This window comes from Zalophus californianus, chromosome 1 (assembly GCF_009762305.2).
Source record: "Zalophus californianus isolate mZalCal1 chromosome 1, mZalCal1.pri.v2, whole genome shotgun sequence".
Taxonomy (NCBI): Eukaryota; Metazoa; Chordata; class Mammalia; order Carnivora; family Otariidae; genus Zalophus; species Zalophus californianus.
The window spans coordinates 5,830,351-5,965,997 of record NC_045595.1 but is presented as its reverse complement, the minus strand read 5'-3'; the positions used below and the strand labels follow the sequence as shown (position 1 = coordinate 5,965,997).

At 55.4% G+C, this 135,647-nt stretch overlaps 10 protein-coding genes across 17 annotated transcripts; 5 read left to right on the top strand and 5 right to left on the bottom strand.

Moving 5' to 3' along the window:
- Positions 1-16,036: 16,036 nt before the first annotated feature.
- Positions 16,037-19,156, bottom strand: CD209 (CD209 molecule). 4 transcript variants are annotated; one of them, XM_027585118.1, is made up of 8 exons: positions 19,008-19,154; positions 18,781-18,855; positions 18,564-18,650; positions 18,215-18,277; positions 17,802-17,879; positions 17,442-17,593; positions 16,863-16,975; positions 16,037-16,472 (listed from the first exon to the last, which is right to left on the bottom strand). In XM_027585118.1, the coding sequence occupies exons 1-8, from the start codon at positions 19,045-19,047 to the stop codon at positions 16,331-16,333; spliced, it is 750 nt and encodes a 249-aa protein (XP_027440919.1). In that variant the 5' UTR covers positions 19,048-19,154; the 3' UTR covers positions 16,037-16,330. The 4 variants fall into 4 exon arrangements, with proteins under 4 accessions (XP_027440919.1, XP_027440920.1, XP_027440921.1 ...); XM_027585119.1 differs by having other exon boundaries at positions 18,976-19,073; XM_027585121.2 differs by lacking the exon at positions 16,037-16,472 and adding an exon at positions 16,519-16,667 and having other exon boundaries at positions 19,008-19,155.
- A 23,414-nt stretch (positions 19,157-42,570) lies between these two features.
- On the top strand, positions 42,571-70,254 carry EVI5L (ecotropic viral integration site 5 like). 2 transcript variants are annotated; one of them, XM_027586461.2, is made up of 20 exons: positions 42,571-42,747; positions 54,451-54,634; positions 55,826-56,015; positions 56,341-56,565; positions 56,675-56,749; positions 57,371-57,496; positions 58,849-58,992; positions 59,165-59,254; positions 60,358-60,455; positions 60,538-60,598; positions 63,572-63,625; positions 64,579-64,611; positions 65,712-65,852; positions 67,137-67,265; positions 68,787-68,927; positions 69,011-69,166; positions 69,279-69,425; positions 69,512-69,607; positions 69,689-69,784; positions 69,976-70,254. In XM_027586461.2, exons 2-20 carry the CDS (start codon positions 54,498-54,500, stop codon positions 70,252-70,254), a joined length of 2,418 nt encoding a protein of 805 aa, XP_027442262.1. In that variant the 5' UTR covers positions 42,571-42,747; positions 54,451-54,497. The 2 variants fall into 2 exon arrangements, with proteins under 2 accessions (XP_027442262.1, XP_027442263.1); XM_027586462.2 differs by lacking the exon at positions 64,579-64,611.
- A 4,104-nt stretch (positions 70,255-74,358) lies between these two features.
- PRR36 (proline rich 36) lies at positions 74,359-79,169 on the bottom strand. Its single transcript, XM_027585060.2, has 6 exons — positions 79,050-79,169; positions 78,204-78,478; positions 77,987-78,086; positions 77,661-77,773; positions 75,381-77,567; positions 74,359-75,182 (listed from the first exon to the last, which is right to left on the bottom strand). Exons 2-6 carry the CDS (start codon positions 78,469-78,471, stop codon positions 74,671-74,673), a joined length of 3,180 nt encoding a protein of 1,059 aa, XP_027440861.2. The 5' UTR covers positions 78,472-78,478; positions 79,050-79,169; the 3' UTR covers positions 74,359-74,670.
- A 2,852-nt stretch (positions 79,170-82,021) lies between these two features.
- On the bottom strand, positions 82,022-83,661 carry LOC113932521 (ADP-ribosylation factor 4-like). The gene has a single exon (XM_027611810.2). The coding sequence runs from the start codon at positions 83,423-83,425 to the stop codon at positions 82,883-82,885; it is 543 nt and encodes a 180-aa protein (XP_027467611.2). The 5' UTR covers positions 83,426-83,661; the 3' UTR covers positions 82,022-82,882.
- Positions 83,662-85,856: 2,195 nt separating this feature from the next.
- Positions 85,857-93,325, top strand: LRRC8E (leucine rich repeat containing 8 VRAC subunit E). 3 transcript variants are annotated; one of them, XM_027585279.2, is made up of 3 exons: positions 85,857-85,939; positions 89,150-89,292; positions 89,984-93,325. In XM_027585279.2, exons 2-3 carry the CDS (start codon positions 89,155-89,157, stop codon positions 92,225-92,227), a joined length of 2,382 nt encoding a protein of 793 aa, XP_027441080.1. In that variant the 5' UTR covers positions 85,857-85,939; positions 89,150-89,154; the 3' UTR covers positions 92,228-93,325. The 3 variants fall into 3 exon arrangements, with proteins under 3 accessions (XP_027441080.1, XP_027441079.1, XP_027441081.1); XM_027585278.2 differs by having other exon boundaries at positions 85,863-85,931; XM_027585280.2 differs by lacking the exon at positions 85,857-85,939 and adding an exon at positions 88,732-88,818.
- Positions 93,326-94,566: 1,241 nt separating this feature from the next.
- Positions 94,567-102,176, top strand: MAP2K7 (mitogen-activated protein kinase kinase 7). Of its 2 annotated transcripts, XM_027585135.1 has the most exons (12): positions 94,576-94,699; positions 96,439-96,486; positions 99,527-99,668; positions 99,874-99,940; positions 100,059-100,172; positions 100,258-100,377; positions 100,523-100,630; positions 100,733-100,912; positions 101,015-101,095; positions 101,207-101,349; positions 101,882-101,927; positions 102,042-102,176. In XM_027585135.1, the coding sequence occupies exons 1-12, from the start codon at positions 94,576-94,578 to the stop codon at positions 102,174-102,176; spliced, it is 1,308 nt and encodes a 435-aa protein (XP_027440936.1). The 2 variants fall into 2 exon arrangements, with proteins under 2 accessions (XP_027440937.1, XP_027440936.1); XM_027585136.1 differs by lacking the exon at positions 96,439-96,486 and having other exon boundaries at positions 94,567-94,699.
- Positions 102,177-104,759: 2,583 nt separating this feature from the next.
- TGFBR3L (transforming growth factor beta receptor 3 like) lies at positions 104,760-108,160 on the top strand. Its single transcript, XM_027582012.1, has 7 exons — positions 104,760-104,829; positions 105,705-105,877; positions 105,956-106,264; positions 106,885-107,005; positions 107,098-107,256; positions 107,465-107,537; positions 107,932-108,160. Exons 1-6 carry the CDS (start codon positions 104,760-104,762, stop codon positions 107,530-107,532), a joined length of 900 nt encoding a protein of 299 aa, XP_027437813.1. The 3' UTR covers positions 107,533-107,537; positions 107,932-108,160.
- Positions 108,161-108,190: 30 nt separating this feature from the next.
- SNAPC2 (small nuclear RNA activating complex polypeptide 2) lies at positions 108,191-111,454 on the top strand. Its single transcript, XM_027585137.2, has 5 exons — positions 108,191-109,254; positions 109,820-109,939; positions 110,099-110,167; positions 110,445-110,736; positions 110,828-111,454. The coding sequence occupies exons 1-5, from the start codon at positions 109,072-109,074 to the stop codon at positions 111,157-111,159; spliced, it is 996 nt and encodes a 331-aa protein (XP_027440938.1). The 5' UTR covers positions 108,191-109,071; the 3' UTR covers positions 111,160-111,454.
- Positions 111,455-112,752: 1,298 nt separating this feature from the next.
- Positions 112,753-114,330, bottom strand: CTXN1 (cortexin 1). The gene is made up of 2 exons (XM_027585558.2): positions 114,105-114,330; positions 112,753-113,751 (listed from the first exon to the last, which is right to left on the bottom strand). The coding sequence occupies exon 2, from the start codon at positions 113,729-113,731 to the stop codon at positions 113,483-113,485; it is 249 nt and encodes an 82-aa protein (XP_027441359.1). The 5' UTR covers positions 113,732-113,751; positions 114,105-114,330; the 3' UTR covers positions 112,753-113,482.
- A 533-nt stretch (positions 114,331-114,863) lies between these two features.
- On the bottom strand, positions 114,864-129,523 carry TIMM44 (translocase of inner mitochondrial membrane 44). Its single transcript, XM_027587274.2, has 13 exons — positions 129,406-129,523; positions 126,356-126,457; positions 123,853-124,023; positions 122,853-122,933; positions 121,984-122,133; positions 121,113-121,252; positions 120,715-120,800; positions 119,924-120,016; positions 119,711-119,835; positions 118,319-118,369; positions 116,509-116,598; positions 115,738-115,848; positions 114,864-115,416 (listed from the first exon to the last, which is right to left on the bottom strand). The coding sequence occupies exons 1-13, from the start codon at positions 129,448-129,450 to the stop codon at positions 115,297-115,299; spliced, it is 1,365 nt and encodes a 454-aa protein (XP_027443075.1). The 5' UTR covers positions 129,451-129,523; the 3' UTR covers positions 114,864-115,296.
- Between the last annotated feature and the right edge of the window lie 6,124 nt (positions 129,524-135,647).

Here is a 135,647-nt window from a genome sequence, read left to right as displayed (position 1 = left end):
AACTAGGGAGGGTAACACTTTGGGCTCCAAGGATGGGAACAGAAAAAGCTAACGTTTTCACTGTACGGATGGATATGTTTTGGTTCCATGTGTGTGAATTACTTATTCAAAACCGTGTAAACATTAAAAATTCAAAGCCGTTGGTAATGTAAAAAAAAAGAATCATCTTAAGAAGAATAACAAAGAACACTTTGATGGAGAAGAAAAATGCCTGGAAGATGTCAGAACATATTGTAAACTCAGCTTGGTTTCCCCAGAAGCAGAGACTGAGACAAGGATTTGGTTTTAAGTGGTTTATCAGAGAGAAGTCATCTGTTGAAGGTGTGGGAAGGAGGGACAGGGAATGAGGAGGCCAGTACGGGGCGAGCACTGATGAGGAGCGGGCTTATGTGGGCAACTGGGGCTGAAGCCCATTAGGGGCCTCTGGGAGATGATCTAGAACACACCTCCGAGTGATCCCGACGGTTGCAAGTTAGGTTTCCTGGGAAGCTGACCCAGGAATATAACACGAAGGTTGTTTATTGTGATACTGTGATTTATCACAAGAAATATATATATGGCACAGAGCTCCTAAAACCCTTGGAATTTCCAAAATGATGAAAGCGATAAAGGTGTCTTATGTTAATGAGGTGACTTTTGGAAAGCCCTCAGGTCACCTAAGGTGGGGGTGGTCCCAGTTGCCAGTGGAGCCAAGCATGTGATAAGAGGGTTGAAACTCTCATTCCCAGCCCCTGGCATCTGAGGAGGGGTGAAGGACTGCAGGTTGAATCATTCACCAATGGCCAATGATTTAATCAACCACAATTGATTGATTAACTGAGTCTGTAATGAAGCCTCCATAAAAATCCAAAAGGACAGCGTTCTGAGAGCTTCCGGGTTAGTGAGCACCTGGAGGGGAGGGGTGCCTGGAGAGCATTGGAAGCCCCCTGCCCCTTCCCCATACCCTGCCCTATGCACCCCTTCCATCTGGCTGTTGCTGAACTGTATCTTTTTATAATAAACCAGCTCGGTTTATTAGTAAACTTCCGATCTATGATCTATAGCCTGTCGGTCGGAAGCGCAGCGGACATCCTGGACTTGAAGTTGGTGTTGGAAGTGAGGAGGCAGTCCTGTAGGACCAAACCCTTAACCTGTGGGGTCTGGCACTAACTCCAAGTAGGACACCCAGCCGATGTCAGAGGACTGCTTGAATGTGTGAGGAACCACCCGCCCCCCCCACACACACACATCCTATGCTGGAATTGGGTGCGGACTCATTTTATTTATGAGGGAGCATCCTTGGGGGCAGCATCTGTGGAAGGGAAGGGAAGTGTGTATCATATTTTTACACCAGGCAGTTCTCCAATTCCGACACCCTCTACCAGCTGCAAGTGGGGTGCCCAGGCTACCCCCACTTCTGCCTGGCTGACTCCAAATTTGGGGGTCCCCATAACCCCCTCTCAGGTTTAGGTCATTTGTTATAACGGCTCACAGAACTCAGAAGAACACTTTGTTTACATTCGGAACTGGGGACAAAGACCAGATCTCTTTTTTTTTATTATACCACAGGAAGGAAGCAGAAATGCACAGAGGGAGAAGTTGAGCCAAGCAGGTCTGACAACAGCCTCGGCTGACCCCACCCACAGGAGCTCTGAAACCAGAATGGGCCCCACGTTGAGCCAACATGGCCAGACTTTTGCCCCCTGCAGCAAAGTGAGCCGTGCCATGAAGGGGCGTGAGTTCGGGTGAGGAGGCTCTTTGCAGCAGAGTCTATCCCCAGGGAGTTGAGAGGCCAGTCTGCCAACAAACCTCCAAGTAGCTGGGGCAGCATGTCTTTCCTTGAAAGAGCAACTGGGTGGTCCACCCCCAGGGTCTACCATGTCACCGAGGGAGGAGGGAGCTGGGGTACCTATATGCCAACTCATAACGGTCATTGCTCATCGGCATTCATTCCCTGGTCCTTCAGGATGAGCTCCAGCAGCCAGAAAAGGCCCTCCATCAAGGGTGCAGGTAACGGCAGGTGGACGTTGAGGGAATGGAAGGTGGGCAAGGATGTGATAAAGCTCCAGGGGACGTGGCAGTTACATAAAGCCATCCAAACTGTGATCTTGGCAAGGAAGAGAGAGTAAGTAGATCATTGGAACACATGAGCCCTGATTATATCCCATACCTGGTCACTTTATTAAGCTCCAAAGAGCAGGGTGCCCAGAACTACATCCTCCAAGCCAAGGGAAACCTCATGCCATCACAGGAAGGACAGAACTGAACTCACAAGGGATGAGGAATATGAGGGGGAAGAGTCCCGGAGCTTTGTCAAGATCTCTACATCCGCAGACCGGGGGAAGGAACCCTGGTGTAAATAGGGGTGAGGTTCTGCAGAACCAACAGAGGTGGGGTTGGGACTACAGGGGTCAAGGACAAAGACCAGCCTTTAGCTACTGGAACAGGTGGCTGGGGGCTTTTTGCCAAAATCACATATGGAGTAACCCCTAAGTTCCCCCGTCTTCCCACCCACTGCTGTCGGGTTCTCCTTCGTTCCCATACTTCACGAAGCTGCAAAGCCCGTCCAGAACATGAGCCCACGTCCCAGGCCCGCCGTGTCAATCATGTGTAGAGCTTCTGTTAACTTGATGCTTTCGCACCTGCCCTGCATGCACGATGATGTGCCTGAGTCACCTTGCAGGGGCCTCCTGCCAACCTTGTTGTGCTGCAGGGCACAACAGGACTCCTCCAATTCTGGGAGGAGTCCTCCTCCCTAGGGCATGCCTTTCAAATACACACCAACCAATCCAGAGCCCACACCCCCAACCACCTCCCTTCTCAGGCTCCCACACCCAGGACTACCATCCCCCTGCCCCAATCACCCCAGGGCCAGGTACCAGACAATGAGAGCCTGCTGTAATTACTCACACCAGCCAATCCTGAGACTGTGTACCCTGCCTTGCCCATTCCTCCCTGGGAAAACCTCAATAAAGGCTCCTGCCCACAGTCCCCTGCCAACTGCCTCCTGAGAGGCCCTGGTGCTTCCCGATGTAACCCTCTGTGAAATGTTGGGCATGCCTCTCTTGGGATCTACGACTATAACAACCATCTTTTCAATACCAATCTGATCTACTGTCCTTACAATGCCCCAGAAATTCTATTAAAGACTATATTTTAAAGCATGCACCTGCACTGCAAGCTCTTCTTTCTTGCAGCTCTGATGGTGGAATTTGGGGGCACCTGCCATCTTATCCAAACACGGGTATGTGAACATCACCTTCCTCAACTCAGGAAAAATCCCAGACTCTTCTGCCTAAGGGCCAGGGAGTGGGGGGGAGAATCCCCAGGTAGAGCTCAGGTCAGGGTTTCAGAGCCCCACCCCCACCTGATAGAGTGTTTCCTTCTCCCAAGACTCACCTGGGCAGCAGGGGTGACTCGTCCTCCCCGAGACTTGTCTTGGATTTCCACGTCTGAGAGCCCCCTGCAGGTGAAGCGGTTTCTCTTGGACGTCTGCAGCTGTAGGACGCCCTGGTGGATGTAGGGAAGTCAGGACGGGGCTCTGAACACCGCCCCCACTCCCCCCCCTGCTTTCCAGGTTCGGCATCTCCCCGGTCTCTCACAGGTTACACCTTCTGGAATGCCGGGTCCTGAGCATCTCCTCTGAGCTGTGCATTCCGAGTTGCAGACTCAGGCACACAACGGGTCCCTCATCACACGCACTCGGTAATACTGCGCGTTTTGTGTTGTACACGTGCTAAGCACGTGCCCATGAACTTACTCACGCCTATGTTTAAAGTGCTGGAACCAAATCAAGCCAGTTCCCGAGGGCTTGCCCCCGCGCATCTTTTTTGAGCTCCGAGTTGAGGGGCATCGTGTTAATGGCTTGAAATCAGCCACGGTGACAGGATGTACACCAGGGAAACACGAACACTTCAAGTCTGGACTTATTTCCCCTCTCCCTCCAGAGAGCTAGTTGTTAAATATTTGCCAGCACACTGAGGAGGCTTATCTTTGTGTTATGTGTTCAGATCTCGTCTGTGTCTCCTTGCAGGATGCCTGATTCGTATCATACTTCTCCCCACTCTTCTGAGTGGAGCCAGCAGCCTCTCATCCAGAAAATCCCCTCTGGCTGTCTTGTTCCCAGTGGGCCAGTGGCCAGGTGCATGTCCCGGGGCAGGCAGGCTCCCTGGACAGGTAGGCTCCCTGGACAGGTGTACCTGCTCCTTGGCACTTTCAGTGATGACAAGCTGGGTCCCCATTTCCTGGCAGCAGTGACGGAGTTGTGGCAGTTCTGTTGGGAGTTGGAGAAGGAGGAACAGTTTCTCTGGAAGAACGTCCACCCCCCGGGATGGAGCAGCACAGGCCGGCTCTTGGGGCAGGCGGAGCAGGGCTGGGACTCAGCTTAAGATGCCCCTGACCCTGGGTCTGCCCATTCTCCAATCCCTTGAGAGTTGGGGGTCCTTCCTTCATTCTGCACTTCCCACTTCCCACCCTCCCCCCAGGCCCAGGGGAACTCAAGAGTCCCGGGCCCATCTCCTCTGGACTGGGAGAAGCAGGGAACCCAGAACAAGGGACTGGCTTAATTTAGTGCCTACTGTGTGCCTGGCCCCCTGGGATTGCCAGTCACCCAGTCCAGCCTTCAGCTGGGTCAGTTCTTGCTGGATCTCCTGCTTCAAAGGCTCTAGCCCCTGGGACCTGGTACTCTGGAGACTGTGCCAAGAAAGAAAAAAAAAAAAAAAGAAACTGCTGTTATTAAACACCTGCTGTGTGCTTTGCCCTACACCGGGCCCTCAGGGACATTGTTTCTCAGTCAAGATCTTGGTTCATACTCTCTGAAGATGGGGAAGACCTTTGATGAAGGCTGTACCAGGAGAGCAGATAGAGCCAAGACTCTTCCTGCTCCTCCCCCCCTCCCCGCACCAGAGTGGGGAGGGACTGTGGGAGAGGCCCCCAGGCAGGGCAGCTGCCCAGGAAAACCTGGAGGGACCCAAATCTCGGCTTTCGGCCCTATCTCTCTCTATCACCAAACACCAGGCCTGGGAGTCCCTGACCCTGGGCGCCTGTACCTGACCTTGGACAAAGATGGCCACCCAGGAGGCCAGCGACGAGCGTGAGAGGGAAGAGCAGCAGCCCCAGGAGGGCCTGACTGTGGCCCAGACACCCTGCAGGAGAGAAAGATGGGCGGTTCCAGCACACCCGTGTTCCTGCCTCAGCCTGCCCCCCAGCCCCCACCTCCCAGGACCCAGGAGTCTGGCAGTACTCGTAGCTACTCTGCACCCTAGCCCTGTTGCACCTGTGAAGTTCTGGAAATGGAATTGTCAAATCCATAGTCTTTTGGGGGAAAGTGGTCCTGCTGGTTATCGGCTCTTCCTCCTCTGAATGGGCAGAGAAGCAGCTCAAGAGTTTGTGCAAGCTGAGACCAGAGAGGGCCACCCCCTTATGCCCTCCCCAAGACCCCAGAGTCCCAAGCCAGCCTCTCACAGAGGGTCTGGCTGCCGCTAACAATTCCCCAGAGTCACACATGTCCACCCACTGTCCCCACATGCCTCGTTCTGGACTCCTGGGGACCACAGCTTTTCTTTCTCACCCCGTGATACTCCCTTCTGAAACCTGCTCTCACTCAGGGAGAGAAACAGGGCACCAGGCAGTGACATATCACCAGAAAAGGCTGGAAGGAGACACGGAATGAGATGGGTTGGGTCTGCCAGGCATTCCAGGAGGTGGCATGGGGTGGTCTGGGGTCAACAGCAAGGAGACCTGGTCCACTTGTGGCACGGCCAAGCCGTGTGATGCTTTGGATGAGATCCAACGACATGGAAAGTAGGGCTAATTTGTTAGGTTTCCTTAGGGCAGAGACGAGCGTCACCCCATCGCCCAGCAACCACCATCCCCCTCTGCCGTCTTGGCTTGCTGATGGCCTCATTTATGGTGATTTCTGAATGGATTTTGGGAGTTGGGGCTGAATCACAATTGCTTAAGTTTATTGAATGCCTACTATAGTGGGGCACTCTTCTAACTACTTTATATATGAGTTGACTGAATCTTCCTACCCTGGGGTAGAGAATATGACCCGCATGTTACAGATAGGGTAAACTGACATGGGGTGGGGGGCATGGTCCAGATTCCAAAGGGAGGTGGGGCTGCAAGCCAGGACTCAGGTCCCTCTGGGTTTCCCTCTTCAGCTGTCTGGTAGCCTCTCCCATAGTCCCTCCCACCTCTCTGGTGCAGGGGAGGAAGGAGAAGAGGGGCAGGAGAAAAGGGGCAGGAGGAGAGGGAGGCTGCCCCCAGAGGCTCTCTCTCTGGGAGGGGGGTCAGTTTCCTCAAATGTGAATGACTAGACTATCAGGAGCTGCACCATGGCCCTGGGGTTGGGGTTGGTATCCACTAAGCATTTGATAGGTGATTGAATTGCACAATATGAGAGACACCACAGATAGCTATTTATTTTGTTATCATTGTTAAAAATTTTTTCCAGGGATGCCTGCGTGGTGCAGTCAGTTAAGCATCCAACTCTTAGTTTCGGCTCAGGTCATGGTCTCAGGGTCGTGAGATCAAGCCCTGCGTCCAGCTCCACACTTAGCAGGGAGTTTGCTTGAGATTCTCTCCCTCCGCCCCTCCCCTGCTCCAGCTCTTGTGCCCTCCCTCTCTAAAAAATAAATAAATCTTTAAAAAAAAGTTTGTTTCCAGTTTCATTGAGCTATAATTGACACATAACATTGCCTTACTTTTAGGTGTACAACATAATGATTCAATGTATGTATATATTGCAAAATGATCACCACAATCAATCTAGCTCCATAGTTAATATAGTTACTCGTTTTTTTCTCATGATGAGAATTTTGAAGATGTGCTCTCTTATGAATGTCTTGTAGGGTTCCAACTTCTCCACATCCTTGACAATACTTGCTACTATCTTTTTGATTCTAGCCATTCTAGTGGGTGTAAAGGGATATCTCATCGTGGTTTTCATTTGCATGTCCCTGGGGGGGGGCACTTATTAAAAATGCAGATTCTGAAAAAAATGCAGATTTTTTTTCTTTCAAGATTTAATTTAAATTCAAGTTAGTTCACATATAGTGTAGTATTAATTTCAGGGGTATAATTTAGTGATTCATCAGTTGCGTATAATACCCAGTGCTCATTACATAACATGCCCTCCTTAATGCCCATCACCCAGTTACCCCATCTCCCCACCCACCTCCCCTCCAGCAACCCTCAGTTTTTTTCCCTAGAGTTAAGAATCTGTTATGTTTTGGGGCGCCTGGGTGGCTCAGTCGTTAAGTGTCTACCTTTGGCTCAGGTCATGGTCCCAGGGTCCTGGGATCGAGCCCCACATCAGGCTCCCTGCTCCTCAGGAGGCCTGGTTCTCCCTCTCCCACTCCCCCTGCTTGTGTTCCCCCTCTCGCTGTGTCTCTCTCTATCAAGTGGGTAAGGGGAGTCTTTGGAAAAAAAAAAGAATCTGTTATGTTTTGCATCCCTCTCTGTCTTTATCTTATTTTATTTTTCTTCCCCTTCCCCCATGTTCATCTGTTTTGTTTCTTAAATTCCACATATGAGTGAAAAGAAATGTGGAAAGAAATACAGTATTCTTAACCCACTTGCAAGAGAGTCCAATTCAGTGAGTCTGGGATGAGGCCCAGGAAAAACAGGGGGTGGGGGGACATCATTTCTTTTCTGATAACTAGATTTAACTTCTCATGCAAGCCCCGTTTTCTCCTGGTGAGCCAACCAGTCATCACAATTGAACAGATATTTGGCCCATAACTTGGGATGGAGACCGGGGAAGGTAGAGATGGGCAGGCGTGGGGTCCTTAGCAGCATCTGTGGGCTCACTCTGAAACAGGACCTTCAGGTACCTGAGCCAATCAATCATTTGTTCCTTTGTCTACATTTGCTTGTGTTGTTTCCTCTTACTTACAACTAGACACATCCTGACTGATACTCACCCTTACAGTTGAAAGGGACAAAGCCAGTCCTGAGCTCTGAAAAGGGAGATAATTTTTTTTCTTTTCTTTTCTTTTTAAAGATTTTATTTATTTATTTGAGAGGGAGAGAGAGAGCAAGCGATCAAGACCTGAGCTGAAGGCACCTGCCTAACCGATTGAGCCACCCAGGCGCCCCAGGGAGATAATTTTAAATCTTTGCTTTTAGGAATGGGGTGAGAGGCACATGCCTTAATCTGCTCAAGCTGCTATTTTAAAAATACCATAGGGGCGCCTGGGTGGTGCAGTCAGTTAAGGCTTTGGCTTGTTTTCAGCTCAGGTTGTGATCTCAGGATCATGAGATCGAGCCCCGCATCAGGCTCCAAGCTCAGCGAAGAGTCTGCTTAAGACTCTCCCTCTACTGCCCCCGGCCCGTACGCGCGCGCTCGCTCTCTCTTTCTTTAAAATAAATAAATAGGGTGCCTGGGTGGCTCAGATGGTTAAGCATCTGCCTTCGGCTCAGGTCTGATCCCAGGGTCCTAGGATCTAGTCCCGCATCGGGCTCCCTGCTCCTTGGGAGCCTGCTTCTCCCTCTGCCTCTCTCTCTCTCTCTCTCTGTCTCTCATGAATAAATAAATAAAAAATCTTTAAAAAATAAAATAAAATAAAATAAATAGAGGCACCTGGGTGGTACAGTCAGTTAAGTGTACGACTCTTGATTTCGACTCAGGTCATGATCTCAGAGTTGTGAGATTAAATCCTGTGTCAGGCTCTGCACTCAGTGAGCAGTCTGCTTGTGATTCTCCTCTCCCTCTGCCCCTCCCCCTGCATATTCTCTCTCTCTCTCAAATAAAGAAAGAAATCTTTTCAAAATGTAAATAAATAAATAAATAAGTCTTTTAAAAAATACCATAGACTGGGTGGCTTATAAACAACATTGTTCTGGAGGCTGAGGACGTCCAAGATCAAGGTGCCCGCAGATTTGGTTCCTGGTGAGGGCTCTCCTCCTGGCGGGTGGATAGCTGCCTTCGTGCTGTGCTTCTCAAGGAGGAGAGAGGGAGCTCTGGTGTCTCTTCCTCTTCTTAGGGGGGCTCCAATCCCATCACAAGGGCCCCGTCCTCATTACCTCCCAAAGGCCCCACCTCCAGATAACACCCCCCTGGAGATTAGGGCCTCAACATATGCACTGGGGTGGGGCCACAAATATTCAGTACGTAATAGCATGGTAACAATGGCCGTGTGTGTTTTAGTTGGGAATAGATACCAAAGCCCTTTAAGCTAGTCTCTCTGCCCACAGGGGTCTAGAAATTTCCATCTGATTTTTACAAGAAAGGAAGATTCCCAAATAGCCAGTAGATGATATCCATAGTCAATAACTGGAGAAGAATCTTATAGACATTATACCAAGAAGGGTGGCCCTGGCCACAATGTCAGTCATGGGGCCATGAAGGTGGGCGAGAGAAGGACCTCCCCGCTTTTCCACATCTGGCAGGAACCTGTCATTTTAGGGATGACGAGTGATGCATCATCCAACCTCCTCACAGATCCCCAAATGGACAGACCAGAAGAGATTTAGCAAAATGTTAATTTCCTTTTAATTGAGGTAAAATACACATACCACGAATTTAACCATTTTTACCACTTTCCAGGGTACAATGCCGTGGCATTAAAGCACATTCACAATGTTGTGCAACCATCCCCACTCTCTAGTTCCAGAACTTGTTCATCACCGGAAAGAGGAAATCCTGGATCGATTGGCACTTACTCTCCCTCCCCTCCCCCGGCCCCTGGCAACCATGAATCTGCTTTCTGCCTTTATGAAGATTTGCCTACTTCGGACATTTCCTATATGTGATATTTTGTGCCTGGCTTCTCTCCCTGAGCATAATGTTTTCCAAGTTCATCTATGTTGTAGCAGGTGCCAGTACTTAGTTCCTTTTTAGGACTGAATAATACCCCATTACATGAATAGACCAGCTTTTGTTTATCCATTCATCGGTTGATGGGCATTTGGGCTGTTTCTTCCTTTTGCCTATTGTGAATAGTGCTGAACTACTAGCTTTTACTTAACCTTTCCTCGGTACCTTATGTGTCTAGTAATAGCAGTTGCTTACTGATTGTCATAATCTCTGTGGCCCACATCTGACCCTCCACTGCAGACTCCCCTGTTGTTCAGCAGTGGTCAGTCCTCAGGCTGGCAAATGAGTTTCACTCAATAGGGAGCCCTCCACAAGCCTAGAAAAAACTACCAATGCTACTCATGTCTTTTGGGGTTAGCAACATTAACCATTTGTATCGGAACAGCAATGAAGAATCTCAAGAGTGTCCCGCCATGGGGAGATCTACCTGTTTTCCAAATGTTTCTTCCCAAAGCAACACAAAAATAGGGGAAAGCAAGCTATGGCATAGCCTGAACACAGAGAATGCCAGAATGTAAAAGGATCATGAGGAAAAGTGAAGAATCATGGAAGTGAAGCATGAGACCCCCACCCTTGTGCTTCACACCTGAACAATGGAGAAAAAGTGCACCGGATACAAAAATGGGAAACTAGCAAAGTAATCTAAGGTTGATCTAGGACTAGTTCCAGAAAGACGAAGCTAACCCTAAGTCTGAAAATACTGCAATGATGTCCGAGCAGATCAGAGTGTGGATTTCAGAAAAGGAATGGATTAAAGGGATAGTGTTCCAAATGCATAGCTTCTGGGGAAAGGAAAAAGAAAAAGGAAGAGAGAAGAGCTCATTGGAAGTCTGGTGGTGAAGAGGAATGGAAGGGGCAAATGTAGGACCCTTCAAGACCAAAAAAAAAAAAACTACAGAAATTGGAGGTCTCTCAACTTACATTCCTGCCACCAAAAAAACAGAACAATTTCACGCCTGAACAATGGAGAAAAAGTGCAGCGGATACAAAAATGGGAAACTAGCAAAGTAATCCACAGAAATTGGAGGTCTCTCAACCTATATTCCTGCCACGAACAAAACAGAACAAACACTAAATTAAGCCGATTTGCTGCATTGACAGAAGAGGGAGACATTGAACTGCATAGCTCAGAGTCCCAGTAACAAAAAAATGAGCTAAAGGAACATAGTTAGTCCACAGAGAGTAATTGCAAAAATTCAGGAAATGAAAATCCACATAAATGAATGAGGGAAAAAGTGCCCCTGAAAGGAGTCAAGAAGTAGAAGGATTTTGTAAGTCAACGCTCCAAACAATACTGCGTAGTCCAACAGGCATTTGCCGATAAGGAAAAAAAAAATCTCCTTATATCAAAAATTCAGGGGGCGCCTGGGTGACTCGGTTGGTTAAGCATCGGACTCTAGATTTCAGCTCAGGTCATGATCTCAGGGTCATGAGATCAAGCCCCAAGTCGGGCTGCATGCTGTGTGTGGAGCCTGCTTAAGATTCTCTCTCCCACTCCTTCTGCCCCCACCCCCAATCATGCACTCCCTCACTCGCGCTCTCTCTGAAAAAAAAAAAAAAAATCAAAAACTAAAATGCTGACATGGGCAGGGATATATGAATAGAGAGTCCAACCAACTCAGGAAGGAAATGGAATAAAAAGGCAAAATTATCTCAGATATATAGAATAAATTGTAAGGTACTCAAGAAAGAATAAACCCCAACAAAAATTTGATAAAGGGCAGTGGAGAGAGGCAGAAAACATCAAAGAGTAACAATGACACTGAGAAAGAAGTAAAATGGGGCCTGGGTGGGGTGCCTGGGTGGCTCAGTCAGTTAAGCATTTAACTTTGGCTCAGGTCATGATCTTGGAGTCCTGGGATTGAGCCCTGCATTGGGCTCCTGCTCAGTGTAGTGTCTGTTTGTCCCTCTCCCTCTCCCTCTGCTCCTCCCTTGCTTGTGCTCTCTCTCTCTAAGTAAATAAAATCCTTGGGGAAAAAAATAGGGCCGGGGAGAAATGGATTGAAATGGAATTCCAGTCACTGAAGGAATAATGTGTATATTATTGGAGTCCTGAAGAAAAAAAGTGAAAACAATGAAACAGAGTGAATATTTAAACCATAATCAAAAACATTTCAGAAATAGAAAATCACCTGAATTTACACATTAAAAAGGCTTACCAGGAACCTAAGAAAATTAACCCAGCATAGCCAACTCTGAGACCTATTTTAAAACTATTCAATTTCAAAGATTAAGAAAAAATCCTCAAATGCTCCAGATCTAATAATTTACCAAGTCGAAATAATTTGACTGCCATAAGACTTTTCAAGACTAGGGATGCCTGGGTGGCTCAGTCGGTTAAGCGACTGCCTTCAGCTCTGGTCCTGATCTCAGCTTCCTGGTTTGGAGTCTTGCATTGGGCTCCTTGCTCGCGGGGAGTCTGCTTCTCCCTCTCCCTCTGCTGCTTCCCCTGCTTGTGCTCTCTTTCTCTCAAATGAATAAATAGATAAAATCTTAAAAAAAAAAGACTTGGGGTGCCTGGGTGACTCAGTCGATGGGCGTCTGCCTTCGGCTTGGGTCATGGTCCCGGGGTCCTGGGATCGAGCCCACATCGGGCTCTCTGCTCGGCGGGGGGCCTGCTTCTCCCTCTCCCACTCCCCCTGCTTGTGTTCCCTCTCTCGCTGTGTCTCTCTCTGTCAAATGGATAAAATCTTTAAAAAAAAAAGACTTTTCAAGACTAACATTCAAAATGAGACAAAAATGAGCGTCATTTAAAAAAACAAACAAACCACAAGACAAGGGCGCCACGGTGGCCCAATTGGTTGGGTGACTGCCTTCGGCTCAGGTCATGATCCCGGAGTCCCAGGATCGAGTCCTGCATCAGTCTCCCTGCTCAGCAGGGAGTCTGCTTCTCCCTCTGACCCTCCCCCTTCTCATGCTCTCTCTCTCAAATAAATAAGATCTTTAAAAAAATAAAAATTAAAAAGCAAAAGAAAACAAAAAATCCAGTGAGGAAAAGTGCGAACCAAGGATTTGATACACAGCCCAGCTGTCCTTCAACTGCACACAAGACCTTAAGGAACTCTGTACCCATTGGTCTTTCCTGAAGAAGCCATGAGAGGATATACTTCATCCAACAACAGGATAATTGTTGCTCACAGAGGTATGAATTAGAAATTCTGTAACTACTTCCTACGTGTTCTAGGATTGAGCAGACTACTAGCAAATATATTGTGAATAATGAGCACCAGGTTTCTCACTGTTAGAGAAAGAAGTTACAAATAAGGACAAGGAAAGGCCAGAATGAATTATGTGATGTTGGACTGGAAGTAGCGTATTGGTTTGAAAACATGGGTTTGTTTGTTTGTTTTTGTTTTTTAAAGTAATCTCTATACCCAACATGGGGCTCAAACTCACAACCTTGAGATCAAGGGTCACATGCTATACCTGCTGAGCCAGCCAGGCACCCCTGGAACTCACGGTTTTTAATAGATGTACACAGATAAGTAGATATAGAAATAAACTCAGAAGTGTGCGTGTGTGTGTGTAACAGTTAGTATACATGCATATGTTTCCTAGCTCTGCCCACCGAGAAGACCTAGAGCAATGGACACTCCCAAATCAAAAGCATACCTAAACCACAATGAGATACCACTTCACATCTACTAGGATAGTTATTATCAAAAAATAAAAATAAAAATAACCAGCGTTGGCAAGGAGAAACTAGAACCCTCATGCATTGCTGGTGGGAATGTAAAATGATGTGACCACTGTGGAAAATAGTTTGGCAGTTCCTCAAAATGTCATGCATAGAGGGGCACCTGGGTGGCTCAGTCGGTTGGGCATCTGTCTCTTGGTTTCTGCTCAGGTAATGATCTCAGGGTCTTGGGGGTTGAGCCATGCACTGGGCTCCATGCTCAGCACGGAGTCTGCTTGAGATTCTCTGTTCTCCCTCTTCCTCCCCCTCTGCTCCTCCCTCTCTCTAAAAATAAATAAATAAATAAATAAATAAATAAATAAATAAATAAATAATCTTTATAAAAAATAATCTTTATAAAAAATATGTTATGCATAGAGTTATCAGATGATTAAGAAATTCCACTCCTAAGTACGTACCTACAAGATTTAAAAGCAAGGACTCAAACAGATACTTGTACACCCATGTTCATAGGAACACTATTTACAACAGCTGGTACATGGAAGCAACCCAAGTGTCTATCAACAGATGAGTGGATAAACAAAATGTGGGGTATTCATATAACCGGATATTATTCAGCTATAAAAAGGAAGGAAACTCTGATATATGCTAAAACACAGATTAACCGTGAAGACATTATGTCAAGTAAAAGAAGCCAGACTCAAAAAAACAAATATTGTGTAATTCCACTTATATGAAGTTCCTGGAATAGGCAAATTCAGATACAGAAAGCAGAACAGAGGTTACCTGGGACTGGGCAAGGGAGATGGGGTGTTAGTGTTTAGTGGGGACAGAATTTCTTTTTTTTAAGATTTTATTTATTCATTTATTTGAGAGAGAGAGAGAGAGCACAAGGAGGGGGAGCGGCAGGCAGAGGGAGAAGCAGTCTCTCTGCTGAGCAAGGAGCCTGATGCGAGACTCGATTCCAGGACCCTGGGATCATGACCTGAGCCGAAGGCAGACACTTAACCGACTGAGACACCCAGGCGCCCCCTTAAGGAATTCTTAATGGCCAAAGCTGGAACAATTTGAGCAAGAAAAGAAATGATTGTGGGGTACCTGGCTGGCTCAGTCAGTGAAGTGTGCAACTCTTGATCTTGAGGTCATGAGTTCAAGCTCCATGTTGGATGTAAAGATTACGTCAAGCTAAAATCTTAAAATAAATAAATAAACAAACAAATAAATAAATGTAGAATAATTAAGAAAATCACTACTGAAATAATTGCCACAGACAATCCACTGATGGATGCCAAAATGAGTGGATGGGAATTTTATGCAAAATCGAATATTTTCGAAGTCTCAAAGTATTTCCTCGCAAGATATTTATTCATTACCAAGGGGAATATATTAACTTAGGAAGGAAGAAAAGTGGCTGGCAGCACCTTAACCAAGTAATTGTGGTGAGCATCACCAATATCAAGACATATCAACACTGTGTAACCCTTGAGATGAGGCGCTAGGAAGGACACATCACCTCTGCGGTATTTTTGCCAAAAAGGATAACTAACCTCGGTGTAATCATGAGAAACAAACAAACAAGCAAGAAAGAAAGAAGAAGAAAAAACCCAACAACACAGATAAACTCAAATTGGGGGACAGTTTGTCAAAAAGGTTAAGGACAGAAAGACAATAAGAGACTGAACGTGGGGAACTGTAAGAGATGCATTTGTGTTGTTTTAAGCCCCTAAGTTGATGGTAATTTGTTACAACATCAATAGGAAACTAACACTCACATTCAGAAATAACATTTTTTAAAAATGTGTATGAAGAAAGTCACAAAACTTTACTGAAGGACATTTTATTTTTTTATTTTTTTAAAGATTTTATTTACTTATTTATTTGAGAAAGCGAGAATGAGAGAGAGAGAGAGCACATGAGAGGGGGGAGGGTCAGAGGGAGAAGCAGACTCCCCGCTGAGCAGTGAGCCTGATGCGGGACTCGATCCCGGGACTCCAGGATCATGACCTGAGCCGAAGACAGTGGCTTAACCAACTGAGCCACCCAGGCGCCCCTGAAGGACATTTTAAAGGTACCTCATAAAGAGATGATGTGTTCAGGAATGAATGAACACATAGATAGATTGAAAGACAGACAGACACACAGACATGCACATACCTATATGTATATATGTATATTCCCAACCAAAATTACAAATTAATTCAAAACTGTATCCGCAAAATAAGATATACACAGCAGTAGAGAGAAACATGCTGAAAGACAACAATGTATTCATTTACATCAAACATAATATATACAACTATAGTATAGTATAAAATATAAAGTATAAGGTATAGTATATAGAATAAAATTATAGTAACTGAAACAGTGGCAAAAAAAATAGACGTAAGTTCGGGGTGCCTGGGTGGCTCAGTTTTAAGCGTCTGCCTTCGGCTTAGGTCATGATCCAGGGTCCTGGGATCGAGCCCCACAGCGGGCTCCCTGCTCAGTGGGGAGCCTGCTTCTCCCTCTCCCACTCCCCTGCTTGTGTTCCCTCTCTCGCTGTCTCTCTCTCTCTCTCTAACAAATAAATAAAATCTTTTTAAAAAAATAGACATAAGTTCAACGGAGCACATAATGCAATGTGCGACTTTATTAAGGAGATGTCATGGGGGGAGTTGGGCGGTCGAGACCATCAACAGAAGAAGGGAGAGGTCTATAGCCTATAGAGGGACAGGCCTTAGAGGAGAAGGGGGTCTCAGACACTCTCTCGGGATTGCAAAGACCTCCATGCAGGAGGAGGATGCAATTCACCAGACAGAGAAGCAGAAAGAATGCAGCCAGGGAAACAAGCAGAATGTCCAAGCTGCCTCATCCCTGGAGACAGGTGGTGGGGGGGGCGGGGACATTGGCCCTCAGGAGCCAGGGCAGGGGGACAAGGGCTTCTTGCACGTCCAGAAGTTTTCCGTACTACATCTGTTATCATTCCAGCCATCGCTGTACAATTCTACACAGTCTTCGTCTCCGTGGTTGTTGGGTTCCCCTTCTTTCCAGAAGCTGTGAACACCATCAAATCCATAAGCCCCCTACTCCACCCAGAGACCACCCCCCCAACTCACAATCCTCCCCTTTGGAAGAGCACGTCCCTGGCCTTGGGCAGCGAAAGTCCAAGTACCAGCCTGAGAGTGGTGAGGATTCAGAGGCGGTGCTTTCAGAATGAGGGTTCAAACACCCCTTCCATCAGAATCAGTTCTGGCAAAGTAAAAAATGCAGACTCCTGGGCCCATGCCTAGATTTATAGAATCAGACTCTCCCACCCTGGGATGGAGCCAGGACTCTGCATCTCCACCAAGCTCCTCGGGGCATGCTTTCCAACCCAGGGTCTGAACACCCCCGGTTTGGGTTTCCCTGCGCAAGCGTACTGGGCCATTTTCTCTAGGAGGTCACCTGAGTTGCAGGGGAGAGTTGTCCACCCATTTCCAGGAACCCTCGCTGTGGTGGTCACTGAGGCCGATCCAGGTGCGCTGGTTATTTCTCGTATTCCAAGACTTCAGAAATTTCTAGGGAGGGGCGGCAGGGGCGGCGGGGGTGGGGGGAGGGGCAGCAAGCTGTCGCCCGCCCCATGTCGGCCCATATCCCCACGGTTGTCCCTCCCCCCATGAAAGACCTCCTGCGGTCCAGCCTATAGCCCTTACTCAAGTTGCATGTGTTCACATGTGTGTATATGCTGTGGTTGTGTGTTAATGTGCACACACATGTGGAAATGTGTTAACTTGTATCTGGGGGGACATTATGTATGGGCTCAGGAGTGCGCTGAGTCCCCTTTCTGTCCACAGATGGGCTCCTATCATGCGGGGTCTTCTCTCACATGACCTTCCCAAGCCCACCGTGGGGCCTCCTCCAGGAAGCCTTCCCTGCCCATGTCCCCGCCCCAGCTCCCCCGGGCCTCCATCTCTCAGAGGACAGACGGCTTTTTTGCTGACACTCACATGGCCCCGCCCCAGACGGGAACTCAGACCGGCCCACCTGCTCCTCAGTATTGTTGATGATCACCAGCTGGGCCCTCAAGTTCTGACACGCAGAGATGGCATCTTTCCAGATGTTCTGGGTCTGGGAGAAGAAGTAGCAGCTTCCCTGGAAGAGTTCCCATTTCCAGGGACAGGGGCGGCAGAGGCCAGCTGGGGAGGAGAGTGGAGGTGGGGCGGACAGGCCCCCCAGCACCTGCATCAGCTCTGGGAACCCCCTATGTTCAGCTCTCAGCTCAGTCCCCAAAAAATCCATTTGAAAAATCCCAGCTCTGCCCTCAGGTGGGGAGCCATAGAAAGTGAGTTCCAGCCCCACAGGTGATCCCCAAACTCCCTCCTCTCCTTGGTGTCTGACCCTTACCCAGGGTGGCATTCATCCAGGTCAGCTGCTGGAGGATCTCCTCCAGGTCTGAGCGTGTCGGCTCCTGAGAAACATCCACTGGAAGAAGGACTTTAATTATGAAGCACCTAGCGTGTGCTTAGTGCAGAGAGGGCCCCATGAGAACCTATCTATAGATTTCACAGTGACCCCAAGAGTCCATTATGCAAATAAAAAAAACTGAGACTCAGACAATGACTTGCCTGACATTGCCCCCAGGGTCTCATCCAGGAATCCAGTCTCCTCCCCGACCTTCAACCCTACGGGGCTGGGTGGGGTGGGGGGGGATGGAGGGGTGAAGGGGTGAAGGGGTGGAGGGGGCAGGCAGTGGCTCATCCAAAGTCACACAGCCTCTGAGCCCTCTCCCGCCCTGAACCCTGCATTCAGCCCTTCACCTTGGCTTGGGCTCTCCTGACGGTCCCACGTGTCTTTCTGCAGGGATTGGTGAATCCTGGAGACTACAACAGAGCAGAGAATTCCCCCTTTATCAGCACCATGTGTAGGCCTGACCCTGTGTCGAATCTGGCTTCCAGGTCTCTCTGGGAACCTAAGTTCCCTGTGGAGGAAGATGAGCTGCATCCCACAGATAAAGACACAGGCTCAGAGCAGGGTAGTAACCAGCCCACCGTCACACAGAAGGCGATGTGGAGCTCAAATGCCCAAGCCCTAGTGGGTCTGGGGACTGTGGGATAGGGCAAAGACCTAAAGGGACCCAAGACTCCAAGCCCCCAGCCCCTGACTCACCTTGAACCAGGGTGGTCACCAGGAGCATGAAGAAGCCCAAAGAGATGAGAAGAAGCAGCAAAGGCAATTGGGCCCGGGTCAGACAGTCTGCAGGACCGGCAAATGGGCAGAGCCGAGGTTCTCAGGGACAGACCTTGCCCCACCCACCCATGCTGGAGGGGGACTCCCAGCTGCCCCTTCCCCAGATGCCTGCCCCCCGAACCACCCGCCTCGGTACCTGGCAAGTTCCTTGAGCTCCTGAGTAGTCTGGTGTATTTCTTCTTTACTCTCTGGCCCCCAAACATCTCCTCCTCTGAACAGGACAGAACACACTCAGCTGAGCTTTGAAGGCTGCCAAGCCTTGTTTGTGAGGACTGCAAGCTGGAGGCCAGCCCCGACTCCCCCAGGGACCCTGGAGCCCTGTCCTCCCTACCATCACCCCTGAGTGAGGGGGCTCAGCCTCACCGGGGTCCCCTGGCTCCTTGGAGTCATACATCTCTGCCATTCTCCTCTTCTCTCGGGCTCCTCTCCTGATGACGGTTTTTATAACCCCACGTGCTGCCCTTGCAGCCCCTCCTCAGGAACATTCCTCCCCAGTTCAGGAAGAAGAACAAGAAACAGGACATTGCTTTCTCCCAGAACAGTGGGTGGAAGAATGAAGTGCTGACACAACTACTAGAGAGGACCTGAGGGTGGGGGCAAGAGCTGTGTGGTCACTCTGGTGTCCAAAGGCACTGCTCCAACCCCTTTCTAGTCCTGCCACAATTGGCCTTGCCTTGTCAGGGTCTCTGTTTCCTCGGCTGTGAAATGGGACCATTACCCTGCCTCGCACTGTTCTTCTGAGGTTTAATACTGTGTGCTAGCCGTGGGGTGGAAATCGTCTATTCTAATAGCAGATACTCTGTAGCAATGGCCCCAATACTCTGTAGCATGTGCCTCACGGTTCCGCATGGGGTGTGTTCTCCCTTGTGGAAACAAAATAAATCTGGATTTGTTCAACCACAGGTGTGTTCCTTGTGGTCTTTGACTAACAGTTTTCACAAGAACCCTAGGAGAAAGACACAGTTATTATCTGGCTTGACAGATGCGGAAACAGAAACAGAGAGGGAAAGCAACTTCCTGAGGTCAGGTAGCTTGTAAGTGGTGGGGCTCAGAGTTGGACCCTGGCAGGCAGACCTCTGAGTCCCCCCTTAAGCACTACATTAAGCAATAACTCTTTTTGTTCCCCCTTTGTAATTACTAAGTATTTTGTAAAGAGTCACTTTGAAACTGTGTGTATCAAACTCTCAATTTATGTATGTATGGACTCCTGGTTTCCTACCTGATTCAATTGGTTACATGTTACTATCTCTCGCTCTCTCTTTTAATCTAAAGTGAGTTTCCAGCAGACAGCATATAATTGGGTCATTTTTATGACCCCTTTTATCCATTCTGTCAATCTCTACCTTTTTTAGAAGTGTATTTATTTATTTGAGAGAGAGAAGGGGAAAGAATCCCAAGCGGACTTCACGCTGAGCATACTACAAACATTTTTTAATGTGTTATCTGGTGCACATATATACATAAATCTGTTGGCTATATATCGAGGAGTGGAATTTGGGGATTACAGTGTACACGTACATATTCTCCTTTAGTAGATACTGCCAAACAATTGTTCTAATTGTTACGTATTTCTTGGTATTGCCCTTAATTTTCAATTTATCCTTTCTAATGGGTACAAAGTGTTATTGATTATGATCTGAATGTATATTTCCTTCATGACTAATGATGTTGAGCACATTTTAATGTGCTTGTGACCACATGGATATTCTTTTTTTATGAACTCCCTATGCTAATCTCAAGCAATTTATATATATATTTTTAAAGATTTTATTTATTTATTTGACAGAGAGAGACATAGCGAGAGAGGGAACACAAGCAGGGGGAGTGGGAGAGGGAGAAGCAGGCTTCCTGCTGAGCAGGGAGCCCAATGTGGGCTCGATCCCAGGACCCCGAGACCATGACCTGAGCCGAAGGCAGATGCTTAACGACTGAACCACCCAGGCGCCCTGCAATTTATATTTTTTATCTAAGGCTACATTTTTTGGTTCAGGGAATGAGGTAGATTTTTTTTTGACTGATCAACCACCATTTATTTTATTTTTAAAATTTTTAAAAATTTAAATTCAATTAATTAACATATAATGTATTATTAGTTTCAGAGGTAAAAGTCAGTGATTCATCAGGCTTATATAATACCCAGTGCTAATTACATCACGTGCCCTCCTTAATGTCCATCACCCAGTTACCCCATTCCCCCCTCCCCTACAGTAACCCTCAGTTTGTTTTCTACGATTAGGTGTCTCTTATGATTTGTCTCCCTCTCTGACTTCATCTTGTTTTATTTTTTCCTCTCTTCCCCCATGATCCTCTGTTTTGTTTCTTAAATTCCGCATATGAGATCATATGATAATTGTCTTTGTCTGATTGACTTATTTCCCTTAGCATAATACCCTCTAGTTCCATCCGCATCATTGCAAATGGCAAGATTTCTTTTTTTTTTTTTTGAGGGCTGAGTAGTATTCCATTGTATATATATACACCACATCTTCTTTATCCATTCATCGGTCTATGGACATCTGGGCTCTTTCCATAGTTTGGCTATTGTGGACATTGTTCCTATAAACATCGGGATGCAGGTGTCCCTTCGGATCACGACATTTGTATCTTTGGGGTAAATACCCAGTAGTGCAGGGGAGCCTGGGTGGCTCAGTTGTTGGGTGTCTGCCTTAGGCTCGGGTCATGATCCCAGGGTCCTGGGATTGAGCCCCATGTCGGGCTCCCTGCTTGGCAGGAAGCCTGCTTCTTCTTCCACTCCCCCTGCTTGTGTTCCCTCTCTCGCTGTGTCTCTCTCTGTCAAATAAAGAAATAAAATCTTAAAAAATAAAATAAAATAAATACCCAGCAGTGCAATGCTGGGTCGTAGGATAGCTCTATTTTCAACTTTTTGAGGAACCCCCCATACTGTTTTCCAGAGTGGCTGCACCAGCTTGCATTCCCACTAACAATATAAGAGGGTTCTCCTTTCTCTAAATCCTCACCAACATCTGTAGTTTCCTGACTTGTTAATTTTAAACATTCTGACTGGTGTGAGGTTGTATCTCACTGTGGTTTTGATTTGTATTTCCCTGATGTCAAGTGATGTTGAGCATTTTTTCATGAGTCTATTGGCCATTTGGATGTCTTCTTTGAAGAAATATCTGTTCATGTCTTCTGCCCATTTCTTGATTGGATTATTTGTTTTTTGGGTGTTGAGTTTGATAAGTTCTTTATAGATTTTGGATACTAGCCCTTTATCTGATATGTCATTTGCAAATATCTTCTCCCATTCTGTCGGTTGTCTTTTGGTTTTGTCGACTGTTTCCTTTGCTGTGCAAAAGTTTTTATCTTGATGAAGTCCCAGTAGTTCATTTTTGCCTTTGTTTCCCTTGACTTTGGAGATGTGTCTAGCAAGAAGTTGCTGCAGCTGAGGTCACAGTCAATCTCTCCCTTTTAATTGGAGAGTTTAGTTCATTTCTATTTAATGTAATTACTGATAAGGTAGGGTTTATATCTCCCATTTTGATATTTGTTTTTTATACGTCTTATGTCTTTTTTGTCCTCAGTTCCTCCAGTCCTATCTTTTCTTGTGTTAATTAGATATTTTCTAGTGTATCATTTTATTCTTATGTTTCTTTTACTATATACTTTTGCAGTATTTTCTTAGTGGTTGCCCTGGAGATTACTATTAACATCTTCATTTGTAACAATCTAGGTTGGATTAATACCAACTTAGTTTTAATGGTATACAAAACTTTGCTCCTTTATAGTTCCATTTTCCCTCCCTTTATGCTGCTATTATCACAAATTACATCTCCATACATGAGTGCCAATTAACTTAGATTTCTAATTACTGCATTATACAGTTGTCTTTCAAATCAGATGGGAGAAAAAGGAGTTACAAACAAAAATTACATTTATATTGTCTTTATATTTACCTGTGTAGTTACCTTTATGGGGAGTCTTTATTTCTTCATGTGTATTTGAGAAACCATCTAGTGTTCTATCACTTCATCCTGAAAGACTCCTTTTATTTCTTTTATTGCAGTGAAATACTCATAACATAAAATTTACCATTTAGTAGGGACCCGAAGGGGTACGTGCACCCCAATGTTTATAGCAGCAATGTCCACAATAGCCAAACTGTGGAAAGAGCCAAGATGTCCATCGACAGATGACTGGATAAAGAAGATGTGGTATATATACACAATGGAATATTATGCAGCCATCAAAAGGAATGAGATCTTGCCATTTGCAACGACGTGGATGGAACTGGAGGGTGTTATGCTGAGTGAAATAAGTCAATCAGAGAAAGACATGTATCATATGACCTCACTGATATGAGGAATTCTTAATCTCAGGAAACAAACTGAGGGTTGCTGGAGTGGTGGGGGGTGGGAGGGATGGGGTGGCTGGGTGATAGACATTGGGGAGGGTATGTGCTATGGTGAGCACTGTGAATTGTACAAGACTGATGAATCACGGATCTGTACTTCTGAAACAAATAATGCAATATATGTTAAGAAAAAAGAAGAAGAAGAAGATAGCAGGAGGGGAAGAATGAAGGGGAATAAGTCGGAGGGGGAGACGAACCATGAGAGACGATGGACTCTGAAAAACAAACTGAGGGTTCTAGAGGGGAGGGGGATGGGGGGATGGGTTAGCCTGGTGATGGGTATTAAAGAGGGCACATTCTGCGTGGAGCACTGGGTGTTATGCACAAACAATGAATCATGGAACACTACATCAAAAACTAATGATGTAATGTATGGTGATTAACATAACAATAAAAAATTATTTTAAAAAATTTACCATTTAAACTGTACAATTCAGGGGCTCCTGGGTGGCTCAGTCGTTAAGCATCTGCCTTCGGCTCGGGTCATGATCGAGCCCCCATCGGGCTCCCTGCTCCGTGGGAGGCCTGGTTCTCCCTCTCCCACTCCCCTTGCTTGTATTCCTGCTCTTGTTAACTTTCTCTCTGTCAAATAAATAAATAAAATCTTTAAAAAATAAAAATAAAAAATAAACTGTACAATTCAGGGCACCTGGGTGGCTCAGTTGATTAAGCATCTGCCTTCGACTCGGGTCATGATCCTGGGGTCCTGGGATTGAGGCCCACATCGGGCTCGTTGCTTGGCGGGGAGCCTGCTTCTCCCTCTCCCTCTACCCTTCCCTCTGCTTGTGCTCTCTCTCTCTCGCTGTCAAATAAATAAATAAAATCTTAAAAAAATAAACTGTACAATTCAGTAGCAATTAGTGCTTTCACAGTGTCATGGATGTTGTGCAACCCTCACCACTGTCTAGTTCCAGAATATTTTCATCACCCCAAAACAAAACCCCATATTCACCAAGTAGTCACTCCCATTCCCACTTCCCTCACACACACCCCAAAACCACTAGTTTACTTTCTGTCTCTATGGATTTACCTATGATGCATATTTTGTATAAATAGAATCATACAAAATGTGAGTTTTTTGTCTGGCTTCTTTCATTTAGTATAATGTTTTCAAGGTCAATCCACGTTGAAGCAGGGATTGGTATTTTTTCTCTACAGTTGAATGATGTAGTTTTGTTGGATATATAATTCTTGGTTGGCAGGGTTTTTCCCCCTTTTCGGCATTTAGAATATGTCTTCTCACTGCCTTTGGCCTCCATGGTTTCTGATGAGAAATAAGCTATTAATCTTACTAAGGACCAGTTATACATAATGAGACATTCATCTCTTGCTGCTTTCAAGATTCTTTCTTATCTTTGTCTTTAGACAGTTTGATTATGATGTGTCTAAGTGTGGATCTCTTTGTTTAGCCTACTTGGAGAATGTTGAAGTGTAGCCTAACACTTTTATCAAATTTTGGAAGCTTTCAGCCATTTCTTCAAATATTTCCTGCCCCTTTCCATCTTTCTTCTCCTTTTGACACTCCTATTATGCATATGTTGGTATGTTTGATGGTGTCCCTCAAGTCTCTGAGGCTCTGTTAAAATTTTTTTAAGATTTTATTTATCTATTTATTTATTTATTTAAGAGAGAGAGAGAGAGACAGAGATATTAACAGAAAGCACAAGCGGGGAGGAAAGGGAGAAGCAGGCTCCACTGAGCAGGGAGCCCAACACAGGGCCAGATCCCAGGACCCTGGGATCATGACCAGAGCCAAAAGGCAGATGCTTAACAGACCGAGCCACCCAGGTGCCCTAGCTCTGTTAATTTTCCTTCATTCTTTTTTTTTTAAAGATTTTATTTATTTATTTGACAGAGAGAGACACAGTGAGAAGGGAAATACAAGCAGGGGGAGTGGGAGAAGGAGAAGAAGGCTTCCCGCCAAGCAGGGAGCCTTATGCAGGGCTTGATCCCAGGACCTGGGACCATGACCTGAGCTGAAGGCAGACGCTTAACAACTGAGCCACCCAGGTGCCCCTCTTCATCCTCTTTTTCACCCCTGTTGCTCTGACTGGATAATCTCAATAGATCTATCTCCAGTTTTTGCTGATTCTTTCTTCTGCCTGCTCAAATCTGCTATTGAACCTACTAGTGAAATTCTCATTTCAGTTACTGTACTTTTCAACTTCAGAATTTCTATATGGTTCCTTTTTAGAATTTCTCTTTATTGATAATCTCTATTTGGTGACAAATTGTTCTCATACTTTTCTCTTTTTTTAAGATTTTATTTTTAAGTAATCTCTACACCCAGTATGGGGCTCAAGCTCAAAACCCTGAGATCAAGAGTCACAAACTCCACCAACTGAGCCAGCCAGGCATCCCTGTACTCATACTTTTCTTTAGTTCTTTACATATGATATCCTTTAGCTCTTTGAACATATTAAAACAGCTGATTTAGAATATTTGTCTAGTAACTCCAACATGTGGACTTTCTCAGGAAAAATTTTTATTCACTGTTTTATCCCCTGTGTATGGGTAATACTTCCTTGTTTCTTTGTATGTCTCACAATATTTTTGTTGAAAAATGGACACTTCGAATAATATAACAACTATGGAAATCAAATTTTCCCTCCTCTTAAAGGTTTGCTGTTGCTGCTGTTTGTTATAGTTGTTTTTTTTTTTTGTTTATTTAATTACTTTTCTGCACTAATTCTCCAAAGAAAAGACTATATTCTCTGCCATGTATGCCCATTAAAATCTCTAGTCAGTTAGCTTAGAAGTTAGGTGATGGTTGGACAGACATTTCCCTGAATGCCTCTAAAGGTCTCCCAGTCTCTGCTGAGGGTCTTTGTATGTTCACACACAACTTCAACATGCAGCCAGAAAGTTTGAAGCTCTGCCTTAGCCTTCACTTCCTGCTTTCACAGAGCCTCAGAGTCAGCCAGAAGTGAGAGCTTAAGGGATTTCTCAGGTCTTTCCTGGGCATGCACAAAGCTATGCACACAGGTGACCTTTCAGATCCCAAGATATATCAGAACTTTTCAAAGCCCCTAAGGACATCTTATTCCTTAAATTTTCCTTTTGAGACTTGTGATTACGTTATTATTTGCCCCTTCACCTCACGCAGCTGTCATGTTAAAATATTTGACTAATGTCCACTGGGGAGAGGCTTTTAGCACTGGGCAAGTTCAAACAAGGTCAACTAAAGACTAACTTTTCAAGTGTGGTCTTCTGGGGAACCAGAAGACAGATCAAATAATGACTTTTGTTTGGCAATGAGGATTTTCAAGGGCTCCAGCTGTGTTCTTCTCCCTCCAGTACCAGCAATGTGGGCTGTTATTTTTCAAGTCTACTTCTGAGTTGGAGAGTGGGGAATAGAACTAGAGTGAGTTAAAATTCCACAGAGCTCACTGTTGTTTACTGAGATCCAGCTGTTTTTCTTGACTAAATACTCCCTGAATTGTTGTAAGATTTTGATTGATTTCCAGAGTTCTAAAAATGCTGATTCTGACAAAGTTTGCAGTTTATTCCATTGTTTTTATAGAAGGGCAAAATTTACTCTGCCATTTTTGCTGATGTTATTTTCCTCCCACCCCCCATATTTTTGATGCTTAAATTGTCTTTGATTTGGCCATTGGGAGCCTTTCATACTGGCTTCTGCGTCCCTTTGACACCTGCTTATCCATTTTTTGCTAATCAGTTTTCCTTCCTGTTGGTTTGCAACCTCAGGAATTTCCCCAGGTGGAATCTGAAACTGGTCCCCATATACATAGGGCAGGGAGAAAAAGAAGAAAGAAGCAGGCCACTCCAGATTGGCAGGTGGCAGTTTTAATAAGCAAAGGAATTACATATGAGGCTTGTCTTGGGTGTTTGCAAGACAAGTAGATCTCCACACCTGCCTACCAGAATCTTAGAAGTCCATACAGAGGCCTTAACAGGATTCATTCACATATCTCATCCAGATGGCCTCATTGCCACATCACTATCTCAAGGCTATGTCCTTGCCACAGCCTTTGGGAATGGGGAAGGCAAGTGGAACCCACATTCCAAGGATTGGGGAGGGAGTGAGGAGCCTCTGAGTGCCCAGGTCCAGCTCACAGGTCAACCATTGAACTTCTCCAACCAGCAACCTTCTCCAACACTTCCTTTCTGGTCTAACTAGATGTTTCAGGCTTTCCCTGTCCCAACTCTGGAATCAGCCATTTTTCCAAAGAGCCCTGATTGCTTTTAAGTGGAGAATGGTATTCAGAAACAAAGACCTGGGTGTGCTCACTGTTATGGAAGTATCACCGGTTCCAGGACCTCTCAGTAGACAAATGGGAACACACCACACACACACACACACACACACACACTTCTCCAAATATTTTGAAAATCATGATTTCACACCACTACCTCCAGTTAAATACAATAGGGTTCATTCTAGTTTTCTTTCCATTTAACTTTGTAACACCCTTCTCTGATGTTGGGAAATCTTTCCATTATCCTGAATTTATTTATTTATTTATTTGTTTGTTTGTTTAATCAATTCCCCCATATATAATCAATCTCCCTTTTCCACCACCATCCTCTACTCTGTATGGATGTCTCCCTTACTGTGCCTGGACACTGACTTCTTGCACCAGGCAGACAGACTGTCATGTGGTCCTTCTTACCTCACTTGGGCTCCAACACTACAGACCAGTTCGTCCTTCTGCACAGATGCCGTCCTCACCAGGTTTGGACTCCAACACTCTAGTGGCCACCACTTTGAACATTTGCTCTTTTCATCTAAGAACTGGCTGATTTCCTCTGTCTCCCAAACATCTCTCTATGCCTGCAAGCCCTCCCATACCCAGAGCTGGTGTCTGCCTGCCCCCTGGTATGGAAGCTGCCGCTGCTCTTGACTCACCTATGAAGGGCTCGTTTTATCCCTGAAAACCAGCTCATCAAAACCTCCTTGCAATCACCACCCTTAACTAGCTCTATTGAAAAGAATGGGTTTTTATCTGGGTTTTTTCTAGTTGTCACCACAAAAGTGAGGGTCCTTTGGGTCCTTCTACATTTTAACCAGAAGTAAAAATCTGACCAGCATTCTTTGAGCACTGATTTTGTGCTAAATGCTTTTTGGACATGATCTCAGTTAATTCCCATAACACAGCTACTATTTTTCCACTTTACCTAAGAGCAAAAAGAGGTTCAGAGATTATGTCCCCTGCCCATGAATGCTGGAGCTGGGGGACAGAGCAAGAAAGCACATCATCTTCATTTATTTCTGTGCCTCAAACTCCAACCAGCTCAAAAAATGGGAGGGGGGATTGATAATGCAGTCTCTCAGATTTAGATTTAGGGAGTCCAAGGGAGGGAGGAGAGGGGCCAGATTCAGGTTCAAAATTTGTTTCTCTGCCTCCCCCAGAATGTCACTTTCTAGACCAAGAGTTGGCAAACATGTTCGAAAAAAGGGCCACACAGCAAATATTTTTTGGCTTTGTAAGTCATACAGTCTCTGTCACAACGACTCAACTCTGCCACTGTAACGTGAAGGCACCACAGACAGTATGTCAGCGAATGGAGGGGGGCTGGCTGTGCAGAGGGAGGAAGGGAGGAGACTGAGTCTGTCTCCTTCACCGCTGTATCCCCAGTATCAAGGACTGGCGCTCCATCAGTGTTTGCTAAATGAATGAACTAATGAATGAAATAAATGAATACCTAAATGAGTTATCATTGATTGTATGTTCTTGGTGGAGATTTGGTGACACCCATTTCACCTATGGGGACCACTGAGGCTCAGAGAATTGAGGAGACCTGCCCATGGCTGCACAGCACGAGGCAGAGCTGAGGGTCCAAGGCCAAGTCGGCACCATCCATGCCCAGCTGGGCCTCCTGAGGAGGTGGTGGTTTTCCTATCTGCAGACACATCAGCAGAGCTGTAACATCAGCCCCTCGGGACACCAAACAAGATACTCTCTCCGGGACGGGCTATTCCTACCACCTTCGTTATTAACCGTTTCACCTGGGGTTGAGCACCGTGTGATTGATCCCAGACTAGCCCTCCAGTTTTCCCTGCTGGGGCTAGGCAGTCCTGCTGAAAGACTTTCAGTTCCTCTGAGAAGTCACATTCTGTCTCACTTCCTGATCCTTGCATGTGCGAATCACTCCAACGGGCGACACTCCTTTTCTCACCAACCTATTCCATCTCTGCTCAAACAATTCACGCTTCAGAATGTAACCTTTCCCCCTGAGTGTAATCTCCTTCTGGAAGCTCTTGGAGTGTTTTCCAGCATCACCAAACTGTTTTCCAACTCTCCGCCAACACCAACTGAATGTCCTACAAATTTAACGCAGTGCTGACATTATCAACCTGGAGATAGCATCAGATCTGTTAAAAAAACAAAGTTCAATGAATAAGTTTTAAAGATCTTACTGCCTTTATTCAATTATTCATGAATCAAGCAACATCCAATCTAGCCAATAGAAAGGAGTTTTGAGGAGCTGGACAAGGCAAGAGACTTTACAGACAGAAGGAAACAAGAACAAAGAAATTGTGCTAGGCAAAAAAGCGGGTTGGTTACTGCAAGCTTCCTTGCCTTGCCCCATAGGGGAGGGCAGTGGTCCACAAGGCAGGTCACCTAACTAGTGCTGATCAGGTGATTCCTGACTGGTTGGTTAAGAGTCCACTTTTGAGAGAGCCAAACTGTGATTAAGTTAAACTTCGGTTTCATGACATGGGGCTTAGTGTGTTTGGGGCCTTGTTTTTACAGATCCCACAGGTTAAGGGCTCAGTCCCACCGGACTGTCCTCAACTTCAGACACCAATCACAAGCCCAAGCCACCCATACCTCTCACTGACCGGCTATAAATCAGGGTTTCCCACAACCACCTCCTCAGGTCTCTTCAGATAATTTGTTAGAACTACTCATAAAACTTAGGGGGAACATTTACATACATTTCACGGTTTATTATAAAGGATACAGATGAGCACCCAAATGAGGAGGTGCACAGAATGAGTCCAGAGGGTCCTGCATGCAGGTGACTCTGTCCCCACAAAACTGGGCTGCACAGGCCTCCCACATGTGGACCCCTCACTGACCAGGAAGCCAACCAAGTCTTGTTGTTGAAGAATTTTTGTAGAGTTTAATCTCCAGCCCCCAGAAGTTGCAACCTTCTAATCATTTGGCCTTCTTGGTGACCAGACCCTCCTGAGGCTGTGGAGGGGCCCTATGCCAAGTCATCTCGTTAACATAAACTCAGGTATGATCTAAAGGGGCTCCTTATAAATAACAAATGACACTCTTATCACTCAGAAAATTACAAGGGTCTTAGAACCTCCGTGCCAGGAACCAGGCACAAAGACCATCAGAGAAGCCATCCTAGATCTTCCCCCCTGCAGGCTAGGCCAGGTGCCTCCTCCAGGCTCTTCCTGGATCTGTCTTTCAGATCAGTCTCCCCACTGTAGACCAAGTTCCACATACAGAAACCAGCTCAAAATAGGTGTTCAGGAAATGTCTAGGGAACAAATAGAATGAGCAAATGTTGACTCACTCTACTACCCAGTTCAACTTCAGCACCACACATAGACACACATGGCTACCCAGTCCTACATCCTAACTCATATTCTCACTTCTCTTCCACTGACAAACCTCATCATCTTTAAATACCACCTCTTCCGAGAAGTCTTCCTTCCCTACCCACTCGTAGCCCGTTCCCAAACTAACTGGGCTCACAGACTCTGCCACACCCTGTAAGCTTTGACCTGATAGGAGGTTTTCCCTATAGGAGGTCAGAACCCACTTAACAGGGCGCCTGGATGGCTCAGTTGGTTAAGCGACTGCCTTCGGCTCAGGTCATGATCCCGGAATCCTGGGATCGAGTCCCACATCAGGCTCCCAGCTCAGTGGGGAGCCTGCTTCTCCCTCTGACTCTCTCCCCTCTCATGCTGTTTCTCTCTCGCTCGCTCTCTAATAAATAAATTTAAAAAATCTTAAAAAAAAAAAAGAACCCACTTAACCTCCCATGGCTCAGACAAGTGACACCAGCAGCTTTAGGGATGTCATTCTCCCCCTTCTTTGAAATGTTGATCAGGCTCAGCTGGCCTCTCAGAAACTTGCTGGCAACAGAATTCCAGAACCTCGGCGAACATCCACAGACCAGGAGGAGACCACCGAGCGCTGTGGTCGGGAATCAAGGAATGGTCTCTCGCCGGGCTGGACAGCGCCACCCAGTGCTCAAGGTGGCTTTGACACTGGTTTACAGAACAGAGACAACGCGTTCCTGCCTCCTTGCCTTTGCACTGGCTGGGACCTCTGCCTAGCCTGCCATACCCTTCCTCCATCTAGCCAACATTTTGCATGGTCTTGAGAGTGACCTCACAATCCTCCGGGTTTGCTCATTTTCCTCACCTTGAGCGTTAGCCCTTCCTGGGCACTGTTGCTCCAGGAAGAAGGGCATGCCCCATCACAGAGTTCTGCCCTGCAGTGAAGTCAGCTCCTGGGTCTGCTCTTGCTTCAGCCCTGGGAGCTTAGTTCCTGGGGATGCAGATGATCTGTGCCTCACGTCTTGGAACAGGGAGACTTCCAGGAACACAAGCATGCTTCTCCCATCTTAGGAAGAAAAAAAGAAAGAAAACCCAACAACTCCTCAGTCCTCTAGGTGTCACCAAACTTCTTGGAAAAGTGTTTTCCTCACTGCTGCCTCCCACCACTCCATGAAAATGACCAATAGCAGGAACTACCTTCCCCTTGAGAAAACCAACAGACCCATTTTTGTCTTGGTCTTACCCATAAGAAAGGTGACTACTCCCTCCTTCCTGCTGGAAACCCCAGTCTCCCAGAATTTCCCTCCCTGATTGCCTCATGTCTGGGTTCTCCTCTATCTCCCCAAGTGCTTTTCCATCCCCTTCATAGGCCCCTCCTCTGCCTGACCTTGAAATGAGCCTATCACCCATGAAGCTTTGCTATCCAAATCCCCTTCCGCTGTTGGGAGGATGAAAGGCAGCCAGGGATAGACTGCTCATCCAGTTTCTTCAGGACTGAAACCAGCCTGGGGCAGCAAAATCAGAAGGAGGCACCAAGGCCAGAACTGAAGGAGAAACCATCCAAGATCCAATAGGCCAAACATGAAAATCCAAACTGGTCATGGGAATCAAATGGTCAGGCTAGCATATGGGGAGACCAGGGTGAGGCTATAGAATCACCTTGCCCTTGTGCCGTTTTAGGTACTAGATCTTTAATTACTTTCCTTTCCAGTGTTTCCTGTAATATTTAGTCTGTTCATGTTTTCCATCTTCTTGGGTCCTTTGGATAGATTGTATCACTCTGTGATTTATTTCTGAATTGTTCATGTATTTGTTCATTCCAACTCTCTCACATAGGAGCTATCTGTTACTGCGTAATAGATTGTTACAGACAGAGTGGACTAAAGCAACACACATTTATTATCCCAGGTTTTTGTGGGTCAGGAATCTAGACGTGACTTAGGAGATCCCCTGCCTAGGTTGTTTCATGAGGCTGCAGTCAAGGGGAATGGTCAGGATAGGATTTTATCCGAAGGCTCAACTGGGGAATGACTTATTTCCAAGCTCACTCACATGGTTTTTGGTTGCATTCATTTCCTGTTGGACTAAGAGCCTCAGTTCCCAGCTGGCTGCTGGTCAAAGGATATCTTCAGGTTTTTGCCACATGAATTATTCCAACACAGCAACTTGCTTCATCAAAGCCAGCAAGGGAGACAGTGTGCCAGAGAAATGAAAGTTAGAATCTTTTGTAACCTAATTACACAAGCGACATTTCTTCAGTGATGAGGCATTATATCAGTTAGAAGCAAATTACTTCTTGGACGAAGATTACACAAGGTCATGAATATCAGGAGGTGGGGACCACTGGGATTTTTTTTAGAAATTTCTTACCGTATCCCACCAGAATATAAATTCCATTACAGCAGGAACACTTCTGTCCATGTTAACTGTCACTTCTCCAGTGTTTTGAAGAGTGAATGGCATGTAGAACATGCTCAATTAATATTTGTAAAATGAAAGACTGAATGGAGAAAGCTGTATGGTCTAAGAGTAGAATAGCTGGGGATTGTTCAATTCAACATTTCTTTTATTATGTTCAGGGGTTCTATTCACAGGTTGTTGAAACAAATCAAGGAGCAGTGGGATGGGTGGAATTGTCATAGCAGATAAAACCAGGGGTGGAAGACTGTAGGGTGAACACAGATAGGAAGGAGTTACTGGACTATAGAAGTCATGGTCTGCTCACTTGCATCACCTTGTAGGGCTCCAGGAAGTGATTAGGTGATATTACGCTTGGTGAGTGCTATATACCTGCCAAATATATCAATCAGCTATTGCTGCATAACAAACTGCCCCCCTCAAATTAATGGTTCAAAATAAAATCTATTTAGTTCACAATTGTGTGGTTCAGAAATTTGGGTCAGGCTCAGATGGAAAGTTCTGCTGAGCACAGCTGGTCTTATTCATACATCTGTGGTCAGCTGGCAGGCTAGCTAAGTTTGGTTACTTAGCCAGTGCAGTTTTAAAACATAACTGAAAATGTTTCTTTTTTTTTTAAGATTTTTATTTATTTATTTGAGAGAGAGAGAATGAGAGATAGAGAGCACGAGAGGGAAGAGGGTCAGAAGTAGAGGCAGACTCCCTGCTGAGCAGGGAGCCTGATGTGGGACTCGATCCTGGGACTCCAGAACCATGACCTGAGCCGAAGGCAGTCGCCTAACCAACTGAGCCACCCATGCGCCCTGAAAATGCTTCTTAAAAAAAGATTTATTTACTTATTTTAGAGAGAGACAGAGAGAGAGAGCATGAGCGGGAGGGGCCTAGGGAGAGGGAGAGAGAATCTGAAGCAGACTCTGCACTGAGTGTAGAGCCCAACACAAGGCTCGATCTCAAGACCCTGCAATCACAACCTGAGCCAAAACCAAGAGTTGGAGGCTTAACTGACTGCACCACCCAGGTGTCCCATAACTGAAAATACTTAGACAATGAAAATACTTAGACTATCAAGAGATGAGGTCACCTTGAATCTGGGTGTGCCTAACTGCTTCAACCAATAGAGTATAGCAGAAGCGATATTACATGACCTCCAGTGTTATATCATTAAAGACCATGCAAGCTTCCACCTTGCTTGCTGGAAGACTCACTTCCAGAGTCTTGACGCACCATGTAAGAAGTCCAACTATGCTGAGGCTGCCATGCTGTGGATGCCATGTGGGGGACCACATGGAAATTCCTGAGACTATAGAGAGAGAGAGATCCCCCCAGTGAGACCCCAACCATTTGAGCATTCCCAGCCCAGGAACCAGACATGTGCGGAAAGATGCCCCCCACATAATTCCAGCCCCCAACGACTAGGCACCCCAGCCCTTCTAGTCTTCCCAGCTTAAGAACTAGATGTCATAGAGCAAAACAAACTATCCCCTCTGTGTCTTGTTCACAGAATCCATGAACATATTAAAAAATGGCTGCTGTTTTATGCCACTGAGTTCTGGGGTGGTGTGTTACCCAGCAATAAGAAATTGGAATAGATAGCCTCACTCATAGCTGGAGGTTGATTGGTTGGTGGTTGAGGCCATAGAAGTGATGAAGTCATATATTTCTTATCACCTGGACTAGCTTGGGCTAAATCAGAGTACACAGCTTTCATCAACCCCCAGTAGAAACATAAAAAACAAAAAACAAAAAACAATAAACAAAAAAAAAAACAGCCTAGAAACTGCCATAACCAAATTTTCAGAACTCTGGAAAAGAGTCAAAGGTTTATAGCAACCAAGGAAACACTGGTTAGTAAAAAAGGCAACTTCAGAATGGTAATAAAAGTCTTTGTAGCATTTTTATTTGCCCTGTCCCACCCTCTTCCTGGTGTGGCGGTGTCGTAAAAAAGGAAGTCCATGTTCTCAGCATTAGACCCTGGTCCCTGGATCTGAAGGGAGCCCAGCAGACTTGATTCAAAAAATTATAATGTATGTATGCTCTAACCTGTCTGGAAACTACCTGAAAGACTGACACAAAGTACATATCTCCTTTTTGCTTACCTGGCATTCAAGCTAGAGGAGGCATAGGTGCTGCTCAAAAACCCTGCAAGCTGACTTAACAATCCATAGACATCTCGGGCAAAGATTATGGTCAAAACATACAATATACTGCCTGAGGCTCAGGATCAAAAGCTGGGGAGAGTGTTTTTGGAAAATTATGACATTCAGAATCACCTGTGTAGTAATGGGGATGTAGAAAGTCTGGTGCCCAGGTATTTGCCCAGGGCAAAATACATTCTCAGAAAAGACCTGAGAAGACCCCCAAGATTTACTTTAGGCTGATTCTAGGCCCAGTGCAAGCCTGGCTAAGTGTTGAAGGAGTGTTCTGGCACAGAAGTGATTTGCAAAGACAGAAAAGTGGGATTTATGTTTTATTTTATTTCTTTGATTTCTAAGCTCTTGGATGTTCAAGAAAATCTGTAAAAACACCAGCTGAACCACAAACTAAGGGACAGAGACTTCAGTGACCACACACATGAAGGAATACAGTATTTGCAAGAATTGTTTGAGAAAATCACTAATCAAATACACTACTAGCGCTTTCGGCAATCAAAAACCAAAAACGATAACATCAAACATCAAACTCTGGTGCAAGGGGAGAATCTGATATCCAAAGTTACCACATTATGAATATTCAAATTTCCAGTTTTCAACAAGAAAAATCAGACATACAAAGAAACACAAAAATATGGCCTGTTTAAAGGAAAAAGCAAATTGACAGAAACTATCCCTGAAGAAGTCCAAATATTAGACTTAGTAGAAAAAGATTTCTAAGCAACTGTCTTAAATATATTTAACAATCTCTCATTCTCTCTCTCTCTCTCTCAAATAAATAAATAAAAATCTTAAAAAAAAAAAAAGGCACCTGGGTGGCTCAGTTGGTTAAGCAACTGCCTTCGGCTCAGGTCATGATCCTGGAGTCCTGGGATCAAGTCCCACATCGGGCTCCCTGCTCAGCAGGGAGTCTGCTTCTCCTTCTGACCCTACCCTCTCTCGTGCTCTCTCTCTCCCATTCTCTCTCTCTCAAATAAATAAATAAAAATCTGTAAATAAAAAAATATGTTTAACAAGCTAAAAGAAAATATGGACAAAGATTTGAAAGAAACTAGGAAAACAATGTATGAATAAAATGACAACATCAATAAAACGATAAGAATTATTAAAAAGGAACCAAACAGAAATCACTGAATTAAAAAGTACAAAACTGAAATTCAAAATCACTAGCAGTGTTCAATAGCATATTTGAGTAGGCAAAAGAAAGAATCAGAGAGCTTGAAGACAGGACCATTGAGATTATTGAACCCGAGGAGCAGAAAGAAAAAAAGAATGAAGAAAAATAAACAGAGCCTAAGGGACCTTTGGGATACAATGAAGTGGACCAATATACACATTATGGGATTCCTAGGAGAGAAGAGAGAGAGAGTGGTAGAAAGACCATTTGAAAAAAAAAAAAACAAACAGTGGTTGAAAACTACCCACATTTGGTGAAATACATGAATCTACAAATCCAAGAAATTCGGTGAGCTCCAAATAAGATAAACGCAGAGACTGAGATACACTAATATCAAACCATCAAAAGACAAAGTGAAAATCTTGAGAGCAACAAAAGAAGTGATTCAACATTTCCAAGGGATTCTCAACAATATTAAGAGCTGACTTCTCATCAAAAACCATGGAGGCTAGAAGAGACTATGGTGACATATTTAAAGTGCCGAAAGAAAAAAAACTGTCAATCACGAATTCTGTATCTGGCAAAATTGTCCTTCAAAGATAAGGAAGAAATGAAAATATTCTTAGACAAACAAAAGCTGAGAGAGTTCATGACCACTAGACTTGCCCTACAAGAAATGATAAAGGAAGTCCCTAGGGACTGAATCTACCAGCACCTTGATCTTGGACTTTCCAGCCTCCAGAACAAAAGAGAAATACATTTCTGTTATTTATAAACCACCCATTCTATGGCATTTTGTTATAAAAGCCCAAATGGACTAAGACAATACTCAATGGTGTGAGACTGAAAGCTTTCCCCTTAAGATCAAGAAAAAGGAAAATACCCACTTTTGCCATTGCTATTTAACATTGTACTGGAAGTTCTAACCAGAGCAACTAGACAAGAAAAAGAAATAAATGGCATCAAAATTGAAAAGGAAAAAGTAAAACTACCTCTGTTCACCAGTGGGTGACATAATCCTATATCTAGAAAATCCTTAAAAATCCACAAGAAAGCTACTAAAACTAATAAACGAATTCAACAAAATTGCAGGATACAAAATCAATACAACAAATTCAACTGCACTTCTGTATACCTGCAATAAGCAGTCAAAAAAGATAAGTAAAGCAATTCCACTTACAGTAGCATCTAAGAGTAAAATACCTGGAAATAAATTTAACCACAGAGGTGGAATGCTTGCATATTGAAAACTATAAAATATTGTTGAAAGAAATTAAAGAATATATAATAGGTAGAAAGATACCCTGTGTTCATGGATAAGCAAACTTAATATTCCTAAGATGTCAATACTCCCAAAACTATCAACGGATTCGGTACAATCCCTGCCAAAATTCCAACAGTCTTTTTAGCAGACATGGAGATGCCAGTCCTCAAATTCATGTGAAATTGTAAGGGGCCCCAAAAAGCCAAAACAATTTCGAAAATGAAAATCAAAGTCAGGGACGCCTGGGTGGCTCAGTCGGTTAAGCAGCTGACTTCAGTTCAGGTCATGATCCCAGAGTCCTGGGATCAAGTCCCACATCGGGGAGCCTGCTTCTCCCTCTCCCTCTGCTGCTCCCCCTGCTTGTGCTCTCTCTGTCAAATAAATAAAATCTTAAAAAAAAAAACCAAAGGCAGAGGACTCACAGTTTCAGATTTTAAAACTTAATACAAAGCTATCCTGACATAAGGATAGACATATAACCAATGGAACAGAATTAAGAGTCCAGAAATAAACCCATACATCTATAGCCAGTTAATTTTTTACAATGGTACCAAGTCTATTCAATAGGGAAAAAAATAGTGTCCTCAACAAGGGTGTGGGACAACTGGATCTCCACATGCAAAAGAATGAAATTGGACCCCTACTTCATCCCAGATATAAAAATTAACTGAAAATTGATCAACAACCTAAATATAAGAGCTAAAGCCATACAACTTTTAGAAGAAAACGTAGGGTTCAAGCTTTATGACACTGGATTTGGCAACAGATTCTAAGATGTGGTATCAAAAGCACAGACAACAAAAGAAAAATAGATTAATTGGAACTTCATCAAAAGTTAAAATCTTCGGGATGCCTGGGTGGCTCAGTCGGTTAAGCGTCTGCCTTCAGCTCAGGTCATGATCCCGGTGTCCTGGGATCGAATCCCACATCAGCCTCCCTGCTCAGTGGGGAGCCGGTTTCTCCCTCTGTCTGCTGCTCCCCCTGCTGTGATCTCTCTCTCTCTCTGTATCAAATAAATAAATAAAATCTTTAAAAAAAAAAAGTTAAAATCTTCATGGGGCACCTGGGTGGCTCAGTCGGTTATGCGACTGACTCTTGATTTTGGGTCAGATCATGATCTCAGGGTCCTGGGACCGAGCACCATGTCAGGCTCCACATTCAGTGTGGAGTCTGCTTGGTATTCTCTTGCTCCCTCTACCCCTCCCCCACTCAGATGCATGCACTTGCTCGCTCTCTCTCTCTCAAATAAATAAATAAATAAATAAAATCTTAAAAAAATTAAATAGTTATAATTTTTTAAATGAAAAATAACAAGTACTGGCAAGGACGTGGAGAAATAGGAACCTTCGCGCATTACTGGTGGGAATATAATCTGATGCATCCACTGTGGAAAACTCTTTTGGGTCCTCAAAGAGCCAAACACAGAATTACTCTATGGTCCAGCAATTCTTACTCCTAGGTAGATAGCAAAAGAATTGAAAGCAGGAACTCAACTTGATATCAGCACATCCACGTCGTAGAAGCATTATTCACAAAAACCTGAAGATAGGAATCATCTGACTGTCCATCAACAGAGGAGTGAATAAACAACATGTGGTTCACACATCCAATGGAATATTATTCAGCCGTAAAAAGGAATAAAGTTCTACAGCATAAGTTAACCTTGCAAACGTCATGCTAAGTGAAAGAAGCCAGACACAAAAGGACTGATATTGTATGATTCCACTTATATGAGGTCCCTAGAATAGGTAAATTCATAGAGACAGGAAGTAGAATAGAGGGGCTGGGGACAAGGGAACTGGGGAGTTAGTGTTAAATGGGGACAGTTTCTGTTTGGGGATGATGAAAACTTTTTGGAAATAGATAGCAGTGCTGATTGCACAACACTGTGAATGCACTTAATGCCACTGAATTGTAGTCTTAAAAATGGCAAGAGTTATGTTATATGTATTTTATCACAATTAAAATTCTTCCAAAAACGAGGGACTCCTGGCTGGCTCAGTTGGTAGAGCGTGCGACTCTCGATCTCAGGGTCATAAATTTGAGCCCCATGTTGGGCATGGAGGCTACTTAAAAAAAAAAAAAAAAGATTTTTTTTTTTTCAAAAAAGAGAAAGAAGTCACAATGCCTCCTAAGATCTAGGCTGAGAACTAGCCCAGCATCACTTCTGATGCAGTCTGTTGGTTCGAACAGGTGACAAGCCAGCTCAAATTCAAGTGAAAAGAAAACAGACTCCACTTCCTCATAAAGAGAGGTACAGATACGGTGGCTTTTTGTTTTTCTCTCTCTCTCTTTCTATGAGACAAATGAGGTCTCGGCTCACACTAGTCAATATTCCTAACAAATGAATTTTGAGTCCAAAGTTTAACCCAGAAAAAATTTTTGATTGTGCTGAAATTTGTTATCAGCAAAATACTGAGAGAAGAGTCTTTTAATAAATTCAAATGTGCAAAATTCGACTCTGGAGAAATGACAACCACATACCAAAAAAATCACAGCAGTAGAATTAGCAGTTGGTAAAAATTGGACAAAATGAGCCTGATTAATGAATCCAATGTTTCAAAAAATCACATGGAAAAAATTGTTCCTGATAAAGATGATTTCAATCAAGTAAAACTGAGCATAGAAAAAAAAAAATTGGGAATGGTTTAGCTGCACTAAACAGAAAAGTGATCCAGGAATCTAATTGGCTAAATGCAGTTTGTGATTCAAAAGTATTTTCCAACAGAAATGTGTTGGATTTTTTTTCCACTGTGCTTATAAAAATGGAATCAAAGTGTCCCCAGAATAAAACCACCCTTTGTGTGGAAATGGCAATGTGAAGACAAGAGGGTCAAATGTCCTGTGCATCTTTTCTTGTGTTTGATTTTATTCACCAGACACCAGATGCTGCTAATCTCCCAGGCAAGGCCCCAGAAATGAACTGGTCATGACCCTTTTCTGGGGCGCCCTGGACCCCACCCAGACATGTGCTTCTATAGACCCCTTCTTCTCTCACATCCCTGCTACCAGTCCGAGTTTTTCTGTTCCTTGGAAGGTGTGACTCACACCAAACTGTTCTTTCCTGAGGGGAACACTAGTGGGGAAAACCTCTGGAAACCCAGGTAAACCCCAAGACTTTGGCCCTTATGATGGCTCCTCAGTCCCCCACACTGAGGGATCACAGGCAGCCAACATAAAGATTGTCCCTTGCTGGTCACTGGATCCTTACCATGTCCTGGCATTATTCTTACCCTCCTGACTTAACGCCCACCCTGCATCGCATTTCTAACCACGTCCATGCAGGTCTACGGAACCCCCTCAAGCCCACCCAGAAATCAGGGGACAATGTCGATGAGATTCATTTCAGCTTCATACTCTGCAAATCCAAAGTCACCTTATAACTTTGTCAGGACTATGAAATGCCCAGCAGAGAAGCTGACTTTAAAAGAAGGGAGGTAAAGATGTTCTTAAAAAAAAAAAAAAAAAAAAAAGGGAGAGGGGATACGGGCATGTGGGGAGAAGGAATGCATTACATTTATTTTTACCACTCGAGTTTTTAGAAATATGTTTTGGGGCTTTTCTTACAGTTCCAGAATTTTAATAGATGCAATGTAGATAGTAAGAGAGAGGCAAAGAGGGTGTGGACAGTATTCAGAGAGTTAGGCAGGGGCAGAGAGAATACACAGTGGCAGAGAGGATGCAGACAGAAGCAAAATGCAGATGGGACAGAGTGTAGACGGAGGCAAAGAGAGATGGCCAGGGGCAGGCAGCAAACAGATGCCGGTCATTGCTCCCCACACCAGACAGAAGCCCCTAGTACTTAGAAGGTTGATATCTCAGACCTTAGAAGGCCCTGACAGCCCCACTCTCCGTTCCAGCCCTCCCACATCCATTTCTGCCCCCCCATTTTCAGCCCCCATCCTGAACTTACACTGTTACCTTCTCTTCTGTGACAGGGTCCTTCCCTGCCCCATCCCCTCCAGGGCCCATCCCTGGGGGCGGAATCGTGTCCTTTTTGCTAAGTCTTGCCTGCTGTCAGTGACTGTCCCTACATGCTCCTTCCCAGCCTGAGTGACACTCCCCCACCCTTTTCTTCCCTGTTCAGAGTCTTGGGCCTACCATTCATTTATTCATTCATTCATCAAGCATTTACACTTGGTTCCCACGAGCCTGGCCCCTGCTCAGCAACGCTGGGGACGCGGGGGAGACCTGACCCAGGCCCTGCATCACCCACCCGCCCCCACCCCGCCACGTGGGGGATGGGAGGGCCGTGTAAGCACTGATGACACAGCCTGATCAGAGTTTTGATGGGGGAACTTAAGGCACTGCGAGCCCCAGGGAAGATACTTAACCAGGCCTAGACTAGGTTAGGGGACGGGCCTGAGCCTTGGACGTGACCCCACCCTCAACAGCCTCGCCCCCAGCACCGAGCTGGGCTCAAAAATGCAGTCCCATCACCGCCCCCTCAGCCCGCCAACGCCCCTTCTCAGACCTAACCCATTAGCCGCTCCCTTACTGGCCCCGCCCCATTGTTGTCTAGGTCACGCCCCCCTCAGCTCCTCCTCCATTTCATTCAATCAGGCCTCAAGCCCCACCACCAGGGAGGCTAACTGCAAAACCAATCTCACGATCCCATTGGCCAGGCAGTGTTACTGCACCGCCTTCCTTCAGTGTTATTGGGTCCCCAGGTGTCAATCTTCTTTATAGAGTCCCAACAGTTGCCATGGCCGAGATTTGAGGGGCAGATAATAATGGACGGCTCAGAACGTCTCGTTATTGGGCAGAGAGCCCGGCTCTGGGCGGGGCTTAGAGCCAAACGCTTGGCTGCCTCCGTCTGGGGTTCTTCAGGGCCGCAGCCTTCCCTCAGAGACACACCCCTCTCCCCTTGTTATTGGTGCCGCCAGGTGTTGCTCAACAGGATTCCACATGTCGATAGGCAAAACTACCCGTCCTTCACTGCTTTCCTAATTTCAATTTGCTTCTCTCCTTAGAGGCGGCAACCTTCTGGCCGTAGCCCGGGCCCTCCTCACGGAATGGCTACGGATTGGCCCGACACCCCGTCACTCCTGGATGGTGGGCGGAGCCAGGGTGCCTGGGGGCGGCGAATTGGCTGACTGGGCCTCGGGGGCGGGGCAGCCGCTCCTGTCAGCGGGTGAAATGGCAGCGGCAGAACCGGCGGCGGCCGCGGTCCCGGGGGGCGGCTGAGGGGGCCGGGCCGGGGCTGCGGGGCGAGCAGCGCGGCGGGGATCCAGCGGCGCGGCCCGGGACAGTGAGGCTCAGCACGGCGATGGCGGCGCGCTCGGCGCAGGTAGGCAGGCGGCGCGGGCCGGGCCTCCCGGGCGCCTTCTCAGGCCGGCGGCTCCGCGCTGCGGCCCGCGGGGCCCGGCAAGACCGGGACTAGGGCTGCCTCGCCACGGAACCCGCGCTGGGAGCCCTCGGCACTCCCGGCACGGACCCTAGCCGTCAGCCTTGGGCCGAGGCCCCCGCCCACCCTCGTTCCGGATGCCTCCGGACCCCTCGGGGCCCCTCCCCCTCCCCTTCCGGGCGCCCCCTCCCCCATCCCGCCCCCTCTGCAGGGGCCTCCCCCCACTCCCTGGCCGTGACCCCCGCCCACCCTTTCCATAGACCCTCAGGACTCCTCCCGGACCCTTCAGGGCTCCCCTAGCCCCCACCTCGCAGACCCGCCCCCCGCGGCGGCCCCCCTCAGGGCCAGGACGCCCGCCCTCCCTCTGTCCGGATCCCCCAGGACCCCTCCCATCTGCAGACCCCTTGCCACCCCATCCCTCCCCTCACTTCGCATCCTATCTCTGGGCCCAGACCTGCCCCCAGCCCCAAGGCTAGGAGCCTCAGAGCCCTACCCCTCCCTTCCAACCCCACAGGACCCTTCCCCTAGCCTCTCTAAATCAGGATTCCCACCACGGGCCTCCCCTCGGCCTGCTGGCCCATCTCCCATCCCCAGCAACCCCATGCCCAAGGGCACCCGGAAAAATCACTCCTCAGGCTCCTCCCAGCACACTCCAGCAGCTCCACACACACCCCTGAGCCTGACTCCTCCTGAAAATCCACCCTCACCTCCTGCTCAGGACCTCCCGGCAGATGCTCTGAACCCTCCCTCAGGTTCAGAGGCACACATCTTTCTGAAAGCCCCACACTCACCCGTGCGTGCCCCCCCCCAACACACACATCTGGGAGCCAACAGTTCTCACAGAGAGAGATGACCATGAACCCTTGGCAACTCATACTGACAGACACCCTGGCCTCTAACACACAAACAGCCAGGAGCCCCCTGATCTGCAGGTGGGCGTACACATACACACACACACACGCACACAGAGCTAGACACTTGGATCCTTAGCCCACACAGAGGAACTCAGACCTCCAACACAGACCCTGACAGTTGGCCCCCCCACACACACACAAACACACTCTCACACGCAGGACTCCTTTGCATTTTCACACACCTCCATGGATCCCACCTGCCCAGGTCCTCCTGTGGTGCCCAAAGCTCCCAGCTCAGGCCAGCTTGGAGACCTGAGCTGCCTACCCTGCCCCAGGCAGCCAGCCTGCCCAGCCACACCAGCCTTCCTGACCTGGTATCGGCATCAGGGCCCGGAAGGGTGGCAGGGTGACCCAGAATCTCCCAGCACTCCTGTGGACACCTGCCCCCGGCCTCTTCCCCTTTATCCATCTCCGCCTGCTTTGCCCTTCTTCAAAGGGAAGGGCACTCACTCTCCCTCCTACACTGAAGTCTCCCAAAAGGAAGCACGGCCTGCCCCCTGATTTATGCCACCCCCTGGTGGGGAGGGGTTCAGGCTGCTCCTGGCCTAGTCCTGAAGTCTGCCCAGACGGGGAGGACCAGCCTCCTGACCCCATCTCGCCCGCTGGCCTCAAATGGCAGGGCCAGCACTGTTGCCAGGGGCAGCCCCTGATAGCCCGCGTGAGTTCCTTCACCCACGACCAGTGTGTCATACCAAAATGAAACGGCTTCCTTCTCTCCTGGCATTTGGGACCCAGTGGGGCTGGGTTTGGGCCTGCCAGAAGCAGACAGCTCTTTGTTAAGGAATATTTTCAGAAGGGAAGAATGTGCTGAAGAGGCTCGGGTGGAATACGAGTGAGTAGTCAGCTTGGTTTTCCCCTTGGCTGGGCTTTGATCAAGCCAGAGGACCCATGTCCACCCATCTTTCCCGGTTGTGTTGGTTCTCTCCTTTCGTCCTGCCACCCCACAGCTCTCACCCTCAGGTCCAACCTGTGGGTTCCCCTGGGCTTTTGTGGTTGGCTGCGGGTGGTTTGGAAGGACCTGCAGGTGGTTGGCCCTGGCACAGGGATGAGGAAAGAAGATCACAGAACTGGCGAGGTGGTGTGGCCAGGACTGCAGGGAGTGAGGAGGAGCCTGGGTCCCGCCCGTGCAGAATCCAGATCAGTCCAGCCCCAGCTCTGCCTGTCTGGGCTCCTTTGAGCCACATGAGCATGCCTGGAAAGTCCCAGAGACACAGGCCCAGGGTTCTTTGCAGATATTCACCAGTGGACTCTGGACAGCCCCAGGAAGAAGCACCTATTGGCTCAGGGCCTCAACTTCTCCATCTGGAAAATGGGGGGATAAATCCTTAGACCCTTGCTTTGTACTGCAGGGGAGCCAGTGAGGTTAGGATGTGGTCCTGAATGTCCCCTGGGCACCGTGTGGGAGGGGTCAGTGGGGTCCAGCAGGGCAGTCGCCTATCTATGGGTGAGAGCAGAATCATTGGCCGCCCTGGTCCCCTGGTTGTCATTAGTTGACGCCTCACTGGATAATGGCCGTCTCTCTGTGGCCAAGCTGCATCTCAGGAAGCCGGCTCAGTTGGGGGTTGAGAGATGGTCTGTTGTGGGATTTGTGGCCACACAGAAGCCTCCTGTGGATGGGGGGTAGGAGGGGGCCTACTTGCCGGCAATGCCCTCGCCTCGCATACACCTCTGACACACAGACCTGGGTAGGGAGAGGCTCATTCTGCCCACTTGCTGAAGGGAGGAGTGGATGAAGACTCCTGAAGGTCACGAGGCACACAGGAAACAGTCTCCACAGCCTCCCCAGGGTGGGCCCTTGTGCAGATGCAGTGGGGCCAGAAGGCTCTTCAGAACAGACTGTGAATTCCTTAGGAAAACACGAGAAAGCTTCCGGGGAGGGCTTGTGAACAGTATCAGTGCACTTTTACCCGAGGCTGGGGGTACAGGCCTGTGTCTTTGGATACGCGCTTTGATGGGGGCGGGGGGCGAGGCAGAGAGTGATCTCAGTTTCCTCTGGCAGAATACAGATGCTGATTGTTCCAGGTGAATCCCCACCACGTGCTAGGAACTGAGTCAGGTGCTGGGGTATGAAGGAAGGTCACACATGGTCCCTGCCCTGCCTCTAAAGACCCTCTTGGCGCACCCTGATCGGGCCCATCCCACATGCCAGGCCTGGTGCCAAGCACCATTTACATATTATCTCATTTAATCCTCCAAACCTTGAGGAGGAACCAAGATTCCAGTGTGCGCCCTCACCATCACGTCCTGCTGCTTGCCATGTGGAAGCACGAGGCAGAACTATGCCCAGCATGCTGTGGGAGCACAGAAAAGGGTCCGGTGCATCCCCGGGCCGCCAGGGAAAGTGGAACAGGGATGACATATAGGCCCAGAGAAGAGCTCTCTGGGCAGGCGTGGTAAGGAAGGGCGTTCCAGGCAGGCAGTGTTTGGACAGAGGCTCACAAAGCAGGAGCAAGTGTGGTGCATTCAGGGAGTCATGCCTTGTTCGGTGGGCCTCATCCTATACTCCCGATGTCCCAGATGCAATCCATGGGGCACATACTGCGTGTCCCTCCCTGGGAAAAGGGACCCGTAGTTGGAAAAACTCAAGAGAGGGAGCAAGCCCTACCCTGCCCTGGGGAGTCTGTAGCACACCTGTTCCAGAAGTGAAACAGGAGTGACCACGGACTCACCGGCACCAGGGGAGAGATTTATCTTCGAAGGCCCCGTCGGCACAGCTCACCTGGGCTTTTCTTGCCTTACTCGTGTGCTGTGATGTGTTGTGAGATTGTTTCATTGACGTGTGTCTCCCACACCGGCCCACTAGTCCCGCAAGGGCAGGGAGCCTGTCCATTTGTTCACGGCTGAGTCTCAGGCAAGTGTAGGACACATAGCAGATGCTTAGTAAATACTTGCTTCGTTTTAGGATCTGACAGTCTTCCCTACCACCCACTTACGAAAGACGGCCTGGATCTCTTCCATGGAAGGAGGTTGACCCATCTGCCTCGGAGAGCTCCCAAAGGCAGGGTGTACCCACCTCGCCCCCTGCCCCCTGGTCCTGCAAGACTTTGCCACTGACACAGGCAGCAGAAAAGATAGCATCTTGGCTTTGAAGAGCCAAGAGCCTTTGCAGGATGCCCCTTCTCTTATTCACCTGTCCCTGGAAGGCTTATAAGGGCTTTTAATTTTCTCCCTTGTCATTCTCAAGAACCTAAAATATAGAGAAATGAGGGATTTGCCAGGAATGAGCCTGTTTCCATGGCAGAAAGGAAGTTGGTGATGATATAGGGTAGTAAGCATTTTTTTTTTTTTTTAGGCCAGAAGGGATTCCACAGGTCATAATGGTCCACCTTTCAGATTTTAGTCTGAAGGTATTTGCTGCAGCTATTACTTCCAATAATGATAATTATAGTTTCACTGCTTTAATTTAATAATTATGCTTTCCCTTTAAAAGGGGTCTGCTGTAGAGGAGAGGTTTGTTTATTCATTCCACGAATATTGGATGCCTGATGGTGTGCTAGACTCTGGGGATCCAGTGGTAGCTAGACAGCCCCTGCCCACATGGAACATTCCATCTAGCAGGGAATACCATGAACCAGCTCCTATCCTAAGCACTTGACAAGTTTAGCTCAGGTATTCCTCCCAACGAAACCTGTGAGGCAGGTACTATCATTAGCCCTGTTTTCAGATGAAGAAACTGAGGCAAAGTGTATCACAAAGATATACAAGGGTGTAGGAGGGATTTGAACCCAGGTTACTGGCTCTGAAGTTCTCACAGAAGGCCAAGAGATCTAAGAGCAGTTCTACACACACACAGCCATGTGAAGAAGGGACGCGGATATGGAAACATCCACAGCATAGAGGAGCGGCTAGAACTGGGGAAAAGAGGAAGGCAGACAGCAAGCCCTGAATTCCAGTTGCTGTCCTTGTTATACAGGCTTACCCATTGGGTGCCCATCCCTCAGCAAGGAAAAGGACCCAGACACGAGGCCATTTCCCCAGGAGCTGGAGCCAGCCAGGACCATGGTGGTCTGCGGGCCCACACTGACAGTCCTGGCAGGCTGGGCGTATGGGGTCACGTGGCATCTCCCGAGGCATCCGGTTCAGAAATGAGTCTGTGTCCCCCGTAATCATTAGAGGTGGAGGATCAGAAGCGGGGGGGGGGGGGGGGGGGGGGTAGGTAGGGAGCCAAACTGAAAGGAAACTTGGGGTCTTTATTCCCTGCCTCTGAAATCGCCAAGCTCTCTGCAAGATGGCACGCACACACACACTCACTCCCTCTCCCAGTTGAAAAGTAATGACTGTGCTTTACTGAGCACCCAGTAAATTGGGCATTCGTGCTTTAATGTATATTGTTTCTAAAGTAAAAGAATGCAGAGAGCGGCAGCACAGAGGATCAATTTAGGGCAGAGGCTCTGGAGTCAGAAATCCAAGTGCAAATCCTTCCTCCCCTGCCTAGTCAAGGGAACCTGTGAGTGTCCCACTTGCTATGGGACATGCATTACCACTGTCTTTACTTTTCTGTCTACACTGATACAGAATCTTTGTTTTAAATTATTTTTAAAATAGAGTTTATTTTTTAGAACAGTTTCAGATTTGCGGAAAAATTGAGAAGACAGTAGAGAGTGCCTGCAGACCCCACACCCAGTTTCCCCGATTAGGAACATCTTCAGTAGGTCTGGTGCATTTGTTGTAATTAACAATGTTGATACATTAACTACAGTCCACACTTTATTCAGATTTCCTTAGTTTTGCCCTAATTTCCTTCTTCTCTTCCAGGAGCCCATCCTGGATCCCACATGACATTTTGTCATCAAGCTTTCTTAGGCTCTTGTGTCTGGGACAGTCTCTTAGATTTTCCCTATTTCTGATGAGCTTGACAGAGGAGGAGAACTGGTCAGGCATTTTCTAGAATGTCCCCTGATCTGGATTTGTCACATGTTTTTCTCGTAGTTAAACTGGGATGATGTGTTCTGGGGAGAAAGATACAGAGGTGACATGCCCTTCTCAGTTCATCATGGGCCCATGCTCTCAATGTGACTTATCACTGTTGATGTTGACCTTGATCACTTGGCTGAGCAGCACAGACATTTTTGTCTTCATTCATTCAGCAAATGTTTATTGAACACCTACTAAATTCCAGATGTGTTAGGAGCTAGGAGTAGAAAATTAAGAAGATAGGCCCTTGCCCTCAGAATGTTCATGACCGGGGTGTCTGGGTGGCTCAGTCAGTTGGGCATCTACCTTTGGCTTGGGTCATGATCCCAGGAACCTGGGATCGAACCCCACGGCAGGCTTCCTGCTCAGCGGGGAGCCTGCTCCTCCCTTTCCCTCTGCCTGCCTCTCTGCCTACCTGTGCTCTCTCTATATCTCTCTGTCAAAGAAATAAATAAGAAATCTTTTAGAAAAATTATAAAAAAATAAAAAAATAAGAAAAAAGAATGTTTGTGACCCAGTAGGGCAGGCAGGCGTATATAGAAGTCATTGCCATGGACTGTGCCTTGGGCTGAGGTGTAGGGGGCAAGTATTTTCAGAGAGAGAAAGAAGTGAGCCAGCATGCTGGAGGTGGGGGTTGACAGGAACGATTTCACCAAAAAAGATATTCAAACCAGGCATTGGAGAATGCCTTTCCAGCAAGAGGGAACAGCATATGCAAAGACACAGGCATGAAGAAGCAGTGGTCCCGGAGAGCTGAGCATCGTGGGGCTAGGATGAGGGAGGAAGCAAGACTGGCAGGGCTGTGTGCACCAGGCAGAAACATCTGGGCTCCATCTCCAAGTAGGGAGTGGCTGAAGGGTTTGGGCAAGCAGCAGAAGGGTAGTGCCAGGCTTGGCCTGAGCAGGTGGGTGGAGGGCAGCACCATGGACCCAGCTAGTCCCACTTGCAGCAGGAGGAGGCACTGGCCTTAGTCAGGAGAGTGTTGAGTTTGAGGAGCATCTATCTCCACACCAGGGACCAGGAGGGTCTTAATAAAATGCAAGCCCAGCCAGGCTCCTGCCTGAGCCCACGGGGGCTCACAGGGCCTGGCCCCTGCAGAACTCTCTAGTCTTTTCTGGAGTGGCATGCCTCCCTCCTGCTTCTGCACCACCCTTCCTCTGCCAGCCCAGCCCATCTCTTACCTTTTTCTCTCAGCTGTCATTCACATAACATAAAATTCACCCCTTTAAAGCGAACAGTTCAGTGGGTTTCAGTATATTCACAACGTGGTACAACTGTCATCACTGTCTAGTCCCAGAACATTTCATCACTCCAAAAAAGAAATCATGGATGCAGGTCCCCCCATTCCCCCCACCCCCCAGGCCCCAGCCCCTGGCAACCACTAGCCAACTTCCTGTCCCTATAGATGTACATATTCTGGACATTTCCTATCAGTGCAGTCATGTCACTTGTGATCATTTGTGTCTGGCTTCATTCACCGAGCATAATGTCTTTAAGGTTCATCTATACGGCAGCGTATGTCAGAGCTTCCTTCCTTTTTTACGGCTGAATCATATTCCAGTGCATGGATGGACCACACTGTGTTTATCCGTTCATCCGTCAGTGGACATTGGATTGTTTCCACTGTTTGGTATGAATGACGCTGCTGTGAAGAGTCATGTATAAGTTTTCATGTGGACGTATGTTTCCCATTCTTTTGGGTAGATAGCTGGGAGCAGAATTGCTGGGTCGTATGGGACCTCCATATTTAACTCTTTGAGGAGCTGCCAGGTGGTGTTCCACTCTATCTGTTCTTTGAAGCGTGTCTCTCAATCTGTAAGAGAAAGCTTGGATGATGGTTTCTTACTCTTGATGCCCCGTGCACTCGGGAGGGCAGCGGCTCTGTCAGTCTTTGCTTAGTGCGGTGCCCAGCACCTGGTAGGCATTCAGCAAACTTCGGTGGGTGGGCAGGTGGGTGCAGTTCCTCAGATATTTCTGAAGTCCTATGTTGTAGGCCCAGTGCAGGGTACCACAGTAGTGGGGACCCAGACAGGGGCGGTTCTTGCCCTGGTGGGGAATCTGATGGAGATATTTGGGAGCCAGTTGGCAATCTTAGATGGTGCTCAGGAGAAAGGACAAGCTGGGAAAAGGAGGCATATATGTGGTCATTGAAGCCTCGAGAGGGAGACCACCAAGGGCATGAAGGGACAGGGGCCAAGGCAGGGTCCGTGGAGGAGGGGGTGCCATGCAGGAGACTGAGAGGCCCTAGCAGAAAAGCAGGAGAGCAGCCAGGAGCCCAGCCTCTCTGAAGCTAGCTGGAAAAGGATTGCAAGAAGGAGGAAGCATGACTGGCAGTGTGCAAACACCCCTGAGAAGGAAAGAGAAAGGGTGGTGGAGAACACCCAGCAGCTGAGCCTTTCTGCCCCTGTGCCCCCGGCCCCAGCTCACTGGCAGTCTCTCCCCACCCCTCTGGGTTGGTTCAGCCTCATAAGCCATTGGCCACCCTACGGGGGGGGGTGGGTGTGTGGAGGGTGGGTAATGCCAGCAGACACAGGGGTAGGTGGCCCACTGCCTACTCTGCAGGACCCAGGACCCCCTTTAAGTGGCTGAGGTGGAGCAGAGGCAAAGGGGATTGACGTTGAGGCTGCTGAGAGGCTGGGACCTCAGACTTAGTGGGCCTGTGCACGGATCCCAAAGGCCTGTGGCCCCTCCACACTCAAGGGCACCTGCCTTGTCTCTGGGTCTCTGTACCCATCCAGCAAGGGTGGGATGGCTGTGGAGGTGGTGTCTCATCTGCCTCTTTCTCCTCCATATCACTGGGCCTACAACAGTGCCTGGGCTTCAGATGGCCCTCAGGGAGCATCAGGGAAGGAAGAGTTGAGCCAGTAAGAGTTGCAGCGCTCTGGAAGGGAGGCCAGGCCACCCACAGAGCTGGGAGGGCAGCAAGCCCGTGTCCATTCCCCATCTCCTCAGTCCCAAGGGTGGCAAGATCTGGTCAGTGCAGGAAGTGTGCGTGCGTGCGTGCGTGTGTGCGTGTGAGAATGTGGGTGTGAGTGAGATGGTGTGGATGTGTATGAGTGTGTCTGTGTGTGTATCCATGTGCATGGGTGCGAGATCGTGTGTGTCCGTGTGTGCACGCACACACAGGAGAGTGGGTAGAAGACTGCATGAGTGTGTGGGGTGTGAAATAGTGTGTGAGTGTAGGTAAGTGTGTGTGGGTGTGTGAGTGTCAATTACATGAGTGTGTTACATGAGTGTGTACAAGGTGTGAGTGTGTGTGTGTCTGTGTATATGTGTGCATCAGGAGGATGACTTCCAGGGCCAGGCCGTGTTTAGTCTGGCGATGAGTCAAGAGAAAGTTCCTGAGGGATCAGAAGATTCTGCCTCTCAGACTGCAAATTTCAGCCTTATGTATTGAATCAATTTTATTTCCTGTATGAAATTCACATTAATATGTGATAAATAGCTGAACAAACTCTGCTAGTGGCTGGCCCCCGGTTGTGTTTTTAAATCAGAAACCCAGAGTTGAACCATTCTCTTGGGCCCTTTAGGGGCAGCAGTGGGGGTGCTAATGCACTCCAAGGCTTGGATCTCTTGGGCTCAGCAAGGAGACAGTGGGCCCTGACCACTACACTGGCCACATGTGGTCTCTTTCTCTAGAGCCCCCACTGCTCCCTCAACCCAACCATGCTTAGGAGGCTGCAGTCCTCACCTCCACCGCATCTTCCCCATCTCCCAAATCTGACGTTGGGAAACCCACACTGCCTTCCCAGCCCCTCCCTGCCCAGAGAGATCCTTCTAGGTCAGCACTTCTTGTCCACAGCCCCTCTCTGCCCTGGCTGGTCACAGACTTTGACCCTGTGGTAGGCCCCAGAGTGGCCCCCACTGTCCCTCTCTCAGGAGAGATTAACTCCTGGCTAGACGGTGCACAGTGGCTTGGTCTTTGGGCCAGTCATCCCCGGCCAGCCAAGCGATGGGAAGAAAAAGTCTTCCAGTTCCGCCGGCATGTGCCACCTAGAGTTTGTACTGCTCACCAAAGCCAGAGCCCTTGGCACCCAATAGAACTGGAGAGCCTTTGGGAGCCAGAGGCAGAACCAGTGGCCCCAAGGAGCCACAGAGACCAGGGAAGGGAGGGTTCTGGGCCCCCTACAAGGTGGAAGAAGAATGATGCCCACCTCTCCCACACCCCATGACAGGGCAGCACAAGGGAAGGAAGCCAGAATCAAGTGCATGGTCAGGGTCAAGCCCAGAGTCAACCCAGGGGACCTCAGGTGCTGGTTGGGTTCTGAGTTTGGATTGCGAGTAGGTGCCCAGTGACCTGATGGCAGGTATGAAATGGTCTGCTGTTGTCCTGTCATTGTCCTTCTGCTGCCCAGGGGACCGGATGCCCCTTCTCCATGGACTGGACAAGGGCCCCTCTGTGGGCTGAGCTGTCAGAGCCAGGTCAGGTGGGGTCCAAGGGCAATAGTGGCTTCCTGGTTCAGAGTATGCAGGGGAGTAGGTGGGCATGAAGGAGCCATCCAAAGTGACAGTGAGGGAAGCAGCATTTCCTTCCTGCCTCCATGGCCTTGGAGATCCCCATCTTCTTCAACCCTTGATGCTAGCCTGGGCTTACCAGAAGCATGACTGAGTAGAAGGAACACCACCCCCGGCCCCTGCCTCTGCTCCCCTAGCCATTTCCAACCCCTAAACCCTCCCACCAGGGTGATGCCTGCTTCTGCCCACAGCCCCCACACCTGGCATAGCAGAACCCTGGAGCCCAGCTAGACCGGGGCCTTGGCCCTCGCCCTGGAATGAATAAGAATGACCAGCAGCGAGGGAGGGAGCAGTCATTAAGTATCAGGCACTGTTCTCCCATGTTACATGTGGTGGCTTGCTCAGTTCTCACGGCCACCCTCTGAAGTTGGTCCCGTATGATCCTCAGTCTTTGGAGACTCAGAGAAGCCAAGTGACTGGCCCAAGGCCACACAGCTGGTTGAGGGGGAGCAACAATTCAGACCCAGTTTGTTGGAGTCCAGAGCCTTGGCTTTCGGCCTGCTGCTGAGCTGCCTCTCCTGAAGCAGACAGAAAGCAAGAGGCTGGTGTTCTTGAAGCTCCCAGGAGGGTGGGGCCGGACCACCCCAAGAAGAACGGGACCAATGGGCCTGGCCCGCACCCGGCATGCAGCAGCAGGCCGTGGTCAGGGTACTGATGAGAGCCTGTGGCTCTCGCTCTGCAGCCACTGGGGCGGATTCCCAGCACTTTGACACGTCCATCCCTGGCTTCCCAGCCCAAGGGGAGTCAACTCTTCCGGCTGTTGGCAGCAACGGACAATTAACAGTAGAGAATAATTGCTTCTGGCTGTGCCAGCAACCCACTTTGGTTGATGAGACGGGGAAGGTCAGATGCTGAGGCAGGGCTCCCAGGACCGGCCACAGCCAGACAGGGACCAAGGCTGTCAGGAAGGGCCACTGAAGCAGGGGCTTCTGCACCCCCAAGGTCTGAGTGACAGGGACCCTTGGCCCCCTGGCCCTGCTGAAGACTCAGGAGGGTCAAGCTGAGACTTGGCCTTCATGCCCAGGGACGGCAGGACAGCTCGGGCCCTGGCTGTGGTCCTTCTGTCTCTGTCCACGCATCTGAACACAGGCAGGGCTCCTGGTAGCTAGCGTCTGGAGTAGAAGGAGCCAGCATGGCTATCCGCTGGGCTGGAGTGCATGGGGATGAGGGGTGCACCGAGTGGACAGACCAGCCCTGGGTGAGGAAACGTACCCAGGTGAGCAGCAGGCTCAGCTGCCCAGAGCCTGCAGGACAGGGTAAGGCACCCCACCCGGTGCTGACCACCCGTGTCTCCGGTCCCCAGACAGAGCTGTGACCTGGCCCTGCTCGCAGCTGTTGAGCCTGCCCACCATGGCGAGCCCCACTCTGAGCCCCGACTCCTCATCCCAGGAGGCCCTGTCGGCCCCCACCTGCTCCCCCACCTCTGACTCCGAGAACCTCAGCCCCGATGAGCTGGAGCTGCTGGCCAAGCTTGAAGAGCAGAACCGGTGAGTTGGGGCCTGGGGGATGGGGAGCGGCCTCGGAGGGGTGGGTGCAGCCTGGGCCCCAAACAGAAGTTCCCGGTGGCCCTCTCACACTCAGAGCTGGGCCTGGCCCTGGGCAAATGAACAGCTCCCACCAGAGGCTTGACAGGGGCCGTGTCCTTGTTCTGTCACCCCTGGATGAGCAGACAGTTTCCCCATTCAGATGAGACCAAGGTTTCAAGAGGCCTGCGAACCTGGCCTTCGCCTACTGAGCCTCTGTTGGAGGGAAGAGCAAAGCCTCTGACTCAGCCAGGCCTTCCCACCTTTCCCCTCTGGCCCTCCCCCTGTTTTAAAATGTAGGTGTTGTTATTATAAATCAGATATGGCAGGGACAACAGGTCCAGTTTGTTACTCACGGTCCCTAAGAGGTGGCGGGGGGGGGGGGGGCGCCACACCATGTGGGGCTAAACAAGAAAGCACCAGGGTCAGTCAGGGGGCAGAGGGAGTGAGGGAAAATGTGAGAAGAGCCTTTGTTGTGGTTTCTGCGAGGACCAGCAAGGACTAGCAAGGCCGTGTGATAAAACTGGCTCGTTTAAATAATCTCAGCGGGCTCTGGGGTGGGGGCTAGCCCTAGTTGTCTGGCACCTGGCCCTGGGGGGGGGGATCAGAGAAGGGGAGGTAGTTGGTTTGTGGGTTCTAGATTGGCTGGTTTGCATAGGAAAGGGGCACTGGCAGGCAAGTCCTTAACTATCTCTAGGAATCTGCTAGGCCTGCATGGGCAGTCCCTGCAGGGTCAGCGAGGTCCCAGATGCTGGAGCTGCAGAAACGTGTGGTAATAGAGCCGCTTGCCAGCTGGCTGCCCCCGGCCAGTGGCCCGCCCTCTCTACACCTGGCCTGTAAAGCACAGATCTTAAGGAAACCTGCCCTGCTGGCTTGATACAAGACTAAGTCAGCTCCTATACATGCTTCTCAGCCTAGCGCTAGACACAGAATGGGACACAGAAGGCAGACTCTCCAGGGGCCCAGGAATAAGGACGCAGCTTAGAGGGTTTAGGGCACCGGCCAAGGGCACCGGCAAGAACAATTTAGACCCAATCCCTGTCGGCCTCCGGGGCTCCTGAGAGGAGCAGCCCCCCAGGGCGTCTCTAGAGACTAGGGGCTGGGCCAGGAGGTGCCCGCAGCCTGGGCCCGCCTCCACCAGCCCTCCCTGCCCAGGCTTCTGGAAGCCGACTCCAAGTCCATGCGCTCCATGAACGGCTCCCGGCGGAACAGCGGCTCCTCGCTGGTGTCCAGCTCCTCGGCCTCCTCCAACCTGAGCCACCTGGAGGAGGACACGTGGATCCTGTGGGGCCGGATCGCCAACGAGTGGGAGGAGTGGCGGCGCAGGAAAGAGAAGCTGCTGAAGGTGGGCGGGGCCTGTGCGGCTGGGCGGGGCCGGCCGGGCCACTCGGCCTCCTGCAGCGGGTGGGGATGGCTAGGCAAGTAGATGTCACGCTGGCGTCTCAGGTGCGCGTCTGTCTCCTGCCCTGCTCTGTCCCGTGACGGACTGGGGACAGCACGTTAAGCAGAATGCATTCTGTTTGCCGCACAGTGGCTCAGCCAGCTCTGGGCTGCAGGCGAGGCAGAGGACAGCGCGGTCCTAGGAGCTGGCCTGGGTGGCCGTGGGGAAGGCTGCCCCGGGACAGGGTCCAGCCCAGCCTCCTGCTCCCCCTGCCCCGCCCCGCTGTCAGGAGCTGATCCGCAAGGGCATCCCACACCACTTCCGGGCCATCGTGTGGCAGCTCCTATGCAGTGCCACAGACATGCCGGTCAAGAACCAGTACTCGGAGCTACTCAAGATGTCCTCGCCCTGTGAGAAGCTGATCCGCAGGGACATTGCCCGCACCTACCCAGAGCACGAGTTCTTCAAGGGCCAGGACAGCCTGGGCCAGGAGGTCCTCTTCAACGTCATGAAGGTGAGGCCCGGGGCCTTCGGGGCCTTCCCTACCCGGGTCCCTGCCGGGGTTGGCCTGCCGGGGGGTGGGGTGGGGGGCGCTGCTGTGACGCACGTGTGTTCCCTTGCAGGCTTACTCCCTGGTGGACAGGGAGGTGGGCTACTGCCAGGGCAGCGCCTTCATCGTGGGCCTGCTCCTCATGCAGGTAGGTGGCCGCGGCCAGCCAGCCTTGGGCTCTGCCCCCAGGAGGTGGGCAAAAGCAGTGTTCCCTCCATCCATGGTCCTCCTAGGGCCGGAGCTTCCCTCTCCATCCGCCTACGACTTCTGCCAGTCTCCAGGCCAAGCCCCCAGTGGGTGGGGGCAGAGGGGCTGACCACCGGCACTGTCCAGGGGCCAGAACTCAGGCAGGGGGCTTAGGTCAGCCAGTGTTAGTTGCGTTGAGGATTTCTTCCAGAGAACCCAGCAGACTCAGGAGGCGAGAATGGAGACAGCTGAGGGTGGGGGGACCAGAGGGTGTCTCACCTTGGGCTCTGGAGGTGGGCAGACCTGGGTGTCAAGTCCCAGCACCACTGTTTCCTACCGGGCGGTCTGTGGCAGGTGACCTCAGCCTCAGGAGGTTTCCCATCAGTAAAACCCAGGTGACGATACTGACCAGAGGCTTGTTAATGAGGGTCCAGGCCGCCCACACAGTCCATGTCCTGTAAATCTAAATGGAACAGAAGCAGGCAAAGCCCTGCACACCAGGGCCATAAGAAGAGCAGTGAGCACCCCCTCCCACCCTGCCTGCCCCCTCCCACCCTGCCTGCCCCCTCCCCCCCCACCACAGATGCCTGAGGAGGAAGCCTTCTGTGTATTCGTGCGGCTGATGCAGGAGTACCGCCTGAGGGAGCTCTTCAAGCCCAGCATGGCGGAGCTGGGGCTCTGCATCTACCAGTTCGAGTACATGCTACAGGTGAGCGGCGGCTGGGCGTGGTCTGCACCCACCCACTCTTCTCTTTTGGACTACACCCATGGGTGCTAACCTAGGGCATCCCCATTTCCGTCTCTTTGAGAATCCCGGGGCCAAGAAGTCGCATGCATGTTCCAGCTAAGAAAGGGGTCCTATGCTGGTGAGGCTGTGGGGTACTGTCCCGAAGGGTGCCTCCAGGGACAGGGCAAGGACCAGCCATTGATGGTGGGGGCTCCCAGAGCTGCTAGGAGAAGAGGGGTCAGGCTGGCTCTTATCAGATACACCACCGGCCCCTCCCTGTCTGCTCCCCAGGGGCGGGAGTAGGGAAAGTGTTGTCTGCCTGCCTTTGCTGATACTGGAGAGCAGCCGACTCTGTTTATAAATAGCAGCCCCTACAGGGCCTGCCCCTGGCTGGCAGACAAAGACTGGGTGTGCGTGCGTGCGTGTCCACACACGCACACGCACGTGCACATGCCTGCACGCGCACACAGGGCCTGCTTCAGAAGCTGTCGCAGGTGGGGCTGTCTAGCTCGGTGTAGCAGTGGGCAGGAAGGTACTGTCACGTGAGGGGACCTGGTAGTGTTGACAAGCAGGTGGCCCAGGCCACAGAGAAGAAGCCACCTGCCCCAGGCCAGGTAGGCAAGGCCATCCACAGCAGAGTAGGGGACAGGACCAGAGAACTCCTGGCTGTGGGACGAAGCCCCAGGGCAGGTAGGGAGACAGCCCCAGAGTCCATTCTCTCTTGGTGAAGGACATCCAGGGGCTCCTGACACCTGGTCCAGCCCCAGTTTCCCCAATTTCTGTCCCTTTTCAGGGAGTCTGAAGTTCAGGCCCATCAGACAGGCATCCTCTGAGAACTGCTGGGAGCCAAGCATGGGGGCAGGGCAGCCACTGTGGGTGGACACAGCAACTGGCAGGTCACAAAATATGGGGTGAGCTATGGTGGGCTCACTACCCCACCCCACCTCTCGCTCTCTGGGTGAACTTGGGGAGTTACAGAACCACATAACCATCCTCCCCGCCGCCACCCCGAGCCCTAGAAGCTTCCTCTTGAGGCAGTGGTGAGGATCCCATAAGCGTTGTGCCAGTGCCTACCAGTATACCCAGCCCCCCCCCCGCCCAGCTGCCGCTACTCCTGCCACCCCTGCCTATGTCCCCACCTCGTGCCACTCAGAACTCTCGGGTGCTTCAGCCTCACCCAAACACAGTGCCAAGGGTGCACAGAGGAAGGGAGCCACAGGCTGCCCAGGGCGGGCCAGGAAGTCTCCCTGGAGGCCGGGGCACCGAGGCCCCGCACTTGTGCCAAGCAGCCTCCTCACGGTGCCTGGCCTTCTCCTCCCACCCCCTCACTCCAGGAGCAGCTCCCAGATCTGAACACCCACTTCCGCTCCCAGAGCTTTCACACGTCCATGTATGCCTCGTCCTGGTTTCTCACGCTCTTCCTGACCACTTTCCCGCTACCTGTTGCCACCCGTGTCTTCGACATCTTCATGTACGAGGTGAGGACCCCAAACACCCCTTTGTCTCCCAGATACCCAACATGGGAAACAAATCCCAGCCAGGCCCAGGCTAAGGAAGGGCCAGGGCTTGGAGGGATTGGGGGGCGTGTCAGACAGCCCCCGCCCCCGGGAGAGCAGGATCGGAGACTCACTGCCATCATCCCCTTTGCAGGGCCTGGAGATTGTGTTCCGGGTGGGCCTTGCCCTGCTGCAGGTGAACCAGACAGAGCTGATGCAGCTGGACATGGAGGGGATGTCCCAGGTGGGCCAGGAGGCCCGGGTGGGTGGGATTCCCTTATACCAGCACCTCCCCCCTCTGCCCAGGCAGGTAAAGTCCTCCTGAGAGATGGGGAAGGGCCTGGCTGCAAGGGCAAAAGGTGCTCCTGAGCATCCTGCTCCTTTCACGATTCCCTGAGGCCTTCCTGGAGGACAAGGTGGGCTCTGAGGAGCAGCCTGGCTACTCGGGGGTCGGGGGGGAAATGGTGGAAGGCCTAGGCTTAGGCCAAGCCCTAGGAGGTCCCACCCTCCTCTCCTGCTCCCAGCTCTGGGTCCTCCAAAGTCTAATGGGGCAAATAGTGATAGCAGCCAAACCACCAGGCCTTGGCTGTGGTTTGGGCCCCGGCAGCTGGGCCAGGCGAGGGCACGGGCGGGAGTGAGGGGGCTGGGGCAGCTGCAGAGGAGGCCAGCCGGCTTTCCCGCCACGTCCGCGTCACACAGGCCCCTCCCCCTGCCGGCATCTTCCAGCTGGTGCTTCGGGGAAGAATGCACAAAGGCCACGGCTGTGTCCATGAACACGGGCATCCATTGTGTGCCGCTGCCAGAGGGGGCCAGCTGGGCTGAGGAGCGTGAGCCAGCCTGGCCCCGAACTGCAGCAAGCTGTGTCCTCCGCTGGAGCTGGTGCTTAACCCTTTGCCAGGGCTCCTGGGGCCACAGGCGTGCAGGCTGACCACCAAGGGGTCTTCCCTCCAGGCCGCTCCCACTGCCCCGACTCCTCACACTCTTGAGCCTCTCACTGCCCTGGGGCAGTGACACGCCTTCCCCCCTCTTCTGCAAAAGTCCCTGCGCTCAGACCCCACCACCACCTGGCCTCTGCCCACGGGAGCTGCCGAAGCCCTGCTTTTCCCCTGCAGACGGCAGTCCTGACTTCAGGTGCTGCTTCCCCCCAGTGCACGCCCAGCCCTGCTTCTCGCACTTACTCGCTCCACACGCACTGACAGAGTGCCCATGGCAGGCTGGGCCCTGAGCTGGGACATGGTGACGCCCCTGGCAAACCAGCTCATCCTGCAGGGAAGCGGGGTACAGCAGAGCTCTGGCGGCCCCCCAAGTCAGGGCCTGTGTGTCAGGGACGGCCTGTGCCCCCCACAGTACTTCCAGAGGGTGATCCCCCACCAGTTCGACAGCTGCCCAGACAAACTGATCCTCAAGGCTTACCAGGTCAAGTACAACCCCAAGAAGATGAAGAGGTCAGTACCAGGCGGCCGGGGTGCTGGCAGAAAGGGGTCCCCGAGAGTGGGATGGCAACCACATCGGCTCTCCCCTCTGCAGGCTGGAGAAGGAGTATGCAGCCATGAAGAGCAAGGAGATGGAGGAGCAGATTGAGATCAAAGTGAGTCTCCAGGGAGGTGTGGGTACAGGGACGGGATGGCCTTGGGAGTGCAGCCTGGCCCAAGCCACGTACCAGCCTGTCCTCAGAATTGGAGGCGTCGTCCCTCCACCCACCTGCCCCTTTGTTCACCAGCAGGCCAGCGTGTGAGCCAGGGCCCACCCCAGGGCTGGAGACCCGTCCCAGGGCTGGAGTGGCAAATGAGGTGGATAGGTCCCTGCCCTCATGGGACCCCCCAATTATAATGGGGAGATGGTTGGGGAACCCATAGATACAGAGTATGGACTGCAGAAAGAGTTCTGGATAAAAACGTGCAGGAGAGAGGTGGAGCTGACCCCGGGGAAGATTGCTCCAGGCCCACGGAGCCAGTGCAAAAGGCTGAGCAGCAGAAGGCCTGATGGACTAAAGGAACATTAGGACTCGGGGGTATCAGGAAGGCTGCCTCAGTGGCTGCAACCCTGAGCCCAGGGCCAGGCAGGAGCCAGGCATGTCGGACAGAATCCCAGACTCTCCTCCCTCTCCTCCTTTCTGCTTTCATCCTTCCACACGTGATTTTAGTTATTCACACAATAAGCATTTATTGAGCACCTGCTGTGTGCCAGAGTCACAGCAGAGACTGAGCCCCCCCCCTCCAATCCAGCAAGAGGGACAGACACAAACACATACCCCTGGCTTTGTCCTCTTCAGGGACAGAGCCCCACAGACCAGGATTCAACCCCCAGCTCTACCATGGACCAGCCATGTGACCCAGGAAGATTCATCCCTTTGAGCTTCAGTGTCCCCTTCTGCAAAATGGGGACAACATTTGCTCTGCTGTTCAAATTATTGTAATTTATTAATTTTTATTTTTATTATCATCACCATTATCAGCATCTCCACCTCCTTTAGAAAGACAGAGGCAGAATCTAGATTAGAATCCAGGTAACCTGCCACCCATACCTGAAAGGGAGAGGAAGGACATCAGCGTCCTGACCCTGTTTGTAGGTTTTCCAGAAGTAGTTTTGTGTCCTGAGTTTGCAAGCGTCCCCCTTTCTCAGGAATGGTAACTTGACTAATGCACCAGTCCACACGTGGGTACCTGTCTTGCTCATGCACAGTCATGGGCCTGCCCCCATTGGTGACCATGAGGGCCCAGCAGTAGGCAGGGACACAGCTGACACTGAGACTATATGCCCCACCTGGAAACTTCCCCTCAGAGGAGCCTGAGAGCCCATAGGCCCTAAAGGATCCAGGCAGACGTCTTCACCCCTGGCTCTGCCCTTTGCTCTTTCCCTTTTAGCCTGTTTCAAAATGTACCTGGAATTCGCTTTAATCAGGTGTGGTACGGTGACAGACACGGAGACAACACACAGACTGCCTTTGAAAGAAGAGTTCATTACTCACAGTTCCCGAAAGGAGGGGGCACGCCCCACCGTGCTTGGCCACATGGGGAAGCACCGGAGGCAGAGGGCGAGAGGGGCAAAGCATGGGCCAGAGCCTTTACTGTGGTCTCCACAGGAAGGAACGGGCAAGGCAGGGTAGTCAAGTTGGAGTTGAGGGTTGGTTCCTTTGAATAATTTCAGGAAGCTGCAGGCTACAGTGGGGTCCCTCGTTGTCCTGGGGCAATTTAGGGCAGGGAGAACATTGGGCTTGGTGTGTGAGTGAGACAGGCAAGGTGGGTGGGTGGGGGCTCTGGGTTGGCTGGTTTGCATCTGAAAGGCGCACTAGCCTGCAGGTGGTTTGCTGTCTCTAGGAATGAGCTAGTCCGGGCAGGGCAGTCTCTCCCAAGACTGGCCAGGTAGCTGGATGTCAAAGCATCAAAAATACAGAAGAAAAAAAAAAAAAAAAACACGCCTGATGCCTACCTAGACCCCAGAGTTCTTGCTCACTCCTTGTCTCATTTTCCCTTTGGAGTAAGCAGAAGAGAGGAGAGTTGTTGCTTGGGCACATCAAACTCCTCAGGGATCTCTGCACTTATGCAGTGGTGGGCCGAGGCCAGAGATGGGGCAGAGCGATCCAAAGGTCAGGGGTGAGGATCTGGACTCCACATTCCAGATGTGGGGCAGAGACTTGTGCCTGAAACAGCTCTAATCCAGGCAAGCTGGGGGGCTCAGACAAGACAGTGCCCCCCCTGATTCAGTTTCCCCACACATGACATCACTGAATGACTGTCAATCACGTCTGTGATTCTCTCTGACTGCAGATGCTTCCCAGGAGTGTTCTGGGTGTTTCCATCACCTTCTTCCCGGAGAAAAACCAGAAAATGTTTTTTGTGATCCACAGGGAGGCAGGGCCCTCAATAATGGATGAATGTGGGGTCTCAGGGCTTCAGGAAGATGCTGGATCTGGTTGGTGTTCATTCAGCACACACTTAGGATCCAACTATCTGTACCTGCTCCTTCAAGCGTACATAGGTAGAGACTAAGATGCAAGGCGTATATAAACCTCACTTTGCTTAAAACCAAATCCATCAGTGTAGGGGAGAAGGTGAAAAGCAAAGCAAGCTGCTTCCAGAACCCCAGCCGGGTTCTGAGCACAGCTGACTTTTGGTGGGTCATAGAAACATAGCCGTCCAGCTGAAGGAGGGCTGTGTGTTCAGCAAGACCCCCTCCCCTGGACCCTAACTCTGAGAACAGTTCATTCTGGTGCTGGAAGTGAAGCAGTGAGGGGAGGGAATGGAGAAGCCCAGAGGAAGGCCTGCCCTTGTGGGAGGTACCACACATCTCCCCAGGAGACTCCCCAGGAAGGCGAGGGTGCTGACCACTGACCCCTGACACACAGTGCATACCCATGAAAGCAATCACTTTATGAACCAAGGTTTGTTTAAAAAAAAAAAAATCAAATGGGCCATGCTATATGGGAATTGGCCCTGTTTCCTGGGATCACTGATCCAGAGCATCTGATGATGGCTCTATATCTTGCCTGGAGGCAGCCTGGCCCTTTACGTATGGGAGTGGGAGTGGGGTTCTGACACACTCCCCCCCTCTCCCCACATAGAGGCTTCGGACGGAGAACCGGCTCCTGAAACAACGGATCGAGACCCTGGAGAAGGTGAGGAGCATGGCCACCAGCCTGTGGCACCAACTCCTCCAGGGCCCAAGCAGGACCCAGCAGCTAGAGGGCCAGCCAGCCCCCTGCCCGGGCCTGGGCCCCACCTTGAACCAGCGGCCCCTGAGAAGCATGGTGCACATCCCATGCCCACCCCACCCCCAACAAGCCCCACTGAGATTTGGGCTGCCATAGAACCAGGGGGCATAGGGCAGCTTTGCTTGGGATTGGGTGTGAAATTATAACCCAGTTAACTGCAAACACGGGTCCCTCCTGGGCTGCCTGCATGGGGGGAAGGAGGCAGACTGCTGCCTTGACTGAGGTGCCCTAAATTAGGCCACAGGCTCCCAACCCTGTAATTTGGAGGCCTCACCCTCGAAAGAAAGGAGGTAGAGTAGAGGAGGGGCGGCCTTACCCCCGGTGCTGTGGTGGGGTGCCACAACCTTGACCCTGGCCCCCAACCTGTTTTTAAAGATGGGAGTAAAGGCGGGGAGGGGGCCCCTCTCCGACTCTCACTTGGCCCCCCACTGCCCACAGGGAGTAGTCATCCACCGGAGTGTACTGCCCTGGCGCCAAAGCCTCGATTCTTACTCCAAGTCCAAGTTAAAACACTTCCCCGTGGCCCGCCGCTGCCGCCCCATCCCTCAGCCTCCGGGGATGCGCCTCCTCCCGTGCGGAGCTTGCCAGGCCCTGGAGGCAGCAGCTGTGGGCACCCCCACCTGCCCACCACACACAGATCCCTCTCCAGGACGGAGCTAGCCTTGGCTTTGCTCTTCCTCCGGGTCCTCTCCTGCTGGTTCTTTGGTTCTCTGGTCTCACTCCTCTCTCCCCTGCTTCTAGAGATAGTCCACTGCGTTAGTGACAAGTGGTTCTTGTCTGTCTCTCCCCCTCTCCTGTCCCTGCGCCTTCCGCTCTGCCTCCTCCCCCTGTCGCTCGGAACCCCCTCCGCCGGGTAGGAGAGCGCTGCTCTGGCTGATAGGTTAATCCAGGTACTGTAGCTTTTCATGCCCCTCTCCCATGTCCGTCCTGGTCCCTGCACACGACAGCCAGGAACCGCCTCTTCCTTGGCCGCTGCCAACCCGGGGGGCAGAAGGGGGCAGGCCTGGCACCATGCATGGGGGTGGCTGGGGACTGCTTCTCAGGGGAGACAGAGGTTTCCCTAGGGGGGGGGAAGAGGGGTGTGTGTGTGAAGGCATGGTGTGTGGGGGTAAGTGTGAGTCTGTGCATGTCTGTACACGCATGTGGACAGAAAGCTTCCTCCCTCCAGGGACACAGGTGGGGATCCTGAGTCTATATCAGCCACAGGCCCTGGTGTGTGCACTGCGCTGAGCCTCCCTACCCCCCACCCCCACCCCCACACACACACACGCACCACCCCTTCTGGCCCCTCACGCTCCTCTCCGCTCCTACCTGCAAGGCCTGCCATCTTCCCTCACCTGCTTCTGCTGCTGCCTCATCTCGAATGGCTTTATCTGGAAGCTTCTGCCTGCCACCTGGTGGCTCCGAGCCTGGAATGGGGGGACCCGAATTGGGTGGCTTGAGGGAATGAGGTGGGGGGGAGGGGTCTTAGCCCCAGGTAGATGGAGGCCCCAGGATTCAGGACTGGAGAAGGCTCCAGAAGAGCTGTACTCCACCTGCCAACCCTGCCCTGAGGGCCAGTCCTGAGTCCCCGGGGCCTCCGCTGCCTCCAGACCCCCACCCTCGCCAGTGGAGCCCCGTGGCTGCTGTGCCTCAGTCCCGAATAAGGATGGGTTCTCCTCACGTGGGGCAGAGGCTGAGAGCCAGGAGCCGGCAGGGGAAGGAGCTGGCCTCGGCCCCAGCTTGGGGCCCCTGTTCTCCATTTAAGCCCCACAAAGCCTGGGCCTGGGGTGGGTCTGTGCCTTCAGGCTCCTCCCCGTGTCTTGTTCCTGCCTGCCCCCACCCACAGGCCCAGACCCGGTGGGGCGCCCCATCCCAGGCTCTGAGTGCGGGAGGCCTTGCCCCTCTCCCACCCCATGGCCGCCCTCTCGGGGCCTCCCCCGGCGGTGGGCCCGAGGCAGGGCCTGGAGTGTGAGCAGAGGGTCATGCGTCCCATCCTCGCTGTGCTCAGGGGCAGGTGACGCGGGCGCAGGAGGCCGAGGAGAACTATGTCATTAAGCGGGAGTTGGCTGTCGTGCGGCAGCAGTGCAGCTCAGCGGCCGAGGACCTGCAGAAGGCCCAGAGCACCATCCGGCAGCTTCAGGAGCAGCAGGTACCAGGCCAGGTGGGCGGGGCTGCGTGCCACACCATGGCTCCCGCCTTCTGGGTCTGCTTCTCCCCCCCCCCCGCCCCCGTACATCCTGGCGGGGCGGCGGGGTGGAGGGGGAGGTAGGGGAGGAGAAACCCAGACCTGGGGTCTCCATTTCCCCCAGCCAGCGAGATGTCTGGCCAGCCACACTGAGAACAAGACAGCGTCAGCACAAGGGCCCCTGGGACCCAGGCTCTACCTGCAGGGCCCCCTCCCTCAGCTCATGTGGCTGTGACTCCTTAGGGGAGCCCTGGTGTGTCCCCAAGGTCGGAAGGGCTGTCAGGCTTCCCCAGGGGCCAGCCATGCAGGGGGGGGACTAGCACGAGAGAGGAGGGGGTTCCCTGCTCCAGAGCCCAGCACTTTGCCCCCAGAAGAGGGTCTGGTCTGTGCCCACCACTCTGAGCTGGCAGAGTGGGGGGTGAGGGGGCGGCCCAAGTCGTACTGTGGAGTGAGGAACTCGGAATCATGGTGGGAGGGCCCTCAGGCCAGAGCACTATGAAGAGTCCACTTCTCCAGCACGTGGCTTTTGGGATTTTCCTTCAGCTGTACCCAAGCCACCTTCCTTATTTGATGACCTGCCAGTGGCAGCGTGGCCGATGGGGAAACCAAGGCTGGGCTCCTCCCAACCTTGGCACGATGCCCCCTTTGAGGCCAGGGAGACATTCCCTTGGCACCCCCGAGCTCCGCCTTTAGGGGCATCCCTCACCTACCAGCCAGGTCTTCACTGTCGAGCTGTTTTGAAATGGGGGTGTAATGAGAGGAAGGAGGTGGGGAAAGAGGGGCAGGAGCACCATAGCCCTGAGCCCCACCCTGCTCCCACCCCCACTGTGTGGTTAGGTGCTGACCACACAGCAGGAAGGGGGCCCAATCCTGGGAACCAGCCCCTGGCATCCCTCAGGGGGGCAGCCTGAGGCCATGGAAGGACCCCTTCAGAAGGTCCCCTCATTGTGGCTTTCCCAGGAAAGAGGCTAAGCCAGGATGGCGACACCCCTGGGCACAGAGCATCAGAACCCCCATGATGGGGCTCAGCTCTCTCCCCATGAGGTCAGAAGGCACACAGGAAGGGGATTCGGGGTTTCTCCTCACCCCCCACCCCGCCTCTACCGGCAGGCAGCCTGAGCCCCTCTGCCAGCCCAGGGGTTTTGAGGAGAGGGGGCCAAGGCCTGGGCCCACAGCCAGTTGGCAGGAAGGCTGCATACCCTCCAGCTGCCGCCTGGGGCCTGACACAGCCCTCTGCCCGGCCCCCAGGACAACCCGCGCCTCAGCGAGGACTTCGTGGCCCACCTGGAGACTGAGCTGGAACAGTCGAGGCTACGGGAAACCGAGACGCTGGGGGCTCTGCGGGAGATGCAGGACAAGGTTCTAGACATGGAGAAGGTGAGACTGGGTGGCCAAGTGGGTGGGCATTCGGGGAACGGTGGGGAAGGGGGAGTGGAGGTACTGGGTGCACTTTGGGAGGTACATGACCAGGCCCTAGTCAAGAAGGGGTGACCAGGCAGACCTGCGGGGCACATCAGACGCCCCCCCTGCCCTGCGGGTCCCCCCAGAACCTAGGGAACCTCCCTGACCCACTGGTGCCCCACTTCCTCCCCCATGGTCACCACCCAAGGTTCTGGGCCTACAGGAAGTTGGGCCCCTCACCACAGACCCTCCCGAGCCCCAGAGGCATACGCACGTGTCGGGGCACGCACAAAGCAGAATGAATCCTCAAGGGGCACAGCTGCCCTTGTGCCCCAGGCACAGGGCCAGCAGTGTGGTGGCTTTCATGGGCTTCCTGGGCAGACAGTCCCACCTGTGTGTGTCTCCGTCCCCAGGCTCCAGGATGGAAGTGGGAGGGAAGGCCAAGGCCCATCAGGGTTGCTCTCCCCTTCCCCGCCCCGAGGGAGATACCACCCAGGGGGTGCACTGGGACCACCCTCTCCCACCTGCTACCCTGAAGGGGGGCCCCAAACCTCCTGGGCCCTCCTCAACTGCTGTCACCCTCACTCCATATTGACTCAGCTCCCACAAAGCCACTGGAAGAGAGGTGCCCTGGCCAGCAGAGGGCAGCAGGACTCACTCACACAAGGCAGGAGCCATGCCCCGCCTCCCTCAAGCCTGCACTATGTGGGGTGCCCTACCAGGTGGGGTGACTGCCCCATCCATGGGCTTCTCAGTCCCCATCAGCCGGCCCAGAACTGGGCTTTCCTCCCACCTCCCTCCACATCAAAGGGAAATCTGCACCAGGAGATCCTGCCACCACCGCCACTACCCCCCAACTCCCAGGCTCAAACAAGGGTCAGTGAGGACCTCCAGCAGCAAGCTGAATTTTGATCCAAGAGGCTGGAGCACAAGTCCCTCATCACTGAGCCGTCGGAATGCTGGGCCGGGGCCTATACTGGCCCTCAGTCCATTCCAGGGAAAGGGGCTGCGCCTGGTCTGGGGTGGGGGGGAGGGGCAAGGAGCAGGGACAGGTTGCTGCAACCCATAGTCTTCTCGGCTGCTGCTGAGGCAGGTCCCAAGTGTGATCATGGGCCCCAGGGGGCGGAACTCAGATTCCCAGGTGGGGAGGCCCCTGCCCTTGCCCAACCTGCCTGGTGTTATTAGCAGTAACGTGTGGGGAACGCTGGCGTTTGGGGGTCACCCTGAGACAGTCCAGTGAAAGCAGGTGCTGTTCTTGACACCCCTTTTGCAGGCAGAATTTCTGAGGATCTATCCCCGGGGCCACATGGGTGGGGTCTGCTCCGCATAGGCCTGGGCCGCCCGTCCAGTGTATCCTGGGGTCCGGGGCGCACCCTGTCCCCAAGGGGCTGCCGGAGGTAGAACTCAGAGGAGACGTGGTGGAGGGGTCTTGGTGCCACGGTCAGGGCCTCCTGGCCACGCTGCTCCCCTGGGCTCTGACCGCCTTTCGCCCGGCAGAGGAACAGCTCGCTGCCCGACGAGAACAACGTGGCGCGGCTGCAGGAGGAGCTGAAGGCACTCAAGGTGCGGGAGGGCGAGGCCGTGGCCTCGGCGCGGGAGCTGAAGCTGCAGCTGCAGGAGCTCTCGGACACCTGGCAGGTGAGGGCCCTAGCCCGACGCACACGCGAAGTGGCCCGTGCGACCCCCGGGGCCGAAGACGGACCGCGCACCTCTCCCCCCAGGCCCACCTGTCCCGCGGCGGCCGCTGGAAGGAGTCCCCGCGGAAGCTGGTTCTGGGCGAGCTGCAGGACGAGCTGATGAGCGTGCGTCTGCGCGAGGCCCAGGCTCTGGCCGAGGGTCGCGAGCTGCGGCAGCGCGTGGTGGAACTCGAGACGCAGGTGGGCCTGAGCGCCCGCGTCCCGGGGCGGAGGGGGGGGGGAGGAGAGGGGTCGGTGCCGGCGGCCCGCGCGGTGGCTAGGCCGTGACCCCCGCCGCCCCGCCCGCCCCCAGGACCACATCCACCGCAACCTGCTGAACCGCGTGGAGGCGGAACGCGCGGCGCTGCAGGAGAAGCTGCAGTACCTGGCGGCGCAGAACAAGGGGCTGCAGACGCAGCTCAGCGAAAGCCGCCGCAAGCAGGCCGAGGCCGAGTGCAAGGTGCGCCGCCGCCCGCCCTCCCCGCCCTCGACCCGGCCCCCGCCCCGCCGCGCCCCTTGACCCGCCCTCGCCCCCTCTGCCCCCAGAGCAAGGAGGAGGTGATGGCCGTGCGCCTGCGGGAGGCGGACAGCATGGCGGCAGTGGCCGAGATGCGGCAGCGCATCGCCGAGCTGGAGATCCAGGTGAGCTGCGGGGGCCGGGGCGGGAGCCGGGCCCCGGGGCGGGCCCTGCCCTGACCCCCCGTGACCTGGCCCGCCCCGCAGAGGGAGGAGGGCCGCATCCAGGGCCAACTGAACCACTCGGACTCGTCTCAGTACATCCGCGAGCTCAAGGACCAGATCGAGGAGCTGAAGGCCGAGGTGAGCGCAGGCTGGCGCGGGAGGGGCGGAAGCCCTGCGTGTCCCCCCGCGGGTGAGGCGCGGGCGGCGGCGCCGGGGAGAGCAGCGGGGGGGGGGGGCGGGTAGTGGGGGCGGGAGGAGCGGCCCGGTGGCCCGGTTCTGTCCGCCGGTGTGGCCATGCCCGCCTTCAGCGCGCCGGTTCCCTGCCCCAGGTGCGGCTGCTGAAAGGCCCACCGCCCTTCGAGGACCCGCTGGCCTTCGACGGGTTGGGCCTGGCGCGGCACCTGGATGAGGACTCGCTGCCGTCGTCGGACGAGGAGCTGCTCGGCGTGGGCGTGGGCGCGGCGCTGCAGGACGCGCTCTACCCACTGTCCCCGCGCGACGCGCGCTTCTTCCGCCGTCTGGAGCGGCCGGCCAAGGACAGCGAGGGCAGCTCAGACAGCGACGCCGACGAGCTGACCGCGCCCTATAGCCAGGGCCTGGACAACTGAGGCCGTGCCCTGCGTGCGGGAGCCAGGGGGCCAGCGCCCGCTCCTCCGCAGGTGGCCGCACGTGATAAACTCCACGCGCTCCGCGGTCCCGCCCACCGAAGGGCCAGGCCCAGAGCGGCGGGGCGCAGAGGGTAGGGCCGCGGTCTGAGGATCCTCAGGGTCCCCCGGCAGGCCCGCTCTCCCCAGCAGTGTTTACCCATCTTGGTCTGTACCCCTCCGGGCCCGGTTCCCTGGAGGGTCTGCCCCTCTTAACAGCCAGGGCAGGGGATGACCCAGAGGTCCCAGGACTGGATGAGCAGGAAGCTCCCTCCTCCCAGCAGTCCCCCTTCTGGGACAAGGGTGGCCTTGCTGGGAAGGGCCCAGGAGCTAAAGGAGGCCTAAGGAAGAAGGGGCAGCTCTGGGCTGGAAGTTACCGCCCCATGATGCCCCTGGGGACCGTTGGCGGCTGGGCACAGATGGCCAGGCTGGGCTTTCCTGCCTGGTGCAGGCATCATGGCCCCTGCAGCAGAAACCAAAGTCCCCCCTACTGTATGCAGGGCCACCTGGGGTGTGAGTGGACAGCGGGAACCAGCCCAGGCCGCGGGCAGTGTCTGCCCCTGCTTCTTGGGGGCCAGAGCAGCTGCAAGGAAGTGAAGAGACCCCCCCTCTCCCCAGCACCCCACATCTTCCTTTTGAGACACTCCCATCACCTTGTCTTGGCCAATGATGGAGGGACTCCCCCACCCAAGCTAGCCTGCTCTCCAAGGGGTCCCCAGCCTCCGCATCCCTTCCTTCCCTGTGTCCTCAGCCCCAACCTCTGGCCAAGGCCAGGCCCCAGGGGAGGAGCCTTCCCAGTGGGGTTACCTCCCCTCGGCTGCTCACGGTGGTCCCGTGGTCTCTGCAGAGTCAGAGCTGAGAACGGTGCCAAAGTCCAACAATGCCCCCAGCCCCTTGCCCCCAGGGCCTTGTGACCCTTGGGCCTGACCCTGTCAGGTGCTCCTGGAGCCTGGAGCAGCGTCAAAAGCAATCTCCCTGGCACTTCCTGGGATGGGGATCCATGCTCAGTTACCCCTTCCCGGTCGCCCACTCCTCAGTGTTAACAAAGCCTGGGGACCAGGGTGGGCATCCGAGGGGCTCTCCCATGTGCCCCCCACACTGCCCACCACCATTTTGCACACTGCCTGTTCACACTCCACATGTCGCCCAGGCGGGAAAGATGGAAAATAAAGTGTATTTACACAGTCACAGACAAGGGTACAACACGCCTGGGGGGAGGGGCACTGCAAGCAGCTAAGAGTCCCCAGCTCCTTGTCCTGAAAAGCAGTGAGAAGGGGAGCCTCCCACAGTCTAAGGGAATCAGGGGTAGGGGGCCCAGCAGGCCAGCAGGGATGCCAGAGAGACTGCCCAGGTTGGGGGGCAGCATGGGGGAGAAAAGGGCACGCGCTGGTTCAGTGTGAACAGAAGGTTGGAGGTTGGGGGGAATAGAATGGGGGGACAAGTTGCAAAGGACTTCAGATGGCAGGCTGACACACGGACCCTTACGGCGTGCCAGTTTTCGAAAGGGTAGCTCTGGAGATGGTGAGAGTGGGGGGGTATTGCGTGGGGGGCATGATTTTCCACCTGGGTGATTTAGCTTGTGTCTCCCCTGAGAGACATGGAGGAAGGTGGGGGCCCAGGGCTTCAGGAAGATCCGGGATCTGATTGCTGTTTTCATTCAGCCCACGCTTCCTGAAGCCCTTCAGGGCGGTCTGCCCTGCGCCAGGCTCTGAGGAGTCCCCAGTGTAGTGGAGACAGACCACGGGGTGGGGCTGGGGGCTGAGCCTGCAGACTAGTCGGTTAACTGCCCAAAAGAATCAAGGAAGGCTTCCTGGAAGGTGGGGGTGGGAGGTGGAGTCATCTCCAAAGGCAAAAGCAGAAAGCAAGACTTGGCAGGGTCAGCAGGAGGCGCATGATGCCACTGAAGAAGGAACAGGAGAGAGTGGGCCTGGCCAGACTGAGAATCCGCTTCTCAGGAGCCAGAATTTGTGCTTTGAACTGAGGGTACTGGGGAGCCATGGAGGGCTTCGGTGGGGGAGGGGGCACCATCAGATGGACCAGTGTTGGGGGTCAGTCAGGAGACCAGGGCAGAACCCAAACAGCTGGGCAGTAGGGACAGGGAGTAGGGGCTCCCCTGAGGGAAGGAGGCCCAGAGGAGGCAGAGCCCTTGGGGGCCGGAAGGTTGGGGAGCAGCAGAGCCAGGGATGGCAAAGGAAGTCTTCCCAGGGGGAGAATCTTAGTTGGGTCCAGGCAGATGCCAACCAGGCCCTACCCTCTGCACCCAAAGTGCCCCCACCCACGGTGGCCTGATACCTGCCAGGCAGCAAGGCGTGACACTGGTTATGCACCAGGATAGCCAAGTCCCACGCATTGACCCATCACCCAACAATGGTGTGTGTGTGCACACCATTCCCATCGTACAGATTTAACATTGAGACCCCCCAACAGTTGCTGTCTGTCCTGCTCCCACAGGGTAATTCTACCCCAGCTGGCTCCCCAGGATAGGGCAGGGCCCCAGGGGAAATGTCCGAGGTTCTGCCCTGCTCCATCTTAGCAGCTGGTCTTGATGCCCTCCCTGGCTGCCCAGCATGTCAGGATTAACCCCCAGCATCTGGAAACAAGGACACCTGGGTCCTTGCAGGGCCCAGCTAGAAAGGGAATCTCTGTGATTTGCCACTGAACTCAGAGCTTGAGTGAGGGAGCATGCTTGTCCACCCCACCCCACCCCACCCCATATACACTGGCCCCCAGGCGCAGAGGGTAGGGCCGCGGTCTGAGGATCCTCAGGGTCCCCCGGCAGGCCCGCTGGAGGTGCACTGTCCCACTGGGAGAAGGTTGATGTTCTCCTAGGACTCCAGGCTGACATCAGGGGTGAGGACAGGCAGGACTTGGTGATCGGTGTCTGACAGGAGTGTGGCTACAGGGTGGACTACAGAGACTGGGTCTAGGGGCGAGACTGGGCTGAGGGTCCAACACGGTCCTGCTCTGTCCTTCTACCTGCCCTGTTTGTAGTCCCCACAAGGCCTCTTTCATCCTTGCTATAAAGGAGGAGACCCTAAGGGAGAAAAGACCCAGGGTCTGCATTTTTGGCAGTGATACTTGGGAAGAAGGGCCTGGGTGTGGCTAGAGGGGCCCAGGGTCAGGGTGACAGCTGAGAGAGGAAGGACATGGAATTCTCCTGAAGACAGATTGGCTTTGTTGAGGACCCTTGCTGTGGGCACAGGCAAGGATGCCTGGCTCGAGGGGCTAGAGGAGGGCATCCTGAGATGGACAGAAAGGTGAGGCCCATGGGTTGGGAGGCACAACCTTGGGCAGAGGCTGCTCCTTCCCCGCAGAACCCTCTCGGCACAGTCAGCTCCCCCGGACAAGGAATCCTGAGGCGGGGCCTGACCCAGGAGGGGCCTGTACACTACACCAGGTCTTCTTGAGGAGCCCTGGGCCCAGCTGCAGACCCACCTTCTGCATTGGAGCCTCCTCAGTGAGCGCAGTGCGCCCTGGGTTGGGTTGGGTTCGGTTGGGAGGACGCAGGAGAGAGCCAAGATCGCCCTCAGGCCTAGGCGACCCTTCCCTCCCTTTGGCACTCCCAGGTGCCAGGAAAGGGGGGCGTGCACTGTGAGAAGGGGGCCTCAGCAAGGGACGCCCTGCCCTCGCCCCGGACCTGAAAGAGCCCTTTCCACATGTCTTTCCCCCTCCCTTAGGGGAGTGTAGGAGGAGTTTCGATCGTTCAGCCACGCCAGGCACGCATCAGCTCACCCACTCGATCGTGCAATATCACTGGGCCGCTCCTCCGCCTAGCATTTCCACCATAAATCACACAGGAAAAAGCCCAGGTTCACGCACATGCGTGGGGGCGCCGCGCTGGACCGCGGGGACCCAGCAGCCCCAGGTCCCACCCCAACCCCGCCTCACGCGCCCATTATCCTTAGTAGAGAGAAGGCACCCCTGCGTTGTGTGCGAGGCCTTCAGCCAGAGCTACCACCCTCTCGTGCACAGCCTCCAGCACCCGCAGGCCCAACCCCTCTCGCCGCCCCGCGGTGGACCCCCTCGGCGACCGCGAAGGCGCACAAGCTGCAGTGTCCCCGGCTTTATTGCAAACTCGGGCGACACATGGTAGACAACACTCAGGACATGGGGTGGGGCCTAGGCCAGGGAGGGGGCGGGGCTCGAGGGGAGCGGGAGTGCGTCCAGGCCAAGGGGGCAGAACTCGAGGGGAAAGACCTTGGCCAGAGGCGTGGGTGGGACGCGAGCCTGGCCCCAAATCTAGGCCTCCGGGGGCTATGTCCAATCCACCGGGAGCCAGACTCCCGGAGGAGGGCAGGCGGGCAGTCTAAGAGAGGCATAACCGGAGGGGCGGGTCCTAAAGCAGGGAAGGGGTGTCGTGCGCGGGGCTAAGGGTCTGGCTCAGTGGAACGTCTCCACCTCCACCACCGTCCAGTCACCCTGCGGGGAAGCCACGTCGTCCGGGGAGAAGCTGGTGACCGAGGTGATGCTGGCGCGCGACTCGTCCAGAGGAGACAACAGCTCAGCCCAGCGGCCCAGTTCGGCGTCGCTGAGCGCAGTCCGGGCGCCCCCCGCGACGCCACCAGCTCCCGCGCCCCCTGGGCCGCCGCCGCCGCCGCCCGCAGCACCCTCGGCCGCAGCGAGCAGCAGCGTCCGGCTCAGCAGGTGCTGCACGACGCTCGCCTGCAGCGCCCCCAGCGGCAGCTCGCCCAGGCGCGCCGGCTTCGCGCCACGCGAGGCCGCCGCCGCCCCTGCTCCAGCTACCACCTTCCCACTACCCGCGCCGGGGCCGGGGCCCGGATCCAGTGCGCCTGGGGCGGGGCTCGCCGACTCGGGCCCCTCAGCCTCGTAGATGGTGCATAGGCCGTCAGCGGAGCCCGACCCGGCAGTAGGAGGCCAAGGCAGGGACGCTCCTGCGGGGTGGGACGCCAAGCCGGGCCTAAGGAGCGGGAAGCGCGGCTCCCGCCACAAGGCCCCTCCCCTTCCCTCCGTTCCGCCCCAGACCCAGCTGCCCTGTCAGCGAGTGGGGAAGCCTCGCCTCCCACCCCGCCCCCCTACCACCTCCCGACCTCGCCCCTCCCACAGCTCGGCGGGGTCCAGGGGCCGCTCACCTGGGGTGCTGCGGACCGCCAGCGGCGGGGCGGGACCTCGGCTCCAGGAGGCCGGGTGGCAGGCGGCGAGCTCCGCGTCGCCGGGCGGGGAGGCCGCGGCGCCGCCCTCGGGCCCACTGTCGTAGCCGCGCAGCTCTTCCGGCGTGCTGGTGGCGCTGCTGCTGTGGCCCGCCAGATCCGGGCCGCTCAGCGTACTGGACGGGCTGCGCGAGGGCGGTGGCGGCGGAGCCGGGGCCAGCGCCAGGGTCAGCCGGGGGCCCGGGATCGGGGCATCCGGACCTGGGGTCGGGGGGCGGCGTGGGGCCTGCAGAGGGGGTGAGTCCGGGGGAGAGGGAGGGACTTGCAGAGGGGGCAAGGCCAGGGAAGGTGGAGCCTGAGGGGGCGTGGCCAGGGGAGAGGGAGGGGCCCGCAAAGGGAGAGCGGAGGCCTGCAGAGGAGGCAACGCCAGGGAAGGTGGAGCCTGAGGAGGCGTGGCCAAGGGAGAGGGAGGGGCCTGCAAAGGGAGCGTAGACGTCTGCAGAAGAGGCAAGGCCAGGGAAGGTGGAACCTGCGGAGAGGATGTGGCCAGGGGAGGGGGAGGGGCCCGCGGAGAGGGTGCGGCCAGGGGAGAGGGAGGGGCCCGCGGAGGGGGTGCGGCCAGGGGAGAGGGAGGGGCCTGCGGAGGGGGTGAGGCAGGGGGAGAGGGAGGAGCCTGAAGAGGAGGCAAAGCCAGGGAAGGTGGAGCCTGGGGACGGGGCATGGCCAAGGGAGAGCAAGAGTCATGCAGAGGGGGTAAAACCGGAGGAGAGAGTGGGGCTTGCAGAGGTGGTGGGGCCTGAACAGGGAGCACGCTCTGAGAGGGAATGGCCCGCGGAGGGGGTGTGGCCAGAGACATTGGAGTTTGTTGTGGAGGCATGGTTACGGGAGAGGGTGGGGCCTGCAGAGACGGTGAGGCCAGAGAAGGTGGGGCCTGTATAGGGAGCCGGGTCGGAGAGGGAGGGGCCTGTAGAGGGGGTGTGGCCAGAGGAGGTGGGGTCTGTGGAGGGGGCATGGCCAGGACAGAGGGTGCAGCCTGCAGAGATGGTGAGGCCAAGGGATATGGAGAGCACAGGGGAGGACCCTGCAGAGAGAGGGTGGTCAGAGGACAGGGAGAGACTTGCGGAGGGTATGTGGCCAGAGATGTGTCCTGCGTGGGAGGCGTGGTCACTGTATAGGGCGTGGCCTGAAGAGGGGGAGGAGATAGGGAAGCACGGGCCAGTGGAGGGGTGGTAGTCAAAGTGGAAAGGCCCTGCAGAGGGGGTGTGGCTTCGGGAGAGGGCGGGTTCAGCAGAGATGTCGCTTGAGTAAAAGAGGCTGGCAGAGGGGCCGTGGCTGGTGGTCCAGGAGCCAACAAAGGAGGTGTGGCTAAGGGAGAGGGGGGAGTCAGAAGAGGGGTCAAAGCTGGAGAAGCCTGGCTTGGGGGCATAATCTGCGGAGGGGGTGACAATGATGGAGAGAATGAAGCCAGAAAAGTGGTTGTGGGAGAAGCGGATGCCTCCAAAAAGGAGGTACCCAGGTGTGTGGGTGGGGCTTGCAAAGGGGGAGTAGCCGGCGGAGAGGGAAGGGTCTGCTGAGGGAGTGGAGCAGAGGGAGGAGGGGCTAGTGAAAGGGGTGTGGCCAAAGGGCCGGTTGCGGACTGGGAAGGGGGCGTGGTCGGTGGAGAGGGAGGGAGCGTGTCAGGCAGAGAAGTGCCTGTGATGTGCGGAGGCGGTGCCAGCTGTGCCTTCGAACCCGGCTGAGAGGGCGTGGCTAAAGGAGGAGAAAGACCCACCACGGGAGTTGCTCCCTTCCTTGGGGGTGTGGACTGGGGGGTGCGCAGAGCCTGCAGCCCTTTCGACTTGGGCTGCGAGGGAGGCCCCAGAGCCCGAGGTGTTCCACCCGGCGAGGCCCCGGGGCGGGCGGGGGAGGACAGAGGAGTGGCGCTGGAGCCCAAGGGGCGCGAGGCTGGCTTCTGGAGGCCTCCACCAGCAGTGGGTCGCCTCCTGGCGGCGGGGCTCGGCTCTGCGGTACCGTGCTGCGGAGCACTGCTCACTGATTTCCTGGGGGCCTCGGTCGGAGGCCGCGGCCGGGCACTCGGAGCTGCCCGAGGGAGACCGACTTCAGCGCCTGCAGCCCGGGACCGACGGGAGGTGGCTGGGGAAGGGGCGCCTGGGGAGGGCCCAGAAGAGTCTGGGGACAAAGCAGAAGGCCGGAGGGTCAGAGATACTTCAGGGCTGGTCCCCTTCACTGCCCAGGAATCCCGCTCCTCCCCAGGTCACGTACCTCTCCGTGCCCCGGCGCTCAGCGCGCTCCTTCTGGGGGTTTCTGGGGCTTTTCCTCTGGTCACGGGTTCCTCAGCTGGGGGCCGAAGCCCCTTCTGCGCAAGAGAGCCTGGCCTAGGGACAGGAGTGGCCACCCTCAGTATAGAGCTCCTTGTTTCTCCCAAGTCTCCATTTTCCCATTTATGCCCTCCCTGCGGACCAATAATGGCTTTCACTCAACATGCGCCCAGTGACCCACAAATGCTTCCACTCCCCAGTTCATGTGTAAAATTAAGTTTCCAGATAGTGACACTAACCCTTGCCAAAGGGACTGGGGAGGCATTTTACCTGGTGGTCCCGCTGGCACGTCCCGGGCTAGTGATAGAGCCTGGGCCTGGGGTCTTAGCAGGGGCCCGCTCCCCTCTCCCAGCAGCTGGGGGCCTGGAGGCTGCGGGGAGAAGGCCAAGTCAAGGCGGTGCCCCCAGGAAAGAAGGGGAGGTTGGAGGCTCAGAAGGGAAGGGGGACAGGAAGATGGGGTCTGAATGGGGGAAAGAGGGTGGGGTACCTGGACTCCGGAGGCCTGTCCCAGCGCTCTGCGTTGGTCCCACCCGGGGTCCAGCCTCCGGGAGAGCGGCTGCCCGGATACCCCCAGCTCGCTCGGCCAGGGGCCCTCGCCCAGCAGCTCCCGCTGCTCCCAGGACGCGGAGGGCCGCGCTGGTTACTGGGGGAGGGGGTCGAGGAGACCCTGGGGCCCTGGGAGTGGGAAGGCTGGGAGGGCGAGAAGCCGTCGTCCGCGTGGCGGCCCCTGCCCTGCCCTTGTCCCTCTTGTCCATCCCGCACCTGATGAGGAGACAGACGGATCAGCATCCCATCTCCTGCACGGCAACGCTGTCCTGGCACCTCGCTGCCCCTTCCCCAGCGTTGCCACCCATAGGCACCCAAACCTCGGCCTCGACCCACTTCCCTCCCACCCAATTACCCACCCACCCACCCGCCCAGCTGCTCAGGGTTGTCCCCTAGTCCCACCCCCACCGCCTTCCTCCAAAGCTAAAAGGCCCTGCCAGCCCCAGCCCACCCGCCTCTGCTCCCTTTCAGGACCCGAGACCCACGCCTCCACCCCTCGCCTCTTCAGGGACCCTGACCACCAGCCTCGGGGACAGGGGGGCCGCCCCAGCCTCCAGCTGAGGGGGACGGGAGCGCATGCCCGGGTCCCCTCGCCACCCCACCCTCCCCACCCCACCCCACCCCCAGCGCCCTCCCCGAGGATGCGGGCACCTGCCGGGAGGAGGAGCGGCCCCGGCAGCCCGCGATGGGGCTCGGGGAGACAAAGAGCCGCGTCCGGAGCCCGTCCCCCTCCCCCAGCCGGGCCCCGGTCCGCGCTGCCCGCTCCACCTGCTCGCGCCGCGCTCACCTCGGGCTCCGGCCGCCCGCCTCTCCACGCTGGGTCGCCTGGGGTGGGGCCGGGCGGCAGCGCCGGGGCTGCCGCGCGCGGCGGGCGGGCGAGGGGAGGGGGCTGCGGGCGGTGGCTCGGGGAGCCGGGCCCGCCCCTCGGCCGCGGACTGGGAGATCGGGGGCGCGCGCGTTCGATCCAGACCCGAGAGGCGGCGGGCGGGAGCGCGCCGGGGGCGGCGGGGAGAGGCGCGGTGGAAGGAGGCGCAGCTTCTCCGCGGCTGAGCCAGAGGGCCCCAGACTCCCAGCCGCAGGGACTTCGGGGGGAATCCCTTGAGGGTCCCGACAGGGCCTAGCCCCTTCCTTCCCAACACGCACACCTGCCCCGGCCCCCACCCCAGCCACCTGGCGACCGAGGCCCGCCTGGACGCGGATAGGCTGGGCCCTGGCAACCAGGGGGCGGGACCATCGGGCCTCGTGCCCATTCAACCCGTCCGGCCCTCAGGGTCCCCGGTCCCTGTCCTCGCCTTCGCGACCGCGGAGGCCGGGCTCCCCAGAATCCTCGGGAGCCTCCGCCCCTCTCATATCCAAGACTTTTTCCCAGACCCCAGGAAACCCCTACTTGTTTGGGGGGGCGGACTACGGAGAGAATGCAGCCCTGGACATGTAGGGGTAGACTCGGATTTAGGGAACACAAGAAGAAAGGAAGGATGGGGAGGGGGAGACAGGACTGTGAGAGGTGACCCAGCCTTTTGCAGGGCAGAGCACCCCCCACTTTCCACACCTTCCTGTGTCACATGAAAAAGCAAGGTCAAGTCAGCAGAGCCCAGCTTGGGGGAGGGGGGATGCGGATACAATATTGGGCATGGGGTGGAAGGGGTCAAACCTGGTGCATGAAGGAGCAGAGCCAATCCTGTCCGAGGCTGCCCTGCACAGCCGGCGGGAGTGGAGGTGTCATTTTGGTGACTTTACCGACTCCTGCAGGGGGTCTCAGGTGAGGGCCTTGACCAGGGACAGTGGCATGAAGGAGGCAGAAGTGTGAAGAAGGAGATGGCCATCCTCAGCTGCCCTGCACTGGCCCACTGATGCCAAGTGCCCTCCTGCACCTCCACTTATTGCTAGGCAACCTACCCCCTCTGCCGCCCCCCCCCACCCACACACACAGTGCTTTCTGCCTCGGATACCTCCTCTCTCAGACTTAGCCATTCCCTACCCCATCCCAAAGAACCAGCGCCCTCTGCCCCAACCCTTTCCCCATCACATGTCTGCATGTCCACACATGGGCTGCTCATTCCTTGTCTGGAACCGGGGGACTTCCATGCACAGACAAGAAGGGGTGGCATTTGGCACCTGGCTGAACCTGTCCTGGAGGGAAGGGGGTGGGGGGATAGACTTCACTAGGGTGTGGCTGGAAGCAGGACTTTGGGTCTTCTCACCTCAGGAGTTGTGCCCACAACTGAGGGTCAGGGAATGGAAGAAAGAGAGCAAGGTCAGAACTCTTCTGTAGCCATCCTTTGAATGAAAACCCCCCTCCAGCCTGGGAGAGGTGTTCCCTCACCGTTCCTCAGGGCACTGCCCTCCAGATTGGATCATTCTAGCCCTCACCTCCTCCCCCCAAGTCTTCCCGAGTGTCACCTGTGTGAGCCCCTTCTGGCACTACAGCAGCCTAGTCCCCCCACCTGCCCACACGCCCACTCATCAGCGGTGCCCTTCTGAGTGAGTCACAGCCACCCACCCAGATGCCCCCCTCCTACCTTCTCTAGTGCTAGGTCCCTCCAAGGCTACTCTGAACCCATCCTGAATTTTATTGGGATCTGGACTGCCCTCTTTTAAGAACATTCCAGCAACAGGGATTATACAAAACAAAGTATACCCTATGGTGGAATATTCCTCAGCAATAAAAAGCAACAAACTACCAAGACACTCAAAACAGGGACACATCTCAAAAACATTCTCCTGAATAAAAGAAGCCACATACACACACACACACACACACACACACACACACACACACACACACACCATGCACTGCCTGATTCCATTTATATAACATTCCAGAAAATGCAAGCTAATCTATAGTGACAAAAAGCAAAGCCGTGGTAGCCAGGGCTGGCGGGGGAGGGAGACTGTTGAACCACCCATCGTAGCCACTCTCAGATTCCTGACCCTCCGAAATCGTGGGAGACAATAAATGCGAGTGGTTTGAAGCTGCTAGGATTGGTGGTAATTACACAGCAATAGATAACTGCATCACGTTCACAAAACCTAAAAAGCTGGGTATTAAATAACAGGTGTTGGTGAGGATGTGAAGAAATTGGAACCCAGGCGCACTGTTGGTGGGAACACAAAATGGGATGTGGAAAACAGTATGGTGGTTTCTGCTGTGGAAAATAGTATGGCGGTTCCTCGAAAAATTAAACAATTAAAGAAGTATCATATGATCCAACAATCCCACCCAAAAGAATTGAAGGCAGGCAGACAGGCAGGCAGGCAAGCAAGCTAGCAAGAAAGAAAGCGTTAAGTGCACACCCATGTTCATGGCAACATGATCCACAATGGCCAACTATCTATCCATGGATGAATGGATCAACAGAGTGTGGTCCAACCACACAATGGAATATTTCTTAGCGTTATAAAGGAAGGACGTCCTGACACCTGCTACAACAGGGATGGACCTTGAGGACATTGTACTCAGTGACCTAAGCCAGTCACAAAAGGACACATACTGTATGATTCCAATTATATGAGATCTCTAGAAGAATCCCAAATTCACAGAGGCAGAGTAGATGGTGGGAGCCAGGACCTGGGGGAGGGGATGAGGAGTTTGTTTTTAATGGGGACAGAGTCTCAGTTTTTGCAAAATGAAAAGTTCTCTGGAGACGGACGGTGGTGATGGTTTCTGAACAATGTGAACATACTTAGTGCCATTAACCTGTACACTTAACAATGGTCACAATGGTGGGTTCTATGTTATGGTGTTTTACCACGATTTTTTTTTTATCATTTTATTAGGAATAATTCCAAATGGGTTATGAAGAAAACTTACTGAGTTTGATGAGTTTTCCAAAAACTCTTAATGAAGATATGTTCACCGATAAACAAAACATCAGCAGAACTATCATATACTGGGCAAAGAGTCAGGCTGATACCAAAAAGCAACATGCAACATAAAAAAGATACAATATAAAGGAAGACAATCTGCTGGGTATTAAAAATCATCTCAATATGAACTCTTTGCAACCAGCACAGAACCTAATTAGCTATCAAATCCAAACCACACTAAGGTAAGCTTGGCTGATGAAAGCCAGGATTCAATAAGGGGGGGGAAATATAAGTTCCTCAGTGCAAGAGATCTGAATAGTGTTTTGGAGCATTTCCCTGGCTGGTACAAGCAGTATTAGAAGATCTTTTTGGCAAGGGAGAAAAATAAATACAAATGGAATGCTACATTTTTTAAATCAGCAGACTGTCCCAGGAATGATAAAGGTATCAGTAAAGTAGCAAGGGGATAACTTTAAAACATTATTTCTTGTGGGCTCAAAAAACATTCAAAACGGATTTATTTAAAGGTGTCACAATAGCTATGTCCAGGCATTTAGGCTTAAGGGAATTACAATTAAAAGAGGACACTTTTTTCCCAAGTTAAGGAGAATTTCTTTAAAACCAAGCATATTGCTAAATAACAATATTATACTTGGTCAACAATAATTGGCAACAAAATAAGTTTAAACGCTGTAATATTCTGCCCAAACCAGTCCCGGATACTGTTTAATAACCAAGATGCAAACTAATTTTGTTGTAACAAGCCTAGACCAATTCTATCAAATGTGTCCTTGGTTAGATATCCAGTTTCATTTAACGTTTTGAAAGCTCGTTTGACAGCCAGTCAAGTCCCTCATACAGACCAGTTCCTTGTGTAGCGCAAGTGGCTTGAACATACCATGTTCTGTTACGAAGAGACTGAAGACCTAATTTATCTGTCATTTCACTGATGGCCATAGCATTTGGCAAATCCTGTTTGTTCGCAAAAAGCAGCAACACGGCATCTCTCAACTCATCTTCCTGAAGCATTTTCTGCAGCTTTTCAGCTCCTTCCTGAATTCTTTCACGATCATTACTATCTACCACAAAAATAAGACCCTGGGTGTTTTGGAAGTAATGCCTCCAGAGAGGCCTAATTTTATCTTGTCCACCAACATCCCATACTGTGAAACAAATGTTCTTATATTCTACTGTTTCCACATTAAAACCAATGGTAGGAATGGTGGCGACTATCTCCCCTAACTTCAGTTTATACAGAATGGTCGTCTTGCCAGCAGCATCCAATCCAACCATCAAAATGCGCATCTGCTTCTTGCCGAAGAGGCGGGAGAAAAGGGAGGAGATGGTGAGGCCCATGGCAGTAGTGGCACTTGCGATGGGCAGGAACAGAAGGGGTTTTGGGGCGTCCCCGGGCCTTCTCCTTTCACGTTCCCAACAAACTGAGCGAAGGAAGAAGAGCTGAGGGAGAAAGAGGGCGGCAGAAGCGGCTCGCTAGCCGGCGTGTCGGACGAAGCTCTGGAACAAGAACTAACGGGGCGCTGCTCGACGACTGGCGCGGCAGCTCCGGGTTTGGCGTTTTAGGCTTCTACGATTTTTTTTTTTAAAGCTGGTTATTATCAATGTGGAAAAACTCATGCACTACCAATGGGAATGTAAAGCAGGCAGTCCTTTTGGAGAACAACTGGAAAGCCTAGTGAGTATGTGTGCCTCATGACATAGCCATTCTACTCCGGCGTCTAGACCACTCCGGGTCATCTGAGCACCCACAGTCCCCACGTGGGGGAGGGTGTCAGCATCGCTGACTTCACGCCTTGGGTGGGGGCAACGTGGAGGTGTGTCCTCCAGCATCTCCCAGAGCTCCCCAGCAGAATAGAGCCCTAGCTGCCCGTGAACCTGTTCATTTACCCTCATTCGCGTACCCTCGTTAATGCTTACTGGCCTCCTTCCTTTCCCAGTCTCCCCTCCGCATTGCCCCACTCCAGTGCTTTCTGGGATCACCTTCCAGGTAGACCACTGGGATCCAATTCCTTGTCTCAGGGTCTGCGCTAGAGGAGTGTGAACTAAGACAACACCTCAATCATCCACCCACCCATCGTTTACTGAATGCCCACGGTGTGCCAGGCACCACTGAAGTGTTGGGGACACAGCGGGCTGCAGGAGGGTCATGTGCCTGGGGTCATGAGGCTTCCATCCCAGTGACCTCAGAGATTCATTATAAGTGTGCAAAGCGATGTGTATCAGGATGCTCACTCCAGGGGCACCTGGGTGGCTCAGTCGGTTGGGGGTCTGCCTTCAGCTCAGGTCATGATCCTGGGGTCCTGGGATTGAGTCCCACATCGGGCTCCCTGCTCGGTGGGGAGTCTGCTTCCCCCTCTCCCTCTGCCCCTCCCCGAACTCTTGTGCGCTCTCTCTCTCTCTTTCTCTCAAATAAGATAAAATCTTTTTTATTTTTTTAAAGGATGCTCATTCCAGCATAAAGCTGTAAACCGCCCCCCCAACCCATCCCCAGGGCATGGATCTGAAGGAGCTTCTCCAGGGGCGGGAAGGGGGCGAAGGAGAGGGAGCAATGACTCTATCTCAGATGGTCCAAAGTGGACTTGGCCTTCATTACCCACCTCACCCTGCTTAGTTACAAGCACAGCACTTGTCATAGATGGAGATCTTGTTCCCCGGCATGTTTGCATGCTTACCTCTGTGTTGGCTGCCCCCACTCGGGCAGAAGCTCTAAGAGAGAAGGGGGCCTTGCTTATCTTGGCCTCACAATGAAACTCTGTCTTGGGGCTGCCTGTGGTGGAGCCCACAGACACTTCGGAGATGTCGCGCCTCTGAGGGTCATGCCCATCACAAGGCTTCACACAGGAACCTTAGCTGAGGGGGGACCCCATCCTCAAGGTTTGGAGTCTCAGGTCTCTGGCTGCCTAGTGAGGTCGAGTCTAGTGAACTCATGGGCTTCTTTTTCCCACAGGGGAGGGGTCTTGTTCTCCCATTTCGTCCAGGTCCCCTCTCCCTTGAGGTTTGCAGACAGAACCCATCAAGGTTCATCAGACGCCTCCAGGCTGACCTGGGTGCTTTGCTAGTCCAAGACCCAGCTCAGGCCTCCTTGGCTGGGGAGGAATGAGTGGGGGTGGAGAGGCAGTCATCCTTTCTAGAAGCTGACCTCCCAGACTGGACTCCAGTCCGGGATCCCAGAGAGCCCTCTGGCCCCTGTGCTTCACCCTACCCCAGACCTAAGAGCAGCTTACTCCTATCCCTCCCCCTGAAGTCCAGAGCAGGTCTCAAGCCTGGGCAGGGTCACACAGATAAGCGCCCCCACTCTGCTCAGCTTCCCTTGGCTGGGTGCTCAGAGCAGGAAAAGGGAAGCCCCCTTCCCTTCCCCGGACTCTGTTCACTGGTTCCTTGGTTGTGCCTGAAGGCCAGGTGGTCGCACCTGGGGGTGGGGGTGGGGGAGGAGGAGGCTCTTCACCTGTTCCTGACAGGGTCTATACAGCCTGGATCCTGGAAGGAGGCCCAGAGGCTGGTTTTCGGAGCACAGTGCCTCCGGGCCCCCTCAGTGTCCCCGACTGCAGCCTGGCCCAAAGTCCTAAGACCCCTGCTCCTCCGGCCCGCCCCTCACCCACCTCGGGGAAGAGCCGGGGTAGACTCCTCCCGCAATCCCTCGGCGCCGGGAGTGGGGGGCGACCTGGGAGGGCCCAAAGGGAGGCGGGGCCGGGACGTCCCCTGGGCGGGAGGGCGGGGCGGCTCCCGGGCTCCTGTCCCGCCCGCCCGCCCTGACTCACCCAGGCTGGCCCGGGAACTCTGCGGGAGTCCCGGCCGCTCCGCGCCCAGGGACCCAGGAGTTGGGCCCAGCGTCCCAGCCGGAGCGGTGAGTAGGTGGGTCTCTGTCCCCGGGGACGGGGTGGTGGGGCAGGGGTCTGGCCCACGTGAGGACCGCCCCAGGTGACGCTGGCACTGCCGCCCGAGCCCGAGGCCCGCTGGGGCACACAAGGAGCTGGGGAGGGGGTGGGGGCGGCGAGAGACTGGGCCGTGGCCAGCCCAAGGGCTCCTGTCCGGGAGCGGGCAGGCCTGGCCAAGGACGGAATGAAGATCAGCAGGATGGGGGAGACCCCCGGCGGGGGGGGGGGGCGATCTTGACCCCATTCCCCTTTCCTTGCCTGCTGGGACAACAGCAACAACTCACCTCTGCGAACCCCTCAATGCCCCAGAACCATACCCCTTGGGGTCCTTACCAAGTTACCCCCTCTGGGACTATTAAACCTCAAGACCCCCTTCGCTCCCGAGTCCTGGCAGGGCAGCTCAGAAAAGTACTAGGTTGGAAGTCCCTGCGCCGGGGCCCGGCCCAAGATCTGCTGCTAAGGGGCCACCCCCCGCCCCCACCCCTGACCTCAGTTTCTTGTGCTTTTTTTCTTAGTTTCTCTCTTGTGTGAGTCAAAGATCGGACCTGTGTGCTCCAAAGCCTGTCTCAGAGCTGACAGCTATCACTGTGTCTTCCTTGCCCATTAGCATGGGCTGTGGGTGAGGAGAGGCCTGGACCAGGAGCACCCACCACTCCCTGTTTTGGGAGGCCAGCTGGGAGCTCAGGGGAGGGCCTGAGAGAGGAGAAGCAGGGGTGAGGTAGGGATGGGTGGAGCTCAGGCTGGGCAGGGGGCAGTACCTGGTCTTTAGGTGGACCAGGGGCCCCCAACCTGGCCTACAGAGCAGCACTCGCCCATCTGTTCTCTGCCAGAGCTTCCCTCTGAGGTTCTTTTGGGGAAGATGTTGCATCTCAGCAAGAGATTCTCACCCACGACAATACAGGGGGTGCTACCAGCCAGACGAGACTTGGGGGTTACGCCTTAAATACCACTTGTAGCTGTGAAACCTCGAGCTGGCTATTTCCCTCCCCGTGAGTCTGGAAAATGAGGGTTGCAGCCCCCCCCCACCCCGGAGTTGGGATAAAAGGAGGTCCTGGAAGCATCTAGCGGCCATAAGCTGCATGTGGCCCTGTGGTTGTTTTCCTCTGGACTCCCCCTAGCTCAAGCCCTCTGCCCCGGGGCCCTCCCACCAGCCCTGCTCAGACAAAGGGGGGCCACTCTTGTGTCTGTGGAAGCTTAATGGCAGGTTCAGACCATCCAGTTTGAGTCATGGAGACAGATAATGATAACCCCCGTGTCTGCCTCGGATGGTGTTGTGTATATACCTTGTTCCGTGGGAGCCACGGGGCCTTCCACTGGGGACCCTGGGTGTCTCTGCCTTTTTGCCTTTGATTGTAGTCCTGGTGCGGGGGGTGCTAGAGCTCCCAGCAGTGCGAGATGGATGCAGCCAGGAAGTTGGTCCCTGCCCGTCTATTTCTGTCACAGCCCCCAGAAGTACTCTTCTTAGGTTAAACAGCAGAGTGGGGTCCCTCAGAGGGACAGGTCCCCAGGGCAGGGAGAACAGCGGCTGGCTGGAACTGGTCCTGGGTCTCCCCCTTAGCTCAGTGTGTACACCCAAACGCACACTCCAGAATGCCCCCAGGTGTCCCCTTGGATGGCTACAGTGTACATTGGGCCCCTGGGTGCTGTTGAGCTGCCCTGTGTATGTTTCTCTAAGCTTCCCCGGTGACTGGACCGATACACTCAGCTTTTCTTTTAGGACAGAGTGTCACACTGAGAGTGAAGGATGGGGCATTGTGGGAGTGAGCCTCGGTTCTGTCTGAGCACCCCCTGCCTGCGCCTGATTCTGAGTGAGTCAGGGCCTGAGTCAGGGGGCCCTGCCCCTGCCGTCCCGAAGTGAGGGCCTCTGATGGGATTGGAAGATGTGGTGGACTGCCCCACCCTCAGCCTGGTGGGCAGAGCCCGCATCCTGTATCCCTGCCCACATCCACCCCATCCCCACCCAGGAGTCAACCCAAGGCCTCCTGCACCTGGGGACCAAAAAAAGGGAGGGAGGGAAGTGTTGAGTAATTGGCTGAGGTGTGGGCCAGGGCCAGGTTCCCCCTAGGCAATGGGTGGGAGGCTGGGGGAGGAGGCTGCCTCCCTCCCTTGCTCAGCCTCCAAGAACCCCACGTGGGAAAACTGGCAGGGTAGAGAAGCACGGATGCTGGGAGGGGCAGTCGAGCTTAGGAGCCCCCTTGGAAGCAGTGGGGGCCTTGCTGCCTCCCTTTCCTTCCATCCAGCCTCAGGGAGTGGAGGAGGGAGCCTCCCCAGCTGCCTGCCTGGGAGGGTGATGTCCCAGCTGGTGGCCCACGCCCCCATGGGACTTGCTCCTGGCCGCCCGTATCTGAAATAATGATACCTTGGTCTAAAATGAAACCCAGGGACAGACAGAGTGGGCTGGCCTCCCAGGAGCCGGGCAGCCCAGCCCCAGCCGGGTCGTAGGTGTCGCTCCGGCTGCTCCCTGCGCTTTCCATTTCCCAGTCCTCTGCCCTTCCGCCATCCTGACAGCCCCCTACCCAGGTTTCTGTTTTCTGCCCCAGATTCTAGGCACCAGCCCCTCTAGAAACCCAGGTGTCCTAAGTCCTCCCGCCCCTAACTGACCAGCCTTCGGTTTTGCCACTCCCTGCCCCTCGGGCCCTGTAACCAGAGCCAGGCTCCAGCCGGCTTTTCCGGTTGGAGGTTGGAGGTGGTGCCTGGAGCGCCCCTGAAGGGGGTGGGGGGCCCACACCCCGGAAGTCCCGAGCCTGCCTCAGCGGCTCTCTGGCCCAGTGGCAGAGAGAGCCGGGGCCAGCCGCCCGGACACCAGGTGTCTGGAGTCAGAGCTGCAGAGCGAGCGCTTCAGGCTCGGCATCAAGGGTGGGCGGTGGCTGGGTTCTGGGAGAGGGCCACACGGGCTAGCTGGGGGACGGCGGCCCTGTGGACTGCGCGTCCAAAAGGGCCAGCAGCGTCAGATAGGGGCAGGGATCCCGGGAAGCAGAAGTGGGGAGAACGGTAGTAGCTTGGCTTCAGGAAGGAGGGGAGGTCTGGGTGAGAGGGGAAGGGGGCACACAGTTCGTGCGCTGTGCCAGATTTGGGCAGGCGAGAGCACAGATTGGGAGCAGAGGCACGTGTCTGGCTCGCTGGGGGCCCACGACCAGGCGCCCCGTCTTGAGAGTCTCTGCAACCCCTGCCTCTCCATCCCCCGCAGCAAAGATGATTCCGTTGGCCGAGTTCAAGCAGTTCACGGAACAGCAGCCCGCCTTCAAGGTGCTCAAACCCTGGTGGGACGTGCTGGCGGAGTACCTCACCGTGGCTATGCTCATGATCGGGGTCTTTGGCTGCACGCTGCAGGTAAGGCGCAAGGTTTGGAGCGAGGCCTGGGCGTAGCGCGGCCTGGGCGTAGGGGGCGGGGCCTGGAGGCGAGGGCGCGGGGGCGGGGCCTGGTGGGGGCGGAGCCTGGTGGGGGCCGGGGCGGGGATTCCGGAAGTCTTCCTGTTAACTGTCCCGCAATTCTGGAGCCCGGAAGCGTGAACTTCAAAGTGTTGACAGGGTTGTTTCCTTCCGCGGGCTGTGAGGGAGCATTCGTTCCATGCCTTTCTCCTTCCCGGCTCCCCGGTGGCCTCAGGCATTCCTTGGTTTATAGATGACGTTCGCTCATCTTCCCTCAGTATGTGTGTGTGTCTATGTCCAAAGGACACAGTCATACTGAATTAGGGCCCACCTCAATGACCTCACCTTAACTTGATCACATCTGCTCTGCAAAGACTATCTATTCATAGGTATTAAGGATTAGGACTTGAGTATCTTTTGCGGGGGAGGGGAGGGGGGAGAGCGGGAGGATCCCATTCAAGCTAATTCCTTTTTTCAAAGACTGAGGTGCTTTCAGAGGTTTAGCGATTCTTCCAAAATCACAGCCTGCTCAGGACAGTCAGGGACTGGGGCCTCCTCCCACCTTCAGCCCGCCTCTTCCCTCCCCCCCCGGCACCCCCACTATGCAGGCCGACCCAGCTCCTTGACCCTCTTCCCCGACCCTCATTCCCAGGTGACCCAGGACAAGATCATCTGTCTGCCCAGTCACGAACTCAGGGAGAATTTATCCGAGGCCCCATGCCAGCAACTGCTGCCACGGGGGGTCTCCGAGGAGATGGGGGGCCTCCGGGAGGTCAGCGGCCTCAAGAACAACCTGGACCTACAGCAGTACAGCTTCATTAACCAGCTCTGCTACGAGACAGCCCTCCACTGGTATGCCAAATACTTCCCCTACCTGGTCGTCATTCACACGCTCATCTTCATGGTCTGCACCAGCTTCTGGTTCAAGTTCCCTGGCACCAGCTCCAAGATCGAGCACTTCATCTCCATTCTGGGCAAGTGTTTTGACTCACCGTGGACCACGCGGGCCCTGTCCGAGGTCTCTGGGGAGAACCACAAGGGCGCCACCGCGGGACGGGCGACAGCGACCATAGAGGCCTCCGCAGGGCCAGGGAAAGCAAGTGAGGGTGAGAAGGAAAAGGTGCTGGTGGAGCCTGAGAAGGTGGTCACTGAGCCACCGGCCGTCACTCTATTGGATAAGAAGGAGGGTGAACAGGCCAAAGCCCTGTTTGAGAAGGTCAAGAAGTTCCGTGTGCACGTGGAGGAGGGAGACATCTTGTATACCATGTACATCCGGCAAACGGTGCTCAAAGTCTGCAAGTTCTTTGCCATCCTGGTCTACAACCTGGTCTACGTGGAGAAGATCAGTTTCCTGGTGGCCTGCAGGGTAGAGACCTCGGAGGTCACAGGCTATGCCAGTTTCTGCTGCAATCACACCAAGGCCCACCTCTTCTCCAAGCTGGCTTTCTGCTACATCTCCTTTGTGTGCGTCTACGGGCTAACCTGTCTTTACACGCTCTACTGGCTCTTCCATCGGCCCCTCAAGGAGTACTCCTTCCGTTCGGTGCGGGAGGAGACCGGCATGGGTGACATACCGGACGTCAAGAATGACTTTGCTTTCATGCTACACCTCATCGACCAGTATGACTCGCTCTACTCCAAGCGCTTTGCTGTCTTCCTCTCTGAAGTCAGTGAGAGCCGCCTGAAGCAGCTCAACCTGAACCACGAGTGGACGCCTGAGAAGCTGCGGCAGAAGCTGCAGCGCAACGCCCGGGGCCAGCTCGAGCTGGCCCTCTGCATGCTCCCGGGGCTGCCCGACACCGTCTTCGAGCTCAGCGAGGTGGAGGCGCTCCGGCTGGAGGCCATCTGTGATATCACTTTCCCCCCGGGCCTCTCACAGCTGGTGAACCTGCAGGAGCTCAGCCTGCTCCACTCGCCCGCCAGGCTGCCCTTCTCCCTGCAGATCTTTCTGCGGGACCGCCTGAAGGTCATCCGGGTCAAGTGTGAGGAGCTCCGCGAGGTGCCCCTGTGGGTGTTCGGGCTGCGCGGCCTGGAGGAGCTGCACCTTGAGGGGCTCTTCCCCCCGGAGCTGGCTCGGGCGGCGACCCTCGAGAGCCTCCGGGAGCTGAAGCAGCTCAAGGTGCTGTCTCTGCGGAGCAATGCCAGCAAGGTGCCAGCCAGCGTGACTGACGTGGCCGGGCATCTGCAGCGGCTCAGTCTGCACAATGATGGGGCCCGCCTGCTGGCCCTTAACAGCCTCAAGAAGCTGGCGGTGCTGCGGGAGCTCGAGCTGGTGGCCTGCGGGCTGGAGCGCATCCCCCATGCCATCTTCAGCCTGGGCGCGCTGCAGGAACTCGACCTCAAAGACAACCACTTGCGGTCCATTGAGGAGATCCTCAGCTTCCAGCACTGTCGCAAGCTGGTCACGCTCAGGCTGTGGCACAACCAGATCGCCTATGTCCCCGAGCACGTGCGTAAGCTCCGGGGACTCGAGCAGCTCTACCTCAGCCACAACAAGCTGGAGACCCTGCCCAGCCAGCTGGGCATGTGCTCTGGCCTCCGCCTGCTGGACATCTCCCACAATGGGCTCCGCTCCCTGCCACCTGAGCTGGGCCTCCTCCAGAACCTGCAGCACCTGGCTCTGTCCTACAATGCCCTGGAGGCCCTGCCCGACGAGCTCTTCTTCTGCCGCAAGCTGCGGACGTTGCTCCTGGGCTACAACCACCTGAGCCAGCTCTCGCCCCAGGTGGGGGCGCTCAGAGCCCTCAGCCGCCTGGAGCTCAAGGGCAACCGCTTGGAGGGCCTGCCAGAAGAGCTTGGCAACTGTGCGGGGCTCAAGAAAGCGGGGCTCCTGGTGGAGGACACCCTTTACGAGGGCCTGCCGGCAGAGGTGCGGGAAAAGCTGGAGGAGGAATGAAGCGTTGGTGGGGAAGGTTGGGGTAAGAGGCCTTCTGGATGCTTCCACCCCAGAATCTCTACTGTTGTCTTCAAGAGAGGTGGCCAAGAGGGCCCAGGCCAGGAGAGGAGGAGCAGACGCATCAACCTTGTGGGGTCCAGGCAAGATCCTGGGACTGGTCTGTTGAGAAGAGACAGGAGGCCGTGGATTTGGGGTGGAACATCATGGAGGGATTAACTCAGTCATAGGATTCTCAGGCCAAAGATACCTGTGTCTTTGGCAGGCTGTCCTGCCCTGCCCCGGGGACATTCTAGCTCAGTTAGTGCCATATATGGGGGTGGGGCACATCCCAATGGGATTTCAACCTTGTCCACCGCCCCCCACTGGCCCCGACCAAAACAGCTTATCTCTGGGGTTCTCTCCCAAGGAGGGGACACAGACACAAGGGACCAGCGACCCTCGCCCCCAACTTTGATGCCAATCCCTTATTTATAAGTTGTTTGCTACAGACACGTGAACTTTGGCTATGCATCAAAATCAACATCCCCAAAACAAAACATCGCAGGCCCCACCCCTGAAAGACTGACGCAGGGCTGGTTGGAGGCCAGGAACCTGCCCGTAAATAAACATCCCAGGTAACTGATGCAGGTGGTCCTAGGCCTGTATGTTGGGAACTATGGACCTACAGAATCTGGATGTCCAGTGCAGGGATTCTGAACCCTTTTCAAGTCCTAGAACTTTTGAACATCTGATAAAAGCTGGGCACCTCCTTTCCCAGGAAAATGCTCGGGTACACATACACGCAAAGTTCTGCAAGCAACCTCAGGCAGTCAACAGATTCCCCCAGATGTCCCAGAGGGCCATTCGTGGACATCCTAAGGATGGCAGACTGCAGGGGTTAAGAACGCCTGCCATGGAGGTTACATTCTTCTGAGCACAGGCAGGGACTTGTCTCTCAAGTGTTCCCTGTGTGAGGGAGCATCTATCAGTGGGTGCTTAATAAATAATATGAATTAGGAGAACTAAACTTCTGATCTCTGCTATCCACTTCTGTTGTCTAAGCCTTCCATTTCACCAGACCAATGACAGGCAAGCAAAGACACAGACGTGCCAGAATCAAGGCTATGAGTTTCTGTCCTGGAAGCAGAGGCAGGGAGACCTCGGCTTATCAGGAGAAATTAGGTGGCATCCTCTGCCCAGCTTTTTTCTGGAGAACCCCTTTTCCTCTACATTCCGTTAATTCTCCAGACTCCACTCTTTTGTATCTGTTCCACCCATAAGTTGTCACCACGGAAGTCCCCACAAGCCTTCAGCGCCCACCAGTGTTCCTGTACTGGACCAGGAACAGGTAGGGCATATAGCACAGCCTGACTGACCCTGACCTCCTGGGACTGGACACCTCGAGGTGTCTGCAAAAGGCGAGCCTCTTCCTGGCAACGAGAGCAGAGGCAAGCTGCTTTCCGGAAACTAGGATTCCAGTTGCGGACATTTTCCCTGGCACCCATCAGACCAGTTAAGCGGCGGGAAAGACAGGCTGAGGCGCATTAATACCAAGGCCCGTCTCCTGCACTGTCCAGGAGCTGGGCTCACATTCCGGGGAGGGAAGATGAGGGAAAGTCTTAAAATATCCCATCCGGGTCTGACCTGGAACTCTTCTGGCCATAACCCTGGCCCTGTGGTCGAGATGAGGGGTCCCCCATGCCGCTGGTCCTAGGGCCCCTACAGTGACCGAGCCCTACCCCGCCCCTCCCGCCAGTCCTTGGTCAATCCCGAGCTTGCCGAAATAGAAAGGGCTCCCCACGGGCGCCTAATTATGGTGAGGAGGCAGCAATTAAGCCTAACAGGGATCCTAATGAAGCACTGTCCCAGACGAGAAAGGCAGTTCGGAGGGAGCGTGGGTGCCAGAGAACAGGCCGGGCGGGGAACAGCGAAAACGGGGAACTACTCCCAGCAACAGCGGCAGAAGAGCGAGCCAATGTTGCGCATGCGCACCAAGGGCCACGCGCGGGCTCGCTCCTACCCCTCCGTACGCAGGCGTGCCGTTTTCCCCGCCCGCCCTTCCCTGCAGAACAGTGAATGGATTTCAACACAGCGCCTCTCGAGAGTGCGCTCGGTATCCGCGCGTGCGCATCACGGTGAGAGGATTTGCACGTTGCCAGACGCGAGCTCTAGGTAGTGTCACCCCTCCCGCTGGGAAGAAGCACGCATGCGCGGAGGGTAGGCACGAGGGACGGGCGAGTGCGCGCCGCGGGCATGCGCCGTGCACGGAGAGACGGCGGCTCGGTGGGGTCATCCAGGCGCAGGCGCAGTGCGGTGTTTGTCTGCCGGACTGACGGGCGGCCGGGCGGTGCGCGGCGGCGGCGGGGAAGATGGCGGCGTCCTCTCTGGAGCAGAAGCTGTCCCGCCTGGAAGCAAAGCTGAAGCAGGAGAATCGCGAGGCCCGGCGGAGGATCGACCTCAACCTGGATATCAGCCCCCAGCGGCCCAGGCCCAGTAAGCACGGCGGCGTGGGGGAGGGGGCGGGCGGGGCGGGGCGCGCGCCGCGGGCAGCCCCGCCCCCGCCGTCAGGCCCCGCCCCCGCTTCCGGGGCGCTCTTGCTCCTCCTCCCCGCCACCCCGTACCCCCTGCTGTCGGCTCGCTGGGAGAGGGTCACGGTGACCCGGGGGGCGTGGGGCCGCGGGCTCCCGGGCGGTCCTCCTCCAACGTAGGGGTTTCCCTTACGGGGCCTACGAGCCCAGTTACCCGGCCCCAGGGCAAGGCCCCCCACCTGATGACCCGCCCCCTCACCGTGATCCTCGGAGCCTATGTCACCGTCACCTACCCGGAGCCGCGCTCCCCTAATCCATGCGACCGTGACGACATCCAGATTCCTCGCAAACACGGACACCCCTTCCGACCAGATGATTTTGCTCTTGCCATCTCAGTGCCTGGCGGGAGGGCCCTTTCCCCCTTCCGCACCTGGGTCCTTGTCAGATGGTTCAGTGGATGATCCACTCACACTCACTCGTACCTGGCCCGGGTGACACCTGAGGTCATTTGACCACAGATAACTTCCTATTCCTCTGACCTCCTTCCCTGTGGCTGTGTCCGGTAATCCCTTTTTCCCAGGCTGGGACCTTGTCATTGGGCCTACCAGGCCCGCTCTCACGCACACCCTGCCCACATACACCAGGTCCCCTCGGACTTCTCTGACTGGTTTCACTGCCACCATCTTGGTGACTGTCTAGTTTCTCCAAAAATACACACCCAGCCCCCGGCCTAACAGCTTTTCCTCACCTGGACTCAAGTGACTTCCTCTTCCCTGCACACCCACACTCACCTGGCCTAGGGTTACGTGAGGCCAGTGTGGTGATATCTCGACCTCCCAGCCCACGTACACCTTATCTCTGATCCCGCTATCTCTGTGACTGCCTCCCTGGCATCTTATCATCTGGAATCAAAAGCTGCTCCTCCTTCCCCCAGCACTCACACCTGGCCTGGGATTACCACAACCACTGTCTAGTTTCTTTGTTATGTCCCACGGAACGCCCTCCCCAAATCTCTCAGCTAGAGGGCATCAGGTCTTCACCCCACAGACCTGATGAATAGCACCCCACCACACACTCTGTGTCTCTTGAGCTGGCAAATTGCCCTCCTTTGTACTTCTTCTGTTATGATCCTTGTAGCTTATGTAGCTCCCTGTGGGGTCATCCTGGTAGGAGGGGGCACACACCCCCATATCAGGGTATTGGGGTCACTCCCTGCTCGCCCAGCCTGACCTTCACAGCCTGACCGCCCCCAATCCCCGTGTGCGGTCCACTCCTCATCCCTCACTCTTCTGACTTGGGGTAGCGTGGGTTCCTCCCTGGGGCAGAAAGCCCTCCCAGGACTGGAGGGTCCCTGCTGGTCTCTGCGGTGCTGCCTCCCCTAGCCCCGGTGTGGATGAGACAGGGCTGGGTATGGGGCCGGGGATGCCTTATGGGGTGGCTGTCCCAGGTACAGAGTGAGGTACGGTGAGGCCCACGGCGGGAAGGCCCCTGAGGAGCCCCCTTCAGGCGTCTGTGTCTGTGTCAGCTCCATCCCATGCTCCCGGTCCTCCCATTTCTGTCGGTTTCTACCCGTCTCTGCAATTTGGTGCCTCGCGCCTCCCTCTCTTCCTCGTTATGATTTGATTTCTTTTCTTTTGGACAAATCAGTTGTTTCTGTTGTGATTTATCGTGGTGTTGTTTTTTTTCTTCCTTTTCCCCATCCAGTTATTGTGATCACTCTAAGCCCTGCTCCTGCCCCGTCCCAACGAGCAGGTACCAGCCTTTTTATCATCGTCGCTTGGACATCTGCACCATTGACCTAACCGCTGCCCTGCCGCAGAATGCCCTCCCCCACCCCCCATGCTGTGTGTGCGTGTGCGCGCCTGTCACTCTTACTTTCTTTCCTTCCACACCATCAGTGATCAACAGTGTTCAGCCCACTTGGCCTCTTCTTCTGTGTCCACTCGCCTTCCACTCCTCCCTTCCTGGTGGGCTCAGGTTTGGACTCCCTGGAAGAGGAAGTGAGCTCCTTTACCCACCGGGAGTCTGCCGCCTGTGAGAGGGCACGTGTGCGCGCGTGTGTAAGGGGAAGAGAGAGAGAGAGTTGCGCCAGGCCGTCGCTGTGCCTGTTGATTTGTTTCAACAGCACAGCGAACACGTATCGCCCGACTTGAGACACAGCAGTGGACAGAAGGGACCGCGGGCCGCTCGACACGTGGCTGACGCTCACGGACAGTGAGCACTTTCCCGGTCTGGGAGAGGTGGGGAAAGCAGGGATGCCCTGTAGAAAAGGCCGGTTCTTCAGGGGTTGGTCAGTCGGGGAAGCCTCTGGAGAAGCTGGGGTCTGAGCACAGGCTCGTGGGAGGCGGGGAGCCGGAGATTGCAGGTGGAGGAAGCAGCCGGCCGGGGCCTGAGCGCAGTCGCTAGCGGGTCTGGAGCAGATGTGTGCGCTGTGTATGTGTGTCTGTGTGTGTGTGAGAGAGCACAAGGGACAGAGAGACAGACACCTGGGTGGGGTCTGGCCCTGTTGGCCCTTGTGTAGGTGGAACTAGATTGGGGCAGGGGTGTGTGTGTGTATGTGTGTGTGTGTGTGTGTGTGTGTGTGTGTGTGTGTGTGTGTGTGTGTGTGTGTGTAAGACAGCGTGGGGCTGGCTCTGTTCAGGGCTCTCGGCATATTGTCTGTATGCGTGTGGGGCTTTGTGCCGTGTCCTGTGTGTGTGCACGCGCACGCACGCGTGCATGTGTGTTGGACTGACAGCCTGGTACGTCTGTGGCTCTTGTTAGCCGTGTGCTTCCATGCGCTCTCTTGTTCTCTCTTTCCCTCTCTCTCTCACTCAGCCTCTTGCTCTCACTCTGCCGCGTGGCCTGTCACCACCTCTGTAACCTCTGTTCTCAGGGCCTTTGTGTACCTCCTCCCTTCCCCCACCTTAGCCACCCTACACCAGCCCCGCTCAAGTCCCCACCGTGTTTCAGTTTGTAGGGCCACTGGAAGCATCTGCCCCCCCCCCCCGCCGCCCCAGAAGTATGGAGAGGGCAGGGGTGTGGTCCTCACCTCAGAGAGGAGCTGACCATGCAGGGCAGAAAAGGGGCCCAGATACCCCCCGGGGGGCGAGAGCCTGGCAGTATCCTCAGAGAGTCCAGGTACAGGGGAGCATTGGGGGGGCCCCTCAGGTGCCCGTGAGGTGGTTGAGCCAGAGAGGGAGGGGTTAGGACTTGGGCCGTGACAGAGGAGTGAAGCAAGGACCCTACAAAGCCAGGGCCAGAGCAGCAGGGAGGGCGCTCAGGAGGTGAGGCCTCTGGGCCAGTGCAGGTGCTGGGCCTGGCCATCTCCCCGGGGCCTCCCGAGCTCTTCTTTTGCTCTGAGCAGGCCTTAGCAAGACCTGTGTCCCTTCTATGACTGCAGACCAGGATCCCGTACCTGCTCCCTCACTCTGGATGTGGTCAGGGGTCCAGGGTAACAATGTGGGGAAAGTACCCAGATGCCAGCAGTTCAAGCATATTTGTCTCTGTCCATTGGTCACTGGGCCCACGTTACCAGGTGCTTGCAGAACTGTGGGAGGAAAGCATGGAGTGCGGCGGGGGGTGTAGGCAGAGAAGGGGGCATCAGCTGAGGGTTGTGGGAGAGTGGCAGGCCCCAGGCCTCCCGGCCAGCCGTTCTCCATGGGAAGGTCCTCTCTGGCCCCACTTAGAGACTTTTTCAGCCAGTGCCCTACCCAGCTAGAGAGCCCCTTCTGGAGCACCAGGGCCTCTGGGGTACGAGGCTTCGGTGGAGGATCATCTGTCTTCTCCAGGGGCCACACGGATCTCTGCTCCCACCCTACTGCCAGCCCAGCCAGGGAGGATCCTAGCCCCGCAGGAACCTACTGTTCTGTCCCAGGCCCCTGTCCGGCCTGTCTCTGCAGTGCCTCCTCTGGGCAGCTGGGCCCCAAGTCCTGGCTCCCATCTGTCTTGTCTGTCTCCTGCCCTCCCGATCCCCGAATGCCGCCTGCCCGTCCCGGGGTGCCCGCTGCCTGCCCGCTGCCTGCCCGCCTGCCTGTAGCATGCCCAAGCTGTCCGCATGCAGGCTGCTGAGAAGCCCCCACCGCCTGGCCCACTCCCCACCCCCCCATCCCACCAGCCCTTGGAGGGGCTGTGCCACCTGGATCCCCTCACCCTGAGGACACAGGCCCAACCTGGGGGCCTGCCCCCACCCATTGGCCCCAGCTTTGCAGGCCAAGCTGGGAGGCTTAGAGATGAGCCTGCTGGCTAGAGGGTGGCCCTCCCTGACCCTGGAACAGAACGTGGGGCAAGGCAGCTGGAAGCGTGGGGCCCTCGCCCAGTGTCTCCCTGGGGTGGTCTGCCTGATTCTTATTGGGCAGCCAGGGTCAGTGCTGCCAACAGGCCCAGAACCCAGGCTGATCCTGGCAGGCATTCCTTCCTCACATGGTCCAGAGTGTGGGCACTGTGGCTCTGGGCCTGCTTCCTGGGCAGAGGTGGGGAGGAAAGGGACATATCAGGAAGGCTGCCTGGCTGAAGGATGTCATCAGTCTCTGGGCCGTGATCCCGTGTCAGCATAGACTTGGGGACAGTCCCTCAGCCTCTGAGGACCACCTTTCCCTGCCAGCCTACTCCATCTTCTGCCAGGTCAGGGGGGTGGGAGAAGGCACCCTGAGAGTGGTCAGGGAGACACTAGCTCTTCCAGCCCAGTGGGGTGGGGGCTGGGGGGGTCTGTGCTGGCCTACCTGGTGCCAGGGAGGGGGAGACCAGAGTCCCAAGGCCCGAGTGCCAGGTGGTAGCTAACCCCCTCTCACCCTTGGTTCTCACCCCCCCCCAGCCCTCCAGCTCCCACTGGCCAATGATGGGGGCAGCCGCTCACCGTCCTCTGAGAGCTCCCCACAGCACCCCACACCCCCTGCCCGGCCCCGCAACATGCTGGGGCTTCCGTCAACCTTGTTCATGCCCCGCAGCATGGAGAGGTAAGCTGTTGGGACGGGCCTAGCTGGCCAGCGGGGGGTGGGGGGGGGAGGGGGTCAGGAGGTCAGTGTGGGGACGGTCACTTCTCCTGCCCTAGGGAGGAGGGTGGTTAAATCTATGGGAACCTCTGTGTGTGGGGGACTGGGGTGGCCTCAGTTTGGCTGGGATCCTCCTCCACCGGGACCTCCTCCCTGTCCCCCCCCCCAGCATCGAGATTGACCAGAAGCTGCAGGAGATCATGAAGCAGACGGGCTACCTGACCATCGGGGGCCAGGTACCACCCTGGCCCTGGCCCCCTGGGGGGTGGGCAAGACGCGCCGCGGGGCTAGGCCTTGGGGTGGGGGCGGTGCCCCAGGCCTGGCCCATCCTCCAGTTCTGGCTGTCCTTACCAGCGCTACCAAGCAGAAATCAACGATCTGGAGAACCTGGGGGAAATGGGTAGCGGCACGTGTGGCCAGGTGTGGAAGATGCGCTTCCGGAAGACGGGCCATGTCATCGCCGTCAAGGTGAGCCCCGCCCCGGGTGGGCCCCCCACCCGCACCCCGAGACCCCGGCACTCCGGCACTAAGGCTCCCCTGGCCCTCCGTGCAGCAAATGCGGCGCTCTGGGAATAAGGAGGAGAACAAGCGGATCCTCATGGACCTGGACGTGGTGCTCAAGAGCCACGACTGCCCCTACATCGTGCAGTGCTTCGGCACCTTCATCACGAATGTGAGTGCGTGCCCGGCCGGCGGCCTGCACCGCTCCCCTGCCTCTCTGAGGGCTCCGCGGGGTCTCCTCCATGGCTGGAGTCCGTGGAGGGGGGAGGGGGCAGGGGCTGCAGCTGTGCCCAAGCCTCCCTGTGCTGCCCCTGCAGACGGATGTCTTCATTGCCATGGAGCTCATGGGCACGTGCGCTGAGAAGCTCAAGAAGCGGGTGCAGGGCCCCATCCCTGAGCGGATCCTGGGCAAGATGACGGTGGCGGTGAGCGGGCCGGGCAGGGGTGCAGCCGGCCGGGTCGTGTCTCCCCCCGCCCCGGGGCCCGGTCCTCCCGTCACCGGTGCCCTCCCGCTATCCTCGCTGCAGATCGTGAAGGCATTGTACTACCTGAAGGAGAAGCACGGCGTGATCCACCGTGACGTCAAGCCCTCCAACATCCTGCTGGACGAGCGGGGCCAGATCAAGCTCTGTGACTTTGGCATCAGCGGCCGTCTGGTTGATTCCAAGGCCAAGACGCGCAGCGCCGGCTGTGCCGCCTACATGGCCGTGAGTGGGAGCCGCGTGGCGCCTGGGCGGGCGGGCGTGGGGGATCGGGGCGGCGCACCCGCATCGGCCTGGGGGTACATCCTCCCCTTCTCCTGCTGGCAGCCGGAGCGCATAGACCCCCCGGACCCCACCAAGCCGGACTACGATATCCGGGCCGATGTGTGGAGCCTGGGCATCTCCTTGGTGAGTGGGGGCCCCCGCCTTTTGGGCAGCATCTCCTCAGGATCCAGAAGGAGGCGGGAAGGGAGGGGAGGAACCCGTGCTCAGCCCATCAGGCCTGGTCCTCTCTTCTAGGTGGAGCTGGCAACAGGACAGTTTCCCTACAAGAACTGCAAGACAGACTTTGAAGTCCTCACCAAAGTCCTACAGGAAGAGCCCCCACTCTTGCCCGGCCACATGGGCTTCTCAGGGGACTTTCAGTCCTTCGTCAAAGACTGGTGAGGAGCCTGCCCCCCCACCTGGGCTCCAGGGAGGTTCGGGGCCGGACTTCTGTGGAAGCATGGGTGGCTGTGGCGAGAGGGCAGGTGCTCCTGGCAGGGATGCAGGCAGGAGCTGGGCCCAGAGCTCTGGGCATTAGGAGTCGGCTTTGGCCCTGGCCTGAGCCTGCCCTTTGCCGCGGGAGGTTGTGCACAGCAGATATGCCCCAGTGCCAGGGGGTCTGTGCGTCCAGCCTCCGCAAGCCATTGAATTCTGCCTGCCGTCGTGTCTGCGTTTGCTTGTACCGTGGGAGAGCCCCATTTACCTCTCCCACAAGCCCCTTACAATCCAGTTTGGGCTTCTGTCGCAGGCGGGATTCCCAAGTGCAGGCCTTGGGTCCTCGGGCTTTTCAGCAAGCAGCCCTGCACGAGCGCACAGCAGCTCCTTCCCCGACATTCTGAAGACCCCCATCTCAGAGCCAGGACACTTGAGTCCCCAGGGCAGCCAGGCCCCTCCTTCCCCAATTTTTATTTCTCTTTCCTTCTCCTTCAGCCTTACTAAGGATCACAGGAAGAGACCAAAGTATAATAAGCTACTTGTGAGTACTTGCGGCCCCTACCCGCTCCCTCCCACCGGGACATCCGCCCGGGGACCCGAGCAGCCACCCCGGGGGGAGCCTCCCTCGTCCTCAGCCCCACCCCTCGGCCCACAGGAACACAGCTTCATCAAGCGCTACGAGATGCTGGAGGTAGATGTGGCATCCTGGTTCAAGGACGTCATGGCGAAGACTGAGTCACCGAGGACTAGCGGAGTCCTGAGCCAGCACCACCTGCCCTTCTTCAGGTAGCCACGTGGTGGCGGCCAGCCCCACCGGGGGCCGGGGGCATGGCCACAGGCCCCCCTTCCGCACCTGGCCACCCAGCTGCCCACCAGGGGGACCTGGGACCTGGACAGCTGCTGAGGGCTGAGGACAGAAAGTAGGGGGTGCCGACCCACCCCCAGCCCCCTGCCCACCAGCCGTGGACAGATGGGCTCGCCAGGCCCCAGCCCTTCCCGTCCCGGGGTCAGCCGGCCTCCCGGGGTCAGCCAGCCGTGCGCGTCCCCCTGACAGACACTGTGAACGGAAGACAGCAGGCCACGAGCAGACTCGCTATTTATTCAGTCGTAACCTCTGGGCTGGGGCGGCCCCCAGGGGCCGGGAGAGAGCCGCCCGTCCCGCCCCTTCCCCCCCCCAACTCGCCGTGTGCCATCCCCTCCGCCTCCTGCTTCCCTCCGCAGACCTGCTCCCTGCCTCCATCCACCCTCTCCCCCATCCCCTGTCTACCTCTCTGACTTTCCCCATCTCCCTCCCTGCCTCTGCCTCTCTCCTGGCCCATACCCGGGCTCCCCTCGCCAGCCCCCCCCCGGGGGACTCCTGGGTCCACCCGGGTCTCCGGCAGTGGCGAGTCCGTCAGCTGGTGTCCTCGCCCCAGGAAGGCAGGCTGGGCATTACGACTGCAGCTGGGCCTGGGCTGGTCTCTCTCTCTGTCTTTCTCTCTTTCTCTCTCTCTCTTTGATCTCAGGGGGTCCTTTTTGGAGTTTATTGTATTTTATTGTACTTGGTGGGGTGTTTGGGGTGGGGGGGGCAAAGAGCTTGTTCTCACGGGGTTTGTCGGTACCTTCAGAAACTTTTACCAAAGTCATGTTTAGCTGCTTGTGGTGGAGCCCCCCGACCGCCTGTGGGTACAGGCGTCTGGGGCCGGGGGGCGGGGCCGAGCCCCAAAGGTGGGCTCTGGGGGCTCCTCCTCCCTCGGGGTCAGCCCTCGGGGCTGGAGACTGGCCACAGCTCGGGGGGGGGGGTGAGTTGAGGACCTCAGGGGGCGTGGAGGGAGCCCGAGGGGCCGCGGCCACACAGGGTGGCCTTCAGGGAAGGCGGGTGCAGGGCACGGTGAGGGCAGCAGATGCTGCTGCGGCAGGGAGGTGGTGAAGGGGGTCAGTGGCAGGAGCGGGGCCCCGGGGCCCCGGGGAGGCAGGGATCGAGGGTGCAAGGGGCGGGTGTGGGGGTTCGAGGACGTGTGACAGGACAGAGGTGGAGCTGGCTGAGGGCTGGGCGTGTGTAGGCAGTCACGCCCTTGGAGTGCCCCTGAGCGCCCCTCGACTCCCCCAGAGCTGGCCAGTCCGCCCCCCCCCCCCCCCCCCCCGCCCTCTGCAGCAGCCGGACTGGGAGGGGGTATGTTTCCTTTTTGTTGGTGATGCATGCAAATTAAGTGGACAACAAAACAAAACAAAAAAACAAAAACAGAAACCCACAGAACCACAAAACCAACCAACACCAAAGGTGAGGAACTTGGCCGGACGGAGCGGACGCAGTCTAGGCCTAGGCATCACTGTATCCTGTCTGTCTTGTGGACTCTCGTTCTGCGCCAAACTCACAAAACGCCGCATGTTCAAAAGTCCTCGAGTTCTCTGCTCTGTGTCCCCTGCCCGGGAGGGAAATGGCCACCTTCTCTTGCCCCGGTCCCCTTTGTGAGGGGATGGGGGCAGGGTGGGGGGCCCGTAGGCCTGGTCCCCCACCCTCCCTCACCTGGCCCAGCCAAGGAGGGGAGGGGAGGCGAGGCCTTTGTGGGTAGCTGGAAGGTTCCGTGGCTGGGCCCAGGGCCAGTGGAGGCCCTGGGCCAGCCACCTGGATTTATTTTTATTTAACTACTTTCTGTTTTGTGAGTGCGTCTGCCCGCCCCCGCCGCCCTTCTGCGTGAAGTGGGGGGGTTCTGGGGGAACCTCTTCTCTGCCTCTTTCCTCTGCTCTCCCTCCGTCGCCAGTCACCAGCCATCCTTCTCGACCAGGCAGAGGGGGGAGCAGGTGGGCGGGCGGGCAGGGGCCTGGGGTGGCCTGGCCCAGGCCGCCGGCCCACGACCCCTTCCCCGGTCGCCAGTATTCCCCCAGCCCTTTTTAAAAACGAAATGCCCCCGTTTGTAAATCCTTAGACGCTTGAGAATAAAACCCCTCCCTTTTCTTCCACGGAGTCTGTGGCGTGTCTTGAGCTTGGCAGACCAGGGCAGCAAGAGGTGGGAAAGGGCTGTGAGGCCTGACCTTTGGGGGGGCGGGGGGAGCCGTGCCATTCCAGGGGATGGGGCCTCTGCACCGGGGGGCGGGGGACTGAAGCCCAGCCGGGCCTGGAAGGGTGGTATTTGTAGTGAGTTGCTGCATATCAAGCGACCAGTGTGCCAGACCTCCCTCCCCACCACCCCACCAGCCACAGGTTGGCCAGAGAGGAGCCCTTAATCCCTGGCAGACCTTGGGCGCTGGCTCTGATGCACACCCCTCAGTCCACCGCCCCCGCCTCCTGGGGTGGCTGCTCAGCCAAGGACAGGGCTGCCTGCCCACCTGCCGGGCCTGGGTGCCATCCGGCGGGTGGCTGCACTCCTGGGGCACACTTCGGCGCCGGTCCAGCATGCTGGGTGCCACGCTCCTGCTGCTGGCCCTGCTCCCCGGGGCCGCCACCTTGCCCAGCGGACCGCCTGGTACGTAGAGGCTGGGGACACGGCCCATCAGGCTGCCATCCCCGCGTTGCCTTTTCTTGGCTCCACCGCCCCTATGCCCTGCCGGGGGGAACGGGGGGTGGGGGGGCAGGTGGGCTCTGCCTCTGTCTCCCGTCTCCAGATCCTTCTCCTGGACCCCCAACTTCTTCAGAGGCCCCAGCAGGTACACTGAGGCCAGTGACCATGGGAGAGCGGTGTACCAATGCTTTTAGGAAACGTGTGGGGACCGTCCTGAGAACATTATTTGACAAGGATCCCAGCGGAGTGCCTCCCTCGGGCAGAGGGGGTGTGGGTGCGTGTGGGTCCCCACCCTGTGTTGCTGCTGCGCTCGGTCTGGGAGCGAGGAACCTGGACAAACGGAGAGGCGGGAGACCCTGGTGGCCCGGCTGGGCTCCAGCTGTGCCAGAGGGGCAGAGAGACGGCGCCTTCCTTCTCCCCTTCCCCATTGGTCACGGTAACCTTGGAAAGGAAAGGGGGGAGCAGCACCCTCCCCCAAGCGGGCGCTGGGCCCCTTGGGTAGCTGACCTCACCCAGCCGGGCCGCCTTCCCCGCCGCGCCCCGGGTCAGGCACCCTTCAACCCTGCCCCGCCAGGGAGTCCCAGGTCTGCTGTGGGGGGAGAGATCCACGTCTGGAAAGGGGGGCTCCTCCCCAGAGGCGCGCAGCTTAGCTCCCAGCCTCGGCTGCTGGGCTGTGGCGGCCCCCGGACCTTCAGGGGACGTACCATGCCTACTCTGCCAGCAGTGAAGCCGGCGCGGAGCCCAGCACCGAGCACCCGGGAATCCCTCACCGCAACAGCACCCTTTTTCCAAAGGAGGCGGGAAGGTTGCTCCGCTGGCCTGGAGGGGCTAAGGGGCAGCACGACCTGCTCCGTGTCACCCTTTCTCCCCGCCAGCGCCCCCATTCCCCGCGGCGCCCGGGCCCTGGCTGCGCCGACCCCTTTTCAGTCTGGAGCTGTCGGACGCGGAGGACGCCTTCCCGCGCCGCGCGGGGCCGCTCGAGGTCCCGGCCGACAGCCGCGTGTTCGTGCAGGTGTGGAGGCGGGGCGCGCCGGGGCCAAGGCGGGCCGGGTGGGGGGCGGCCGTCGCTGATCGCGCCCCCGCCCCCTAGGCGGCCCTGGCCCATCCGTCTCCGCGCTGGGGCCTGGTCCTGCACCGCTGCTCGGTGACACCGTCCTCGCGCCCGGCCCCGGGGCCCGCCCTGGAGCTGCTGCGCGGGGGCTGCCCCGCCGACTCCTCGGTCGTCCTCCCACCGCCGCCGCCGCGCCCGGGTGCTGCCGGGCCCGCGCGCTTCAGCTTCCGCCTGCGCCCGGTCTTCAACGCCTCGGTGCAGTTCCTGCACTGCCAGCTGAGCCGCTGCCGCCGCCTCCGGGGAGCCCGCCGGACACCTGCGCCTCTGACGCTGCCACCGCCATCGCTGGTGCGCGAGCGCACGGCCGGGAATCTGGGCGCCTGGGCCAGTCGCGGGGAGGGGGGGGCCTGGACACAGGCCGCCCCCCCCCGGCCTCTGAAGGAAGAGCCCCTTGGAGCTTGGGGATCTCGGGGGTCCGACGCTTTGGAGTCTGGAGACGGGGGTCCCTCGGAGCTGGGGAGAGTCGCTGGGTCTCGGGCTGGTGGCTGGGCTCAGGGACGGAGAGGGAGGCCCGTGAGGCTCTGCCTAGGGGTTCCCCAAGGGGACAGGGAATGGACACCGGGCTTGCTCTGGGATGCCTTGGGCGGAACTCAGAGGTCCCTCCAGGGCTGGGTGGCTGGATGCAGAGGCGGCCAAGGGGCCGGTCGGGTATCTAAGGTTCTCAGAGAACTGGGTCGTGTGACCTTGAGGGGCTGCAATTTGGAGTCCTCACAGGCTGGGTGGCTGGCTGCTTGTACATCTTAGGGGCTGGGCTCGCGGACCTCTCGGGGGTCGGATTTCCAGGAGTTCACTGGTGCGACTCCTGGTCGCAATAGAGAGCTGGACACGTAGACCTCTAGGGAGCCCCGGGGACAGGTCCCTGAATCCTGGGGCCTGACTGCCCATCTCTTGCCTCCTCCTCCCCCCAGTGTCTGCCTCAGGATGAGGCGTGCGCGGGCGCCGGCAGCGACGAGAGCCTGGGTGCCGACAGCGCCCACCTGCACACGCTGACGCAGCCCATCGTGGTCACAGTGCCGCGGCCACCCCCCAGTGAGCGCGCGGTTCTCCGCAGGGGTCGGGGAACGGGGCGTGGGGAGGACATCTGGGGCCCGGGCCCAGTCCCTGTGTCGTACTTCCCACAGGGCCATCCAAGGGCGTCCCCGGCAGAGCCGTGCGCCCCGAGCCTCCCGACCCGGCCCCGGCGGCCCTGGAGCCTGCGCCCGTGGTGGCGCTGGTGTTGGCTGCCTTCGTGCTGGGCGCCGCGCTGGCCGCCGGGCTCGGCCTCGTCTGTGCGCATTCAGGTACCAAGCTCCGCCCGCCGGGACTTCCGCCCGGCCCCCAGCCTATCCCCGCGGGTCGGGACCCCGGGTCGCCGCGACCCAGCCAGTGGAGCCCCGACCATCCCCAGACCTGCCTGCGCTACGCCCGCGGCAGCCCCCAGGGGGCGCCCTTGCCCCGGCCCAGTGCGCAGCAACCCCTAGTGCTCCGCAGCCTGCCTCTCCTTTCCAGCGCCCCCAACCCCCGGTCCGGCCCCGAGGGACTCGCCCAGCGGCCCCCAGCCCAGGAGGCCCCAGTGAGGCAGGTAAACGGGGGGGTGAGGGGGGGAAAGTGTTGTAACGTGGAGCCGGTAGGACAGCTGAAAGAGGGAGGTGATGATAATGGCGTTTTAGGCTTTCCCTGTGCCGGGGAGTGTCCGGAAGGTTTCATGCCTATTAATTAATGTAATTCTCATAACAACGTTCAGGTAGATATTATTATAATCCCCACATTAGAAATGAGACACATGAGGCACTCTCTGAAGTAACTTGTCAAAGGCCACAAAATTTGGCGGAGCTGGAATTCAAACTCGGGCACTGGGTCACCCGTGGCCAACTTCGGGCTCTGTGTCACAAGAGGGGTCCTCAAACCTCGGACAGACACTAGACGAAGAGAATTCGCGACTCAGACCTAGCACCCACCCTCACTCCCGCACACAGACTGACGGAGGAGGCCAGTGATCCGCTGGGAAGGGGGTGGCCTGTGTTGTGTCCTTTCCTTCGCTCAGCCCGGGTAGCCCCTCCGCAGGGATGGCGCACCCCCAGCAAGGTCCCGAGACACACCAGCCACGGCCTCGAACCAGGCCCGCCAGGACTGCACCGGCCGCGGCCGACCTCGGACCCGACGGGACCACTGTCTCTGCTCCGAACCCTCCCGCCCCCGCTGCGCTCCTCCACGCACCCTCCCACCTGGGCTCAAAATAAACATCTGATCTGACCTGCTGAGTTCTGAAGTCTGCGTGTGAGCCTGGCGCGGGTATAGGGGGAAGGAAGCAGAGGCCTTGGATCAGGACTTGGGGGCCGGGCTCACACGCCCATGTATACGTGTGCAGATGGAGGCCAGAGGAGACCCAAGGGAGTTTTTCCCAAACAGGAAGGGACACCCAACCCCACGTGCTTAAGTTTTAATAAGCTCCGCCTCCTTCCTCAAGCCCTGCACCTGCCCTCCTGCCTCCGGCGGTCTTCCCAAAGCCAGGCTTTATCCGCTCTCCACCCCCGCCCTGGATGGAACCTGCCCTCGCTAAAGGCCTTGACCTCTGGTCTCTGCTCCAGCGCCCTCTGTCTAGTCTAGAGCTCTTAACTGTCTCCTGTCCGAGTTCCTCCCTTCCCTCCAGCGGGACTACTAGCTCCATTTCACAAATGAGGAAACTGAGGTTCGGCTCGGCCATATCACTTGCTCTAGGGTCCTCAGGGCTGGCCAACCCCACAGCCCAGGTTCTTGGCTACCACTGAACAGCTGCCTTCTTGCCAGGGTCCACTCCTTTTGGAGAAACAAAGCACACAGTAGGAGTTTCCCAAGACTCAGTCCCGGAATGGAGGGAGGGCAGGAGATGTAAGGTCTCGGCTCCAGTTCACGGAGGAGATAAAATGCAGGCAGGTGGGGTGTCTCATGCGCTCCCACCTCCGTTCGCATGCCCATCTCTCCATTTTCTCCCATCTAAACGGTTCTCTTCGGCCGCAAACGCGGAGCCACGCCCCCATCTGTTTCTGCCTCCGCGCGGTGCTTTCTGACCCCAGCGGCCTCCGTAACCCCGCCTACCAGGGAAACGGGCCCGGAACGCCGACACCGCCCTCGCCGGCATGAAGCCTCCGCAGCGGCGGCGAGCGGCCCCGGCGCGCTACCTGGGTGAGGTGACCGGCCCCGCGGCCTGGAGCGCCCGCGAGAAGCGGCAGCTGCTACGACTACTGCAGGCGCGGCAGGGCCAGCCGGAGCCGGACGCCGCTGAGCTGGCCCGGGAGCTGCCGGGCCGCAGCGAGGCGGAGGTGAGGGGGTCCTGGCAAGGGAGCGGGGCTGGAGGCCCGGCTAGGATGTGGGCGGGGCAGACTTGCGGCTGAGGGGCGGGGAGGCGGGGCGAGCGTGGGGTGGGGGCGGGGGGGACTTGGAAGGGAGGCTGGGGTGGGCGGGGCATACATGAGGCTGAGGGGCGGGGCGAGGTGGAGGCCGCGCGTGCGAGAGGCTGAGGGGTCGGTCGGACTCCGAATTAGACGGAGTGGAGGCCCGAGTCAGGGCGGAAAGGGCAGTGAAGCTGAAGTGAGAGCCAGGAAGCGGGGCCGAGTGGGTGAAGCGGGGCGCTGAACAGGGTAGTACTTTGCAGAGGGTGGGCCCTGGCTGCGGGGAGGAAGCAGAACCGGCCTTATACCTTTATGGGGTGGCTGGTCACACCTGGGGCCTGGGCCCGAGCCCCGGGGCAGAGTCACTGAGACCTGTAACCCTGGGGTAGCGGGAGGCTGGGGAGCAGTGCCGGTGCTGGAGCAGGCAGTAGGCTTTGGCCTCTCTCCCCAACCCTGGGCGTGTAGAAGGCCCATTCGGCCTCCTCCTCTTCTCCAGATCCGGGACTTCCTGCGGCAGCTCAAGGGCCGCGTGGTCCGGGAGGCCATTCAGAGGGTGCATCCCGGTGGCCCGCAGGGTCCGAGGCGCCGGGAAACACAGACCCCGGCCCCCATCGAGGTGAGGCAGGACAAGGCCCGCCAAGACCGGGCCCTGGGGCATGGTGTGGGTGTTGGGGGGCATAACCTGGTCAGGGGAATCCCCAGGAGGGGCAGGGCTTGGAGACCCTCGAGGGTTGGTCCCTAGGCTGACCGTGTGCCTTCTGGTCGCCCCATCTAGGTATGGATGGATCTGGCTGAGAAGATAACAGGCCCGCTGGAGGAGGCCCTGACTGTGGCTTTCTCACAGGTACAGCCGTCCCGCAGGCAGGATGGGGGTGTTATGTATAAGTCTAAATTAGGGGGACTTGGCTCCGGGGCCCTTCCTCTTGCCAGCTCTGTGACGCTGGCCAGTCACCGAACACTCTGCGCCTCAGTGACCCTGCTTCCGACAGCTCCCGTGTGTTACGTCTAACAGGGTGGATTTGGTGAGCCGGTGGAGGTGGAGAGCTCAGCCAGGTGCAGGGCAGCAGAGAGGCCGATGGGAGGACTTCCCCCTTTTCTTCCCTGGTCTCTCTTCCTGCCAGGTACTCACCATCGCGGCCACCGAGCCCGTCAGCCTCCTGCACTCCAAGCCCCCCAAGCCCACACAGGCGCGTGGGAAGCTACTGCTGCTCAGTGCCCCTGGAGGGCGGGAGGACTCCAGCCCGGACACCGCGGGCCCCGCCCCTAAGGCGAATGGCCCCGCCCCCGAGGCACCTTCTGCATCCCTGGCTGAGCCCTCGGTGGAAGGGGACTTCTCCGTGGACTTTGAGAAGATCTACAAGTATCTGTCGTCTGTCTCCCGCAGCTGCCATGGCCCTGAGCTTTCTGCAGCTGGTGAGAATAACGGGCAGGGGCTGGGAGGGAGTGAGCCCCGGGCAGCAAGGCCCGCCCTGCCCTCACCCCACACCTCTGTGTCCATCACCAGAGGCAGCGGTGGTCCTCGACCTGCTCTTGGCACTTCCCGAGGAGCTCCTCCGCCTGCCCTGCAATGCCCTGGTTAAACACATGTCGGATATGTACGTGCACCTGACAGGCCCTCAGCCGGACCCAGCCATGGAGGGCCTGGCGCCCGGAGCTGAGGATGCCGGGACAAGCTCCCAGGGGCGAGAGGAGGCCAGCCAGGCCGTGCCCCTGGCTCCGGAGAATGCCGGGCCCAGTGAACCAAGGTCTGCTTGGCAAGCAGCTGGGATCTGCCCCCTGAACCCATTCCTGGTGCCCCTGGAATTTCTGGGCCAGGCAGCCAGCCCTGCGAGGTGAAGGCCTGGCAGGTGGAAGACACACCAGACATTTGTGAGCCCCCTGGCCCTCCGTCCTGCCCGGGCTGGTCCTGGGTTGTCAGGAGGACCCAGCCACGGTGGAAGGTCCCTGACATGGTGGGCAGCAGGGGGTGGCCTTGAAGAGGACCGACACGGCAGGGGTCCCTGAAACAGAAGCACAGTTGCACAGGGGTTTGGCCATGGAACTGAGGTGGGGGCAGCCAGTCCCCCTCCCCCCAGCTCCTGTCCCTTCCAACATTCTGTATCCTATGTCCTGTGAGTAAAGTTCTTGCCAATCTGTCTTGCTCCCTTTTTCCTGTGAGTTAAAGGCGGGAGTGGAGGCTCAAAGTGCCAGAAGGAGAAGTCAGAGGTAGGAGTGCTGGAGCTTGGGGTCCCAGGCCTGAAGGGGGGGCATGTGGGGGGGAAGGCATAGTCATTAGTAAAGGCTGCCGCTGCCGCCAGGTCTGGTTCAATGCCACCTGGAGTGACCTTGGTCTGGCCGTGAAGGGGACCCTCAGTGACTGTGTGGAGGATGAGGCCTGAGCCTGACAGATGTTGAGTGCAGGGTTTTCAGCGCAGGTGACCTCCCCTCACACAGATGAAGAGAAGAGAAGCCAGCAGAGGGTAGCCAGGTGGGAGGAGCCAGGCCCCAGGTACAGGTCAAGGGTAAGGGGGAGCAAGTCATCCCCCCCACCCCCCAGCAAAGCAAGGAAGAGCAGGGACGGAGGAGCTGAGCTGGGTAGAGGAAGGGTCCTGGCTGCTGCCAAAGGCCCCGAATTCCCAGGAGTGTGGCGGGGTGTCCCTGCAAGGGGTCCCCCTTCATCAGCCTGCCTGAGGGTGTAGATTCAGGGGGAGGCTGGGGAGGGCACGGCAGGGGAGCCAGGTACCCTCCCACAGGCCCCCCCCCCAGCCTAACTAGTCCTCTGAGAGCCGGTAGATGTGTTCGCAGAGCCCGTGCATTCACACAGCCTTCCTTTTATAGAAGCGCCTGCTTTTCCCCACATACTGCACACGGCTCCCCGGGGTACAAACAGGCTCCTGGGCGGGGGCTGTGGAGCAGAGCCAGCCCAGTCCGTGCTGCCCGTCCCCCGGCTTCCAAAGTGCGTGTGTGGATGGTGGGCAGGAGGAACCAGGCTGAGAGGTTTGGGGGAGCAGATGTGGTCAGTGCCAGGAGATCATGCCATGTCTTGGTGGCACCCTCCAGGGCTGGCTGAGCGGGCCCCCCCCCACCCCCCTCCAGCCCCACTTAGTCCCGTTATTCCACAGCCTCCAGTCTCCCCAGGTTAAGGGAAAGAAGTGGGGGGTGGACCTTGGCGATGCGCAGAGCTAGTTCACCCGTCAGTCCCCCAGAATGCGGCCTGCATGTTTTGGCAGCATGGGGCAGCCATTAAGAGCATGTGGAAGTCAGACCTGGGTTCAAATCCCAGCCAGGCTGGAATCCCGCCACTCAGTACAGTACAGGCTAGTCCCTCAGGCTGCCTGGGCCTCCATCCCCTGGGCTGTCGAACAGCGATGCTAAGAGGGCTCACTCTGGGTTCCGCAGAGGGGACAGGTCATGCGCAGCATGCGCTAACTCACGCGCCGCCTGGCATGTAGTAAGCGCTCAGTAATAGCTTTTATTGACACCATCGGCTCAGAGGCAGGGAGGAGGGGGAAGGCATGGGGAAGGCCGCGGCGGCGGGATGCGAGAAGGGGGCAGGGGGAAGCGGCAGGAGGGCCAGGGAGGGGCGCTGACCTGTACTGGGGAGAACCTGCCCGCACTCTTGCTCCCACCGAAAGCGCCGCGCGTCCTGGACACAACAGCCATTGGTGCTCTCCAGGCTCGGTCTCCGGGGCAGGCCGCGCAGGGCATATGGGTATGCAGCGTCCACCCCATGGGCGCAGGAGAGCCTGCCCCGCAGGAGCAGCTCAACACTAAGGCGGGAGCGGGGGCGGGGGCGGGGGCGGAGTGAGGATGGCCAGACCACAGGGGAGGGAGGGGGGACACGGGGGTCCCCCGCATCCAGGAATGGACAGGACACTCATGCTCGGCGGCAGGACAATAGCAGAGCCACCTCTACGCCTTGGGGTGGGGGTGGGGGTCCTCTTCCCAGTCGGGGGCCAGCCGAGCCGGCGAGTTACGGAGCGAGGACGGGGCGGGATAAAGGCACGAAGTGGGGCTCCGGCCAGGCCGGGAGGAAAGATGGGAGGGGTCTGAGGGGGAGGGGCCGGACCTCTAACGGCCTCCTTCCTCGGGCTAGGCGCTGGGGCGGAGGTCCTGAGCGCGATCCCTGCCAGGCGGCGCCCCCGTCGGGTCGGCCCCTAGGAGAGCGGCCGGGCACCGCTCAGACCAGCGCGTAGTCGAACTGCCCACGCTCGAGCGCCTCCTTGTGGTCGGTCCAGGACGAGGCGGGCATGCGGCTGTAGGGGTCGAGCAGGATGCGCACGCAGCGCACCATCAGCAGCACCAGCACCACGAGCAGGCAGAGCACGAAGGCGAACACCGTGCGCTGCTCCGCGTCCAGGCCCGCGCCCACCGGGGGCCCCGTCGACGGCGGCAGCGGCTCGGGGGACAGCGTCCACGTCGCGCTCATGGCTCACATCGCCGCGCGCCCTGCGGAGGAAGGGCCGGCCGGGGGCGGCGGGATGAGGCTGCCCCTTCCCGCCCCTGCGCCGCCCCCTCCCGCCACCGCCCCCTGACCTTGCCCGGATACAGCCCCCGCCCGCGCCTCTGTCCCCCGGCTACGCCCAAGCCCGGCTCGCGGGGACCCAACTCCGGCCGTGCGTGCAGGTGGGGGCGCTGAGAGTGGGGAGAGGGAGCCCGGACCCGGCCGGCCCGCGCACAACAGGTGCGAACGCGCAGCCCGGGCGGCGCAGCGGTGAAACCCTGTCCCCCGCCCCACTCCCTTTGTTCTCGGCGTCCCGGGGACCCCTCCCCCACCACCCCCACCCCGCCGCGCCCCTTACCCTGGCCTCGACCGGGACGGGGACCGAGCTCCCGGTGACTGCGCTCTGCTCCGGGACCCGCGCCGGCTCCGCTCTCGGCCTCTCCCCGGTGGTAGCGGTGGCGGCGGCGGCTGGCGGCGACGGCGGCGGCCCGGGCTCAGCCCACCCCACCCGCCCCTGGAGCGCTGGAGACCGAGGCAGGCGAGCCGCGCGCTAGCCGGGCCGCCGCGGCTGTTCCCATGGCGACGGGGGCGGGGCCGCCGCGGGGGGCGGAGGCTGCGCAGGGAGCGGTGCGCGAGCTCGCGACCCCGCCCCGGCCTCGGGGAGGACGGAGCTCCCACCCGGAGGCGCCTGGGAGACCGCGGCCACGGGGAGCCTCAGCACCGAGGACCTCGCCCACCCCACCAGCACCCCAGCCCGACTTCCGCACCTTCCCCCCATTCTCTGCGATAGACCCCTCGACCAGACGTCCTGCGCGGGCGGATCCCAATGCCTCCAAAAATCACTCGTATTGGCGCTCAAGCTCCTCCAGCTCTAGGAACCCCAACCCTCCGAGACCCCAGCCAGGCTATTGAAAGCTCCCTAGCTCTTGTCTCGGTCCCCGCCCTCCCCCCCGCCCCCCCGCCCCCCCTCCCCCCCGCCCAAGGGCGGGCAGGGTCCTGACCAGGCAAGGCTGCCCCCTCCAGGGCTTCAGTTCCTTCAGTGACCTTGACCACTTCCCTGTGACCTCCTGGTCAGCTCCCACCCCACCCTAGTGACAGACACCTCGGACCACCCAAGTTGCTCTCCTGCACTTTGGTGATTTATTATTTCCAAATCTCAGGCATATATACAGGGGTAATAAGGGCACTGTTAAAATAAAAAACAGAGCCAAAATGGCCTGGCTGAAGTGGCCAGTGGGTCACTCTGAGTGGCAGGGGCCTGGGCCCTGTCCTCCTGCCTCCAGAGAGTCCCTGGGTAGGGGCCCGCTGGCCCCATCTGGTCTGTGCACCGCAGTGACCTCGCTCAGCTGCCCCGAGGGGCCGAGGGGCAGCGCAGGGGCTGGCACTGTGGGGAGAAGCCCCCAGCAGCTGCCCGCCCTTCCCCATGCTGCCCTGGAAGAGAACCGACAGTCCTGTCCCCAGAGGTCGAGCTGCTGCAGACAGACACCAGTCCTTGGGGTGTCCATCGCGTGCTGATCCAGCCCAGGAGCCCCCCGCCGTGGCCACCGTGCTCAGAGGACCTGCTCTGTGCTGGAGGCGGAGATGTCCAGAAGCCGCCAGGCTGCATAGGGGTTGAGCTCATCCTGGTCTCGGCAGAGCGCCCACACGTACAGCATGCGCAGCACCTTGTCCTGCCGAGGTGGGGAAGGTGAGGGCTGGGGACGGGGCTGTCGAGAGGAGCAGGGCAGAACACAGAGGGGACGCCAGGAGGGACCAGGGAGTGGGGCCGGGGGTGTCAGCCTGGCTCTGGGCTCCAGAGGCTGCAACTCAGGACTTAGCCCAACCAGACAGGTCAGTCACCCTCTGACCTCCACCAGGCCCGACTGAGACCCTAGACTTCTGGAGGCCCCGCCCTGCTGTTTCTGCACAGTCACAAAACCTCCTGGCTCCAAAGTGCAAGGCAGCTGAAGATGGCCACCCGCCCGTGCTGCTCCATTTCCTCCCGCACTCACCGGGTCACCCTCGACCACCTCGCCTTTGGGGTTCTTGATCACCATCACCAGCTGGGCCTGGAAGGTGATGATCAGCACAGGCCCCTGCTCCATCATCTTGCCCATGGCCAGCTGCAGGGGGGGGAGGAGGGAGGGGGCTCAGAGAGTGGCCACACCCCTTCCCTGCTGCTCCCCTTCCTTGCTGCTCCCCTTTGGTGCAGCTCCCCGCTTCCCAGGGAGCGGCCCCAGCACTCCCCTCGTGCCCCAGCACTCCCCTCGTGCCCCAGCACTCCCCTCGTGCCCCTTGTCGGGCCAGGTCCCGGAAGGAGGCTGAGGAGTCCAGTCCTCCATTTCCAGGTGGGAGATTCCCATGAGACCCTTCCCAATGTGAGCCATTGTCTGAACTGCTAAGAACCCATGCAGCCTCCCCAGACCTGGGCTGGGCGGCCACATCAAGGCCCCGCAAAGGGGCCAGTCATGCACACAGGTAGGGGTAGAGGGAAGCACGCGCTGGCGTGTCTCCAGTTCCCCATAGGGACTGTCGGGGCCTGAGCAGTCCTGACAAAGCACCCCCCTTCCCAGTAAAGGCGCAGGGACAATACTGCCTTTGGGGGCCCCGAGGGTCTGGGCAGCAGCACCCCTGCGTCTGCCACCTGCCTAAGAATTCTCCCACCACGGGCTTCTGCTGAAAGGGCCCTGGAGGTCCCTTAGCCCAAGCACCTGCCCATGTCAGGGCTCCTGCAGGGACGGGGTGCCCCTGTGACGAGCACACCCCCCGGGAGAGATACTCACATCAACGCTGTCAATATCCAAGATGCGGGAGTGGAACTGTAGGCCCAGGGCCTTGGCCTGCTGGATTGGGTGAGCCAGCTGGCTGTAGGTCTGCAATAAGAAGCCACACGCCTGGGGCCACACGCATGCACGCCTGGGGCCGCATGCACACACACGTGCCCGAGACCGCACGCACGCAGGCCGGAACGCAAGCCCCGCCCGGGCACCGCACCACCAAGGCCGGCGCACCGCGGGGCTGGGCACACAGTCCTGGGAGGCTCTCCCTGCAGGCCGGCTTGCCAGCCGAGCTCCGATCTTTCAGCCCTCGTACCGTCCAGAAACGGCTCCTGGCGCCGGGGTGTGCTACGCCAGGAGTGGCAGATGCCAGGAGCACGGGTCCAAGCAGGCGGGCTGGTGCCACCCGTTTGCTCGCCTGAATCACACACCCCTCCCTCGTTATAAAGGTAGCACTGCATCAAGACTACGGACTGAAAGTGGTATCATCGGGAGAGTTGGTAATTCTTTTGCCACAAGATCTGAAATACACCCCCAGGGGTAAGTTGAGGCCTCTCTGGCTGATCTTGGACTTGCCCATATTCACCGCACTCTGAATCTTGGCCTGGAATCAAACGCGTTTTCTAGGATTTGCCCTAATCCATGGCTGCTCTGAAGTGAGCTGCCTGGGGTGCCTCCTCCTCGCTGACCAGCTGCTCCAGGAAGCTGCTGCCTGCAGGCACCCCGTTCTTCCGAAGGGGCAGCGCACCCCGCGTAACACCCCTCACCCCCCTCAGCCTGCTCCCAGGCCCAGGACATGTGCAGCCTTGTAGCTTTCCTCCAGAAGCTTCTCTGGACTCAGCAACTATGATGGAAGACATTCCAATCACAACTACTTTTTATGGAAATAACTGATCTACCAAGAAAACAAATGCTGCCGCTCCCATTTCTGGTGTGATTCTTAAAAAATGACATTTAAAAACACCTCTGTGTGAGCACCTGCAACTTCAAGTGCATTTCCAGGGGCACCAGCAGTTCTCTGGCAAAGATAATCAACCACATCCTAATGGTCCCAAAGTATTAAAAAAAAAAAAACCACCACCACCACTCACAAATGCCTGTTGGATTAGTCACCATGCAGAGGAGTATTTTAAAAAAAAATCCGACATCTTCTCCTCTGCTTTCTCCAAGTTGTTTGTGAGCTAGAAGCAGAACAGAGTCAGCCAAAAAAGGCTTTGGATTGCTTAATACAAATAAGCTTGGAAAAAGAAAAAAAAAAAAAAAACCCCACGAAGACACAGTCAGGGAGTGAGCGGGTGAGACGCGGTGGCCGGCCAGAGCCCTGCAGGCATGGGGAGGCTGCCAGGCTCTGAGGAAGACAGGGTGTGCTCCTGAGGGGTGCTGACCCGTCATCCATAGCCCGGCGCCATGCAGCCCGGGGACCCTGAGCCCCGACTCCGGGGAGCAGTCAGGCCTCATCAGGACACGGCTCCTCCCCATGCGGGAAATCTATCACCATCTGTTTTGATCTGTGTTTCGGGAACTCAAAGTGAGGACAGCTAATGAGTCCAGCCAGTGCTTTGTGTCCTGCAAATGCTGCCTGTGTTCGCACTGTACCCTCATGATGCCTGTGACACGGGCGCGACGATGGACTCTGGCCCAGACATGGGAAGGTCACACACATCCCTCTCTGCCCAGCTCCAGCCCCCGGGGTCCCCCCACAATCAGGACACCAGACCCCATCATGCCCTTCTCAGACCGTGCTGCCCAAGCAGATCTCCAAGCTGTGATTCTTTTTAGGCCTAACTAGAAAAAATAAAAAGAAAGAAGTACTCACAGCTTCATAGCACCAATCTTTGAGAATGTCGAGCTCTCCAGAAATCATGGCCTAAAAAGGGGAAAACAAAAAAAATTAGCTCAAGACTAAGAGGGGACGATCTAGGCAGGAGGCCCTCCCCAGCAGGCTCTACCTGGGGAGCAGGGGGCCTTGAATTGGGCTGCAGCAATGGGTGCCCCTCCTCAGGCCCTGCGGACCAAGGGCCTGTGTGTGTGACCCCCGGCAGCCCAGGGTGGTCCCAAGGGCCTTGTGGGAGGAGGCAGAGGAGGGTGGCAGCGTGGTGGGCTCACCCTGGCCAGGAAACTGAGCCAGGGAGGCCAGGAGCTGCATTCTCCCTCTACTGGGGATGGAGCTTTGCACAGCTGGGTCCACAAAGGCACAGAGGAGGGGTCCCGGGGGTGGCCTCCCCAGGTGCCATGGGGGAGACCTCTGTAGGAACTCGGAGGCAGGGCCAAACCTGCTCAAGGTGACGGAGGAGCTGAGGGCCCGAGGGAAAGCACAAGCAGGCTGGGGGCTGAGACAGCCTCACCCCAGAAGAAACTGCCTGTGCTCGGACTGCTGCTTTTGGGGATTACTCCATGTCTACCTCCTCCCGCCCTGCCCAAAGTGGCATGAGGGACCTGGGAAATCAGAAGGGAGGGGACCCCATGAAGGTCACTGGGATGGAGGAGGCAGGAGGAGGGGACAGGAACCCAATGGGGCTTGCAGGGCCTTTCTGTGGTCTCATTAGGACTTTTCCGAGGCTCCGGCCACATCTTGGGGGCTCAAGGAGCAGACGTGGTGGAGGAAAAGGCAGCCGACCTCGGGCAGGGGCCTTGTGGAGGGCTGGTTGCAGCGGGACCTTGAGCAAGCCGCTCCCTCTTCGTTTCCGAGCCAGGAAGGGGATAGAAGATGGGATTCAGGATTCCCACAGAGAGGACACCTCGGAGGAGAGCCCCGTTAGGGTCTTCCTCATGGCTTGCCCCACGGGCTACAGCTTCCCCCACTCCTGAAAGGCCCCGGGCAACCGCTCACTGCAGCCTCCAAGGAACCACCTCAAGCAGAGAGCACGAGGGAACCAGATAGGACGCTCCAGGCTGGCTTTCAAGGGAGGCAGGAATTGCTGCCGGACATCGTTGACAGGGAACTCAGTCCCGGGAGCAGACGCACCCGACAACCAGGGCAAGAAAGCAGCTGCCGTCGTGGGGACCAGCAGGGCCCACGGGCGACCCCAGATGCCTTCTCAGAGGTGCGTGACTAACAAGGGCCAGGCGTGGGGTGCTCAGGCCTCTGAAGGCGGGACAGGTGTCTGCCCCGGCAGAGTGCTCCATCAGGCTGCAGCCGGTGTCATGCGCAGCCCAGGGCGACAAGAGGCCCGTGGGATGGGGAGGGCCCGCTGAGGGGGCAACCCACCTCCAGGACGTTGGGGATGATGTCGTTCTCACACTGCTGCAGGAACCGCTCCTTGTCAAAGGCGGGGTCAACTCGCAGGATCTCCGTGAGCACCTCTGACATCTCCGTCTTGGAGAATAGGCCCCCTGGAGGCAGCCGAGCCAGGAGTGGGTCGAGGGCCCATGGCCCTCCCCTGCTGCCAGCCCCGGTGACAAGGACAGGCAAGCCACTCACCCAGCAAGTCTGTGACCTTGTCTGTCAGCACACGGGACGCCCGGATGAGTGCGTTGTCACTTTCGTCATACTTCATCTTCATCTCGAAGAACCCTGTGGGGACATGGGCTGGGGTCAGGGGGCCCTTCCAGAATGACCCCCTACTCCATGACTTCCGAGGGCTCCTCGGGGCCCCTACGAGATCCACTCTCCATGCAGGCTGGGTAAACGAGGGGCCTTCTCTGAGCCTGTGTCCCCAGCGGTGGGCCGAGGGGGCTGTGCAAACTGTGAGGGGCTGCCCTGCTAGCTGGGGCTCTCCCTTCAAAGGAAACAGGCCTCTAGCAACCCTCACAGGACAAGGGACGAGGGTGGGTGCCACCTGGGGAGCCCCATGCCCCAGACGAGACCAGAGAACTCTGGGGCCTCAAGCTGGCTGGCCGGGCTCCACCAGCGCTCCCTGTGAGGGCGTGTCTCACGGGGGAATCCACAGCCGTGTGCCCGGTCGCCCTGCTGCTAGCAACCGCTCTGGCAACGGCAGCGATGGGTGACTCGGCCCCCATGGTAGGGTCCCTGGCCCGCCAGCCCAAAATGTACCGGGCTGCCCACGTGAGCAGGGCTGCCTGTCGGCCTGTGCTCTGCCAGAGCTCTGCTGCTCACTGGCTGGGCGATCCTGTGGAAGTGGCTGGTCCTCTCTGACCCCGGTCTCCTCCTCTGTAAAGTGGGGGCTTGTGCCCAGCACATGGGGAGCACTCAGTGAGTTTCCGCGGTCACGCCTACGCCGTCAGCTGAGCCTCCGAGACGTGAACACTCACGATTAAAGACCACATTGTTGTCCCTGAAGTCTTTCCACTGCTGGTACCACTTGGAGTCCTTGTGCAGCACAACTCCCAGGGCCTCCCTGGGAAGACCGGGCCAGCGATGAGCAGCAGCGCAGGAGCCCCCAGGCGCTAGCGCATGCACCCGAACCCTCCCACCCATCCGGCCCTGGGGCGAGGGGTGTAGCGGGACAGCCCACCCCTCGCCTCTCAGCCTCCTGCCTCCTCTCTCCTGTTCCCCACCCCACCTGCTCCCCCAGATGCACTAGGGAGCAGGAACTGTTGAGCAGAAAAGAAGCTGGGGAATGAACTGACTCGGGCAGAACCTTCTGCAGGCGCTCGACCACACCCAGTGCGTGGGGTGGGACACAGGCGCTGGCTGGTCTGCTACCTACTCATTGGGCTCAAACACCTTCTCTTCCTTGAACTTCTCTCCCGCAAACTCCTTCCTCTTCCTGAGCCGCTCTGGCCTCCGATAGGGCCCGGTCTGCCCCAGCACACTCTCGTCGAGCTCCTTCTTCACGGACTCCACCCCCTGGAGGGAAGCAGCCAGCCACGCGGTGGGCACTCGGGACCTGCCCGACACCGCAGACCACCACGGTGGGCCTGTGTGTTTGCACCCCACATCAGAGAGCATCTGCTGGGAACCCCAACGTAGGGCCTGATGACACCCCAGGGGCTCGGCCTCCCCCAGTGTTGAGGTCACGTGGCTCAGAGTGATCTGCCCGACTTCCCTGCATGGGCAGTGGGACTGTTCGAGATGGACCTTGCTTTTCTTTGGCCTCCCTCTCATTCCCCGAGACAGGGGCTCTGGCCCTGTTCAGCTGCCTGTGCATGCCCCCCTCTGTAGGGCCTGCCCCTTCCACCTGTGGCTCCTTCCCTGTATGTTTCTGTGTCACATGTCGCTCAGGAACTGCTCATCCCCAGCTGGGACCCCAGACCCCTTGAGAGCAGAAACGAGGACTTTCTATCTTGTGGCCCCTGTGGCCAGCAGAGGGCTCAGCCATGGGAAGATTTGACAGGTGATGGGGAACGAATTCGGGACCTCCAGTCACCCTGAGTGCAAAAGGTCCCTGGTTTAGGCGCACAAGCTAAGGATGTTAGCAGCTGAGAAGCTCTCACTTGCCCGAGGCTGCCTAGCCGGGAGTGGAGCGCAGACCAGGGGCCTCGGGTGGGCTGAGCTCGAGGTGGGAACTCTGGCTCCTGGACTCTTGAGCAGGCCAAGGCAAGGGCACCCCCGGCAGCAAGGGCACCAGGCTGACCCACCTGAGAGAGGGCTCTGAAGGCAGCAGTCTTGCCCAGCTTCTCCCCACCCTTGGACACTGACTCGGCGGACTGCTTGGCAGTCTTGGCTGCTTCTTCCACGCTCTCCTTGATTTTCCGGCCAAGGTCGCTTTTACTGACTTCGTCGAGACTCTACTGAGACAGAGGGACAGGGGTGTCAGCACAGTACCGCTCGGGGCCCACATGAGCTCCCCCAGAGCTAAGGCCAGTTGAGCCTTCAAAGGGCAGGAACAGGTGTTCTGAGCTCGTCTGGCCCGTGTACAAAGTCTGGGGTGCTGGACCCCTGGGCTCTGGGCTAGACATCAGGTCAACTGGCTCTCCCCAGAATGGACAGGAGAGGCAGCTGAGGTATAACAGGGGAGAAACCTGCGTCCAGCACTGCACCGGCCTGCCCTGCTCTCTTGCCCAGAACAGAGAAAAGCAAAACAAGGTACAAAAAGGAAGCCCCTGGCACAACTCCCTGCCCTCCCCACCCTCGCCTGGGGGCGAAGCAGCGCTTCCTGGTTTTTAGGCAGGAAGAAAAAAAAAAAAAATCCTCGTCTCTGCTCCAGTCTTTGCCAGCGGCAGCTAAGCTTCTCACCCGAGTGGTAAACTGCAGGGCATGAGGGCTAGTGTGACTTCGCCCTCCTTCCTGGGGGCGCCGTGCAGCCTAACTCCGGAAGCCACCCCACCGGGCCGGCTCTTCCCTTGCCTGCCGCCCACGGCTCCGCAGCCCCGGGGCCAAGTCCCGCCCTGCCTGGGTACCAACTCTGCCGCCGCTCCCAGCACTGCTCTCTCCTCCCAGACGCGACCCACAGATGGCCCCGAGCCGTGGCCGATGGAGCGTGGCATGGCGGCCCAGAGACCGTTACCTCCTTCACTGTGCCAGAGAGCTCCCCCAGCTTCTTCTTTATCACCTCACTCGTCCGCACTGTTTCGGATTCAATGGTTTTCTACGGGAGGGATGGTGTTTGTTAGGCCGCCGCGGGTATCTTACAGGCAAGGGTCCAAAGAAGCATTTTTCTCAGCAGCCCTCTCCCCCGCCAGCCTGCCCACCCCGGGGCCCCTCACTGCCCCACAGCCCGGCCGGCGGGCTCAGCAGCCTAAGGCTGACACGTGGAGACCCTCCAGGCCCAGCCCCTGGCTCCACTCCCTTGCTAGGTGCAGGGGTGATCTGGCCCCCTCCGCAGCCCCTCCCCCCGGCTCACTGACATCATCCTGCCTCACTCTGCACCCCTGCAGCTGCCAGCCCCTGCCAGATCTCCCACAGTCACTGTCCCCCCGACCTGCCCCCAAACCACCCCTTCCTTAATGGAAAGGAAGGGCGACCTGTCGCCGACGGAACTGGCCTTGCGCATGGCCTGGGAGGGGGCCCAGAGAACAAAAAGCCCAGGGGCCTGGAGCGGGCGCCCGCTGGTAGGAGGGGAGGCTGCCCTCACCTCACAGCCCTTGTGTGGCAGAGGCGGCAGAGCCCGCTCGCTAAGAGACAGCGCCCATTGATGACACCTGCAGTGTTGTAACCCGCTTTCTACCCGCTTCACTCAGAGGGCCACGACCAGCTCTCAGGAGCAGTGCATCTCAAGCCTACTGCTCCAGCGGTCATCGGGGGAGGCTGGCCGATGCACACGTGGGCCTGGCAGCTATGGGGGGCTCCGAGAACCCTGCATTTTTCACGCGCTCCCCAGAGAAGCTGGCGCTGCCAGTGTGCAGAGCACGGCGCTCCATCTCAGCACAGAAACGGAGGGCTGGTGACGTACTCCTGTCCCCCCCTGCCCCCAGCGCCAGTGCAGTGACCTCACCTTCCCCCGCCACGCCGGCACCGCGCGGGGAGCAAGTGTCCCACCAGGGGGGACGCGAAGCAGAGGGACTCACGTATTTCCTTCTGGCTTCCTGGAGCGCATCGGACTCTTCCAACTTGCGGGCCTCATCTCGGAACTTTTTTATACTTTCTTTCATTTCTTTGTTTTTGGCTAATTCTTGTTTGATATTATCCAGCAAGCCAGAGAGAAAGCCTTTCCTGTTTCCAGAAGAATAGGATCTGGACTAAAAAGAATGTAAAAGAAAACAAAGGGTTTGTACTTTTTCCTCTGTATTGATACGGGTTTCACAATGAATAGCTACCTCTTTTATGAGCGACAAAAGTCAAATCAAAAAAGCATTAGGTGAGGGGCGCCTGGGTGGCTCGGTCAATGAAGCATCTGTCTTCAGCTCAGGTCATGATCCCAAGGTCCTGGGATGGAGCCCCACGTTGGGCCCCCTGCCCAGTGGGGAGTCTGCTTCTCCCCAGGTGCAGGGGTGATTTCTCCCTCTTCCTCTGCCCCTTACCCCCATTTGTGTTCTCTCTTTCTCCCTCCCTCCCTCTCATAAATAAATAAAATCTTTAGAAAAAAATAAATAAAAAATAAAAAAGCATCTGGTGGTAAACTGTGAGATGTCCAGACAATGAAATGTTATTCAATAATAAAAAGAAATGAGTTAGCAAGCCATGAAAAGATACTGTGGCCTTCTGCAACGTCATATGTCAATGACATCTCAATTTAAAAAAGACACAGAGGAACCTTAGCTGAGAGAAGCTGGTCTGAAGAGCCTCCAGATGGTATGATCCCCGCTCTAGGCCCTTCTGGAAAAGGTGAAACCATGCAGACAGTAAAAGGATCCGTGGTTGTCACGGGCTGCTGGGGTTGGGGGGGAGATGAATGGGCCGAGCCCAAGGGAGGTTCAGGGCACAGAGACGACTCTCTGCGACCCGACGATGGTGGACACAGGGCGGATGTCTGTCCACAGCCCGGGAGTGTACAGCACCCAGAGTGAACCCTGAGGCAAACCGTGGACTGCAGTTAATAATAACAGATCAATACCTGCTCATGAGTTGGAACAACCATGCTACACTAATGCAGGATGCGCCTCATGGTGAAAACGCCTCTCGGGGAAAACTGTGTGCCCAGGTGGGAGAAGGGGAGAGGAAGTTGATGGGAACTCTCTGTACTTCCTGTTCAGGTTTTCTGTACTTCTAAAAGTGCTCAAAAGAATAAAGTCTATTCTACAACAAAACAAAGTACCAGGCTCCTTCTTCAACAGAGGAGACCCTGGATGAGAAACGGGAGCAGCTTAGAATCCTCAGAGGGATTCAAATGTGCTCGTCTAAGGTGAAGGTCAACACCCAAAGGGGCCCTTGGCCCAGGACTGGGACAACATCCCAAAGAAGCTGGCATAGGACCCTACTCCCTGGGCTTCTGGAGCCGGGGTAACTTCTTCCTTTGGGGTCACACTCAAGTCCCAAGTTGGGCTTCACATGTCACCCCAGGGCTTGGCGCAAACCTCCCTCGTCAACCCACAGGATCACTGTCACCAAGAACTGAAGCTCAGGGGTCCCCCTCATAGGAAAAACCCGACACAACACACCCAAAAGCCAGAGCCTAGGGAGGCCAAAAGAAAGGCCAAGGCCCCACTCCAGGCACAAGAGCCGGTACACTGCCCAAGACAAGGCTCCAGGGTCAGACTGAGCCAGGGTCGGATCCCTGCTTCGCCAAAAGCATGAGAGCAGGCTCTGAAAAGGGAATGCTTGGAGAGCCATGGGAGGGAGCCGCGGCATGGGGCAGGGGCCACTTCCATGGTGTGCCAGTGCACCGCCATGGCCGGGGCCTGCCTTCCCAGTTTTCAGGGTGACTGACTCCTGAGCCCCCATCAAGCCCCAGGGCCAGCCTGGCCAGCCTTTCTCAGGGTGGGGCGGGGGAGAGGCGAATGGACTCTTGGTGAGAGAGTCCAGGTTCTAAGACCATCTGGGAATGCGCCACCGCCTGTGTGAGAGTCTACTGCTGGGAGGAGACTCAGAGGGAAGGGCAGGGTGTGGGCTGCCCCAGTGTGTGGGTTTGGGGAAGTAGGTCATCTTCGGGGCTTTCCTCCTTGTGATGGTGAGACACTCACAGAAAGAAGCATGGTTGAAGAGGTATGAAGGGAAGGGCAAAAGCTCTAGAAAACGCGGTCTGTGGGGAAAAACAGAAACAGAAAACTGAGCCCCCAAGACGGGTGACTCTGCTCAAATGCCTGGAGGGCTGTCACGCAGAAAAGGCAAGAGCCCCAGGGAGGTGGATTTCAGCTGAGTCCAGGGATGCCTTTCCAGCGATTAGAGCTGACACATCATCTGCCTTGTCAGGCGGGAGTTCCACCTCTGTTAATGCCAAGCCCCTCTGGAGATCCTGAGAGGACCAGCACGCTGGACTCTGTAACCCCGAAGGCCTTAGATGTGGAAGGTCAGCCAATCAGTTGCCCCAGGCAGTGTGGGCAACACCTTGCAGCCCTCTCTCCTGTCAACTAGGCCTGATATTTCAGAAGACTTCCCCCTCCTCTCAGCTTGCTAGCATTCTGAGTTACTCACCACGGGCAGCTCTCCACTGGGCCAGCGTATGTGATAGGTACCATGGCGTAGCGGCACCAGGTTGTGGCTGGACAGAAACTGGACTCCACTGCCGAGGCATTTCTAATTGGGAGAGGAAAGAGAAAGACCCAATTCAGTTAAGAGAATGACTGGGAAGTAAGCAGGCCACACTAAAAAGCTGGGGGTCGCCCAAGACTCATTTGCCGATTTTTACCACATGCCTGTGCTGTAAGCTAGACCCTCTGCAATCTTGCTAAATTCTGAGAAGCCAGTGGAATCTTTCGGAAAAGACGACACTGGATCTGCACCTCCAGGGTCCACGTCTACTTTCCTGCCTCTGAACCTGGGGGAAACCAGAGAAGTTCCAGGAAATGCCAATGTATGGTGGAAGAAGGCGAATCATGCCAGTCTAATTTAATCCTGGAGACCGAAATGGGCACCCAGAGCCTCGATGCTGGCAGTAAACAGTCTTCTCTCATAAGCCTCCCCCACTTCTGCCAGCCCCAGAAGGCCAGAGACCTGGGCTTTCAGAGGTAAAACACAGAGAACTTACTGTTCCAGGCACAACCCTGGGAGAAACCTACCATGTCCCAGGGTTGGGTTGCCAGCGGGACAACTGAGGGGAAACCCCTGGGCAAAAACACTACTAATGTCATGTGAAAGGCATTTCTGCTCCCACCAAATGAAGAACTTAAGCTCCATAAGAGAAGGGCCTGTGCAGGTCCTGTTCAACGTTGAAACCTAGCACCCAGCACTGAACCATGCACGCTGATGTCAATGACCCCAAAAAACCACTCTTCTAGGGGTGCCTGGGTGGCTCAGACGTTAAGCGTCTGCCTTCGGCTCAGGTCATGATCCCAGGGTCCTGGGATCGAGCCCCGCATCGGGCTCCCTGCTCCGCCGGAAGCCTGCTTCTCCCTCTCCCCCCGCTTGTGTTCCCTCTCTCACTGTCTCTCTTGGTCAAATAAATAAATAAAATCTTTAAAAAACAAAACAAAACAAAACAAAACACTTCCATTTCCACATTCCCTGGGCCTTTCCTCTCCCTGTTTCACACCTCCTTTCTCCAGAAACTTTAAGCAACATCCCAAACTCATACAAATGCCACCATCTCCTATAGTTCAAGAGTAACTCCTGAGACGCCTGGCTGGCTCAGTCAGAAGAGCATGAGACTCTTGATCTTGGGGTCATGAGTTCAAGCCCCATGCTGGGGGTAGAAATGACTTAAATAAACTTACCAAAAAAATTATTTTTTAATTTTTATTTTATTTTTTAAAAGATTTTATTTATTCATTTGACAGAGAGAGACACAGCGAGAGAGGGAACACAAGCAGGGGGAGTGGGAGAGGGAGAAGCAGGCTTCCCGCGTAGCAGGGAGCCCGACCCGGGGCTTGATCCCAGGACCCTGGGATCATCACCTGAGCCGAAGGCAGATGTCCAACGACTGAGCCACTCACGCGCCCCCACCAAAAAAATTATTTTTTTAAAAAAGAGTAACTCCTGGGGGGCGCCTGGGTGGCTCAGTTGGTTAGGCGACTGCCTTCGGCTCAGGTCATGATCCTGGAGTCCCGTGATCGAGTCCCACATCGGGCTCCCTGCTCAGCAGGGAGTCTGCTTCTCCCTCTGACCTTCTTCCCTCTTGTGCTCTCTATCTCTCATTCTCTCTCTCTCAAATAAATAAATAAAATCTTTAAAAAACAAAAAATAGGGCGCCTGGGTGGCTCAGTTGGTTAAGCAACTGCCTTCGGCTCAGGTCATGATCCCGGAGTCCTGGGATCGAGTCCCACATCAGGCTCCCGGCTCAGCGGGGAGCCTGCTTCTCCCTCTGACCTTCTCCCCTCTCATACTGTTTCTCTCTCTCTCTCTCTCTCAAATAAATAAATAAAATCTTAAAAAAAAAAAAAGAGTAACTCCTGGGACGCCTGGGTGGCTCAGTCAGTTAAGTGGCTGCCTTTGGCTCGGGTCATGATCCCAGGGTCCTGGGAACTGGCCCCGCATCAGGCTCCCTCTTTGGGAGCCTGCTTTTCCCTATCCCTCTGCCTGCCGCTCCCCCTGCTTGTTCTGTCAGATAAATAAAATCTTTAAAAAAGAGAGAGTTAACTCCCAAGAGTTTAAGTAAGTTGTTCTTCTCTGCCTACACCTATTGATCCTGGAGCCACTGACTTCAGCAACAGTCTGAGATAGAAGTGGATGGCTGTCTAACTTGGGAAAGAAATTCCACAGTAAGCCCAAACCTGAAGTTGGTGCCCCACCAGTTTTGTGCCCAAATCCAAACGTGCAAATTCAATCTCTCAACCCTGACTCAAAAGACAAGAAGCCAAGAAAAAAAAAATCAGCCCTGAGTCATACAGCTTCTTTCTCCCCACACTAGGATCCCTATAAGATATTTTCCTCCCTCCAGAGTCTGGCTCTGTCGTCAGTCTGACCCAGGATTTTGGCCAGGTCAGCTACCCCCCCCAGCTGACACTGTGGGCAGGTTGCTTAACCTTTCTGACTCCCAGTTTCCTAACCGAGTTCCAGCAACATGAAATACTACTGTTTTCTGAGCAGGCCTTACACACCTCAACTCCTACCGCCGCTATGAGCTCAAGCTCTCAGCCAGGGAGAGAACTACCTCCCGCACTTTCACAGGGAGGGTTAGGAGGAGCGATGCAGGAAATGCCCTCGGTAGAGGACCTGGCATATAAACGCGAGCCGTGACTGTCACGGTGTTTTGACTTCTCGCTCTTTCTCCACTGGGCGCCGAGGCCACCATTCACTCCCCTGTGCACGTGGAGTGTGATCAGGAAGTGAGGGGCGATTCGCCCCCCGCCGGGCTCCGCCCTTGGCCACCTCCCAGCCGGCACGCTCTGCCCCCGCCCATGAGTTTCGCTCCGGGACCCCGGGCCCGGCCTCCGCCGACCCAATGCCCTAACCCCAAGGCTCTCGCTGAGCCCAAGGAAGGGCCGAGGGGGCCAAAGGCCTGGGGACAAAAAGGCCCTGGAGGTCGCAGGCCTGGAACTCCCCAGACCCGCCCCTACTCCGCACCCCAACCCTGCACATCCGTTTACCCGCGGGCAGCGACACCAGCCTCCCCACAGCGCCGCCGCCGCCATGTTGCTGGATCCCGTGTAACCTTCTGGTGACGCGGCCCGATGGCGTCACCCACCGCGTCTATGTGGCTCGGCGTGGGCCTGGGAAAAAGCCGGCCCTGGGGGCGGGGTTTCGGAGAGGAAACAGCCTCTGATTAGACAGCATTCCCGGGGAGGGCGGGGCCTTGGGGAGCGGTCTGGAATAGGGGCGGGGCCTAATGAGCCGGAGAGTGCCTAGAGAACTAGGCCTCTGATAGGGCAGGATTTTTCGGAAGGCGGGGCCTGTGACTGGATGTCAGCGAGCGGGGAGCGGGCACTTTTTTTGAAGCGGAGACCTATGGTTGGATAAGACTACGAAGGGGCGGATCGTGAGGGCTCGAATTCCGTCCGAAGCGGTGATCTCCCCGACAGATCGCGCCGGGTTGCAGTGGTTGCAAGGACAAGTAGAGCGGCTGACCACAGGGATGGATTCAGTTGGATTCTGACTGATTGGCCCGCGGACCAGCCCGGTAGTGACTGACCCTGGCTCTCACTGACAGTGGCCTACAGTGACAGACAGACGGGCAAGTGAGTTGCTCCCTGAGCGAGAGCAAATGAGCCCACTTTGTACAGCACTTTGAGAAAGCTCCTGTTGGTTTTAGTCCAGAACAGGAAGATGAAGCTAAGACCAGGCTGGGTGGAGGCCGCTCCTCCGTGGATCCCGTGTGAATTGACACACCTGGCCCTAAAGAAGATTAGGCCTTTGTCTTTTTAGCACCTGGATACTATTTTCCATTTAGAGAATGCCGCCACCAAGTGGCGGTACCTTAACATGGCCTTGCGATCTGAGTCTAGGAGAGATGGGGAGCTGGTGCCGTGGGGGAGTCAATGCATGTTGCCTTTGCCCTATTGAAGCCTTTTGAGTTATTAAACTGTGATAAGGTCTGTGGGACTTGAAAGGGAGGCAACATACACTCCCTAGCTTCAGGGTTGGACAGATTCTCTGTCTCTCAGAAGCTCCGCCTGGAGGTGGGAGTAAGTAATGAGGGCTTCCACTCTGGCTTTGTTTGAAATGTCTTTACTCCAAGAAGAGCAAACTAGTTAAGTGGTTGGGATATATAGGTTTGTTGCTGAGAAGAAGGTCTGGAGGAAGAAGAGCCCTTGAAGGAGACTGGGCAGGAGTGGTCAACAGGTAGGAAGAGCGCCTGGAAGACCTCGGAGAAGGCAGGCGGAGTGTGGAGTGTTGAATGCTACAGGGAACTCAGGCAAGGCAGGCCAGGCCAGACCTGTGTCCATTGTCCTTGGCATTTTTGCAATATGGAGGTCCCTGATGAGACAAGCAAGAGCATTTTGGTTGAATGGTGATTGTGGAAGCCAGGTTTCAGTGGGTTGAGTTTTTTTGTTTATTTTTTACAGAGGTGTGCTGGTATCAGCTTGTACTGGCCGGCGAGAGCAAATTGTCGAATTTTCAGGAATTTGGGAGCTAGTTGTTAAACACGGCCCTTGTTTAAAAGTTCATTGTATAAACTTTCCCATCAAATGGATTGTATTTAGACAAAGGTAATAAATACTCAAAACTCAACACTTCCTAATTATTTTTCCACGTGTTGCTACTGAGGGTATTTACATAAATCACGTGTGTATGCTGGAAATACTGTTACACGTGCTGTTGCATCTTCTATCAGTTCCGTGTTCAGTGACACCGCATCAGTAGCTTGAAATCCGCCACGGTGGGAGGAGTATTTACACCACAGGAATTGGCAAACACTACAGATCGGGAGCTTTTGGTTCGTATGAAGGGCCAGCTAGTAAACATTCAGCCAGCATGTAGGGCAGGCATGGGCATCTCTGAGAAATCCTTGCTGTGTGTAGAGGGAAAAATGATGGCAGCTGGAGGAACATATGGGGAGCATTGAGGGTGCTCTGTTTGTTTTTCCACCTTTTCATTTTGAAACACTTGAAAGCCACAAACAAGTTGCAAGAATAGTATAAAGAACACTCGTAGACGCTTCACCTAGATTCATTTTGCCATTTGCTTTAGCCATCTCTGTTGTATATACACACACAAATACACACACACGTACATATACAAGCAGATTTGTTTTGCTAAACGTTTGAAGGAGAGTTGCAGACATCAAGACACTTCCCCTTCAATACCTAAGCACATTTCTGATAAGGGCATTCTTTTTTTTTTTTTTTAAGATTTTTATTTATTGGGCGCCTGGGTGGCTCAGATGGTTAAGCATCTGCCTTCGGCTCAGGTCATGATCCCAGGGTCCTGGGATCGAGTCCCGCATCGGGCTCCCTGCTCCTTGGGAGCCTGCTTCTCTCTCTCTCTCTCTCTCTCTCTCTTTCTCTCTCTCTCTCTCCCCCCCTCTCTCCGTCTCTCATGAATAAATAAATAAAATCTTTAAAAAAATATTTTTATTTATTTATTTGACAGAGAGACAGTGAGAGAGGAAACACAAGCGGGGGAATGGGAGAGGGAGAATCAGGCTTCCCGCGGAGCAAGGAGACTGATGTGGGGCTCGATCCCAGGACCCTAGGATCATGACCTGAGCCAAAGGCAGACGCTTAACGACTGAGCCACCCAGGTGCTCCCGTATTTTCCGTATTTTTACGACAGTGGGCATATAGTTGACGATACTGTCCTGTACACTTAAAAATTGGTTAGGATCTCTGGCTCTCTTACTCTCTAAGTCAGAAAGGGAGCCCTCACCAAGGACGAATTCTGCCAGCACCTTGATCTTGGACTTTCAAGTCTCCAGAACTGTGAGACATATTGTGGTTTCCCGCCCCTCCCTGCCCCCAGTCTGTGGTGTTTTGTCCCAGCTAAGACCTTCAGGTCTCCCTGGTCAGTAGACCAAGCCGTGTGCTCAAGGCTCCCTGGTGGGGTGGCAGGGTGTAGGGAACCTTCCCAGCGCTGTATGGTGAGCATGCACCAGGCAAGGTCAATGGCAAGACCAAGGACCGGATAAGGACCAAGGCACTCAGGGAGCTGCCCTTTGGGGAAGCATCCAGAAAGCCGGTTCTTGGGAGTGTGTGTGTGCAGTGTTCATCCAGGAAGGGCAAGATTTGGGGCTGGGATTATCACAGAAAGACTGTTATTGCACTATGGCCATGTAACAAATTATTCCAAAGCAGGATGGCTTAACAGAGAGCAGAGTGGTGGTTCCTGGTGACTGGGGGGTGGGGAAATGGGAAGGTGTTGTTCAGTGCATATCAAGTTTCAGTTATGCAAGGTAAGTGCTAGAGTTCGCTGGCACATGGGGCCTACAATTCGCAATTCTGTATTGTGCACTTCAAAAATTTTAGTTTTAAAACGTTCATGTTAAGTGTTCTCCCACCCACCCACCCCCACCCCTAAAAAAAAGGATACGAGAAGACTTTGCAGGTGAGGGATATGTTACCTTGACTGTGGTGATGGTGTCACGGGTGTGTGCATATGTCCAAAACGCATCACATTATATACATTAAGTATTTGCAGATTTTGCATATCCGTTATACCTCAATAAAGCTGTTTTTAACAATGTCATGGCTTAAGACGAGTTTGTATGCTCTCACCATTTCTGTGGGTCAGGCATCTTGGTGTGACCCAGCTGGTCCTCTGGTTCGGTGTCCCACGGGTCTGTGATACAGGTGTCAGGTGAGGCTGTCATCTTCTCAAGGCCTGATGGGGGGAGGCTCTGCTCCAGGATCACTCATACAGCTGTTGGCAGGATTCAGTCCCTTGCCGGCTGTCGGACTGAGGGCCTCTGTTTCTCACGGACCACAAGCTTCAGTGTTTGCCAAGTGGGCATGTGGCAGCTTCCAACATGGCAGCCAGCTTCCGTCCACAGGTGTAAGAGAGGGCCAGCAAGGCAGAAGTCACAGTCTTTTGTAACCTAATCTCAGATGTGACATCTCAACCCATTTATCATATTCTGTTAGTTAAAATGGACTCATTAGATCCTTTCTATACTCAAGGAAAGAGGATCAGACAAGAGCATGAATATAGGAGATGGGAACCGTGGGGGCCAATTTAGAACCCCTCTCCATAAGTGTTAGAGTGTTTTGATTCTGCAGCCTGGGGAGGGTGAGACTCAGGGCTCAGGGGTAATGCCCCCTGCATTTTGTATAGTTGTACTGTAACAAAACCTGGGGCCTGGGCAGTGTCTACTTTTTGTGCTTAGAGATTTCCTTCTTGGCCTATGTAAGTTATCAGTCTTTGTTACTGTCCCTTGGAAACACCTGTGATTAGTCATGCTGACAGCATGTACTCTGGATAGGATGTGATACGATGAGAAGGGCCCTTCAACTCTGGGGTTTTCTTCCCAAAACCCATCACCCCAGTCTATCTGTGGGAAAAGCATCAGATAGGTCCCAACTGATGGAGATTCTATAAAATTCCTAATCGGTTCCTCTCTGAATTGTCAAGGTCAAAGACAAGGAAAGTCTGAGAAGCTGGCCAAGCCAAGAGGAGGCTAAGGAGACGTGACAACTAGGTGAACTTAGGGAAAAGAACATTAGGGAGAATTTGAAAAAAATCTGAATAAAGTATGGACTTTAGTTAATTATAATGGGTCAGCATTGGTTCATTAATTGTAACAAATATTTTATTCTAAGATATTATGACTAGAGGAAAGGCCATAGGGTGTATGAGAACTCTGTGTACCATCTTTGCAATTTTTCTGTAAATCTAACTTCTAAAATAGTTGATTTTTGTTTTCATTTTTAAAAAATATTTGAGAGAGAGAGAGAGAACACACACACAGAGGGAGAGGGAGAAGCAGACTCCCCGCTGAGCAGAGAGCCTGACATGGGGCTTGATCCCAGGACCCTGGGATCATGACCTGAGCCAAAGGCAGATGCTTAACCCACTGAGCTCCCCAGGCGCCCCTCTGTGTCATTACTTTTTATGAATGCATACATTTAATATATTCATCTTCCTGAAGAGTACTGTGTTCTCAATATAGACATTAATGTAAAAAACAAGGGCCTGCCCCTTGGGGCACCCGGGTGGATCAGTCGGTTAAGCGTCTGCTTTTAGCTCGGGTCAGGATCCCAGGGTCCTGGGATCGAACCCCACATCGGGCTCCTCGCTCAGCAGGGAGTCCGCTTCTCCCTCTCCCTCTGCCTGCCGCTCCCCCTGCTTGTGCTCTCTCTCTCTCTAATAAATGAATAAAATCTTTTTTAAAAAAACCCAAGGGCTCCTTTAAAAATTAATATATAACTTATATTTTAGAGTAGTTTTAGGTTCACAGCAAAATTGAGTGGAAAGTCAAGGAAGTTCCCATATACCTCACCATACCCTCTGCCCCTCCGCGTGCACAGCCTCCCCGACTGTCAACATGGCACCAAAGGGGCACCTCTGTTACCATCAATGAACCCACACCGACACATCATTATCATCCAGAGCCCATGCCTTACATTGGTGTTCACTCTATGGGTTTGGACAGATGGATAATGAATGTAGCCATCGTTATGGTAACATACAGAGTATTTCACTGCCCTAAAAATCCCGTGTTCCACTTCTTCATCTCTCCACCCCCCACCACTGACAGCCACTGATCCTTTTACTGTCTGAATGCTTTTACCTTTTCCAGAATGTCATAGAGTTGGAATCCTACAGTGCGTAGCCTTTTCAGACGCTTCTCTCGCTTAGTCCTAAGCATTTGAGGTTCCTCCGTGTCTTTTCATGGCTGGAGAGTTCGTCTCTTTTTTGTGCTGAATAGCATCCCATTGTCTGGATGTCCCGCAGTCTATCCCTTCACCCACTGAAGGATGTCTGGGTTGCTTCCAAGCCCAAAGCTGCTATAGACACCTGTGTGTGCAGTTTTGGGTGTGTGGTTGTAAGTTTTCACTTCATTCGGATAATATCAAGGAGTGTGACTGTTGGACAGAAGATTTCTAGTCTCATACCCTCACTTTGCCATAGTTTCTTAAGTTCTTGCTGTGATTATGTTTCTGGCAGTTTATTTCTAACATTTTTCTGTGGTGTGATTGTATTTTATGAAGCACAGAGTTTTAATAATGCCATGTCTCCAACTTCACGTAATGTTTATCATTATGTAATCAGGCTCTTTTTTCTTTTTGGCCTAAATGGTGGTTTTTCTAGATTAATATTGCCGGCCCAATAATCTTAATTAAGAATAATAGCTGTGATTTATCAAGCTCTCTAGGCCAGGCAGTGTGCCAAGAGATTCACATACTGGCTTAGTTAGGCCCTTTTCAGCTGTGAAGAACCTGAATTTGGGACTCCG

Bases quoted from the DNA above. Each gene is read 5' to 3' on its own strand.
- MAP2K7 (XM_027585135.1), top strand. From the start codon at position 94,576: ATGGCGGCGTCCTCTCTGGAGCAGAAGCTGTCCCGCCTGGAAGCAAAG. The intron at 96,487-99,526 runs GTACCAGCCTTT...ACCCCCCCCCAG, and splicing joins TGCCCCGTCCCAACGAGCAG to CCCTCCAGCTCCCACTGGCC. The intron at 101,096-101,206 runs GTGAGTGGGGGC...CCTCTCTTCTAG, and splicing joins GGAGCCTGGGCATCTCCTTG to GTGGAGCTGGCAACAGGACA.
- TIMM44 (XM_027587274.2), bottom strand. From the start codon at position 129,450: ATGGCGGCGGCGGCGCTGTGGGGAGGCTGGTGTCGCTGCCCGCGG. The intron at 126,458-129,405 runs GTAAACGGATGT...TCTCCCAATTAG, and splicing joins GCTGGTGTCGCTGCCCGCGG to AAATGCCTCGGCAGTGGAGT. The intron at 122,134-122,852 runs GTAACGGTCTCT...CTGTCTCAGTAG, and splicing joins TCTCTGGCACAGTGAAGGAG to AGTCTCGACGAAGTCAGTAA.
- TGFBR3L (XM_027582012.1), top strand. From the start codon at position 104,760: ATGCTGGGTGCCACGCTCCTGCTGCTGGCCCTGCTCCCCGGGGCCGCC. The intron at 105,878-105,955 runs GTGTGGAGGCGG...CCCGCCCCCTAG, and splicing joins ACAGCCGCGTGTTCGTGCAG to GCGGCCCTGGCCCATCCGTC. The intron at 107,257-107,464 runs GTACCAAGCTCC...TCTCCTTTCCAG, and splicing joins CCTCGTCTGTGCGCATTCAG to CGCCCCCAACCCCCGGTCCG.
- CTXN1 (XM_027585558.2), bottom strand. From the start codon at position 113,731: ATGAGCGCGACGTGGACGCTGTCCCCCGAGCCGCTGCCGCCGTCGACG.
- SNAPC2 (XM_027585137.2), top strand. From the start codon at position 109,072: ATGAAGCCTCCGCAGCGGCGGCGAGCGGCCCCGGCGCGCTACCTGGGT. The intron at 109,255-109,819 runs GTGAGGGGGTCC...CCTCTTCTCCAG, and splicing joins CGGGCCGCAGCGAGGCGGAG to ATCCGGGACTTCCTGCGGCA. The intron at 110,168-110,444 runs GTACAGCCGTCC...TCTTCCTGCCAG, and splicing joins TGACTGTGGCTTTCTCACAG to GTACTCACCATCGCGGCCAC.
- LRRC8E (XM_027585279.2), top strand. From the start codon at position 89,155: ATGATTCCGTTGGCCGAGTTCAAGCAGTTCACGGAACAGCAGCCCGCC. The intron at 89,293-89,983 runs GTAAGGCGCAAG...CCTCATTCCCAG, and splicing joins TCTTTGGCTGCACGCTGCAG to GTGACCCAGGACAAGATCAT.
- EVI5L (XM_027586461.2), top strand. From the start codon at position 54,498: ATGGCGAGCCCCACTCTGAGCCCCGACTCCTCATCCCAGGAGGCCCTG. The intron at 54,635-55,825 runs GTGAGTTGGGGC...CTCCCTGCCCAG, and splicing joins AAGCTTGAAGAGCAGAACCG to GCTTCTGGAAGCCGACTCCA. The intron at 63,626-64,578 runs GTGAGGAGCATG...TCCGCCGGGTAG, and splicing joins GGATCGAGACCCTGGAGAAG to GAGAGCGCTGCTCTGGCTGA.
- CD209 (XM_027585118.1), bottom strand. From the start codon at position 19,047: ATGGCAGAGATGTATGACTCCAAGGAGCCAGGGGACCCCG. The intron at 18,651-18,780 runs GTACCGAGGCGG...CCGGTCCTGCAG, and splicing joins GAGCTCAAGGAACTTGCCAG to ACTGTCTGACCCGGGCCCAA. The intron at 17,880-18,214 runs GTGAAGGGCTGA...TCCTTCTTCCAG, and splicing joins TCAGGAGAGCCCAAGCCAAG to TGGATGTTTCTCAGGAGCCG.
- LOC113932521 (XM_027611810.2), bottom strand. From the start codon at position 83,425: ATGGGCCTCACCATCTCCTCCCTTTTCTCCCGCCTCTTCGGCAAGAAG.
- PRR36 (XM_027585060.2), bottom strand. From the start codon at position 78,471: ATGGACAAGAGGGACAAGGGCAGGGCAGGGGCCGCCACGCGGACGACG. The intron at 77,774-77,986 runs GTAAAATGCCTC...TCCTGTCCCTAG, and splicing joins CGTGCCAGCGGGACCACCAG to GCCAGGCTCTCTTGCGCAGA. The intron at 77,568-77,660 runs GTACGTGACCTG...CTTTGTCCCCAG, and splicing joins GAGCGCCGGGGCACGGAGAG to ACTCTTCTGGGCCCTCCCCA.